Below are 107,651 nucleotides of genomic sequence, written 5' to 3' on the forward strand. Positions count from 1 at the left end.
GATATCGGCAAACCCAGTTGTCCTTTCTTGCCTCACCATAGCTGCTGTTTCTTACAGCTGAGTGTTGCCAATTGCTTTGAAGAAGTCTCTGACCCCAAATATCATGAGCCACATTGCCCTACAAGCCAGAAGAGAAACTGGAGACAGAAATAAAAGACTGACTCTCAACATGATAAAGAGACAGGGTGATTGAAGGGGAAGTCTGCAGGACCCTGCCAGGTGTGGTTTGGGGGACTGAGCAACACGAACCAGAAAGTCCTACTGCTAATGCAGCACATCAGTTTTACCAACAGAAAGGTGAGTAATGCACACATTCTGTAAAAAAAGATAGCAGGCTGTATACATAAGTATCTTTTAAATTATTTTATTTTGTGTAAGCTAAAAGGAAATTTACACACTTAAATCTCAAAAGACCTTGGGCATGCATATTGACCTTTTTAGAGGTTCTTCGACATAGCTCTCTTTTTTCCATAGGAATTTCCCCAGACATTTACAACCCATAGTTTTTTACTGTATATACAGCCTAAAACCATAGCAATCTATGATTATGTCATTTTACACTGTGCAAAATCAAACAGGAATAGTGGTACAACAGAACATAAAAATTTTTAACAGGTAAATTTCATTGTAAGACATTCATATTGTTTTGGTCCTTCTTTTCCAAATCAAACTGATTAAAAGCAGACAACCTTCTAATGACCAAAAAAAAAATAATCAAGTGTTGAGACAGTAATCCATAACTGGAACAAGAAGTTACTGACAGCATACCTTTCAAAAGGCTATATAGTGACAGAGCCATACTACTGAAGTTCAAGAACATAAAAACTGATCAGCCAACCAATCAAACAGGGGAAGGGGATAGGGGCAAAGAAAAGGAAAAACACATCTTAAGCTTGTTAAAACACAAAAGAAATTACTGGGTTTTAAAGAAACAATAACTGAAAAACCCACAAAGGGGACAACATAACCTTTTGATTTTTTTTCCAGCAAGTAGTATTTTAATATATGCAGGAAAGAAAAAGTTGCTCAATGCAATCTGAAAGTCTTAAGGGGGAACTTCACAGATTGTGAAGATTGAAGTTTTCATTATGTGTTTATAGGATTTTTTTTAAACTTTTTAGAGTTTTTTAAGAAGGACACCACCAGTGTATTTCACAAAGACATAAATGTATACAGCCCAGCACAACAAAAAGAATAGATCTTCAAAAAGATTTACCCCCAATTATTTACATTTTTCTCTAATATAAATTTAGGACTCCAGTATGTAAATAAATATACATTACTATGTATACCTTTCTAGTGCTGCTTACCAACAAATCATCTGAACTTGATATTTTTTTAATTAAAGCAAGATTGCTTTTTACGACCCACAGAGGGAAGGAAAAAAAAATCAATAGAAAACGTCCAATTCACATCACTTTAGTCTACCTTTTCTTGGCAGCTTGTTGAAGGTGTTAATGTGGCTGGGAACATCAACACCTTGGCATGCATGAAAGTTAAGTCAGGAAGGCTAGAAATCACCTTGGCAGCCTCTTCACTAAGATGTTCTTCCTTTTTAGGCTTCCTGTTGGGAAGAAAAGAACAAAGTGCATTAATCCAGCACCTCATATCCCTGAGATCACTGAAAGAATCATTGATTGAAGCAATGTTCTGTCAGCTTCTTGATAGGCACTTCTGTAAGCTACTTTAAGGTAATCTAATGTTATAATACCTACCTGCCTACCAATAATGTGTTAACAGAGAGAGTCAGCAAAATGTTCCTGTGTATATTGTTGCAATAAGGAAAAAAAGTCCTATTCAAATTATAATTTTCACAGATTTTTTTTCTTTTTTTTTAGCAGCTTTGAGAGTCAAGAGACTCACTTGAAGAGACAACCATGCCCATAATACTAGAGATAAAACAGTAGGAGCATTAGTTCTAAACTACCTAAATCCAGTACAGCCTTCAAAAACAAAATGGAAAATATCTTAAAAGAACATTAAGAAACTCCTCACTTACTTCTCAATAATTTTAAAATTAAAAGCACTTATGCTGTGTTTTCAACATGACTGTTGTCAGACTGCACATCTTGCCCCTCTACATTATGATCCACAAACCTTTTTCCCCCCAGAATTCATCAGCAGCACAAGGTGCCTCACAGCTCAGTGTATTACTCAGTGTATCTCCTTGCTTTGAAGTGCAGGAGTATGAGTAGCCATGATGATACATACAGCAGTTGGGGAATCACTGGGGTTTACTCTGCCTTTTGCATTATTCACAAGAATTACTGAGCACAAATGAATAAAGAGGTCTGAATCCCATGTTGCTTGGTTCTCACTATTATGCAAAAAACTCACACTTCCCAAGTAAAATGAAGCCTGGCTCAGACTGCTACTAACCCCCCTCCTTTGCCCAAACATTCATACTTCACACACATCTGGCTTATCTTTGAAGAACACTGCCTACTACTAGAAATACTCAGTTTTGCATCAAACATTATTCCAGTTCCAACAAGGCACCTTCTAAATCCTGTAATGATGTAAGAAATTCCAGCTGAATAAGCTCCCTCACCTTTGGGAGAAAAAAGCTGAAACAAAAGGCTCGAACCAAATAAACTACTTTCCCTAGAATACATCAGAAATTTCCTTTCTGTATCTGGGCTTATTTATAAACTTTAAGCCAAGCCCATGAGAGGGAGATGACCACTCCAATCATGAAGCAGCAGGTATTTATACTTTCTGTCAGCCCCCATGAGGATTGCTTCCTCAGCTGAGCAGAGACCAGTGGAAAGCAAGGGGCTGCATGTTTGCTTCCACAGCAGTCTCAAAATTCCTTAGCTACAAGAAAAAAAGAACTGGAGTCAAACTCATCCTTGACATCTGATGATTGTGCTGATCCTCATCACTGATCATTGTGTTGACACTGAACGATCACTTCTCCTTGCTACTTGAAATCCCCACTTGGTGAAAGTTCTCTAGATGAAGCAGTCTAAATACTAAATCTGACTTACCTTCACAGAATACCAGTATTTTTTTTTTCTCTGCTGCAGTGGAATTTCACGAGCTACTGACTAGGCAGATTACCAAATTCTGGAGCATAAACGAAGCTGTGTGCTGGATTTACTGAAGGAAGAAGCAGAGAGCCAATATGTGCCTCCTCTAACAACTTCACAGTCAGCTCTGTTTGCACTCAAAGGACTATCTCTGAGCTGCTGAAATGTGGTTCTCACCCACCACTGTGCTATCAGTATCCGGTGCCACTATTAATAATCACTTACCACAAGCCTCTTAAAGGTACAAACTCCTGGTGATCCAGGACTTAGAGCTAACAAAGGAAGGCTTGACAGAGGAAGCCAAAGGAAGAGGGCTGCCTTGGAGATGTTCCTGTAATTGTTCATCAGGCGAGATGGAGCTCACACACTCCTTGCTATTTATATTCCTCTTCCTCCTCTGCTCAACTACATGCTAAGAAATGGCACTGCTGGGTCACAGAGGCAGAGCTGCATTTTATTCCATGGTCACATGCAGGACTTCTATCACAGGATAATGCCAGCTGGTCTCTGCAACACCACTGCAGAATAGGCACATCAGTGAGCCCAGCCAGGGGTCAATCTCACCCATACTGAATGCCCCCCTTCCAGCTGGAGGCCCTTTGAATAGTTTATCTACTCCAATGCAATGTAATAACTACCTATAAAGAAGGACAAGCTAACATGCAAATGCAGCAACCATTACTTAACTATGACCAAGACAGAGCTATAGATACACTCACTTGGAGACTCAAACCCTTTTTTAAAATAATCTCAGCACAGAAAGGGGTGAGATGGCCTAAATTCCCATCTCTCAATGGAGAGAGGCACGTTCCTCTGCAATGCAATACAACTGGACATGGCAAGTACCCTTTCTGGGAAACAATCAAGACTTTTGGTGGCAAGTACCACCAGGGCAACCCTAAAGAATTACTCACAAATTCTCTAAATCTAAAAGACAAAGTAGCATCATCACTGCTGACAGGTTTTACCCTTAAAATCTAGCAAACTGCCTACTAACTGTGATGTCCTTTAGAAGAGGCAAGAGAAACAACTGTGCATTAATTTTAGGCACCACTTTTGCTGAAGACATTCCCATTGTCAAGAGTTTCTTTTGCTGAGCCCTGATCAGTGGAGGGGACCTTTGCAGAGCTTCTCCTGCTCAAGCACTCATTTCTAGGTGCTATGGCTTAAAGGAAAGACACCCAAGTGAGAGGACTGACAGCAGCAGCTGTACTACTTCTGTCTGCTTTGGAATCAGAACTTTTGATTACAAAACCATGAAAGAACCCATCCCTGGATCAAAACAAGGTCTCTGCTTCATTCAGGATTTAAAACTATCCTCTACAGCACACTTTGTCCTCATCCATCTTTTCTCTTACTCTAGGTTACATTTCCTCCCAAGCAGGACAAGAGGGATACCCCTACCCAAGCATTTGTACAGCTGCTCTACCTGTGGGCACTACATTTCCTTTTCAAAGGCATGGTAACACTAAGCCACAAGAAATAAACCAGACTGACAGGCAGGAAAGTTGTTGGAAGAAAATTTAGCAAGAAAGAGAGAATGTTTTGTCCATCCATCACTTGCACGTCACTGCCCTGTTTTGCATTCCAACTCCTTCCTGCAGCATTCAAGTCTTTCAGAGCTTCTGTCACCTCTCATGTTTGCAAAGGGTTTTGTGGATAGCACCAGCAAGGCCAGGCTTTATCAGCAACAATGAGCTGATTAGAGAAATGCACTTTGAAAACACTCTATAATTAAGGGTTAGCCCGCTCCATCCAACAACCATCCCCAAGGAGTATTTTCAGTTTAAATGAGGGTTTCGGCCATTTCTTGGAAAGGTATCAGTGCTCTGCTTTCCTTCAAAAAGACAGCAGATAAACTTTTGATCTCTGCCAATTCTATGGAACTAGGCAAGGCTGCAGAGTTGCTGTGGAATGCTGCACTGGATCCCTGACCTTCAACATTGCTGCCATCAAGGTTTCAGGCTCAAGCTGAGGGCAAATTTCCCCTCCTCTCCCAACACCTTCCTTCTGAACTGATTTTCTGGTTCAAGAGATGGCTTTGCAATCAAAGACAGGACTATTTTAGATAGAAGTGACTCTTCACAAGGCATCCTCAGCTGAATAATGGTATTTTCACTTTAAACTTTACCCTAAAGGTCCTGAATTCAGCCAAGTTACAGACATGGGATAGCCTCAGCACAACTGAAGCTGCCATCAAAGTGATTTTAATCCACTGGTTTTATCTTCCCCAGTCAGTTATCAGGAATGTCTAACAGTCCATATTTCCAGGCTGGTGCATGAACCTCACCCTCTTTGAGCTACCTGTATGCATCTAGTCCTATTTTAAAGCCTTCAGTCCATTAGAAAAGAACTAAAAAAACGGAAAAGATAACCAAATTTATTACAAAAAGCTAACATTGTGCACATTATTTGGCATACTGCTAAGGCTATACTTTCTTATTTCTCTGAAGGTTTCTAGCTTGAAAAAACAGACTGCTTTTCTTGTGGAGAATATGAAATCAAAAAGAAAAAGCACTTGGTATTTTTTTAAAATTTAGAGTTGATAAGAACACAGAAAACATTTTAAACAGTAAAAACAGCTAATCCTTGTGTGTGTCTGAACTTAGCCTCCAAGCCTGAGGTCCCTAGCCTTACAATATTGCTACATCACAGATCTAGAACCAATTCCTGTAAGTAAGCAATGCTCTCCAGAATGGGGGAAGAGCTCTGACATCTGGACAAAGAGCACAAGTAAGAGCTGTCAAGTGCATGGTAGAAGCACTGAAAAAAGCCCAAATAAAACTCACATTAAAAAATCAATACCGAAAATTGAGGCTCAACATTCATTTAAGCAAAGCAGACTTCCCTGTTCCTTTGTACCTTGCTTTAAGATGTCTTAGCTTTTTGTTTACAGAGTCTATGAGGGCAGATAAAGATACATTTGGAGTTTGCATGTCCTGCTGTGGGTACTTTTAAATTAGGCTTAGAATATAATACAAAAGTATTTCAACTGTAACTATGTTTTCTAATTTGAGAAAGTCAAACTTTTCCACTAGAGTATCTCCAGGAAGAGTATGTGCACTCCATGGACAGAAAAAGAGGTAATCCAAAAGACAAGACCCAAAAATCAGCATCCAAGTGGTGAGTTCCCTCTACTGGTTCTCCCTTGAAATTTCATGGCTTGCTGATTTCATGTTCACTTTCAAAATTACCACTGAAGGAAAACTAGGAAGATAGTTTTCTCAGTGAAAGTGCATGTTTTAAAAGAACTCTTGAAAATCACCTCCTAAGGGCTGTTGCATGAAAACATGTCTAGTTTCAGAGTGCTGAATAAACCCTGAAGCTCATTTGGGAGTGAGGATATGTTACCATCTACTTGTTGCATGTTGAGGCACATGCTTCCAAGAAACCAACATTTTACTTGGTAAAGATCCCTCAGCATTTCTTTCAATGGGCACAGACGTTAATTATATGTTAAGACAGTCCAGGATTCTACTGCTAAGATACACAGAAAAAAAAAAAATAAACCCAAAGAATGCAAGCTTATAAATGGAGACTATTCTGTACCCATTCAACAGGCCAGACTCCAAGAAAGACATTTGATGCCTGAAGCCTTTCTCTAGATTCTATCTATAAAAAAGCACAAAATTTCATGTGTGCTCCACTGAAGCAGAAACGATGCCCCAAACCAACTACATGCTCAATTCTTAATGTGCAACAACAAAATTAAACTGATGCTTGGCCACTGAAGTTTTGATAGATGCGAGAAACATTTGTGAAGGGACAAATATAGTCATAATTATCAGTTTGTTTTATCATTTTACTTGTGGAACATTCTGTGTTTATGAATTACAGAGTCCAGAGAGGGTATTCTGTCTCAGTCCTAGGTCACTGAACTGAGTGATTCTGTTCACCTTGCCATTCTTAGGAACCAGCTCTGGTGTCCACAAATTTGCTTCCTCCAGTTCAGTCTTTGGCTCTAGCTTGTCTACTTAGGTCCTGGTGATCTTCTCCCTTCAGCTCATGAACTCTTACCCATCTTATTTTAGTGTTCTACAATAACTCGAAATATGAACTACATTACAATGAACTTCAGATTTAAAATTTAAAGCCTTTTGATCATTCAGGAACTTCTGTCCAAAAACTGCACACATGTTCAGACCTCACATTTCATGCCACCCTTAGAAGAAAAACGTGCAATGAAGAGTATTTACCTTGTGGACGTGCTTGCCTTCTCCACTGTGGACATGAGCCTTGCAAACGCATCAGTCACTCTGTTGCTTGCATTGGAAGTTTCCAGTTTTGAGGTTGTCAATTCATACAACTCAGGATCCACACCTTATAGTATAAAATAATAATCAGTGATGGTTGGAGGCAAGTAGAGTCATAACTAGTCACAGACCAACTTGCTACAGACTGTTTTCTGTAAACATCTGAATCATTCATAATTTCAAGATACATGAAAAGAACATGACAGGACATGTTTGCATTTCTGAAGCATCATCCTCTCTCCCATTCTTTTTCAGCAGCTTTTTTAGTTGTAGAACAAAACACACACCTTGGATCAAGTCTGGCATACAAGGTCTCAGTCTGTGTGTAAACAAAACCAATTTGATTGACTTTTTAAAGTGAAACTTCTATAAAAATGTCAGCTTTTTTAAAATGGACTGTTTCAATTACTTCAACTCAACTGCCTGGATTAAAAGAACACTGCATGTTAACACAGATCAACTCTTCACCTAGAGATTACAAAGAACACTGGCATGCAATAGAGTGCTTTTAGTATCTGGCTTTCCACTAGGGGTTGTGTTGAAATTTAAAGTGAGGAAAAGCAGCTTTTATGAAACACAGAAGTAGAATGGCATTAAAAAAGAGTTACATGCTAATATGGATAGCACTACCAAAACTTTTAGTCTGTGCTCCCTTTTCCCCTTTCAAGTATTTCTAAAGCATTAAGTATCTGGATGTTTCAGCCTTGAATTCCTAGCTTCAGGTATGTCATCAAATCAGTCAGATGATTAATTTTAACATCACATTTGTCACAAATGGATTTAAAATTTTAGCAGCAGAGGTCATTCTGGAAAATCTTCACAAAAATGGCAAAAAAATATATATGTATGAGTTAAAGTCTACCTGTTTAGTATCAAGCATCACATCTCAGTTTTAGAGGTATGTCTGAAATCCCAAAAGATTACTAACTAAAATAAATGCCAGTGCCTATTGTCCTGCCTTTACCACCAGTAACTGCAGCACTGGGTGTGCTAATAGATGATGCTAATCATCCTCAAACCTGCTTTTTTATGAGCTCTTCCCAAGCAGTGTCTTGACCATTTATCCTATTGGCACAAGTTCATTCTCCTTTTCTTATGAGAAAACTAAGCTGACCAAAATGTAAAATAAAGAAAATCATCTGGTTAAGCTGCAGGAGGTGAGGAGATTTGTTCCATATAATATGAGTTCACTAGAAATTAATCAGCTGTCCTTTTAACATATATATTTTTTTAAAGTCTGGATTTTCACAGTTGATTTGATCCAGTTCCAAGCAAAATATCAAAGTATGTATGGTCCTGAGACCAGTATACCAAGACTTCTAGTAATGTCAGATGTTTACAGAACTTAGAACCAGGAAAAGCCCAAAAATTCCATAAAATATCCACTTTCAATCAGGGAGAGGAAGCCTTGAAGAAATACACTTTGACTTGCAGAAGCCTGCGAGATCCCATTAAGGTACAAATTGGAAAGCTAATTGAAGGAAGGAGCCCTTTGACATGCAACTCTGCAACAAGTATTAAATGCAACATTATGAGTTACATCATTTAGATATTCCCACTTACAGTCCTGTTTTGGGATGTCACTGCTCAATTTACTATTCTTTAGGCACCTCTTACTCAGCTCTGTTTATGTTGAACTATTAACATGACAAATAAAACTATATACTAAATCTGTGGGAACATATTAGAAATCAGTAACTCCCTGTTCATAATGTGGAAGGAAAATTTTTATTAAAATGTTATTTTAGGCACTGATGAAATCAGACTGAGAAGAATCCAGTGTCAATGTAGAGCAAGTAAAACTAAGTCTCCAAAGAAAGAATTAACTTCCACTGATAAAAGTTTCTTTTTTAAGCAAAAAAAATCTAGCAATTTGTTCTTTCAGTTATCATATGTATTTTTTTAAGAGTTGCATATTCCTCATTTTATTCAGATGATGCAAGAATATTCAAGGAAAGCACTGCAGAACCTTAATGAGATATTGAAGGAAAGTTAGCCAACCAAACCCCACACAAAGCTCCTAAACACACACACAAACACACGAGCTGCAAGCCATGAAACAAATGACTTTCCCAGAAACAAGTCAGGAAGAAAAAAAAAAACAAAACAAAGCCAAACCAAAATAAAGGAAAAAAAAAACCAAAATAAAAGCACTATAGGGCATACCAGAGAAGGTGACAATACCTGTAACTTGATGAAATAATATAAAAAATAAAATGCAATAAAGGCTAACAGAATATTCCTCCAGTAACCTCTCCCAGTGTGCACTTTCTGCACAAGCAATAACAGGAGCACCCAACTACCCAACTACATGAGCAATAATACATGTACTGGGCACTGGTGACTTGTGTCAGTGCACTTGCACACACAAAAGAATCCGCAGGACTCAAGCACCTTGACTTTGCTAGCTGTCACTTCCATGACAAATCTGCCCTCTTTCATCTGATAATGATATTTCTCAAGGGTGGAATAAAAAGTCATTTAGATTGCCATGCCATAAAATTGCTTTCAGTGATTAGATTTTAAAACAAAAAAAAGTGTTTCTAAAAACAAAAAATACAATAATAATTATAATCACTTGTTTGAAATGTGGGAGGATCCCAAACATCTTACAAACTGATTTTTAAAATTAAGATCACTAAGCGGAAAGCTATCTTTCCTATGCAGGAACTGATTATCATGGCTTCAGGCACTGTAATGAAAGAATACTTGCCTTATCAACTTAACCTATGCCCTGGAATAGATCCCCAAAGTGTTCCCTGAAATTCCTGCAGAAATTTATTCAAAGTGTAGGTTTCCACAAGCTCATGCAAAATACTCAGAGCATGTAAAAACCACGTGATAAATGAATTAAATTAGTTTTACACATTATTCAATGAGAGATTGGGTTTTTTATCTCCCTTTTAAGGGAGTAATTTGCAGATAAAGTGCTTTGGCTTAAAAATTAGCATTCATGAACTTCTAAAATCCCACAAACATGCAACTATCCTTTTCTATTAAAAAGGCTGTTAAAACACTTTTTCACTTCATTATTGTTATTAGTCCACAACCTCCTGGGCTGTGATATATCAAGCTCCATAAATTTATATTCACACATGGCTTCCAAACAATACCACAATCCTGTAATTTGGAGGCACTCAGAGGAGAGGGCAAACCCCATATTTTAGGAACTGCTGCGTGGACAGAATTTTTCAAATTTCCTTGAGTGCTCAGAAGAGTTAACTTCTGGATTTTCCAACATGAAACAAGTGTTTTAACATCTTATTTGCAAGAGCATAAAAGCCATTCATTCCTTCAGCAGGTGACAAATACAGAGCTGACAGTACCTTTTAAATACTTCGTACTCGATACAAAACATCAGAAAACAGAACACAGATTAAAGGAAAAACGCAGTAGAAAGACATTTCAGAGAAACGCAATGTAAAACTTTCTCCTTGTTTGTAGGAAAGTCAAGTGATGTGCTCATGCTTTTAGTAAGTCGTTATATTCTTACAGTTGTGGTTTTAACACTCTGCTGACCTGGGATTGTGGTGGTGCTGCTAGAGCTACTGTCATCCACGGGCCCAAAGAAATCAAGGTTCAGAAGAGTGGAACCTCCACTAGCTTGAAATTCAGTGACCGTGTTGGTAGGCAGCCATATAGAAGGTAAGCCAAGGGAGGGGTTTATGTGTAAAAAGGGGTAAGACACACACTTGAACATGCAAGTTATAATTAGTACTCAGTACGCAATTTAAAAAAATCGACATGAAAACAATGCTTACAGTATTAGTTTGTACCTTCTAAAATGTTAACAACTTAATTCAGTGCACGTTTCCTCATGTACAATGCAGCAAGGAAATCAACACTAGTAACTTGAAAATAGAAATATTTATTTCGATCTAAAAATGAAAGAGAACCAGCACGACCCAGAGAGAGAGTTGTGACCAGTTAAAGGGAAACAATATATAGGTCAATTGGTAGTTAAAGTATATAGGGCTTTTCTCCCCTCACTGAAATTGAAAGCCATTCTTTCATCAGGAAAACTTAGCAGATACTCAAATAGCAAAGAACAAAAAGAAAAAAAAAAAACATTCAAAATTTTATTTAGCAGCTTTAAGCTATTAATTATCATTATCTTAAAACAGTGTGACCACTGGGTAACAAATGCCACTCTTATGTCCAGTTCCTCACTGGTACATTATACTGTTCCCCTTTAGTACTAAAACAGAAATCAAACCAAGATACATTTTAAAGTTGTTAAAAAGAAAGCATGATGATTGACTGAAGTAATAAGACACCAGACAACAGCAAAAGGGTCCATCCAGGCTTTCCTTCAGCACCATGATATTGCTATCCAAACTCTTACACCCCACACATTCTGCAACAACATGGTGTGGCAACACCAGTGCAGTAAGAGATGCACTTTATCACCTTTGAACTTGTGCATCAACAACTACATGCTGTCAGCAGGCTCCTTGTAAAGGAGTTTTTTATAGGTTTCTAGTCTGTCAATTAAACGAATTTCCAGAACTTGTTTTATTTCCCTTGCATGCACTTACATTTCTGACACTGGAGGCAGTGGCACAACTCACTTTGCTATTAAAATAGACATAGGTGAAGGGTGTTTTAGCTGATAACTATATACATTTACAGATACAAATAAGTTTGTAGCTACCTCTTTAATATATTAGCTATAATTAACTCTTTAGTGTAAGCAAAAGTGATAATGAATGAAGTCACATTTTTAAAATATAAAATTATCTTTAAATCTTAAAACTTTCAGCTCAGGAAGTGTGTATTTTGCAAAGTTTGTTAAAATATTGTGCTTTGAAGTAGCCACTATACACAAGTTTGTCATTCAGAGGATGTCTAAAGAGAGAGCTGACTGGTCAAAATTACTTTTAAGAAGTAGAACTTATCAACCTAAAATGCACATTTGTTCAGAGTTTCATGATAATCTGCAGTTATACATAATGACATATTAACATATTGCCACTGTGTCACTAGCATATGGCAGGAATCTAAAATAATACTTAACTTCATATTTTTCAAACTATGCAATACTTCACATAGGGGCACTGTTAATCAGAAAGAAAGCCTGAATTTCCAAAGTTAGGAGTAAGAAATAAATATTATATATATATATGTGTGTGTGTATATATTTTAAAAAAATAATCAGCAGATAGATGTTTGTCTGAACTTTGTAGCTTTCTTATCTCTAGCTCTGGTGCTAGAGGCTCTACGGAGAGACGTACCATCTAAAGGGTTAGTAAGGCCACTGCTACTCCAGTCAAACTGGACAGGTGGTAGAGATTCCTAGAGTTGAAAAGTCAGAAATCAGATTTTATAGTCAGTTCAGGTTACAACAATGCAAAGCAGTTCAAACAACAGATTCTTTAGTGTCTAAACACTAAAAAAGACAACGAAATGATCAAGCCCCAGCTTTTGGGAGGTGTGTATTTTCATAATATGCACTAAAGATTCCAAGTAGATTTGTTCTACCACAGGAAGTGCATTAAATTCTGAACAGCACAGATTAGGTAACTTCTAACTCAAACAGGATTTGCAAATTAACTAAAACATATTAATTGAATAACAAACTTTAAGGCATCATTGAAAATTAAACTATTACCTTCGTGGAAGATGAGGCACTTAGCACAAAAAGTTATGTATACACAATTACAGAGTAAATTTAGAACAGAGGAAGCTGTCTGTACATCCATGCTTTGTCTTGATCATATGTATTATTTATCATCACACAACCCATCATTCTTTTGGTTTGTTTTGCTCTCAAGAAACATAATCCCCACACGTGAGGGACAAACTATCAACACCCTCTCCACTCCACCCCCTTTAAAATCACAGTATGGAAGAAAAGTAATGGAAGTTCTCAGCAATATTTTTCAAAATGCATCAGTACTTGTTAAGCTTCCAGTGGCTGAGCCATACCTTCTCTTTGCTTTTGCAGAAAATCAGCTTTCATTTTTTATTTTAAAACTTCCAACCATCTAACACTGAAGAAAAATGCAGATTCACTAACTGACACTCTAGCAACCTGAGCTAGCTTTATAGCACAACTAAGCTCACCGTAAAAGGCTAGATGTTTACAGAAAGCAAAGAGAGCTGGAGATTTCTGTATTTACTTATAGGAAAGATTTTTCTAAGCAAGATATTTACTATCTAATGTCTTAAAAATACTTTCAGTACTGAGCACAGCTTGAACAGTATTCTCTCCATGGAGGTTAAGAAGCTGATTTTTCACTTTTTACTTTGCTTTGGGAATGATATTACTGGCATTGAAATTATTTGAATGTAGATATAAACCAGCAGTGTGGAAGCTCCACCTGATGAAGTACTGATCACTATCATCAGTAGCTTGTTTAAACTTTGTCACATGGAAAATATATTAACATTAAAAGCAGTTTGCAGGAAAAAAAGGGAGTGAATTCGACAATTTAGAAGCTTTCTGCCCTGAGCAAAAGAAACTCAAATTGAAACAAAGTAGCTTCCTATCAACTGTCACTTACTGAGGAAAATACCCACTACATTTTGTGTCAAAGTCCTGAGTCAGGACTGAGTGTGACAGAACTGCATGGAAAACGTGGCACCAATGGTTTTCTAAGTGTTTGCCTTTAATGATGAGTCGATTCTCAGATTTGACAAGGAAATGACAAAGGATGTGATGATGAATTCTTCCTAAAATGGGAAAAAACGAATCTGACTCCAAATCAGTAAGAGTATGACAAGTATATTAGGTGTGCTCTGTGGGATGAGGCCACTCTGCTGACTTCAACTACATTACAAAAGAGAGGGTAAATGAAGCACCCATACAGGATGCTGGCAAGCCCCAGTATACACAACAGCAAACAAAGGGAAAGGAGAAGGCAGCAGAACAAGCAAATGAAACAGAAAGTTTTCTGTTTCTAGTGACCTCAGCCCCAAGAAAACTGCACTGGGACACCTGAACACAGGCATTGAAACCTCAGCCAGTGGAAACACACCCTGCAAATGGGAATATAATGTTTTGCCTTTCTGAGATTGTGAAGCTGTTAGGCTACTGCAACTATTATTTTAATAACATGCTTTAAGGAGAAGTGCCCAGTCTAGGAGAATACTGAAAAATGGAGCAAACTGCTTTCACTCTTCGAGGCCTCCATCTTAGATTACAGGACACAGTACAGAAATGAAAAAGCATACTCAGCTATCAGAGTACTACTCTGAATGTTAAGGAAGTAAGAAAGAGGAAATTAAAATGCCTGCTGGTTTTACTGCATCATATTTCACTTTGATACAAGTGAGAGATGTTTTCACACAGTAATTTTAGAATGTATTATACAAGAGCTTCTATAATCCAAAAGACTAAAATGTAAATGTTTGTGTCTGTGCCAATAATTACCCAATGAAAATGAAACAAAATTGAAAAAAAGGAAGCATTTTGCTGTCTTAAAGCTGGGAGAAAAGAATAAAAGGGCTTGTTATACAAATATAGTGTCAATATTTAGATGGATCCCACAAACAAGCATCATAAACATTCCAGAAAAACCTTTACACATAAGTAATTAATGCATATCATTGTGTGTATTCATCAACAAAATTACATCAGTTCTAAAAACCGCTCTTTTCAGACAACCCCTTTACACAACTGTCCCATCTGACAGAACAGCAAGTTCTGTAGCATCTCTTACCTGCAAATCTTTCTCTCTTACTCTCTCAACAAAGCTACACACACTCTTGGATCTTTCTCACACATATAACTGGAGAGCAGTTCCTGATGGAGCCTTTGGCTGGTGGCCAATAATATGGTAGTTTGCATCTGTCATTGTTAGAAGTCCTGATGGTCTCTTATGTAATTAAAAGTGTTTTTAGAGACTATCACCCCACGGGGTTTAATTAAAGTTCAGTCCCTAATAGCCAGCAAGTGTAAGATGTGTATTTCTGTTATAACCTGATCCCTAATTCAGTGGCTTACATGCAAGCAGATGTGCTGTAATAGGCACCTGCAGAAAAGAATCAGTGGTAATTTTCTTCTAGAAAGGTTTGGGTCACTGCAGATTTCTATTCCAATATAAAACTTACTAAGCAAAACTAGGTAGGTAACCCTACCAAAGAAACATCTTGCCAAATGGAGAAAACAGGATGCTTTGAAGCAATAGCAGAAGAACAAAATTATCTGGTGAACTTTTTTCAAGAAATCCAAAGAGAAGCAGGTAAGGAAACTTTAAAACAACATTAACCAGAAAACAGAATCAAACCAAGAGAAAGCAGTCATCACGAAGTCCAGACAGACACCCTTTAGACAAACACTGGAATACATTTTGCATGCACTGCCTGAAGACTTGGCTGGGATGTAGAAGCCCACTAAGCTGTATAAAAAAGAAGAGACAGGCACCTGTCTTGGGTCTAACAATCAAAGGGTCCCTATTTCAGCAGCAACTCCTTCTCACACCTGATGTGCCTTGACAGAGCCTTTTACTTCAGCCCTGTGAAGTCTTTGAGACACCATGCTTAGATCAAGGCAAGAGTAATCAGGGGATGATTTCATATTCTTTTTATTGCCTTACAGTTATGAGCACAGATGAACAGAGAAATAAACCACTCAATTGTCAAGATAAACAACAGATCAAAGAAGAATTTAGAAGCCACCTTCAAATATAAAACAGAATGACTCTACAAAAATAATCTTTGTACAAGAAACTAATGGGACAAACTGTCAGTAACTTGCTTGAGAACTCAATGTCAAACCCCTGCTCCTTATACCTTAAAAATGCTCATGTGGAAACTTGTCCACTCTATTTCCACAGCTTAATTCAGTGAGATCCTCTGCAGGGAACGAATGAAGGCAAAACATTCAGAGTTTATATCATAACTAGGAAGAAACATTGCAGCTCGTTTGATGCTTTCTACCTCATTCAAATAATTCTAAAGTTCTCCATTTTAAACCTCTGCATGCTTTCCTCTGTTTGCCTACAACAAAAATATTTAAGAGGCATTTCTGTGTTTCTACAAATGTTCTTTCCACTCCTACTTTTGCCTCATCAGTCTTTCTTCCAAAGTCTTATTCCTTTAGCAGGCAGCCATACCCATACATGCACAGACACTGATTGGTATACAAATCCCATAAATGCCAGCCTTTGAACAGAGGAGAACTCTTTACCTTAAGCAAAGAACAGGAATCTATTAACCAGAGCCTCTCCTTCCAATAAGAATGTCAATATTTTGAAGTTTCTGAATACAGGAATAAATCATAGTTCTGAAAATGGAGGAATTTAGAAGTTTAAATAATTACCCATCAACCAGGTACACACTCAGGAGATACTTGAATTGTTGCACCTAAATTACTTGCATTTAGAATAAGAAGTCTCAAGAGTCCACTAAAATTGCCTGTATTTCCACTGAATATTGAACAATGTTGATAGCATAGTTTCTAAAGAAATGTTTGGGCACATCATTTTATCACCACTACCATCTGGAATATTCCTAGAGATCCATTTGCACAATGGGATGTGAAGCCGGATTTTTCCCCAAAGCAAACAGAAGCCATCAATCATCGACAGTAGATGAGGCCAAGAAAAAAATTAGCTCTCTGAGGTGGAGAATTGATCATTCACACCCTGAAACTTTCTGAATGTGACCTGTGGTCTCCTAGAGTTCTGAATGGTTACAAGCTCCAACCCACCTCTTCCCCAAAAACTTGTTTTAGTATTTGTCCTTTTGGAAACGCTAACCTAATGCCAAGAGTGCAGACAGACAGCACAGAAGCTTTTCAGATGTATTCCTGGACCACAACTATTGAACAGAGACGGCCTTGTCAGAACAAGCTATGTGGCAAGATGATCAAATTGTGACAAGTAATGGGAAATTCTGTAGCAGGAATTCATAATGACAGAAAAAGAGATACTTTGATAAGTAGAGATTCTTATTTTCAGCACTATGACTGTCAAGCAACTGAGAAAATGACACTAGTCAGAGATGCTGCTACTTCAGGCTCTTGCAGCTCTCTATACTGTTTAGTGAATGGCTGAATTTATGTATTCTCCTCTGTAAAAAAGGGTACTTTGAATGCTGCAAAAAGACAGTGAAATTTATCTACTTTGTTACCTCACAGTTGATTTCTTCAGGTCAGACTGTTTGCAGTCATCATTACTGTTACCTTTTCTTACATCCAGTTCAGCTGCTCAGTTCCACTACATATAAGAAGCAGCACAGGAAGCACCAAACGTGTCTTGGTGTATAAAACATCAGCTCTGAGCCTACTGACAAACTGCTATTCAACAATGAAAAAGAATTCTCCTCTGCTACAAGCATGTCATACTTAGAGCTTTGCACTACGGCAGAGCAAGGACTGCAAGAACATCATCATATTCACAAGTACCTACTGTTCAAGTTAGGTGTAGCCCAAGAATAATTCTTTCTGGAACACCTTCAATCAGAATCACAAGTTACCTACAAGAATAATTGTACAGCAGGTAACTAAAGATGCTGGGTGGATTAAACAAGACCTGTACTAAGGAGGGACACAGCTGAGTCTCTGAATATGTACGGAGCATCACTGCAATGACACTGAAAATGAGTCTCTCTGCATATCCCTTTAGCTTGCTAACTACCACACACTGCAACATGCATGGCATTTCAGTGCTCTTCTAATATCATTACATCAAAATAACAAAGAATTTGTGAAATTCAAAAGCTCACTCCTAAACTCCTCTGAATTCATTTTGTAGCAGGCTTTAAAGACAGAGAAGCCAGCAAAGCAACTCTGTGTAACAGGTAGTTCAATAAAATCTGGCACAAAGGGCCAAAGGAATTCATACAACCAAAAGTCAGGCACATATGCTTGTAGTGACCACACCCAAAATCTCCCTCTAGGCAGCTGGGCTACTTTTTATGACACTCTGAAGAAGTAAGAAAGGGTAAAAGGAAATGAACAGTATAAATGTAAATAGGATCATTCAGAAAATCAAGTGCTAACCAACATGTAGGACATCCTCCAGCAATAAGCTCCAGAATAACCAAAGATGAAGAACCTTAGCCAGAGGTCAGATGGGTCTAACATTGCATATAAAATTTCAATAACTGCCCACTGCCTTTTAGAGCAAGCTGCTGTATAACAGTAAGGATCATCAGGACTCTGAAATGCTGGCCACCAACTGCTACAGCCTTATCATAGGGACTCTCTTCCAGTCACACATGAAAAGCAGATCCAAGAGCAGGACTTCAATCTGACACAAGCAACAGCTGCATTTTACACACAGATGTCTTTGAATACACCATCTAGATATTTTAAATATAAAGGAAAAGAAAAGGCATTCCATTATTTCCCTCATTCTTTCTTTTCCTTTCCTCACCCTTCTCTCTCTGTTTTTTACCTGGAACTGATCAGATGCACATGTGTTCATCTCTGGTGATACAGGAGGTGTCTGTCCTATTGAAGCTATTTTTTCTGCTGCAGATATTGGTTTCAAAGGTTCCTTGGTAGGTTCTAACATACCCTGAATAAACAAACAAATAAATAAATTATCTATATTTTAAAAAACCCACTTGCACACACAGACACGTGTTTATAGACATTTCAAGAACTGCAGATGCCAAAAACTAGAACACACTACTAGGTAGTACTACCCTCAACTATGGGCTTGAGGCTAACCATGTTATTTCTGGGACACTTTCACTGAGAGGGGAGGAGTACATGAAGCAGGAGAAAATCATCCTGGGTCCTTAGGCCAGGAAAGAAGAAACATTTTAGAGCCAGTAACAGAAACCTAAGTGTTGAGTGGGAGCTTGCTTTCAACTTTCAGTAATGTAATTTAAGCTGGAGAAAACAGTTACTTGATAAGGTGATGTCTTCTCCTCCCAATTGTGTGTGGATTATTCCAGAAATATCAAATGACCCATCACAAAAGCACATGTGCATTCATTCCATTTCAACAATTAAGTAATCCAGAAGAAACAAATCAAATTATCAGTTTTCAGAAGGATACCAAGAACAATAATTACTGACATGGAAATAAATACATTAAGAAGCATTAAGAAAATAATTAAACTCACATTTTTAATTCTAAACAAACATTTCAAAGATAGATAGTATTATGAAAAATGTCTAAAACGTGATCTTGAAGAAAACTGAGGGTGAGAAGATCTATAGAAAGCCCAAACTTTGCACTGAGACATGCCAACCACCCAAGAACAATGAGAAATGCCCAAATAAAAGCACGGGATTTGCAACTGGAGCATTTTAAACCATTTTCAGGCAGTCACTTGCCAAGATCAGCTGTCCTACAAATGTTTCTACACCGTATTAGGGAAACTTTGAATTTACCTACCAGTCAAATCAATTATTTTGGACAGCAGAGAAACACAGGAAGCAACGTGGCAACAGAAAGCAACAAGCCACTTTACTGCTACCATTGCTGCTATCCAGCTTATTGTGTGCAAAAGTATATAAAAAAAACAGAAGATAATTAATCAGCAACAACAATCTGTTGCAAAAAATAACTGCATGTGTTGCAAACATAGTCTTGCTCACAAACAGGAAGGAAACAGCAATTGCTCTGAGATATTTCAACTATCTATTAGAGTACCATGTTTACATCCAAAGAAATACAGGAGCTGACCTCCATCTCAGAAAACTGTAGCAGTCACTCTGCAAAATTAACCTACGAAATGAAATCAGCGTAATATAAACCAAAGAAAACTGTCTTTTTAATATTCCATTTGTGAATCACATAAAAATGTAGGTTTCTACATGGGTATACATATACGTGCAAGATTTTTGAGAAAAAATAAAAGAACATTTATTCTGCTCAGATGAGCAAAAATCACAAATCTTATCCTCTCACTGCCTTTTCTAAATACTTCTTTCTCTTAAAATCAAGTATCTACTTGCCCACATAATGAAAATTCTTTATTTGGTAATTCTTTTCTAGCCTTTCTACTGATGCCTAAGCCATAACTGCACACTTGGTCTTTAATGTAATTTAATATATTTCATTATACAATGGTTTTGGAACTATAACAAAAAAAATAATACTAAAAAAAGCTTACCAGTCCTGCTGCATACATGGGTACTATAACTGGCTGCTTCTTGTTGCCTGTAAAGAGCTGATAAAACAACAAAAAAGAATTTACTTAAGAGTTTCTGTATCAGTGATGGAAATGTTTTTCAATGCTAACTTCCATAAGGTTAGTATCACAGAATAAATACTATGTTAATTATAACAAAATGGTTAAAAAATGAATGGAACTTTTAATATTAATAGGGCATATAAAAGGTTGCCAGGTGGTCTGTCATGAACAGCCATGTTCTGTGCAGCTATGCAATTAGGAGACAGGCATTCACACAAAACACTTCCACCTGACTCTACATTCAAGGCAGCTTCATTATTTAGAAAGCCAGTTTTACTGACAGACTCACAATATTTCTTGTGTCGATTCCCAAGGAGCACAAAAGCTTTTTGTTGCTGTGGGAGCCACCCCACTGGTATCTCAGTCCATATGCTTCATGGATGTCCTGCAGCTCTGTCCACACGTCCATCAGTTCCCTGCACAACCCATCATAAATCAAGTCATCATTCAGAAAAACAGCCCAGCAGCCTTGAATCGTTATTCTGTTTTTTAATGCAAGTGACTTATTATACATTCCAATTAAGCTTATGCCCAAGCACAATACCCAGGGGAACTAAAACTGCACAGTGTTCTCAGAACAATTATAGTTCAGACTTCTTACTGGAAAATGATGTCCACGGCAGACAGGACAAAGCCTGCTTAGACTTCATCATCACATGAATAAATATAATAATTTATAGTGAGTGTAACTAATAAGACGTATTCTGCTTAATTCAGAGACATCACTGAAAAGAAGATGATAGGCTGCTGAGTTGCTAAGTGAAGTACTCCTGGCATATGTAGTCACTGAAAACAAGCATTCTGCTAGATAGCTAATTTTCATTCGACAGCTTCTCAAAATGCTTGAAGCAAACACCTCATTCTGAATTACTGCTCTATGTGGTTCAAGTTCATTTTAAGTTTGTTGCATTGTGGCTTCTTACCCAGCACTTGCTAAGGTCTCCTCAGTTGTTATCTGCTTTTCACCTGCTTCCAACAAATGATTCAAGGAATTTATTTCTTCTTCAATTTCAACAACAGGCATGTAAGGAAAACAGACTTCAAATATTCGTTCCAGACGACTTAGCAATGTTGTCTGTACCAAAAAGAAAATATTTATGTCAAGTTTTGCTAACTGCTTTAAAGATAAGTCCATTATTATAGCAATAATAACAACTTATAGCTAATAAAAGGTTTCACTTACCACAAAATATTAATTGTCAGAGGACCATAAGACTTTTAAAACAATCAATACAGGCTTCTAGCTACTAAGAAACAGTAAGGACCTTGCCCTCTGCAAGGTGAGCTCTTACAGAAGAGTCCAAAGTCACTCTGTTACAAATTAGTAGAAAATGTATACAACAAGATTTATGCTATATAAGGATAATGTCTCAGCAATATAAACAGCATACATTGGGACTAATGGTTTCCAGACATTTTAATTCCACAACATGCACTGGGCCTTGGCAGATGGATCTAACAGGAAAAACAAAACAAAAATCAAACAACCTCCTGTCCCCACAAAAACAACAAAACAATTCTCCCCATATTTTTTGGACAAGCATAGTATGCTTTCTTCTTTTCAAGTTCTCCACTTATATTCCTCTTATCTCTGATGTATTTGCATATAGACAGGATTTCAACTTCTTGTACCTCAATTAACTGGTCTCGGACATCAGACATACCATTGATATGGAATATATTTTCTCCTCCACTTCAACCCATTAAAAACAGGTAGCCATCAAGCTTTTAATATTTATTAAAATACCAATTGCAAGGTAGGCTCATAAGAATTAAATTAAAGCCTTTTTTAATATACTCATTTTTGCCTGAAACACCCCAATCTCTTTTCTTGCTAAGGAAAGAAGCCTGGCAAGAAGTGCAGCATTTATCTTTCTGTTTCAGTGTTCCTCAACAACCACTTTCCCAGTGCTCTGCTGCAACACACACAGGGCAGCGTCCAGCACCTCCCACACCTGCTTTTCTGCTGGGGAAATGGGAAAGAAACAGAGTAGGTGGAAATCCCAGGAGCATCCCACAGTGTGTGTTGTTTTAGCTGCGCCAGCAGAGCCCTCCTGTGGAGATGCAGCATATTCCAGCAACAATGTTGGTGTTACACACATAAGCCTCAAAACAGAGGATTTTTGTTACAACTGAGATGATTTGAAGTTCAGAAAAGCAAGGCTGTAGGAGGAAGTTACCTATTTTAGTTAGGCCAATCGATACAACTGGGAGGAACCTTTATGCAGCAAAATATCTGCTTCACAATTCCCAGAGTTATCTACCACATTTCTCACTTGAGTTTTTAGCTGAAAATTTGCCTTGTCTCTTGTCCCAATTAAGCAACTCACTGACCATGATAATCAGCAAACATAAAAGAGGTAAACTGAAACACCAGATTATCAGAATATCTGGATTCCGTATTAGAGTTGGGATGATGTGTCAGGAACTGGGAACAGAATCTGTCCAGATTATTCTCCCTATTCAGCCACTAACTGCAAAAAGCAGGAAAATGAATTGGCTTAGAGCATCAGCTCTTCAGTTATACTACCTGTGAAAGAAATGCCTTGACAGGGACAGCCACCAGGTACAGTATTTGCAAAGTATAATGTCAAAATGTGCAAAGATCTGAATTCATAGCTTACCCGACTCACCCTTTTTTTTTTTCTTCTCCATTACCTCACTGGTAAATTCTGACCATGAGCCATGTTCTACAGTAAATAATTTTCCTTTTAATTATCTCTTAATGCTCAGTCATTCTGGCCATACACTAAGTTACAATACTTACAGGCTGTTTTGTGCTTGTTGACCAAAACTAAGATGCTAACTTACATTTTTAGGAAGTGTAACAAAACAGTATTCCAGATTCTAGACTAATGCTTTAGCACCCAAAAGCATACTCTACTTCAATTTTAGACCTTAACTTTACCTACAATATATCACTTGCCCTTATCTTACATCAACAGGTGATGCTTGCTTCATTTTTGTAATACAGCAAGAGTACATATTCCCAGTGAAAAGAAAGAGGCAGATGAAAGGCACTGGATCATGGAAATAGCAAGGCATCACATTTCTTGAAAAGGATCAACATTAGAGAACATGCTACTGACTAAAAATATGCTTGCTTAGGTAATGAAAGAATTAACAGAATGTCTCTAAGAACCAAGCAGCATCTCAGTCAGTGTCACATTTCAAATCTGAGCTTAAGAATTATGCTAAAATTTCAGGAACAGTTTAACTATAGCATTATTTACACTTCCTGTCATCTTTTCTAAATCTCCAGCAATGCTTAGCCCTTATTTCAATACGACAAAGAAGGGTTTCCATAGCAAAGCAGAGTAATTAATTCTGTGTGTGCAAATGGACAAAGGGATGAGTGCACAAACACACATCTCTGGGCAGTGGCAATGGAAGCAGCTGAACTTGTTCTTTTAATTAGTGATGAAATCCTGTGGTCACAGCTTCCAGGTATAAAAGGCATTACCAAGATTTTACAGTTGGTGTAAATGCCCACCTCCTACAAACCTTAATCTACTGTTGCATACATCAGACTGTAAGAAAAAATTCCTGTGTATGACAGAAGTAATGTCATATCTGCCTTTCAGAAAAAAAAGAAAATATGGCAGAAAAATATTTTTATCCACTTTTCATGTCACTAAAAGCATTTGATACCTGAGTGTTCTCCATGGCCATTGGAGAAGAACAATCCTTGAAGGCACTTACAGAAGATGTGAAAAGGTTACAGCTGCCATTAAACATTAACTGTGATTCTGTGGAGACAAATTCAAAGCCCCGTAGTTTCTGTGAATGCATAAAAGTTTTTGGTACACACTTAAAATATGTGGTAATCACCACCAGAACCAAACAAAATATCACAGATGTAATAGACTTTCAAACAAGAATAACCACAGGATTAGAATTTATCTCCTTGGCAATTATTTAGGGGGCAAGACCCATCCCTCAGAGCAGAAAGCCTAAAGTACTTGGTTTACAGAATGTTTTCCTCTTCTTCACCACCACAAGGCCATAGAATCAATGAACTCCTTTAACACAGCAATTCTTCACTGACCACCCAGCACAGCAAATCCTCCCCAGGTGCTCCCACATGAACCCAATAGTGACAGGTCACTGCCTTTCTTCAGAGCTATGAAATGAGGAGATAAAGCTTCTCATAAAGACAACATACTTGAGCCTTACTACAGAAACAGTGGGAGCAAATGGCAGTTTTCACCACATGACTGCTGCAATGCTTCTCTGGGTGAAGTTTTGGGGAACTCTGTGTGGAAGAGTGGGAAAAAAACCAGTCTTGCTTCTCTCCATGGTTCTAATCAATTACACATGGACTGGGGAGCAGACAGAAGAGCTCATCCAGTGAACTCCCTCCCCTTCAAAGTGGAGTGGCTCTTTGTCCTTCCATCCTGTCCCCTTTCCACTGGAGGGCACAGCCCCATTTTTTCCCTCAAGCCTTTATTTTCCCTTAGGAGATCCCTTACATCCCACAGCACCTCTGCTCTGGCAGCCTCCAGAAGTGCTCTAAGAAGGGGAGAGTCAAAAACAGAGCATCCCTTCAGCCCTCCTTATCCTGCTGCCAGGAAGAGGCCACAGAGGAAGCAACACAAGCTCTGGGCTGTTTGCAGCTACCAAACACAAAAATGGAAGACCTAAGAATAAATAAAACCAGTGTAATAGCTGAATTGTTAAGCATGTTTAGATATTCAAGTTTATGTGAAATGCAATAAAAGAAAAAACATATTAAAGGAGATGGAAATGAGCCTATGAAAGATCCAAGATGCTAAACATATAATTTAGGAAAGGAATAAAGTCCATATGGACATGATTGGCTTCTAGTTAGAACTCAGAAGCTGAGTGAAAGCTCTCAAAAAATGACAGAACAAAGCTCAGGAGCCAAGAAAAGAAAATGATTAACCACTGAGATTTTCTTTAACTTAAATCATGAACTCACTGTTCTGCAGAGTGCCTAGCACAGCTTTTTTATGATTATTTTAGTAAAATAAAATAGAGGTTAAATGAGAAACTCCCTTTGCTGGGTTTTTCAACAAGCAAACCACATTTTCCAGCAACACATTTGCCTGTGAAGAGCTAAGTTGCCATTTACTCCTCTACCTTTACCATGGGTGTGTTTGGGGTTTGGTTGGTTTTATTGGTGTTCTTGGGATTTTTTTTTGGGGTGTGGGTATAGGGATTTTTTAAAAGCTAAATTAGATGACCATACAGATAACACAAGGGAGCTGAAGAACCAATTTCAATGGATGCAACTCACCATGGGGAACACACCAATCAACCTCAGTGGGTCGCAACATTTTCTGGATTCAAGCATTAAACAAAGCTAAACAGTTAACTAAAAGCACACAAGCAAACAAATCACGAAGTTCTTAGTTAAACTGGGACAGTTTTTTCTTTGAAAGAGTTTATGGACTGTTTAAAATATGAAACCATTTCTCTTTCACATAACAACAGTTTGTTTCTTTGTCTCAAGTGCAGGCTCTGCCTAGCAAAGAGAATACCTCCTCAGAAGCAATGGGAGAACAGCTGCAGGCACAAAAAACTCCTAAGTAAAGACTACAAGGAAAGCTTACAAAGAATACTAGTTCAACTTCTTGTGTTTCAAACGGGATGGCTTTTCTCCACCCCACTTGAAAAGCAGGTAAATACAAGGTAGTGCCATAAATTTCTTAGACGTGAAAAATCGAACTGAAAGATGTATTTTTATTAACACAGGAAATTTATAATGAAAACACTTGTCCTAAACTGAGATTTGCAAGCCAGGAAGATGCCACAAGAGCTAAAAAAACCCTTCACCAACATAAAATAGGGATTCAGATTTTTTACAATAATTTAAAGTATTAAGGAAGGCGATGTTAGTCCTAAATATCCCAAGCCCATTTTCAAAGAGTAACTATAAAAGTTTTGAGCTCAGCTGCAAAGAAAATCTGAAAATGTAGTGGCTTGAGGGAAAAAAAAAAAGGCTAAGACTTCTCTGTTCTTTTTATTGCTTGATCTGAGAGAGTTATAAACTGCAGAGAAGTTCAGGCTACAAATGTGAAGCTATCTCTCTCCTTCCTGCTGGAAGTGTCACCACTTATTCTCCCTCAGCTGAAGAATGCATCAACTATTGCACCTTCCCCCCAGGCAAAGTTTAACAGTTATTTATTGTGACTACATAAAACTCACTGACCATTTCAGTTTGTCACGTTGTCATTATCTACTGGTGTTGTACTAACTTTTCAGGGAGGTTCTGAGAGGAAGTACAGCAGATGACACTTAGGTGTACAAAATGGGAAACAATTTTGTCCTGTGACATATAAATACTAATGCTGAAACAATCCCCTCTCAAACTATTTTTTGTAAGATTCCCCTCAGCCAGTCTGTTCTGAAAAACAGCAATTATGGGCTACTTTTAATAATCTGATTTTTACTGTTATTCAGATGCAAATACTTAAGAATTGTGCTATGTATTTAAAACCCCTCAACCTTTCCATAAAGATATATTTACCCTGCAAATTGTTACCCAACTGCCTGAACATAATTTAGCCAATACTGTTTTAATTTACCTTAGTGAACTGGGAGGCTGAAGTCTTTATGGTCGTAAGTACTTTTTTCCTAAAGGATGATCATGGCCCAAGACAAGCACACTCCAAATGACAGCAATGATCCAGGGTTTTCTTTGTCTTGGTGCATATTCGTGGCTTAGTAACTGCATCGCCCACACTGATTAATCTGAAGAGGCAGAGCCTGCAAGCACAGGCTCTCTAGTAAGTGGAGAGCCTTAAAACCCACTTGGAGGACTGTTCACATTTTCCTTCAACCCTTTCCAGCATTTGTTAACCCTCAGCTGAATCAAGTAAGATTTGGCCTTCCAACCAAACCCTTCTTTAGCTCCTCTTCCTCTGGAGATGCCCGTGCTCCTTGCACACAGGCAGGCACAGCCGTATTGCCCACCCACGATTACCATGGATTATTACTGCTCCTGTGCTTCACTGCTGAATCCTATATATATATATATTCTTAAGGCAGCAGAGTAACCCCCTCAGCTGACTAATGTTCAGCTCTATCTCATAGAAAATGCTGTGCTGCAAGCCTTGTATTCCTGATAAACATAACCTGGTAGTGTGCAACGTGCTCACATAAAAGGGATTAATGCACGTGCAGGTTTGCTCAAGACTTGTTGGATCAACCAGTTCACCCACAACTACACCCTAAATTGCTAATGAACACAAATGCACAACTGTATCTAATGCAAATTGCAGCCACAGTGACACCAAGCATTACATACTTTCAGCTGAAGACAGAAATTAAATGGATTAAGGTATATGTAGTATTAACACAGGTTCAAATAGTAGTCTGTGCATCTGTGTCCATCAGCCTTGGACACTGGAACCTTTTCTAAGGGGTTAGAAACTCTTTCAGTAGGTTTAACAGAATACCACAAACCATGTCCTTTCTCCTCTCCCCTCTACACAGAACTATCAAATAGAAGAGGTCAGTATGTTACAAATCCTACACTGCAAATTGTGTGCAGAATTCAGAGAGCCTGAGACCAAAGCCAAGGAAAAAAAGACCATGATCTTTTTGCCACTACATGTCACTATATCAGGTCATTTTTGTGAACTCCCCTCCCCTTAGTTTCATCCTTTATATTCTATATTTTCTAATAAAGGCTGGATTAAACAGTTGAATTGAACCAAAATCTATTTTTTAATTAAAGATTATACCAAATCTACAATCTTTAAACAGTGTGCCCAACACACATTGTACAATCAAGACTCCATTCAGAAAGCATGAAATTTTACTGCCATCTCCACATCCAGAGCATACAAACTAAGAAACAGAAAGGAAAATACACAGAGACCTTTTCAAAGGAAACTTGAGCTACTGATAAATAACTTTGCTTTCATGCTGCATTCTGATAGATGCAAATTGCTGTATACATCATTTCCACGTTTAAACAGCAATGCTGCTGGCTAAGTATCCTTTTCAATTTTCTGCTTTTCTAAAGAATTCCTTTAGGATCATTTTGTTTATAAACCATTCAGGATTATTTCACTACAACATTACAGTTACTCTTCCAGCCTCACCATCACTGATCAAGTGTATTCAATATCTTGTAAATGATCCAGTTCACCTTTAGCCTAAGCTGAGATCTCAATTTTCCTATCTATCTCAAGTGTCTAACACATGCAGTATTTCTCCCTTGCACACAGCCTGCTCCCTTTAGGTTGCTACAGCAAGTGTTTTTTAGATCTGCCAGCAATACATTGATGCAAGTGATCCCCTGCTCCCTATCCTTCTTCAGGCAGGGTAATAAAAAACTTTGTTCCCTTCCCTCTCACCAGATTTATCTTGCCTGCAAGTGTTTCTGCTTTTGTATCAAACAGCTGCAGAACTCAAGTCTAATACATGGCAAACAGAAGACTAGCAACCGCTTTAAAATTTTGTGTTTTGACCTCAGTGACATACTGTTAAATGACAGCAAGGAAGCTGATCAAAATCTGAGTTTAATTTTACTAAGATTCTGCACTCAGTACTGGGACTGTCTGCTGGCTCATGTTGACTCATTAGTTAATCTCCATTTCTAAATGCAATTTAGCAAACTGTGGCTCAATGGAGTATAAACAGAATTACTATTTAATCCCAAAACAAGTTTTTTTTTAATATAAGAAAGTTTTAATATATCTCCCAAAACTTAAAACACTTACAAAATAACTACTGTTTTAAGAGTTAACTGAAAAAAAATGTAGCAATTGACATTGCAAGGCCAAGGAAACTATTGCAACAGAACACACATCCAGCTCAACTTCCTCTCCAGTTTATTTGTGTAAAACACTCTCTCAGTTGTACTTCCTCACTGGCAGAGGAGGAAGAATATCACTTTAGATCCTAACAGCCACAACTGACTGTAGCATAAACAGAAGGAATGAAAAACACTGAAGTCTTAAAATTCGCTTTACAATCTAATCAAACTACTGTATGATTGCATGGCAGACCTTGACTACAGAACTTCCAATTTAACTTGACTTTTATCATTTGTTAAAGGCAGACATGTGGAGGGAAAAGTTAATTACAGAGCCTCTAAAGGCTCTGTTTCTATAAGCATCTACATTCAGAAGTGTTTTCCATTGAAACCCCATCATAAAATTACAGAAAATTTTAAGTGAAGATAAATGTTTGAAACCTTCAGACTATCCCTTAATATTAATTAATTACTAGAATAAAAGGGATGATTTACTAAAATAATCTTCCCACTCTATTTCTTTCTCAGATTCTGGACAGTCTTTCAAGTGGCAAGAGAAACAACTGAGATTAATTGCACCAATGACCTTAGTACTCCCCAATTTTATGTGTGAATAGGTAACAATAAATTCGTGTTTTCAACTTCAGAAATGGACCAACACTTTCAGGTGATAAGCAAGGTTTTGCACAGATACAAAAATCTGCCTGCAGGTTCACTTGGGAGACTTTTTTTTGGCTTGTGAAATCACTTGGAGGTTTGGAGATTTAGCCACTGCATGGAACAGCAAGCAGGAAGAATAAGGACCTGAGGCTCACAGCTTTTAACGTGACAAGAAATCAGGGCTAAGTCCCAAAAGCTCCATTCCATTTGCTGATGCTGGCAGAGCTCCAGCTGGCACAACCTTCTGAAAAGCCATTTCACCTGTCACTGGTAGGAAATGGGAAGAGGCAGGGCTGTCACCAAGCAAGGTCCTGAAAGAAAGGACTTACCTCATTTCCTTTTATTGCCAGAGGAGATCCAAACCTTTCAGACACATATTACCACTAACACCCTTTATTGCTGGTGTTGCTGCACACTTCAAAAAGACATGGAGTACTCTAAACTACTCATATGGAATGACATGAATGAAAAGAAGCTTTGAAGCAAATTCTGAACTGAAATAATTGTTCTGAATTTTGTAAAAGTAATACTAAATGCTTAGTAAAAAAAAGTCTACGTATGAACAGCCACAGATCTCAAAATTACTTAAAAAGACTTAGGAAGTAACTAATCAGGAATTAATAAATACTTAGCAACTGAAGTAGAAAACACAGGAGGGGTGGTGAGAAATAAATCTATTTACTTCCACCCTCCTGGAAGCTTCTAATTAGAAGTAACAGCAGCTTTACCACATCACCAGGACTAGACTTGTGATGTTGCTATAATGTGCAGCTTCCCACAATTAATGCCTAACAGAGACTTATTTTTAAAGAGTTAACTTCCCATGAGTTTGAAAACCTGAGACAGAACTCCCCAGGTTGTGTTTTATCACGGTCTCTGCTCTAAGGAATTAGTGCAGCTATTTACAAATCAAGTCATCATTTTTTATCAGATTTTGAAAATGGGATACAGAATGGTGATGGAAAATTTTGGGAACCAGTAATCCCAGCTTCCAGTCACACCACTATTTTACAAAAAGGCAACAGAGTGCCTCCCCAGAAGGCAGTAAACAATTAAGCAAAAGGAAAACCTACCACAGGCTCTGAAATGTTCATGCTGGCCTATTCCTTTGATCAATTTATGTAAAGGAGCACATGTAATCATCAAAACAAATGCATATGAGTTCTAGCACACCCTGCTCGTTTGTCTGCAGGAGTAACAGTGCTGCAAAGGCCTGCAGGATCCAAACACAGCATAATGTTCCACATCAGCTCGTCTCACATACCACATTAGATCTCTCCGAAAAGGCAAACAAGGACTATTCAAATATTTGTTGTATGCAGAAGCAGGAACAAGGAAGAACTGTATGAATAAGGGCAGAACAAGACTGAAGAAAACCAAGCAAACCCTTACCTGAACTGAAGGTGATAGCTCTTGGGATTGCTTACTGATAGTCCCTTGGGAAGATGCTAAAGCAACACTGTCAGTCTTGTGTAACACTGGGCCATCACTCCTGGCAGATGCGTCTGTCCTATGTGACTGCCATGTCTCTTTTCTGTGATGAGATTCACCAGCCTGCTCATCTCCAAAGGCAGCCCAAGAACAGCTGTCTTTTTGTTCATCTTCAAAAGCATTCCAGTCTGTAGCCTGGTTACAACCTGCTGAACTGAAGTCCGCAAAGTCATCCGAGTCCTGGAAAGCAACACTCTCATCTTGAGGTTTTGGCACTGAATCAAAGTCTCCAAATTCAGTATCATCACCATTTTCTACCTCAGTAGTATGCTGGAAGTCTAGACCAGCAGTTTTACTGGTAGTATCACATTCTAAAGTGTCAGCAGCCTGGTTTAGTTCAGCTTGGTCCAAACTTGCTGGCTGCTGAGAAACAGTACTCGTGTCCCTGAATTCACCAAATTCCTCGCTAGGTTCGTTAATATGTGCAGGCTGTTCAGAAGTTCTTTCTGAATCTAGAGCACTTATTGATTCTTGAGCATTCCTCAAGGTGGGAGACACACTGCTGACTGACCCAAAATCACCAAAAACGTCATCATGTTTGTCACCACAAGCTGAAATTTCAGTGCTACTTCCACCGTTCTTGAGATCTTCAGAACCACCCAGTTTTTCTCCTGCAGGATCACAGCTTAAGCTTTGGATCTTATCAACCTTGATGTCAGCTGCTTTTGAAGAATCCTCAGGCCTACTCAAATCTTTGCCATTCTCTATGTGATGTTGTCTTCTCCTCCCACTGTGCTCTCCATTTTCTGTAGTGCATTCTGAACTTCCAGTTGCTTGAGACATACTAGAAATTGCAAGTTCATTATCTTCCAGTGCTGAGGGACCCTGTTCACAACTAATTTCTGAAATGCAAACTTCTTCTTCACTATGAGTTACTCTGTTTATTCTGTTGTTCTCCTGAATGCTCAGTGAGTCTCTTTCATGAAGAATGCTGCATATTGTGGGCCCTGTTTCCTCTAAATGGATTGGGGTTTTGTTTGAGAAGGTAGCAAAATCTGCAAAATCTTCACCTGAGCTAGGCATTGAGTTCAAATTTTGCTCAGTACTATGGGTGCTAACAGTTTTCAGTCCCTTTGAGTCACCAACGCTGTCTAGATCTTCTGTTCCCTGAGGATTTACAGGGTCTGATGCTGCAAATCCATTTGTTAGAATCTCTAGACATGGAGATTTCTCACCATTACAAGCATCTATTTGCTCATCCTGGCTCTCAACTGTTACACCAGTTCTAACCACACGAGAAGAAAAACCCTCTGATTTTCCAGTGTTGTCTCTTTGTTCCCCCCTTCTGTTTACATCTTCTAAAGCAGTACCTGAAGTTCTAAGCTTAGATTTTTCTTTGATAGTACTAGTAGCTGACATATCAGAAAGTTCCTTAGTATGAGTAGGAAGCTCTGCAATGCAGTCTTTACCATTTTTAACAGATGTGAAAGTTGCAATGCTAGCTACATTGTCAGAATAATCATGAAGTGGGATGAAATGATTTGTGGGTATAAACTCTTCCTTTGGATGACTGTAGTCCGGTGTATCAAAATCAGCAAAAGCTACACCAGCAGTGCTCACACCAGAAAATCCTCCAAATTCATCTTCATCGTCATCATCGGCCCCATTGTCGAGTGGTGGAGGGGATGAGGAGTACATTCGAATAATGTCTGGTTCCATTGTTTGGTTCTGCTTCAACATTAATGTATTTCTGTCAGAGGGAAAAACAGAGGTATATCAGAACTTGGCTAGCTTTTGTATTTTTATAGATTTAACAGTTTCACGTCTAATTTTCTAAATGTGAGTATAGGTATGTGTCTGTATTAGACATCAGAAAGTAACGTTCCCCAAACCCATTTGTTTTAGAAGTCACAGAGAATCTACTGGGACAGTTCAAGTCTCTTGTAAACTACTACATGATCAAATTGTCAGCAGACAGTGCTGAAATGATCATCTTGAGCCGCTGTGCAACACAGTGACACAACTAAACCCATTTTTAACTCATCAGTTCCCTACCTCCCATCACCAGTGACCCTGGTCCCTCTTTTGCCACAGTCCTTTGTGTGCTCAGCTGTGTGACAGGAATTCAGCCACTCCACAGGCTATGCCACAACAGCTATACACATAAGGGACCTTCACCAGTGTCAGACGTTGGAAAGTGTTTCCATAAGCTCGGAAATTACGAAGGAGTGGAGGAAGGAGCTGCTGTTAGAATCACTAGCTATGATCTGCTGCCCAACTGTTTAAGTCTCTTTCTACCAGTTCACTGGTTTCTGTCTGGTCACCCTGTTCTCTGCATTTCCAACACACTGCCTCCACAGCTGCTGCCACCAGCCTGCCTCTGTCATAGGATCCAGCTGAGAAATGCCATCAGGATGCCACCAGTAAGGCCTAGAGCCAAACAAGCTTCATCAAAACATATTCTCAAAAGGAGAGCTGAGCACGATTATTCATAAAATATTTAAACACAAATCCCTAAATCACAGGGGAAAAAGAAAAAAGAAGAAAGTATTCCCATGGCCTAGATAGAAACAGATTAAGGACTCTGTCTTAACATTGCAAACCATTACAGGAACAAGCCAGGTATGGATGGAAAATTCTTTCCTAAAGAATGATCCTGACTTTTTCAAAATTGTGTGCAATTAATGAAATAAAAACTATTAGTATGTATAGATTCACAGTTGTACACATCACTGAACTAGTTCATACCTTAAAACCCTTAAATTAAGAGCTCAGACCAAGCTCCCTCCATTTCAAATGACACTTGCCATGAATGAACTGTAACAACATCAAGCCTTATTGACAGAAAGAGTGGTACTAGAACATACACATACTAACCTATACATGTTAGCAAATATTTGAACTTCTAACCACCAGAATAAGTGCAGACTTTACAATACTAGTTATTAAACACAGATAAAACATGACCCTTAAGTCCAGTGCCTTTAGCAAACAACTTTGTACAAGCACCTTAAGAGCAGCACACAAAGGGTAAAACAGAAACAAATGAAGCTCTGCAGCTCTTCTCAAGCACAACATACTGAGGACTTCAGCCAAACTCTGGCTATTTGCCAGGAAACTCTGGCATCCTTGAGGTGACTAACACACCTACAATTTCTTTTTCAAAGGGTAGTTTGCAGTTACAAAAGTACATCATGCTTATCAGATGAAATAATGAAGTAATTTGTAACAGAACATTCAAACTGAAGAGAACTGCAAGGGAATTTTGTTTAGAATAAAGCCTAAGTTGTCAACAAGCTCCCACATAGGCTTACTCAGCACCAGCTGCTTAACAAGGTATTTGAGAGAAGAGCTTCACTTGCTCTAAACTTCTGAACTTCCCCATTAAATAAACATTTGTCTGTATGGTTCACCAAAAACCATGTGTTTTAAGTCTTTTCAGATTTATAGGCTTGTGTAAGTCGGTTTTCACCTGAGTTATTTGAAATATCTCATTCAGCTCTGTATTAGTAACTACACCACCTTACGTAAGTGGATCTCATTTCAGCAAGGAATGCCAAAAAAAAATTAATTCCTAACCTACACTGGCCATAGATCCATATAGTATCCATCATAACAGCTCTACCCATTTTTTATTGACCATTTACTGTATGAGTATTTTAACCTCTGCCAAAAATAAATCATAATGGAGTTGAGAACATCCTTAGAGGCAAGGATGATCTAAAATAACCCCAATACGCAGTTCCAGAAAACAAACTAAATAATGTGAGAGGAGCAAGCATCACACTCACAGGGAATTTATCCACAAAACTCTTTTTCTTTCCAGTTAAGTTAAAAAAAGAGGAGACAAGGAATGAGAATAATAAGGACAAGCAAGGGACAAAGATGACTGCATGGGGGCTGAAGCAAACTGCCAAAGCCCAATTGAACATGTAGGAAAATGCCTGACCATTTAAAATTTTTCTCTCCTGCAACTTCTGCCATAGAGCAGAAGAAACTTCCTTCAATTTTTCATTTCAAAGCACTTTTAAAACATCACAGGGATCATTTACACAGCAGCAGTCCAGCAGCACAATGCTCCAGATATGTTTCAATAACAGTTGCCAAAACAGGATCTGCAAGGAACATTAAATGTGCATTTAAAAATTTGATAACAATCTCGATAGTCTGCTATGTGTTTAATCAGTTTAACCCATAGGAACCAACTGCATAACCAATTGTACGGATTTCTGTATAATTATTTTTTAAATGTCAGCTATTTCCAGTTACATTACTGCTGCATTTTAAAAGCCAGACATGAAGAGCTCCAAAATGTATGAATCTGCATTATAAATGAGTGTAAGGTTACACTGACATAATTTAATTGTTGTTTACAGACTCAAACATACTCAAACTGTAAGAAAAGGAAAAAAAGTCATACTAGTATTCCCCCTCCTCTTGACTAATTAGTGACATTTTTTTAAGCTGGGCATAATCCCAATTCTCCTCACAATATAAACCAGCACGGGAATTTTATAGCCTTAATGTAGTTTTCTTCATTATGATCCGTTTTCTTGACTTCCAAAAGTGTTCTATCTGCCAACTATAAACCAAAGTAGTTATTGTCTATTGAAACCTGTGGTGAAAACCCACAGGTCTGACAGAACAACTGCTTTGTTCCTTATTTCATTTAGTTAATCCCTGCTTTGTCTGGCATCTCAAATAGGGCTGGAACTGTGGCTTCATCTTTTGTAGTCCTTTTACCCAGCTCAGACATATACTCAGTCAAGACATTTGGCTATATAATTTTGTAAACCTGGTATTTCAAGTGATGAATACAATGTGATTGAACCCAAAAGCAGAATTTGAACAAGTCTATGACTAAAAATATGGATTATTTATCGTCTTATTTTTGAGGGAATTGGCTACCAAATTTAAAAGTCAACTACAAAGCTAACATGCTCTGTTCACTTACGCATTATTTAAACATTTGTTTTTTAAACAAAAAGAAACCACCAATTTTTCAGCACACTATGTAATAACGACTGTAATTTGAAGGCAATTATAAATTTTTACTTGTGTAGCAGAGTATAACATGCCTAACTTCTGTGATTTGTAATAAGCAATAACCCAGGCTTCTGGCATCACACCTTACACCTTGAGGAGAAGGATCTAACACAGCTAAAATGTTCACATTTAGTGGATTGCTTTAGTCACAAACAGATTTATGTTGACAAATGCCAGCAACTTTTGCAGATCTCAACAGTTTAATATTAGGCTAAAGACAGATTTCCATCAGTTGCTCATCACATGCAGTCGTCCCCACATTTTCTAGAAAAAAACCCTAAACAATTGTATTCTCTCTCAGATGCCATTTTCTTCATTTCTGTCTTTTACCTATTTGTTGGTTGAGGTTTTTTTAACTGGAAATTCTAGTTCTTGCATCCATGTGTTTCTTTATATTCACATTCTGATGCTCATTATCAAGGAATTTCTCAAACAAGTTTCAGTACCACAAACAGAAGACCAATGTTTAAGTCATACTGTAAATGCAATTTGCCAATAGATTTACAAGTACATACTGACATTGCACATGAAAGAAAAAAAAAAAAAAAGTTGAGTAATGAAGATTCAAGGTTCAAACCTTTTTTCTCAAGTCACAAGCATTTAAGAATGCAACTCAAGTTAATTTAAAACGTTAAAAGAGAGAAAACAGAAGTCAGCAATGATAGAAAAAGTAAGAGTAATAGTTTGGTTTTGATAGGCAAGGAACTGGAAAGAGAAAATGCATACCCTTGTTTTATGATCACTAGCTAGGTTTTCAAAACATTTACAATGAAACCAGGGAATCTTGTTATTTGTTTGCAGTAAATAGGGAACAATATCTGCTTTCCTCAAACACAGATCACATCCTCGTTCACTACCTTTTTGTAGAGTAATAGCAACAGTCTAACAAAGACATGGCAGCAAAGAGAACAATGTAATTACACGACACAAAAGCAGGCATAAATAGCTCCTTCTCTGTGTATCTTCTAAGGCAAAACTTGAAACAGCATGTTTGGCTCTTATATAAGACCTAAAATATCAGGAGGCCACAAAGAGTATCTCTAAAGAACTACTTGAGGCATGCAAATTCAAAAAAAGCCCCTTGTAGAGCAGAATGTTTCCTTTAACTTGAGAGGAAGCAAAGCAATGAATAACCTCTCAGCTGTAGATTATTCTGAAAAAAAAGCTGAGTTAAGCAAACCATGTCCTTAAAGCATACAGAAAACACAATAAGCAGAAATGGCTTGATCAAGATCTCCATGACAGAAATTACAGCATTGCTGAAATACCCTACAATAAAAGCCTTGCAATGGCAAGGAGATGGATTCAAGTCATTAGCTGCTAGCATCTAGGATCTTTCCAAGAACATTTAACTCTTACTGCAAGGGAATTCCTCAAGCAGATGCCAAAAATACCACACTAAGGACCAGATTTAGACTTCTTATTACAGCACAGTGTTGGCTTCCAGCAGGAAAAGCTGTCCTCTTCCATAATCCCTTTGCCTTTTCTTTGGCTTATTAACAATGGAAACCAGATTCTCAGTCTTTCTGCACCTGAACACCTATTTCTAGAATGGTGGTTGTAAATGAGAGCCTGTCAAAACAGCATTTCTACAACCCAAATCCACTCTGGAGAGTCTCTGTCCAGGCTGCAGTCAATACGTTCTTAAATTGGTTTAATAAGCTTACTTTTATTTTTGGAAATAGTTACCAGCAAACAAAATACTGCAAGAAAATGTTTACTTCATAAAGCCTCCAAGAAATCAATGTTTTCGATTTTGGACTTAATGCTGTTACAGCCAGAAGGTCCATTACCCAAAGCATGAGTTTCAGAGCACTTTTTCTTGGACATATATGAGTTGAGGAAAACAATGTTCTCCAGCTGCAGTAAAGCAAACATCTCTAAGCCTTATTTCTCACTCTCCAACATTTGGAATTAATCAATACCACAATACATTACTGTGATTTCAAACACTGAATATGCTGGACACCTTCTATTACAAAGTGTTGTATGTATAATGAACATTACAGTAACAGAACTCAGGAGACTGTCACCAGGAATCTGGCACTAATCTCAGGCAGCTCATCCTTCCTGTTCTCCTTTGCTCCTCAGGCTGGCATGAAAGACCAGGCACTCCCAGACAATCCAGCCTATGCAATATTCAAACCTCTTTGACAGTGCTGCTCTTCCTCTCATCACTGACAATATAGGAAGACCAAGTTAGGTGGCACAAATGTGAAATTTAAACAGATCTTGGATATAAACATTTTCATCTTAAATGTTACTAAACTATATAAAGAAGCAAACATGTATTTGCAGATGTGCTGCTTCACTTCTCCCTATTTCATTTTGGTATGGCTGTGGACTCAGAGAACTTTTGGACAATAGGAATCCAAATGTTGTGTTAATTAATTAAACTCCTTTTAACTAAAAAATAGTATTACTTCCCAAATCTAAAAGACCAGGTTATCCTCATAAAGTTACTGCAAGCAAAAAAATGTTTCACCTCAAAATCTACTGATGTGCTTTAACAGTTGCAGATGAAGATGCTGCCTGTAATTAAATCTGTAAATAGAGAGTGGGGAAAATGTTGTAAGAACAAGTATGTTTTAAAATCATATAGGTAAACACAACTGGCTGGGACAGTCAATCAGGTTAAGATCTGGCTCAGTGGAATGCAATATTTGTGTCCAATGTACAGCACACAGCCACATAATGTGTAAAGACAGATGTCGTAAGAAACACATAACTGAGATGTTTTCATTCTTTTGATTTCTTAAATTCCTTTTAAAACAGTGTTCAATCCAGTGAGAAATCTATTTCTGTATGTTACCCTCAAACATGCTATCTGGGAATGTTTCTAAATTAGGATAAAAAGATGCTAGATTAGAAAGTATTAGAACTAGATTACCTAGGGTCAACTGTTCTCAGAGACTTACTCACAGAGCAGTATGCTCTCCATCACACAGAAACCCTTCAAACTTCTCACAGACTACAGCAAAGAGTAGATCAGAACTGCCCAAGGTTCTCCTACAGGTTCTCTTACAGCCTGCCAGGGGAAATACAGCTGCACAAGGAAAACAACTATGGGCCTTCATTCCATTACTGCAAACAAACTTACTGCTTGTTTTTCAGTGAGCAGGCTTACATTATTCATCATTTCTCCCACCTACAGACATTACCTCATATTAAAAACACAATACCGGAGGGACACCTAATACTCCAAGGAATAAAATCTATTTTCCATCACTTTTCAATAGACATGGGAACTTGAGGTTTCACATTTCCTTCACCCTACTTCCACACATACAAAAGCGAAGATGGGATTTGCCCTTCCTTGTGGTTCTCCCAAAAAAGGACCCTTAGATTTGAAAAATCCAAATTATTTGCTTTACAGAAGCAGATTTCTTAGATCACCTTGCAAGTCGTACCGATACAGAAATATTCCTTGCAACTGAAAACTTCAATTGCTAAAGACATTAGCATGAAATAAAGCCTACTGAAAATGAGACTGTCAGTTTCCAAACAAAGCACATTTCAAGGCTTTTTTCGATGTGTGTGTGCAATAGCAGCAGCTTACTCTGTGTGGTTTTTTTTGCACAAAGGAGAAAAATCAAACAGACAAAATTTCTAACACCTAGGAATGTGTAGGCTCTAAGACACTTCTCTGACTATCCAGAAAAATTATAAGTATTTTGAATCCCCATGAAAGGGTTAGCATGTCATTGAGCTGAAATGTTCACAAAGAAGCAGTTTAAGTTGTCAAACAGCACAATAGCACAGAAAGGAATGAACATTCTGTCGAGAAAGATAATGGTATCTGCAAGAAGATTATGCTGCTGAGTGTGGTGAAAACAACTCTATCGAGCACCAGTTTCTTTACCGCTGGGTTTCCAACTGATACCACCACAGATCTACAAGGACAGCTCAATGAATATTTCAAGAGGAAAAGGCAAAGAGTTGACTGAGGTCCATCTAAGCTGCTCTATTATTTCCACTGTGAAAGACAAGTATTTTCAAAGTACTGAAAGCTTCAGAATATTACTATGTGTAATTAGGGTGTTAAAACACTTGTGTTAGCTCAGTAAGTTACTAGTGGGATTTTTAAGTAGAAATACAGAGATCACACACAGCTTTCATCAACAGCAATGTGTAACACACATACAATTCACTGTGTGTAACTCCAAATGTTAAAGGCTTTTAAATCATTTACTAAACAGAACGATGACCGGATAAAAAATAAAATACATGTAAAAAAAAAAAAGAGGCTGAAACCCTTCAACTGCTTACTTATAAACAAATTAAGGAAGTAAAAATAAGAGGTCATACTCTCACATGATCTTAAAAGGTCATACAATACATACTTCATGCAAATATAATGTGGAATGAAAACACCAGAGCCACATGAGCTTTTCTACATGTTTTTAAGTCTCATTCTCACATTCATGCTACTGAGTCTCACTGATACGACTCTTTAAAAAAACCAAAACAAGCCCTCAGTAGTCACAGGTCTTCCCCAGGCTCTCACAATTAATTTTATGTTCCTCCAGGTATAGCTCCAACTTCAGGAGGAGAAACTCCTACCTGTGCATTGTATGAGCAAACCTCTGCCTGTGCTGACAATACAACAGAACATTTTTAAAGTAGGCTAATTGGCTTTCCAAGTCTAGTTCATAAATCCAAAGAATACAACAAGAAGGAAACACTTTTAATTTTGTTCAATCTCCAAGGACCAGTCCAGTTAAAAAGCAGCATCCATCAAACTCACTTTACCATGGACTCAGTAGCTGAAAAATGAGTTCTAATGAACCACGTTGGGCAGTAAACCATGCATGGAAACAAAATGTGTACAACCAACGCAGCTCAGCTCCTGTCAACAATGTTTCTCTACTCACTCCAGTCATTTATGAACAGATGTTTGCTTAAGGAGCATTAAGCTGCTGAAGGTTTCCATTTCAGTGCTGAAGCTGGAAGGAAGGGGCTGTCACCATTAAGAGGCCAATTTACTGACACTTTGAAGGAATCCCAAGGTTTAATCGTGGTTTCTAAGGCATTGTCTTCTCTAAGGAAAAAAATATATTTTGGTTCATCAAGCAGTTTTCACAGCAAACTGAAGTGTCAGGACCTCAGACGCATTTGAGCAATTTTGCCCCATTTTAGAAGGGCATTACTTCTTTTCCAAAACCCGAAAAAAATCATACTTAAATTATCACAACTCTGCTCAGCCTGTCATCTCCAGCCGCATTTAGCAACGCTTCACTCCCCTCAAAAGAGAAAGCTCGTCAGGGAAAGCCAAACACGCAGGACAGCTCAACTTCTCGCACCACATCCCCGAGCTGCGGCACGGCCGATGCCCAGGCGAACGCCGCAGGACAAAGCCGAACCCCGCTCCGGGACGAGCCGCGGGGCTTCACCCCTGCCCTGCCCCGCCCGGCCCGGCCCGGCCCCGCCGCCTCCCCGCGGGCCCAGGGAAGGGAGGAAGGAAGGCGCTGCCCCGACAGGCCCCGGCCGCCGCCGCCCCCCGCCTCGGGGCAACGCCGAGGGGAGCCCGGCGCCCTTCGGCGGGCAGGCCCGGCGGGAACCAGCCGCCCCGCGCCGTCTCTTACCTGCGGGCTGCGCGGGGGGCGGCGGGGCCCGGGCGGGCATGGCGGCGGGCGGGGAGGGGGAGGGAAGGAAGGGAGGAAGGGGAGAGGGGCCGCGGCTGGTTATCTGCGGCCTCCCGCGGCAAGCGCCATGGAGGGGAGCCCCTGTGGGCGACAGGAACCGCGTCGCTGCGGCCCGGCCCCCTCCGGCCGCCGCCTCCCTGCCGCCGCCGCCCACCGCGCTCCGGCATGCACCGCGCCGCCGCCCCCGCCCGCGTCACGTCCGGCCCGGCTGCGCTTAAACGGTGCTGCGAGCGAACGCGTGAGGGAGAGAGCTGACTGTGTCTGTGTCCTGCTGTGCGGTGTAACACAGCGTCCTAGAGTGCCTCAGAGACCCTAAACGCCGGCTAGTTCCCGCCCCGAGAAAGCGTGTGTTAAAATTGAAGGGAATAACGTTTTAAAGAGTGGCGTTTAAGTGATGTGGAAAGGCCTGGCGTTCGTCCTGCGGCCGTGGTTAGCTGAGCTCCGCACAGCGGTCACAGCGCGCCGGCAAATTGCATTAATAGCGAGCGAAGTGTGGCATTAAAGGTTTGTTGGAGAAGAACGGAACGAGTTAGGTTGGGAAAGACCTCTGAGGTCATCGAGCCCAACCTGTGGCCCAACAGCACGGTGTCAGTCAGACCATGGCACTGAGTGCCACATCCAGCCTTTCCTTCAACACCTCCAGGGACAGTGACTCCATCCACCTCCCTGGGCAGCTCATTCCAGTGCTTAATCACTCTTGTGAAGAAATTCCTCCCAATGTCCAACCTAAACCTTCTCTTGCTTAAGACTACGGCCTCTTCTGTCACTGGTAGCCTGGGACAAGAGGCTCAGTCCCACTGGCCACAACTCCTGTCAGGGAGTTGTAGAGAGTGATAAGGTCACCCCAGAGCCTTTATTCCTCCAGAGGCTCTATATTCATACACACCATGTATTCAAACACACAGCAGTTTGGCTGAGTGAGGCTTAAAACAAGGCCATTCATAGAACTTTTCACGTTTCTGATAGGTTTGTGGAATAAAAATGCCTCAAACGCATTTAAGGGTAATTATAATTAATCTGCTAATTTAATCAGAAATAGAAGGCTTTTGTGAAGCAAGGGGGAATTATATTGTTAAGACAATGTTTCTGTGACGTTCTGAATCCTGTTACAATAGCTGAAGATAATAGTGGATGACTATTAATGAGGCTGTGCGACTATTAATGAGGCTCTATTACTTCGCCTCCTGGTGGCTGTTCTCTTTTTTCAGCTCAGTGTCAGAAACGCAGAGTGAAGCTTGTGCTGACCCGGCAGGACAGAAGCAGAAGCCTGAGGGAACAGGAAATAGGGTAATTTAGCTCTCAGTGCTCTTTGACCTTCACACAGTGTACAAAAATGTGATTTACAAATCGTGAGGGTGCAGAGAAGATCCCGTAAAAGCAGTGAAATACTTTGTTGTAAAACAACAGAGAAATTAGATCTTCCCCTCTCCCTCCCCCCATATCTGGCAGTAGCCATTAAGTTCCAGAGGCCCAAAGTGTCCCTCACTGTGTGGTGCTGCTCCATGAAGAATAATTTGCCATTCCACCAGTGTTTAATTGATGGTCATTGGCTATGACCGTTAAGCATCCTGTTGTAAATAATACAGTGGGAGAAGGTAAAACAATAATTACCTTCTCTTTTACATCTGCCTTATCAATGATTTGAATGGTGTATGAAATAGACATGTAAACTCCCCACACAGCAACATGAGCCCCACTGTTGTCCAAAAAAACCAAATTCTTTACCTAGTGCAACAAGCCAATAATTGCACACTAGAGAGAGACATAAATTATTTGTTTCAGAGTTTCACAAGCCTGGGTGCTCAGTGATATTCCACAAATCAAGCACACCAACTATCAAAACTTTTTACTGTCTGTATATTTTAGCAAACAAAGCAATTAGTGTTCATTGGCTACAAGTTACTTAGTTCTCTTGTTAATTAATATTCCACTATTGTTTAATGATTCTCTCGCTTTTCATGCTAATTATTCTCTCTCTTCTCATGCTCAGGCCTTCTCTCTCCATCTGAGGTGGGTCTCTGTCGGTGGTTTGATCTGTCCCTGCCGGAATTACCTTCTACCCAGTCGGAGCTGATTCAGCACAGGCACTGAGTTGTCTTTATTTGTTTCTTCCTTATCTTGGGACTTCTGCTAAATGTCCTTGGGGCCTATAAATCCTGCATTCTTTGTGTCCACTGTCAGTGGTATATCCTTTTTCCCAAGCTTAGTTAACCTCCCCCTGGTTCTGAGATCATTGAAGCATGTCCAGCCCTAAACCTAAATGAGTCAATTCTACCCACAAGTAATTTGTTTTTCTAACACCTGGATATCACTTAGAGCTTATTAGCTGCTCTCTGTTTAACGGATTAAATCTCCCTTCTTATTGGTTAGGCTTGAAAGTATACAAAGATCAAGCATTAAAGAACATCCTTTCTTAAGAAAATTTTACATATTCCACATTTTGCACCACTAGCACCCTAAAGAAAAACAAAATAGTAAAGCTGTTCTTGTGCAAAAGCCCAAAGTCACAGTGCACTTATGTACCTCAGAAAAAGATCCAGAAAGATAAACAGTGTCAATAAGTAGGTTCTGGATTAGAAGGAAATTTGTGAAGTAAAATTTCCAGATGATTTGAAGGAGTGACTTGTATCCTAAGCTACAAAGAAAGGCAGAAAATACCTCCAAATAGTCCCTGCCAGTCTGACGAGGGGAAAATTTCTTTCCTGGTGGCATTCAGAAGTTTCCAGGACCAGAAGCATTAATCAGTATGCAGTTGTGAGTCCATAAAATTCACTTAACTTGAGTGCAAGATCAGATGAGAGGTAAGTGTTCCACATGAAAAAAATGAAGGTTATATTCACTTAGGCATAGTGTGAATGATTGACAAGATGTGTGGGATTTCTTTAGTCGTTCCTGCATAAGCCTTGCTTGTTGAAGGAGATTACATTTGCTTATGAAGGCAGACTGACTCTATAATAGCATTAGCCATATCATGTATTAGCTCTGTGAAATGAAATTCATGGGTTACAACACTGATTTCAAGGTTGTATTTTTAACATATGAAAGTTTCCTCTACAGAATTGCATGAATTGTAAACACTGTGTCTTATTTGCAGATGATTCTAGCATGGTGTTCTGTCTGTTTTCAAACAAATGGTGAGGTGTTTTTAAAGCATATACTCTCAAGCCATTTATTTTCCTACAGCATGGTGAGATAAAGTTTTAATTTTGATACATTCATCTTGACATGAAGCCCTTCGGGATCATGCAATAGAGGTTTTAAATCGAGCTGGACTAGCCTTGGTATCTCTGAGGCTGAGCCTTGACTTTTTGGCTGCAGCAAAATGGCTTTATCAGTCACTACTGCCGAGTCTTGAACTGTCAGGAGAGGGCGCAGCCTTCCCAGAAGTCTCAGCTGGAAAAAGGTACTGTGGTATGTCAGGGTAATTCAGAAAGGTTCTCCCAAAACTCTGCATGCTCTGGAGGCTCAGACTCTCCTCCTGGATTGGGAATTGATGACAGCAGAAAGAACTAACTATGGTCTACATCCATGACCTTCATAAAACTTAGTCATCCATAATTCTCAAAAAAATCGAGTATGTAGTATTTATAAAGAAAAATACTAGGTTTTATTTCTCATTTTACAACATGGTTCCTGAATGTAAAATTTAGTTATTTATAAGCTGTACCATATATTGTGTGGTGTGGTGCAAAACATCTTCTGAAAGATGTTGTACTGCTGGTAGTGGATAGTGCAGTTCTTTTGTTCTTTTTAATTTGAAAAATACATACAGTGCAACATGGCTTCTGGCAGTGCAAGCTTTTTCTGGCTTCCCCACTGAGTGAGGAAGAAACTTGCTATAATCAAAGGCTAGATAAGTCTCCAAAGTTCAGGCAGTTTGCTTCCCTTTCTGCTGTGTCTGGCAGTACTGCTGATCAGAAACTAGATAGTCAGTGTCCTGAGAAATTATCATGCTTGGTTTTCCTTTTTCTTTTTTTTAAAATTCATAATCATAAATCAGACATTTAAAGATTTTAAATTATCCACAGAATGAATTTTAAATGAGCTTTTAACCTACCAAATGGTTTAATTTCATTAATGCCAGATGATTTCATTTCTGCTATTGGCTCCATCCTTGGCCAAGAGCTCTTCAACATCTTTTATTAACAACTTGGGTGCAAGAGTCAAAGGAATACCAAGTAAGTTTGCTGATGTCACTAAATTGAGATGAGCTGTTGACTACCTTGAGAGCAGAGAGGCCCTGCAGAGAGACCTTGATGAATTAGAAAGATGGGCAATCACCAACCATATGGCGTTTAACAAGGGCAAATGCCAGATTCTGCACATGGCATGGGGCAATCCTGGGTGTACAGACTGGGGAATGAGGGGCTGGAGAGCAGTGCTGTGGGAAGGGACCTGGGGATCCTGGTTGATGGTGAGTTGGATATGTGTCAGCAGTGCTCTGGAGCCTGGAGAGCCACCTGTGTCCTGGGGGGCATCAGGCACAGCATTGCCAGCTGGGCAAGGGAGGGGATTGTCCTGCTCTGCTCTGCACTGGGGCAGCCTCACCTCCAGTGCTGGGGGCAGTTTTGGGCACCAGAAATATAAAAAAGGCATTGATCTGTTGGAGAATGTCCAAAGGAGAGCTACAAGGATGGTGAACGTCTGGAGGGGAAGCCATGTGAGGAGTGGCTGAGGTCACTTGGTGTGTTCAGCCTGGAGAAGAGGAGACTGAGGGGACATCTCAGTGGGATCTTCAACATCCTCACCAGGAGCAGCACCAATCTCTGCTCATGACAAGTGACAGGAGTTGAGGAAATGGCCTGAAGCTGAACTGGGGGAGGTTTAGATTGGATATTGGGAAAAGGTTTTTCACTGAGAGGGTGGTTGGGCACTGGAACAGCTCCCCAGGGCACTGGTCACAGCACCAAGCCTGGCTGAGCTCAAGTAGCATTTGGACAATGCTCTCAGGCACACAGGGTGATTGTTGGGATGTCCTGTGCAGGGCCAGGAGCTGGAACTCAATGATCCTGACATGACCTTTCCACCTCAACATATTCTGTGATTCTGATATTCTGTGAAATCATTGCAATTCATCTTCACAGAGTGTTTTGACTTTTTCTCGTTCTGGCATGAAACTGAATTGGCACATTTCTCTGAAATGTTTTAAATCCCGTAAAATTGCATTTATCTTAGACCCTTATAGCTGAAATAACCTCTACTACTGCATTATCCAGCAGAAGGGTCTTTTCTGACTGAATTCACCAGTCAGCCTCAAAGCTTTATATGAAATTTTTTTGTGGCTGTGGTTTCATAAGGTGGGCATTATGAAAGCTAGCTGAATGAATAATGTGTGCTTTCTGCTGGCTTCTAAATGGGCGTCAGTCAGTAAAAGAAAAATTCTGCAGTTAGTGTTATCTGAGTTAATCAAAGCTGCAGCTGAGCAGAGAATGAACTGTTACTAAAGCAGCCTGTTACTAAACCCCACTGTCCTTTGGCATGGGAAGATGGTAAAACAGATCTAAGAGCAGTGGGTACTTGTTTCTTTGGGGAGTGGTTGGTGCCTTGAGCTCCATCCTGAATCAGCACAGACTGCCCGGCTCCTCCCCAGGGCAATGCAAGACTCTCATCCGTGTTAGAGTTGAGGGAGCCAAGAGTGCCTCTTGTGGCCCCAGGGAATCGCCCAGCCACATCAGAGACCGCTTGTGAAGAGCCCATGGGGGTCTGTAAGCTGGCCACATCTTCTGCAGCACTGCTGCTCCCTTTAGCACTGACCTCTGGGTGTGCAGAATGACCAGGCACTGCTTTCGCTGGTTTTGGGAATCTAGCCAAGGTGGTTTAGCTTTTCGCAGCTCCCCAAGCAAGGGGCTGTCTCCATTCTGTTGTAGTTGCAATGGCATAAAGTACAAAACATTGTAACATACATTTCAGATGCAACATGTAAGAATTATGTTTGGAGTGCAAGTTTGTTACTACTCTTCACAAATCTCCCTGGTTATCTTTACTGGAGTCATAGTACAAAAGTGAGAAGGCATTGCTACATCAGCAGCCCATTCTCTTGTGATTAACAAGCCATTAAAAATTCCAGAATTGTCCTTAAACAGGCCTGAATGTATTAGCTACAAAGAACCTGGTATACTTACGGAAAACTGATTAAATGGCAGTAATTTTAGAAATCTCCTACATCTGAATGAAGGTTCTTTGGGTTTTGGCTCAGGCTTATTTATTTGAGCAAGAACAGGGTTGTTAACACTCTGCAAGTTTGGTTTTTTTTGTTTGGTTTGGGGTTTTTGTTTGGCTTGGTTTGGTTGTGTGTTTCTTTTAAAAAACTGCTTTCTGAGTCTTGGCCACATTTGATTTGGAGCATCTAATGAACGTGAAGGCTCACATTCTTGCCATATGAGGGCTACCCAGTGGATTAACCAGATAATGAATGTTGAAAGAGCCCCATTTTACCTGCCCTGGTGTAAACCACATCCTGCAAGTGGCACAAGTTAATGACTTCAGTGTGTCAATACTACGTGTACACCTGGCCTCAACATATTTGTGTGAATAACTCATCAGCAAGGTGTGCAAAGTGGATTTTAGTGTAAGTGCATATTAATGGTGGCAAGGCTTGTCAGCAGAGTCCATAACCAAACCAAAGTCTGACAATGCTTCTTCTAGAAGATGGTATTTTGTGAGTGACTCAGCTGTCAGCAGGAAAGCAAGATTTCTAGTGCCCAGAGTAGCAAAGCTTCCCACTGCAACTAACTGTTTCATTTTAGTTTGTTTGGTTTGGTTTGGCTTTTTTTTTTTTTTTTTTTTTTTTTTTTAGTTTGGGCTCTAAATGCAGAAAGCCAAAAAGAAAAGAAATCAAAATAATTCAAGACAATCCTTTGCCTTTAAGAGGCATGGCATGGATTATGAGCTTTTTACACTGAAGATGAAAGGTGCTATAAAATGGTTAAGACCATTATACTTTTAAAATTATTTCATTCATTTATTGGGCAAAGGTGAGTTGATTTCCATAGTCATCCTCCTCCCTGGTGTGTCAGCTCCTTTCTGTGACAGGAGTCAAGAGCCTCCAACACCCTTGAAGATCAGCTGATAGGAAATTCCAAGGTACAAACTACTCACTCTGTGTATGTAATAGGCACTATGACAGCAGTCTCTTGCATACCAACCCATGCAGGGTAGTAGTATACATGCCTTTAATCTCTATTAACATCTATTTTAAGATATTTTCATTTCTAAGGCATTTTAGAGTTTGGGGATAATTTATTTGGGGTTTTTTTGTGGTTTAGGAACACCAAAACTTACCTCTACAGCTGCTTTGGTGTTTTTACATATATTTAAGAAGACCTTCAATATCCTATTTTAATCACACAAGTTCATTTCAACACAGTCACTGAAATTCAGGTGTCAGGTTCAGATGTTTTGATTAAGTTTTCCTAACAAACCAATGTTGTGTGAGTGGCAGTGATTTCTGTAAATATAAATAACTTGAGGTGTTTTTTGCAAAGGTCATATCTTTACAGTGAAAGACAAAATGTCAATTAAATATAAGTAGCATTCAGTTCCAGGTTTTAAAGTGGAAATGGCTGAGGTTTTTCTGGGCTAATGACAACTTCTGTCTCAAATGCAACTGCTATGCAAGGAAAGTGGTTTCCTTCATAGGTATTTGTCAAAATCCTTCTCATTGTTTTTCAGACTCGTATCTGATGCCTTGTTTATTTGTCAAAATCCTTCTCATTGTCTTTCAGACTCATATCTGATGCCTTGTTTCAGAGCCATATATTCCAATTTTATCCTCTGTCATATTTTTCTGCAATAGGTTTGCGTTCTTGATCTACATTCATTGAGATGCAAGGCATCTGGGATGTAGGCACATAAGAAGGCTAAGTCTCAAAAAAAAAAGCATTGCATCCTTGAAAGCTCTTCCACAAGAAATGTGTGAGATTGGCTGTATCTGATCCTAAACTACCTGACAAGGTTGTTGACATAAACAAGACAGAATCAAAAGAGGAAATACCATGCTCCAAGTAGCTAAAATGTGCTTGAATGCTAACAGAATGTCAACCCCAGCTGCCTGAGTCCTGCATGCAACAACCTTTAGCTGCACCAGCAGTCAGGATGAGACCCCCAGGGGGAGGAATCCGTTGGTCTCTGTGTCATCCCACTGTTGTCTCACAAGCAAAAAAAGAGGCAGTGAATGCCTGACATTTGTACCAAGAACAGGCTGAGAGGGGCAAGGAGCAGGCAGAGAGGAGTGTGGAGAACAGGTCAGGGAGGGAAACAGGATGGCAAAGACAAGCAGAGGCAGTGGGGCAGATGAGGAGATGAAAAGTCCAACCTCCACCCCTTCTATGTCCAGGATCAATCAGAAATCTCTACAGAGAAGCTGAACCAGCTCTGTCCGTGCAGAGAGCCAGGAAAGATGAGATTAGGTAAATCCAAGTACCTGAGCAATCTGTTTAAGTTCATTAGGCCCTCTTTCTAAATCATGCCTAACTGGGTTTCAGCAGTGGGAAAAGGATGCTGTCTCTGAGTCAGCTTCTTAGTTCCAGGAAGCAAATATGATCCCATCAGGCTTACATGGTGTCACTGATGTGCTCTGCAGGAGCCCTTGCCAGGGTGTGTCTCCTCCTCACCACTCTCTGCATCTCTTCACCAAACATGCAATCCAAGGGCAGCAGAGGTGAATTTGGCTCACAGTTTTCAGTTTTTAACTAATGAGATGAAAACAAATTTAATAAACACAATAAATCTTGCAATTTATAGGGTCTGGGGCTTCTCGCAAGGAGCCTTGATTCCCAGCACAACCTGATTGCCAGATGTTTTGAAGGACAATCTTTTGTCTTGATTTCCCTGCATTTATCAAATTGTTTATAATGTAGGCCACAGGGTCTTTTCTGTCTGTTTTGTCAGATGTAGGTTAGCGGTTCAGTGGATTTAAATGAATGACTGAAAGCAACCTCCAACTGGTTTGCATGGAAATGGCATTGGGCCAATTGTCCAGTTGTGGAACATTGCAGGAGCAGAGGAGACATAATTATTTCCAAATTTGGCCACAATCCATATTTTATCCATATATATCCATATTTTGCTGCAAGTGGCTTTTGGCAAGAGATCCCATGGGCAGAGAACATATCCTTAGTGACTTGCCCTTTGCAGAGTTCCTTCAGGGGTGAGGAAGATGTGGACTGAACATGCTGGGGTAGCTGTCACCAACTGGCCTATTCTCCTCCTGCTCATGGCCAGCCAGTCAGGGATGGATGGTGTATCCACTTTGTGGCTGCTGAGATCAGCCTTCTGATCTTTTTCCTGTATAAATGTCTTCAGATGCAGTTTGACATCAGGTTACTCTCAGAAGATTTTTCCACTCTGTAGTTCTACACTATGAAGACATGCTTAAATTATCCTACAGGCTGTGCCTTCAGGATCTCTGGTTTTGACTGACAATTTATCCACCCTGACTAGCTAGGCCACTTCTCTGGAGAGTCCCCCTTTCTCAATCTGGCAGAGATGCAGGCAGACAGAGCCACAACTCTGTGTTATATAGAAGAAAACCAGGGTGATGATAACCCCTACAAAGCATGACAGAGTCACTGCATGCTCGGGTTTGCCTTGGAGCTGGTTTGCTTTTACAGAGCTGGACCAGTTTCTCCAGGGTCAGATACTGTTATATGCACACTACTGTGGTGCCTTTAATTCATTTTAAGAGTGGAACAGATAGGTTTGTTCCCCATTCACAATTATTTCCTTGTTATTGCTCTGTGTTTTAATGTGTTCTGGTTGCATTGCTCAGCTGCAAGCAAGGCCGAGGGCCTGGTGCAGTTAAGTGTCTGTGGTGTGTTTTGTCTCTTGATTGCATAGAAGGAGTCATCACTGCATTATAAACTTATCTCTATAGTTTTTCAAGGCTCATTCTTGCCTATGGGAAAGCTTCATGTGTGAAAAGTATCAGGTTTTCTGTGGGATGGGCTGGACTGTTACATCCTGAGCTGCATCTAGCCATTTTTTCTGCACTGGAGCTGATAAGAGGGAGTAGACAGGAGTAGGTCAGAGCTGTATTGAACCCCAGTCCAATGCTGGGCCTAGGTAAGCCTCTGCAGGGGTCTCCAAGTTTCTCTTGGAAGTCAAAAATTATGATATTGAATGAGTGAGTTCCATGAAGAACAGAAAATAATCTCCACAGATCTGGCAGCTAGTGTGTGGGAAAGACGCAACATTTTTGTGAACTTTTGAGTACCAGTTGTATTCCTGTGAATGCTTTTAAGCTGATCTCACACCTCGATGCTGGATTCAGCCATTTCACCTCCCAGGAAGCAAGCATGACCACCACAGGACTTTCACTGGTGCACAAAAGTGCTCTTTGGGCTTGTCATTACACTGGTATTGCTCAGCTATGAAAAACCAGAATCACTGTTTTTACCAAGGCAGTGGTTGCTAGAAGAGAGAGATCTTCCAAGGGATTGTAGGTGGTGAGTTGCTCCATTGGTAGAAAGAAAAAAGCTGTAGTGATACCTACCTAACACACATATATAGGCTTTGGACTTGTTGGTGTTAAAATAATTTTAAAAGTCAGGAATAAATCTCTGTGTGACTGCCTGTATGTGTTTACACTCTTGTTGCAAAGGACAAAAAGAAAAAGAGATGCCTACTTTTTTGATGATTAATATTGTTTGTCTGCCTGAAGATTGTTTTCTCTGAGGCTTTGATGCACAGTCTTTTACAGCAACTGGGCTGCTCCCCTCTAAGATTCTTCCAAAGGATACTGCAGAGCAGCCAGCTGCAATTAAAAGTGAGAAGATTGTGTCCAAGTCCTTTGATTTCTAATTCTTTCACTTCCATTATCATTAAATTACTTGTTGAGTGCTGTCACTCTGTCAGAGTAGGATCACCCTTGCCTAGATCTTTGCCCATGGTGTAGTATAGCCATAACCTGATTAGGAATCTGAGGATTTTCTCCTCGTTTCATTGGGGAATATTAAAATGAATTATCCTGATATGGAGACTATAAAATAGGCAGAAGAAAAAAAAAATCAAGCGCTGATTCTCTATGCTCCAAAGATCTTACCATCCTGAACCCCACTGGCAGTAAAAAAATGTTTGTAAATTCAACATATTGTATCTCTGAAGTCTTCAGGTTTAACAAAAATGAATAAATCATTGTCCCTCTGTTGAGAGACCATAATCCCAAATCTTTGCTCAGTCTTCAGCTGGACAAAGTAGACAAGGAACCTGAAGAGAGTTAGAACACATCAGGATTCCTGAGTTTAGCTAAGACTGCATATAAAAATAATATTGTCTTAGAAAGTAAAAAGCCTGTGTCCTGCATCTGCTGAGCAAGGGGTTTCAATCCCATGGTTTTTTCCTGGGTGCTGGCAGATTCACAAAATAGGATGCATTCTGACTACAGCAAGATAAACAGCTGGAGGGGTGTTGTCTCTAGGCAGAGCCATGACCCTGTCCCTTTCTGTTTGCAGGCTCTCTGCCCATTCCCCATCCTTTGTAAAGGCTCCAGCCTTACAGGAGGGTGAGCACGCTCACACACAGCATTGGTGTGACCTGAGACTGAGCCCAATGGGTGGCTTCTGCCCCATTCCCCCAGAGCTGGTCACTTAACAAGTAATACCTGATGTACATATATTTTAGCAAAGCACTGAAACACATGTCAGGCTGAATCAGACTTTGTGTAGGTAGTGATCATTTGCCCATCCCTGGCATTTGGCTCTCTTGGAGTCAAGGGAGGGGATTGTCCAGCTCTGCCCTGTGTTGCCTCACCTAGAGTCCTAGGTGCAATTTTGGGCCCCACAACGCAAAAAAAGACAATTAATCTATTACAGTGGGTCCAAAGGAGAACTATGAAGATGATGACAAGCCTAGAGTGGAAGCCTTATGGGGAGTAGCTCAGGACACTTAGTTTGATCAGCCTGGAGCAATCTGAGGGGAGACCTCACTGGAGTCCTCAACATCCTCATAAGGGGAAGCAGAGGGGCAGGCGCTGATCTCTTCACTCTTGTGATCTTTTCACTCCAGTGAGAAGACTTGAGGAAATGGCCTGAAGCTGAGCTGGGGGAGGTTTAGGTTGGATATCAGGAAAACATTCTTCACCCAGAGGCTGGCTGGGCACTGGGACAGCTCCCCAGGGAAGTAGTCACAGCACCAAGCCTGACAGAGTTCAAGAAGTATTTGGACAATGCTCTCAAGCACAGGGTGTGACTCTTGGGGTGTCTATGCAGGGCCAGGAGTTGGAATCAATGATCCTGATGTGATCCTTCCAACTCAGCATATTCTGTGATTCTATGAGTGTATGTAAAAAATGGTAAGCTACACACACAAACGGATAACCCAAAGCAGCTCAGGTCAGATTTGTTTGCTGCTGTAACCTCCTCAGCATCTGTGGAGTACTAGCATTATTTCTTCTACATTAAAGAATGGGAGACCACCAAGGAGTGAAGGTTCAGTACTGAGATATTTGGAATTCCTGGTGCTGTTTGTAAAGAAACCCCCCAGCTGAGTTATTTTGAGTTCCAAGAAGGCACTCTTCTGTGATTTCCTATATGTGCCAGTGCTGAACAGTTCAAAAAGGACAGTGGTAAAATAATGGCCCTTTTCAGTCTAAGAAAAGTGATAAATCTGCTCTCTTGAAACACCGTTCTGCTTTATCTGGCTTTAGTTTCAGGGGAAGGGGAGACTCACAGTACTTTCCAACTGCCACCTGTTTCTGGCAATGCAGGGCCTGCTTGCAAGCCACTTAAAGTTCCTGTAACCAATAATTACTTTGGATCTTACTAATAAGAAGTTCTGCTCTCAGCAATATGGAAAGTAATTAAAAGTAAATAAAGGTCACGCTTATAGAGCCCTTCCCATGTCATTAGCATTTCCAGTTGATAGAGTGTATTGTTTCTTACTCTCGTGTGTAGAAGATGCTTGCATTGCCTGTGGAATGCTGAAGAGGGATATTGTGGAGGTTCTCCCTGAATGCCTTGGCTTCTTCCAGGGCTTTTTATTAAGATCTTTTTCCAAGCCTGGCAGAACAGGTGAACCCTTGTAGAAACAAAATTGCAAGTGTCTTCTTTATTGTATTAGCTATGCATAGCCTTCTGCCTTCAGCACTGAAAGCTTTTGCTGGTTTTCACTTTCTTTGGGTGGTAGTTTCTTTCCTGTTAGCAGGTACTTAAGGAAACACCTGGAGTTACCTATCTCTGTCTGCTGTTTCCATATCTGGTTTGGGTTTTTTTAAACTTCAAACACAGGATGTGTACGTGTGTGAAGAGGAGATCAGACATCTACAATTAGGTATTTGGTAGGAAGTGAGTGTCTTCGAGGTTCCTTTATAATCTCTGGAGCTAAGGCTTCTGGAAAACCATTCAGGGCATCAAAATCATCCCTGATAAATCATCCTCTGGAGAAGGATCTCTCTTTCTTCTGCCTGTGCAGGGAACCCACAGAGACCAGACTGAATCACCACAGCTGAAATTAGATGCTGCTGAAGGTGGCATAAATACCCCTGCAGTTTGAGCTACTACTCACCCACTGAAAAGCTTCCAGTTTTGCCAATAATGTAGTCACTCTGCTCACCTAAGCAAAAAAAAAAAAAAAAAAAAAAAGAGTCTTTGCAGAAAATTGTGTATTAAGCACCAGTCTTTATTGCACCAAATAGCACTTTAAAATCCTCACTGTTGACTCATATTGGAGTCACTCTACCACCTTCTCCCAGTAAATATGTGTGTAATTGTATTTGTGTGTATGGTTACACGTTGCTGTGGAGGTGTTGGCATGCTGATCTAGACCTGCAAGCCAGCCAGCACAACCTGTAGCTTCATGGCCCTATATGGATGTTCACCTGTGAAGGTAACCAGGATCTCCCTCTGGATCTCTTTGAGGTCTAAACCAAGCAGCTTAGAAGATGGCAAAGGGAGCTGCTCTGTGCCCAAGATGGGTGGCAGTCTCTGGCATTGACAGCTGTGACCTCCTGTTTGAAACCTGGCTTACATCACCCTGAATATTATGAAGGATGTTTCATCCTGCCATGCCCTCTTCAGAACAAGATGTTCTCTGTGGAGCAGTATGCTCTGAGAGGCCAGGTCTGGCTACTCCCTTCCAGCACTGCAGGTTGAAAAAGATGGTTTTAACATAAAGGAAGGCACAAAAATTATTTGGAGGCTGGCCAGAGGCAGGTGGGAACAGGCTGGGAGGGGGGAGGTCTGTTTGGACTGGTGATGTGGCTATGTAGATTCACTGTCTAAAATCCCTTGTGGGGAGAGAAAGACATGGAAGGAGTCATTGGCTGCAGTCAATTTTGGGTGGGGGGAGTTTCCTTAAGGCCAGGTGTCGGAAAGCTTGAAAGCACACATTTCAGCATAATTAGAGGCTTTTCTGAAATGAAGATAAAACTTGATATGCAAAGTCTGTACACTTGGATTTCATGTTGCTCTACACCCCCAGAGCTGGCCTTTATCTTACCTTTACATCAGGATGTTAGGCAATTCACCACCACCTGCAATTTGCTTTGACTCTGGTGACTGTTAATTCTTACAGCGTGGATTGAAGACAGCTTTTAGAAAAGTTTCCAGTTTGTTACTTGGTCATTAGGTTGAAAAGGTCTGTATGCCTTGGAAAAGGTGATAACAAACATGATGAAAGTGTAAAGAAAGCTAGATGATACTAAGTTAGCTTGTGGTCTTCTCTTTATTCGCCCACCTATTAAAGGATGAAAGGGCATATATAGAGAGAGAAAAGTGGTACACTGAAGGCAGACAGGGCTTTTCTTTTCATATAGTATGCTGCCATTCCTGAGCAATATTCCCATGCATAGATGTAACAGGATCCTGCAAAAAGTCAGGCATTAAATAGCCTCCAACACCAATGGCAATCACTGCAATATCAGTGATATAAGCATAAATGTCAAGATTATTGAATGGGTTTCTGAGGTCAGCTATGCTATAGCTGTCTGTCACAGTATCCCTTGTGCTGTCCTCCAAAACACATTCCAGTTAACACAACCAAAGCCTGGCAGCTATTTGGGCTTCCAGTTTTATCAAATGTAGTAGTCGCCATGCTCCTGTGAAGGTCTGTGACCATCAGTTTATTTATATTGGTTACACTAACAGTCTACTGGGATTCTGGCATTTTGACACTACCTCAGTGACTGCTGAATGCTTCAAGTGTACTTTAGTTATTTCTTCCACAAGTGAATTCATTTTGTGCTCTACTTACAGATACTTGGGTTGGCTCTTAGTAGAAAGGTTCAGCTTTCTGCTGGTCCTGTACAAGTCCTGTCTAAACCTGCAGCACAATGCCAGGACTCTTTACCTGGCTGATACAATTCCCAGAGAGTCTGGAACAGCTTCTCTGACATGAGACATATACATGTTTTATGAGACCTGTAAGTTCCCAACAGATGCTGCTACACTTCAGCCCTGCACAGGCAGCTCCTGGTTGCCTCACAACCAACTTTGCTTACAGGCAGCTTGACCCTCCCACCTGCCTGCCCACAGCTGTACAGTTTTGTGCCCAGGAATAAGCCTTTCACTTCAGCAGTCCTCATGAGATTTAGTGAGCCAGGGACCTTTGCACCCCGCTTGGCTGTGCAACACAGGCACCTCAAACACTGCCCACTGGTAACTGAGACCCAGGACTGAGCCCTTGAAGGATGCCTAGAGATGGCCATCAGTTCTCTGTACTGGTGCAGAGATAATTTCATGTGTAATGGGATCAGGTAAGACAGGAGACATATGTGCCCTCTGACCTCAAATCTTTTCATCCTAGAAAGGAAAAGGAAAAGATTCTGCTTTTTCCCAGCTTCCCTTTCAGACTGGCCAAAGTGAGCCATGCAGTACTCAGAGGACATTCTCCCAGCTAAAACCACTGTGCCTGCAGTTGTTGAATTTCTGAGCTATGCATTCCTGCCCTTTCCTCCTACCCCAAACAGTGAAATGTTTGCTGACACTGTCCAGGAATTCATCTGTTGGTATTTTAATATTCATGTGCATGATCACCCAGTTGCTACAATTACACTGTGGGAATCTTGTTTCTAAAAATACACAAATCTCTGCTGCTCTCCAACACTGCCATGAGGTAATGGATCATGTTCCCTAGTTGCCAGTCACAGAGGAAGAAGCTAATCAATACAGCTGGCAATGCATAAAGACTACAACAATTATAATTACAACTAATTTCCCTTTCACTTAAAAACATCATCTTCTGGCCTGCATTACCACAGCTTCAGCTTTACAATGCATTAAAACAATTATGTGCTTCCCTTTGCTAAATAGAATCCTGTTATTTTGCTTGAGAACATCTTTGGAGTAGCTCAAAGTGATGAGGTTTATTATAGGAACCTTAAACCAGCTCCTACTCTAGCAGGTGCTCAGTTGCTTTCAGTGCACTTCCACCAAAACGGAGAGGTTTGCATCACTAAGGTTGTGATTGCTGTATTTTGTCTAGGGAAACGTGTGCACAAAATCTTTTGCATTTAAGGTGCAGCAAACTCCCTGATCTTGTTCTATTTCCTCTTCTGCATTATTTAAATGGCAGTTGAAAGCACTGTGAGTCAGTGGAGGCTGCAAAAAAATTGACAGAATGCCATTAATTTTTACTATTACAAAAATTCATATTTTGGAAGGATTTTGCATTACAATAGTGCCTCTGATCCCAGAGGAGCTACTTGGTGTATAGCCTTACTCAACCGTGCCATTGTATATTTTGTCCAAATAATGTCTGCCTGGTGAGCAAAGAGGGGGCTTGGGAACCTGAACTTCAGTGTTGTAGCCAAAAGTCACAGTGATGAGACATTGTGAGGAAATCAGTGTTTTCCAAATTAAAGCACTGACTGCTGAGGAATCACTGTTGCATCTCTGTTCTCCCCTCTCCCTGCCTGTAGAATAACAGCAATAATGCTAGAAATGGCAAGGGACATTCATGAATTAACGTGAATTTTCAATTTTGTCAGTGCTTTGATGCTCTTCAGTGAACGGTGCTAATAAAGTACACCTTGCCCATTGTCTGTAGAAGACACATAAAGATGTGAAGACACAGAAGAGTTCCTCTGGCAGGGGAGATTCCAGCCGTGGTTCTCTCTCAGGGAGAGGACTGAGGAAAGGCAGCAGAAATGGAGAGGAATTGATGTGGGAGCCACGTTCTGCACTCAAGCAATAATCCAAAGCTTCTCCCAGTTTTGCCCCTCAGAGTCTGTTTAATAGCCACTGTAGCTCATTGTATCTTTCTTCCAAAACTGGAGCATAAAAGGAACCCTTCTATTCTTGCTGCAGGATTTGAACAGTTAAATTAAAATACTTTGTTTTCCCCTGGAGATTGTACTGAAGCTGTTACTTTCCCAAGAGTGTTTTTTCTCCCTAGAGCCATATTCTGTCCTTAGTTCTGGTCTGGATCTCTCTTAGACAGCTATTAGCTTTCCCATTGAACTGAAAATTTCTTAGAGAGCGGCCAGGAAAGAATCCACTCTGACTCTTGGAGCATGCAGTGCTGGAGCTGCTACTGGAGCTTGTCATACATTACAATACTGTCAGCACTGGCTTTTCGCCCATCAAAGAGGTTTTTGGAGCCAGGAGAAGGCAGAGCCACTGAGCATTGTTAGAAACCTCCAGCATCTCCATCCATGCTTGGCAAGAGCTTTCTCCACAAGAACAGAGCTTTGCTTCTCTGCTCCATTGAAGCAACACCAGCCCATGGCTCTGCTGTTAGTATCAGATTGCTTAGTGCTGAAATCCTCCTTTTCTCTGCTGCTTGGATCTACTGTTCAGCTTCAGTGGAGTTTTTCTGATTAACCAGGCTTTTGTTCCTGCCTTTCAGAGTCACATGGAAATCCTGTTCTGCCAACCAGGAGTCAGCATAGCGCTGGTTTTCTGTCACTTCTGACTCCTGAGAGGGAGCAGCAGGTCACCTTCTGCCTGCTGGGAGAAGAGCTGCTGAAAGACACCTCCTTCTCGGGGTCTTTCACAGAATACCCCCTCCTGGCATCACAGCCCTGGTCTAGCAAGGCACCAGTGAGGAAACTGAAGCCTCAAAACCTCAACAGGACACGAATGGGTTACTTACAAAGAATGCTGGAGCCGAGGTGGTGTTTCAGAGCCAAGCTCTATTCTTAGAAAAGTGGAGAAAGTCATGATTTAAAAATAAGATCAAGTGTAGTGCTAGCAAAGAGTCATATTCATGGTATTCCTGTGAGTAAAGCTCTCAACATGAATTGGCTTCACTTGAAGCTCAGAAACACTCCACCAAAATAAGGCCCAGCTGTGAGATGTCTGTAGTACCAATCTGAAACGGGAGCGTACACATGGCACTTGTCACCTCAGATGTCCTCCTGACCCTTTCCCTTACCCCCAAAACATGCCTGGAGTTTATTTTAGTGTTACAGGTCGGATGAGAGCCTTCCAAGGGCTCTGTAGGAGTTAGCCCATGCAAGTGGTGAAATTTAATGTATATTCCACCTTCTGAAAACTCCCCCAGGCACTTCTGCAGGTGCTGGAGTTCTGCTGTCTGATAGGGACTAGATGATGCTTTTATACCATTCACAGCCATTTCTGATTTGCACTGAGGTTACCAAATGCTGTGTTTTATCTCAGAATCTCCAGATGTCAACATATTCCTTCTTAGGGTTGTGTGTAATAAACAAAGGGCCACTCTCTGGCTGGCTTTGAGCAGGGATGGCCACAGATTAATACTCATGGCTTGGAGGTAGGATGAACTTCCTGTGCAGCATCTGCATCAGTAATTTTATTGGGAGAAAAAACACAGAACCAGCTGTATTCAAATCCTGTTCATCTGCTGCTTTAGTGCTGTTTGAATTTTGAGGTTTCCCTCAGAAAACCTCCCTTGTGTTTTGCAGCCACAACAGGATATAGGGCATGACCCTTTCCCACTTGGGTCACAAGGAATTTTTACAGTAACTGAAAGAAGCTGAGACCTTAAAGCTTCCTCCTGCACTTAGTCAGGCCAATGTGAACTTTAGTTAAGGTGATGCCAACAAGTGAAATGCTGGATCTCTTAGTAAGGTACTTATGGAGCTGATCTGGTGGTTTTACTCCCCATGTAACACTCACCTATGAATCCAGCCCCACCAGAGTGAGCTGAAACACGTGTGAGTTGCTCTGCTGTTTTATCCTGTGCACAAATGTTCAGTGACCTGTGTCTCATGCCTGCCTCTGAGGTCTGAGTCGTGCCTGTTAACTCCTGAGGCTTACACTGCCCACTGATGTCAGCAGGAGTCTTGCAAGAGTCAGCAAGCTGCTCTTTCCTCTACTGAAGTTACTTGACTCTTCTGTATGGTGCATTTAAACTGTAAAGCAGTTTTACACGAGCTCCTACCAAAACAGCACATCTCATTCTAAAGTTTCACACTACATTTTTTTTGAGGGAAAGAGTCTGAAAAACAGTCAGGAGATTAAAAAAAGCCAGAAATTGAAGAAGTCAAGAGGGTACATAATGAGCATAAATAGTTCAGATAAAAGACAGAACAACCTAGTGAAGATTTCCTGTTTTATTGTTATTAAAAGTTCATTATGAAATCAGCACAACACATAAAAATAGATCTGTGGTGAATGATACATATTACTGTTATTGCCCGGTCATTTTGTGCACACTCTCACTTTTTAAAACCAGAAGGTAACGAATACAAGACATTTCACCAGCGAACTGTGAAACCAGTGTTCTGCAGCAGAGAGAGGCTGTGCTTCCTGTTGACTCTATCAAATGTATAATGCAGTCAGAAATAGTCCTCTATTCACACTTAAAAATAAATGCAGTTTTAGAGTATGCCCCAGCTGAAAATAACTGGAGAGAAAGAGCTAGAAATAACTCTTTTCTTAGGGACCTATTTCCATGAAAGTCAAAGGGATTTTTGACATGGATTTTAAAAGCAGAAGGACATTGTTATTTGTTGACAGACACATGGAGAAAGGCCAAGCAACAGGAGCTAGGGAGGAACCTGTGGCAGAGTAGGAGTTTATTATTTTGATCTTGCACATGCTGCTGAATCTCCTTGTAGTTATTGTCTGTGTTCATAACAGCAGTGATTGCTGGGAGGAGCTGGGAGGGTGTATCAAAGCCAGATAGGGCGTCTGCAGCTCACTTTTTTTCTCCCTGTTTGGGTTGGCCTCGGTTCTAACCCTGCACACCATTCATTGCAAAGTGACTTTCACCTGTGTGCTTTCTGATCCACATCAGAAAATCAGAACAATACCACGATTACAAAAACCCTCCCCAGGTCACTTACTGTTCCTACACTGGTGTAAGCTTTTCTTCCTAACTTCTGTGCTTATCACAGCAGGCATTTGGGGCTGCCCTCAGCCCTGACTTTTGTTCCTTTCACTGTCATATCAACTCCAGGGGCGCTGGGAGGTTGCTAACTGGCTCAGCAGAATTGTGTTTCTGCAGTTTTCTGCATGGAATGGTCTCTGTAACCAGCCTCAGTGCAGAAAACAGTGCTGGAGTTTTCTGGGGGGGAGCACTTCTTGTGCATAGGAGACAAAATGAGCCCCACATCAGATATACTCCTTGAATGTCTATGGGGAAAAATACCTTAGTGGCATGGCTACTCCTATATTTTCCTGTGATTTATTTGGGAGCCTCTTTTACATCAGGTGAGTAGGAACATGAACCAATTCATGCTGTCCAAGCTTGTAAGCAATGCTGGTTTTTTTGCCACAGGTCCTGGTAGGGGGTTGCAGAAGGTGGCAGCTAAAAATGTGGAAAAAGCCCATCTCTGGGAAGCTGCCCTGCATCTCCACAGTCTGTGCTCTTCTCTGGCTCTGAAATGCCCACTAATGCCCTCTGAGCTCCTGCTCTATTAGGACTACAGCACATCATGCTACCCCAACCTTACTACCAAGATGAAGAGTGCTGTGGCTACTCTGGTCTTTTTTCCTCCACAGTAAGCAGTTTCAAATCTGAAGATAAAAATCTCAGCGCTGCTCCCTTGCATGAAAATCTCTGGGCTTCAGTCTCAGTCTCACAGCAGGAGAGTGACAAGGGTGGAAAGCTGGCACAGCAGAATGGTGATTCAGGCTCTCCCTTTGGTTTGCAGGCTGTTTACTTAAAACAGCCCTTGAGAAAGATGCTAGGCCTCGAGCACATGTCACATTCAACCGGTTTTGCAATATTATGCCCATTTCTGCTCAAACTAGCCAAGGAGGGGAGGGAGAATATAATATGTTAGTGCAAGTTCTCATGGACAACGTATGAATATTTAGTACAAAATGTTCTTTCAAGGTGGGGCAAACATTTCTAATTGTGACACAAAAAGAAGGTATTTTGTAACAGTTTTAACAACTTGCCTGTGAAAAAGCGTTTGTGTGAAATATGTTTAGACAGACTACCTCACATGACACTGAAATATTTCAAGGCTCTTTCTGAGTAGGCAATAACCTAGTTTTGTTTTTTTTTTAATCAAATCAGCTTTATCAAAGCCAATCCCAAACATAACTAAATAATTTGGTTGTGATTTTTTTTTTGATTAGTTTTTTTTTTTTTTTTTTTTTGCTTTTTCCTCTTTGGAAAAAATAAAGCTATGCTAAGTTGAGTGATTTCACTGCACATGGGTTTTACCCATTCAAGACCTCTTTCACTGCAGAATTGACTTCCTCATTCAGAGGAAACCACGGAAATATTCGGCTAATAAATTTCAGCATAAGATTTCAAAGGTTGGTTCATACACTTCTGAGGTCCTGAAGAATTGCAGCTTCCAAGAAGCTCACAGACTACTTGTCCCTATTGAAAAACATTTTGTAAACCTTTGGAGACAGTTTTTATTTCACATCTATTAGGGCTTATATCCAAAATGAAGATCTGAATAATCCCTAAATTGCAGAGACTGAAAAATTCAAGTATGAATTTTGCAGTGTAATCTCCCCTTTGAAACATTTGGGTTGGGCCCAAAGTCCAACTGAGTAGAAACAATTAAGGCCTCAGTTTTCTCTGACTTACACTGCACATGCAAGTGTTCTGCAGTTGCTTCTTAACATGATCAGCCAGTGTAAGTCAAGCACGAGTGGAACAGCCCTTGGTTACACAGACATTATCCTTTTTTCGCCTGCCATCACCTGGTAGTGCCAAGAGCAAAATAAATATAAGAAGGCTTCCAATCAGGTGATAGATAGATGTGGAAGCCTTAACTGTGACTTTCTGCCCTTTCTTGAGCTCTCAGCCAAGCCATAACCCATCAGAAGAGGGTTCACAGCCTTTCTGGCCTCAAAGCCTGGCTCAGAAACCACAATAGAGGATCAGGTGGTGGGTGCCATGGTTGGTGGAGTTATGCAAAGGCAAAAGCAGTATCAGGGTCAAAAGAGCATTCTCCCCAGCCAGCAAACTCCTGGAGCAGGAACAAATGGGAGTGCCCAGCACAGAGGGTGGGAACAGGAGCAAGGCAGGATCACCAGGCCCTGGCTCCCACCAGAGATGCCCCTGACACTGCACTGAGCTCACCTCAGCATCCCTGGTGTAGGCACTGTGCTGTGCTTAAACGTCTGGGGGCTGTGAAAATCCAAGGCAGCCAAAATGCTTTTTCTGGGATACAGTAAAGGCATGGAGGGGGAATCTCTACTGGTGGGCTGTCAGGGAGATTCCCTTTGGGTTTGTGCTGCTGTAGGGTCATGGTGCTACTCACACTTCCCCCTGGCCCAGCAGGCCAGGCCCAGGCTCTGGCCCTGCATCAGCAAACCTGGCTTTGGATGTTCAGCTGGAGAAAGCACTAGGCACAGCGGATGCTAAATTTCTCTCCAAACAGAATTCATCTTCTGCCTGCATCAGCTTTGGAACCAGAGAGAATTTCCAAGCTGGAGAAAAATCCAAAATACCTCATGTAGAAGCACCTTTCCCTTGGATTTTTATTATAATAATTTTTAAGAATATATTTTGTACCGAAACACTGTCAGCATTCTTTATACAATGGAAAATGACACAATCATTATGTATCATGTAAAAGAGTAAAAACAGAGCAAGACAGGAACATTTCAATTCAATCTGGAGTACAAATAGAATCTGATGTACAGCTTAAAAGCCACACAACAGATAGAAAGATCATCTGGAAAACAACAGGTTCTGTTTTATTTTGAAAGTAGGAAGAAAAGTCGGGGGACGTCAGATGTTAAGGCTAAAATTTCAAATTTTAACTTGTATTTTATAGGCAGTAGCCTGATTCTTAATTCATCCACAGCAGCAGCAACAACCCCCCTGCTTCACAAAGAGATTTGCACTTGCATGAAATAAGAATCAGGCTTCTATGCTCAGAGGACTCTGATTGACCTCAACAGGCTTTGGACTAGAGCCACAGTTGGAATTTCAGCTTGCAGTCTAAGGCTTCTTAACTGCAGGCCAAATTAGCACAAAATGAGGCTTTGCATTGGCATTCTACCCTTAACTTTGGATATTCCAGTTCTGGTTGCTTTCAACCACACTTTTATTGCAGGTTTAACATAGTTCCGTTTGTGAGATTCTTTTTCCTTTTTTTCTTATATACTGTGCTACAAAGGATGTTTTTATAGTCTGTGTTTTAGTCCCTATATTATGTGTTTTCAAAATTGCCTAAATGTACGTTTATATCATAATTATAACTACTCAGAAAGACCCACTAAAGTCCACTGTGAGCAGCCAAGGAAAAAAGTGTATTTAGTCCTAAAGAAGTCAAGAAAAGTGGCTGTGTTCATTTATAGTGTAGCTCAATGACTGTGTTTATACAGCTATACCTACTATTTAAAAAGCTACTTGAAAAGTTATTATTCATGTGCAGTAGCTGATTTTCAAGCATTAATAACTTGGCTGTCTAGACAAGTTTTAATTGACATATCAAAGGCCAAATATGTTCTCAAACAAGGGTAAAGAATCTCCCATCTCCTTTGGAAAGAGGCTGGTTCTGTTTCTGAACTAAGAGATAGCCAAATTTAACTTTTTCTCAGGTTATAAAAGCACAGTAAAACCCATAAATTTACTGTTTAAGTTTTTAAAATGGATCAACTTCAACTCAAACCTATCCTGTGCAGCAAAGTTAGTAAGCCCTGAAAAACAGATTCTAGTGAATATGCAGAGTACCCCCCACCGACTACCATGCCCACGTTTTCCCAGGGCCTAGAGGGCTCCATTAAAATGTAACTAAATGTGCGATAGGAAACATGTTTTTTCAAGAACGATATGTAAAGTTTACCCAAAGAACCTAAGACATTTTGTACATTCAGAATGTTTACACTTTGCCGTTCTTAACCGTCAGTAAGATTGTTCATTTTTACTAATAATACATACAATGAGTATAAATAAATAAACTACAGATAAGTTTTAAAAATTGTATTAACAATACGTTGTGCAAAAACTCATAACGATCTACATTCTATGCAAATACCCTGACTAAAATACACAGGCTGTGTCCACACACCCTCAGTCAGTTTTTGCACAGTCCTTGGGCCAAACCAGCAGCTGAGGGCAACCAGCAAAATTCCATTACAAGCTATGGAGGTAATGGTGACTTATACCAGCAGAAGGGCAGGCCCCAAGGTGTGTGCAAAAGTGCCATAGAAATCAGTGGGAATTGTGCTTGACTAAGGACTAGACAGTTTGATTGTACCCCATTAAAGTGAGTGGGAGTTTTGCCATTGATTTCCATGGAACCAGGCTCAGGCCCCGGGTAAGGACGTCAGCACGTGGCCCTATGTTGTGCTACACTACTCCACTTCAGTGCAGAAACAATATTTGCAAAAGAAAACTTGGTTTTGTTGTCACTACTGTTCAGTAACCGGTTTTAGCGCTGCATTTCAGAGACTGCCTTTCTGTGAGATTTGAAACAAGACTGCAAGTCTTTCTGAATCCATTCCAATTTGATTATCCAGCACAGGTGGGCTATTTTGATCCAAGAAAAAACGGCTCAATGTCTATTAACCAACAGTGCTCTTCATTAGGATAAAAAACAGCCCGGTTCATCGGCACAGGAGTGAAGAACTGCATGCGGAAAAGGAACAGGGCAGCCTTCCTACCATAGCTGTGTCCAGAGCTGGCTGTCACTGCTCCCAACGGACGATGGCACCTGAGCTGGTTTGGAATCTGCAGTCCTAACGAGCTCAGCCAAGTTTTGTAAGCTGAAGATCTCCATTTATCTTTATTGTGTCAATTGCTGACAGTGTTTCAATACGGTGGTAAAAATCAAAGAGCTGATGTCCATCCACAAATATTCTAAAACGGGGATGCTCGCAAAGTATCTCAACCTGTAAAAGATAAAATGTTGAAGCATATTGTTCACGGTGTAACTGGAAAGTTATTTCACAGCACACAAAGAGCACTTTAAATAGTGTTGGTGCAGTTGCACATTGTGCTTCTTATGCACCATGCAAGAGGCAAGGGTGAGACCAATTTGCCCCCGTGACACCAGTTACACTATGATGGATCTGCTCTTACTGCACAGGGACATTAATCCAATTTCACGTTGTTGTAACGGTAAGCATGCTGGCACCCAGTCCTCTGGCTACTGAGAGGTTTTGTGCCTTGGAATAATGCCAGAAACAGATTCAAACTGCTAATCACAGGAGGAGGAAATTTTATCTCCAACCCAAACCTTGCATTCCGTGCTACAAAGTTGTTGGTTTTGGTGGTTTGGGGTTTTTTTGCTGCATAAGGGGGCAGTTCCCTCTGCAATGTTCTCCACACTACTTTTAATTTACTGGAAGGGAGTGAACACGGAAGTGGGATATAGGTTTTTCCTCCCCTCCCACACATACAGAGCTGCTGCAGAACTAAAAACCATTCACTCCTGTGGCTGCAGACAGTCCTTTTGCAGACTAGACTCCATCCTGGGGCCATGGAATCCTGAAGGAAATGCACTGCAGGATTGCTAGAATTCAGCTAGACAGTTAGCAGGAGGCACAAACAGGATCAGGGAGGGACACAGCTCATCCCCCCTCCTGAGAGACCTGCAGAAATGCTCTGGAAAAGCAACAAAACCTGAAGCTGAACAAGCTTGTACATGTTGTGAGAATCCTGATGTTAGGGGTAGCTTGAGAGGGTGCCCTGTTGTTAAACTTTGCCTGAGCTGCCCCAGAAGGAAGCTGGGACATGAGGGCACAGAACATGCACTTTTACAAGCCCTTGGACACCTCCAGTTCTGGACAGACTAAGGAGAAAATCTTCAGGGAAGCCACATGTAAATCCTGGGTCATTTCCAGAGGCTGGTAGTCCAGAGTGAAATACCAGACACTTGACTCTGCTGCTATTACAGTGTATAAAATTGGGAACAGGGCCCATGACAAACTGACTGAGCCAAAACCCAACTGACTTAGAGCACGTTGCACTGGGAGAAGTGGTAGCAGGCAGTCCAGGAGAGCTGGAGCTCCTGGATACCTGGTAGTGCGCCAGGTACAAGGGAAGTGGCAATGCTGCCACGGAGCTCCTGTGTCACTGCAGCAGTGCCTGCCTGAGGCCTTGTTATGTAAAAGATATGGTTAACACTGCTCACGGTCCGCTCTTCACATCACCCGCGGCCACGCCACAGCACTAATTGGACTGGATCACAAGTAATTGGCAAGAACGCTAATGGTCTAATTTATTCACTGAGAAGGAGTCCATCAGATGTACAAAGTCAATTGGGAGCCTCAATTCCATTTGGGCATTTGGGAAAAAACGAGAAAAAAAGGGCAAAAGAACAACTCCCTTTCTACAGTCTCTCATGCTAAATGTTGTGAGACTGGCTGTCCCGTAATGCCAACTGTCATTAGTGGGACACACACAAAACTTGCTCTGGGTAATTTGTCTGGCTCGTCTGAGGGCCCAGTCACCACCCAGTGCAGGAGGCAGTGGAACCCTCTCAGCTGGAGCAGGACCCAGCTTCCAAGCCTTTTCAAGTGCATTTCCCACACCACCAAAGGGTGTTGCCAGTTCTGATGGGAGGGTGAGTTTGTAGAAGCAAGTAGAGCGCAACCAATTTGCAGCAAAACCATCAGAAACACCCTCTTAACAGCAAGCATCTGGGGAGATGGTGAGCTTTTGGGGCTGGGGGAGATTATCTTGGGGGCAAGAAGGATTAAGAGAGTTTGGCAGCTGGTCTTAGCACTGGCATTTAGCAGAGGGGCCAGTAAGGTTTTGTAAGAGGGACAGGGAGGAGGAGGGGTTTTCTGGGTCAGCTGCATGGAAAAGGCATGCAGCCTTTTTTCCTCAATGTAGTGTGAGAGAAGCAGCCCTCTGCAGCTGCATACTTTGTTAGTCCTGATTTGCAAAGACATCTTCACATAACCATAAACACTACAGATGGGAATCCGCTTCTAGGTCAACCCAGTCCATCCACAGCACCACAGCACTTCCACGTACACCATTTTCAAGTGACTACAGATTTAAATTTGTTGGAAGCTTTAATCCCAAGGTTCAGAAAAGAATACCACTATTACTTAGCTGTTTAATCTGCTAACATGAAGACCTACGGTCAACCTTAACGTAACATCCCCGGAGACACAGGATGAACATGATCCTTATTAGCTGCACTAAACTGCAAACAGTATGTCCATTAAAAAAACCATCAAAATATGCAGCAGTCCCATAGAATATTAACATTCTCCAGTAATAACTTGTAATGCACTAATAACATAGAGGTACTTCTTAATTTATGGCTATAAAACTAAGCTCAGGAAGTTGCACTTCATCACAGTATTACAACCTCTGACTTGTCATAGCGTACAGGTGAGGTGTTCATAGCCCCATCTGGACTGCCTGCAGCTGCACGTAGCAGCAGGATCTCCACGCAACTCGACGGATACAAACAAACCAGCAACTGGTGTCTCAACCAGAGCAGTGTGGGCTACACTGTGATTTCATGAAAGGCGCGTCAGGTTCTGCTGCAACTCGTATCAAATGACGCTTTATCAGACACGGTGTAAGCCACTGCCCTCCTGGTACTCACCCTAAAAGGCTGGTCCGGTATAAATGGAAAGTAAGGAATAGATGACTGCTCTTCTCCCCATTCTCCGGCTACACAAGAGTTTCTGACAAACTGTCTCTCTGTAAACACAGCTTTCAGTTCTATGGCTACATCCGCAGGAGGATCTTCTGACTCCCCACAAGTCAGACTGATGCCAAAGCTGCAACACAAACAGAAGAGCTCTCATTCAGCCAGAAAAAAAAAGCAAATAAGCCCCAAATGCCACCAGTCTTATTTCTCAGCTTATTAAAGCCATATAGCGGCACAGGGTGGAAAACAGGTCAGCTCGCTCAGAGAGAGCTCTGAAAGCTCAGCAGGGACAAGTAGATGGTTATGGCATATATATATATGTATGTGTGTGTGCATGGCGTTGTGCATATATGTGTACATATATGCAGATATGTATGCCTGATATGCTTCTTCATTCCCAAGTGAAAACGGAATCCCTTGAAGAAATGCCCCCTCTATGGGTCAAAGGAGAAATCAGCATGCTATATTTAAAATGATAAAAATAATCCTTTGCAGAAAGGAGAGATCCGTGCGGATGTGTGTCTGTGTGTGTGTACGTGCGGGTGGCCGCCCGCCTTCGCCCCCTCCCCGGGCCCAGGTGTTACCTCTCGGGGTTGAGGTCCACTATGCCCATCACTAAGATCTTCTTTCCCGGCCTCATTCCTCCTTTGATGTGCCCACAGAAGGGGACGATCTGGAAAGGACAGGGGGAAGGCGGCGAGGGTCAGCTCGGCATCAGCCGCGGCCGTCCTTGTGCAGCCGGAGCTGAGCGGGGGCGGGGGGAGTCAGGGCACTGACAAAATAAAACACACCGCCACCCCCACCCCATCAAAAAAAATAAATAAACAAAGGTGATTTACCAGGCGAGGGAAGTACACATCAGCTTGCACCGGGGATCCCAGCGAGTTGTTTAAATGCCCGTCCTCTATTTTCTGCAGGTGAAAAGCAGAGCGCTGAGGCAGGGCCAGGCGCAGTCCCCAGCCCGCCTCGCCCCGCAGGTGCCCTGCCCGTCCCCCAGCCCGGTCCCGGTGCCCATGCCGGTGCCCACAGCCGCACTCACCAGCGCGTCCCGCTCGGCCACGGTCCCCGCCATCTTGTGGAAGCGGCGGCGGCGGCGCTGGGGACAGGGCGGAGGGCGGGGGAGAGGGAGGGAGGGATGGAGGGAGGGAGGGGGGTCTGTGGCAGCACCGGCGGCGGAGGGGCAGCAGCGGAGCCGGAGTGGAGCCGGTGCAGAAGTAGGAAGGCGAGGAGGAGGAGGAGGAGGAGGAGGAAGAGGAGGAGGGGAGGTGGCCGGCTGGCACTGCCTCGCCCGGCGGGGAGCCCAGCCCTTGGCCCGAGGGGGAGCCGGGCAGGGCGGGGCGGGGGCTGCTGCCGCTTCCTCCGCTCGGTAGCCCCGCGGCGGGGCCGGCCCTCGGCGAGCGGCGTGCTCCCTGCTCCGCTGGGCTGGGCTGGCGGGGCCCGGGCCCCTCACCTGGCGCCTGCAGGTGATGGGTGCCTGGGGAGAGGCTGCAGGAGCCCCGCGCCCATCGTGGCAGGGATCACCTTGATGGCTGAGCTCGGACACCCCGGCCAAGAGGAGGTGCCGAGCCGCGCGTCCTGGGTGACTCCCCTTCCCCGGAGCTGGGCACACGGCTCGGCCCCTCCGAAATGAACCTCCAGCCCACTCCCCTCCGTGCCCTGTTGCTGGGACCCTCAGGGAGCTGGGACCCGAGCGGGGTGGGTGGCAGAGCTGCCGCCCGAGGCTGAGGGGAGTCTCCCGGCCGAGCGCGGCCGCAGCTCCCCTGGGCCCGCCGTGCCCGCAGCCTCCGGCGAGGCGCGGTAATTGCATAAGCCATGCCTGTGAGCTGCCATTGACGTGCAGTGGCCGTAGTTATGCAACGCGGCGGTGTCTGCGGGTGTCCCGCTCCGGCCGAGGCCACAGAGCCTCGCCAGGAATCCCTCGCCTGGACCGCAGCAGGAGTGACTCGTCCCGCCAAACATGCTGTCACGGTCCTGTGGATGAGTTCGGGGTCTTGGGCGGGGGGATATGAGGAAGGCTTTCGTGTTGCTTCCTCACCACTGGGATTTGATGGCGTGAGCATCCCTTTAGAAACGTGACACAGCACCTGGGCTGGGCCCGTGCCCTGCAGGACCTCGCACAGCTCCCTTGGCTTTTCGTGCCGCTTGCTTGCACACTGGGCTGGGTTGGTGAATGTCCCTGTCCTTCCTCCTCTGAGGTGCTGTGGGGATTAATTACATTGAGTAAAGTGGGGTGGGAGAAGCAAAGTCACTGCAATATTTGGGGTTTCAATGTGACGGTGTCTGTTGGGAAACGCGTGCAATCTGTAGGTGATGCCATTTGAGAAATCGAGAGGTACTGAGAGTAAGTACAGATTGTGCAAGTGTTTAGACGCTTGGCTACTTTTTCGGTAGTGCCCACTAATTTGGGGATGTTTTAATCTCTGGATGCCCATCTGGAGATGGCTCATCGAGGCTCATGTTTGGAAGTCATGTGCTGAAGTCATGGCTTCTTCAGGTGCACTAGCACAGCTGGGCACAAAGGCAGTGAGCATCCCTGTGGCTTAGGTCTTGGCATGGGAAAACCACTGGACTGTTTGCTTCTGGCCAAAACATTGGATGTCAGTCATCACCACATGGAAAAGCACCTTGGTGGAGACTGAAATAGTAAATAGTGCAGTTACATGAACCCATCACACATGAGAAACAGCTGGCTTTACAGTGGTCAGGTGAGTGTATTCACAAGTTCACCACAAAAAGGAACTGGAATTAGCCTGATGGATTTCAGCTCCTGTGTGCTGCTCACCTTACCACAATGTTGATGCCAACTGCATTATGTTTTCTTTTTCTGTTGGTCTAAGAGAGAACAGAAATTGTCCTAAGCTTTTTGTTTTTTAAATTTAGTTGTATGGTGTTACACATTGTCCAAAGAGTTCTTTTCAGAACCCTTTGTCTTCTCTGCTGTACAGAGAGCCACTTTGTTGGATAAGATTAAATTCATTGGACATAAAATCAGGCCAGCCAGTTGTTTGTGCCAAAGCATGATGTTTTATGAAGGGAGAGGTCATCATTATGTGTTTGTTTTGTAGCTGGTTTTAAATGAACTTTTTCATTTCAAAATAATTAAATAGCAAGACTTGTCCATTTGGCTAGCTGCTTTGCCTTGTGCTTGTCTTTTTGGCATGGTTTCCCAAAACTAGCACAAATGCAGCATTTGTTTTGTTGGCCATGGATTGACTGGAACAACCTGCACAAGGAAATTGTAATGGAAAAGGACATTCATGCGTTTTTAAAGCTCTGTGCCTTTCTGTTTCTGTGCCATGTTGTCGTCTTACCCTATAACAACCCAGGAGGACACTGAAAATCCTGTGTACACCACAAACAAGGTGAGACAGCTGGAGAGGAGCTCTGCCTCTGTGCTGCTGTCCTGCCTGTGTGATGGTCACTCCTGTAGTCTCTTGGAGGGAGGTGATCTCCAGCAGAAGATGACCTGCATAGCCCAGCAGTCTGTGGAGCACAGTTCCATTTCTGAGCAGCACCATGCCTCTCATCCATGGTGGGGCTTCCTTGGGACCCAGCTTCCCAGCAGGTTCCCCTCTGCAAAGAGCTGCAGGGTGAGTGCTGCACCTAAGCTGCTGTGCTTGTTCTTCTGAAAAGGGAGAGGTCTGAGCCAAATCTGTTCCCTCGCCCATGTAGTCCTTGTTAAATCATCTGCGCAAAATAGCCCCTGTTCAGTATTTTTAACAGCTTTCTTGGCAGAGAAGCTCTTGAGTTAGAATGCTTGAGGGCCTGAGCTTGCAGACCTTGTGGTAGTGGCTGGGGCAACACGGTAAATATTGTGCTTCACTGAAATGAGGTATGAGTTACCGAACTTGTCTGGTTGACCAAGTGCAAAAAGCCTTGTGGATAGGTATTGCCTTCCATTTCTGAGTTTGTTCAACCTTTTGCTCACTGAGAGCCTGGGACTCTTGAAATGCAGAGAATCATATAAAAATTAAAAAGAAGTGGCATGGCGTGAACACCGTTTGGGAGCAGTTAATGACATGCCCAGCCCAGCCACCAAAGCCATTTCTGAGAAACTGGCAAACCCAGAACTTCATCTTAATCCCAGCACCTTGTATCTTGCAGCCACTCCCTTTGATGATTTAAAAAGGTGTATCTAATTCTTAGCTGGCCTTCACCGGCAAGGAATGTGGCACGATTGCAAATTTGGTGTGGTATAATTACCCTGCCTTTCTTGCCCCATTACCACTGACATTACTCTCTTCATGCCTGGGTTTATAGGCTGACTTGTAGAACCTCTCTGGTTTGTTTTGCTTTTTTAATGACAATGTTGAGAGGATGGGAGTTGTTTGCTGGTTTCGTGGAAGCTTCCTTTGGTTTCTGGGTGGCAAGGCACCCAATTTCTGGGTTTTTGTAAGACTCGGAAAAAGCTGAGTAATACAATAAAGGAGAACGTGTGGGAATAGGTTTGATTCGGTGGTTGGAGCCAAGTGTTTAACAGTTCAGAGGAATTGCTCCTTTTCAGAATTACACCTGAATGGCAGTGCTGGTAAACGATTATTTGGGTTGTATGGCAGGGTTTTTAGCTTTGTAGCTTTGCCACTGTAAATCCTCAAGCAGAGGTCTTTTTTTTTTTTTTTCAGGCATAAGTTTGCCCTGGGTAAATCTTCCTAAGGCAGGACTTGGGAGAGGATGGTAGTGACAATTACAGAGGTTTGGAAGGGGCAGGGGGCTGGAGAGCAGAGCAGGAGATGTTTGTACATGCCCTCTTGCCGTGTGGCACTGTGCACCGAGGCTGAACCATGGGGTGCAGTGTTCTGGTGGAGATGTTCCTGAGCCTGCCCTCCCACGCTCCCCCGTGGGAAAGACAAGTGACAGTTATCGGTATGGACAGCGTGGAGAGAGTGTTTAGCAGCCTGAGTGCTTTCACAGGCTTGTGCTGTCACATCCTCCTCGATGGAGGAGGGCACCCAGGGCCAAGAGCTGCACCCCTCTCTTGACATTTATTCCATGTGGCTTTGATGCTTCACTGCTTCTTGTTGCCCCCTGAATTATTATGGTCAAGGGTTTTGCCCTTAGGGTTCATGCTCTGTGCGTGAACCCAGTGGAGAAGTTGGTTTTTTGGGGCTCCCAGTAACAGATTGTGTAAACTGGTGTTTAAGGAGATGGTCCTGGTGGTCACTTGGTCGCACACAGAACTGCTGCACATGTGGTGCAGAGCACGTGTGTATCAGAAATATCTGTCTTGAAGATTGTTTACTGAAGTTTGTCCCAGATCCAAGGGCATGTACATAAATGCATGTCAGATACAGTGGAAGCCACCTCCAGCTCACTGCTTGCCTCTCCTCGTAGCAGACAGGGCACCAAACTGTGCCCATAGCTCCATCTGGCCCTGGACCAGCTGTGGGTGCTGGGTGGGAGGGAGGACAGTAAGAAGGTCACCAGGAGGACACAACATCCCTCATCTGCCTCTGGCCCACTGGCTTCTGCATTGCCAGTTTCAGGTGGGTTGTGGTTCCCACATCCAAGAGGCAGGCAGGAGAGGTTCCCAACTGTGCCCATGCCACGCAGAGGGCAGAGGGAGCCAGAGCTTGGGCAGCTCCTCTGTTCCACTCCAGTGCTCTTCCTCATGAGTGCCAAGACCCATCCCTGCTCTCCTTCTGGGGTGTAGGAGGGCCTGAGGCAATTTCTGCTCTCTTTTTGCAGCTTCCAGGTGCTGAAGGAGCTCTAGGTGGACACACTGCTGGGGTAAGCTGGGGGATGGACTCTCCAGCCAAGCAGTAGAGGCATCACTGCTTGCCTTCTCCTACTCCTCTCTTTCCCAGTGGAGTCCATTCAGTGCTGGGAGCCTGAAGAGGCTGGTGGAGGCCAGCAGAGATGACAATGGGAGCTTTCCAGCTGCCTCTGGCTGTGCTATGGTGCACAGATTTGCAGCCAGTGGAGTAAGCTTGTGTGGGAGGGAGGAAAGGGAAGTCTCACAGTGCCAGTCAGGGAGATGGAGAGGGCTGGGGAGCCACCAGGAGCACTGGTATGTCCTTGCTGGGAGTACTGGGAGAAAACCTGTCATGCGGGACACGGAGCCAGGAAGGACAGGGAGTTCTGGCTCTGCCATGCTCAAGCTGCTGGTGCCAAGTGACAACAAGTGGCCCTTTCTGATGAGGGGCTGTTCTCCCAAAGGGAACAAAATCCTGCCTTCTCCTGCATTTCTGGTTTTCTCAGAGCTCTGTGACTCTGTTGCTGCAGATGGTGACTCCTGTTCATCAGCTGAAGCGCTGTGACTCCTAGTCCCCCCCAGCTGATGTCCATGATAAAATGGTATTTCCTCTTTTCTGTGTCACCACAGGATGTTCTGGAGTGGGGAGCTGTTGTTTGGGGATGAATCCTGAGGGAGGATTGAGTTTGTGCTCATTCCTTGTCCCAGTATCCTTCTTAGCAGGCAGCAGGTCTGAATTGAGGTGCTTTAGGAGAGAAACCAAAGCAGAGTATCCCACTCAAGTGTGGAGGTTGGAAGGGACCTGTGGAGGTCATCTGGTCCCAGCAGGATTCCCTAGAGCAGACTGGGCAGGACCATATCCAGGTGAGTTTAGGTGATGTCCTTAGAGCAGGGCCACTTTGTCAGAGTGAGGACAAGACATAGGCAGGGCGTGGAGCCAGGAAGGGCTGTTAGGGATTAGAGAACCTCAGTGTTCGAAACCTAATGAATGAAATGGTGAATGAGTGAAATGACGTGTTAGACTCCTATGTACAAAGGGGATTGAGCCTTTATTTGCCAGGGTTTTCTGTTTGCTTTCCTAATGAGCTCATAAAATAGAGTTGAATTTATGGAGTACCTTGTACTGTAAATATGAGGTATCCAAACATATCTTGACACTGCTCAAGTCCAGAAGAGGCTTCCTGTAGCTTTTCGCTGTCTGCAGGACAGGGTGGGGGCTGTTCACTATTTTGAGAAGCTCTACAGGGAATATTCTTCACCTGTAATTTAAAAAACCTGCCTTAATATTCCTCATTTTAAAGTGCTTTCTGCTAATGAAATGTGGAACATGGGAATCTCTATGTTTTAATTGCTGGCCGCAGCAGTTCAAGTTATATGCAGTACAAATTCTGCACTTAGTCATGTGTGGGCAGTGCAGTTCCTGCATGGACTTCCTGGACACCACTGGTTTGTCCAAAGTGGTTTGCTGGTTTTGGTGCATTAGGAGCAGAGCCAGCATCTGACTGAGTCCCAAACATCTGCAGGTACAGTGTAAGACTCACAACTTCTCTTTATCCTCTGACAGTGCCTTCAGAAGACCCCATTCAGTCAGCATATCTGCCTAGGCTGACCATTAGGCCATTCCTGTGAGGAAAATAAGAGATAGGAATTGTGCTGAGTGGCTGATCCAGCCAGGTTTCCCTGCCTGTGCACATGGGTTTCAGGTGCTGGATCCCCACCTAGCACTTGTTGCAGTCTCAACTCCTCCTCCCGTCTGGGTCGTGTGAGGTACCCTCCATGAGCAGTGCTTTGCTCTTACAGGCATCCTGCTGTGCATTGCAGCAGTTCAGAGCTAAATAATTTATCTAGGAAGAATGTTTTGCACATGACTTGGAAAATGGAAGAGAAGACGAATATTGCAGCAGCAAACTGTGGGGTGGACAAATACATTTTGCTTTACAGTTTGTAAGCATTGCATTTCGCCACTTTTGTTTCAAAATTGCTTTCTCTCCCATAATTATCTTCAGAAGAGAAAGCTGATCCAAAATTAGCCTGAAAATTTTTACCATATTTCAGGGTGGTTCATTGATTTCCATTTTTAATAATAAAGGTGAATAAACAAAAGAAAAAGGCCCCACAGTGGTATATTACCTAGTATTTAAAATAGAGAATGCTCATATGTGCTGCAGCACACTTCATCTGTGGACATCAAAGTGTCTCACAGAGGTCGTAATCCTCATTTCAAAGATGAGGAAACAGAGGTGATGAGAGAGAAAGTGGCTTAGCAGGTCAGTGACAAAGCAAGGCAAAAGTCCCCTGAGCCTGTACTGCAGGCAGAGGTGAGGGAGCAGAGTAGAACAAACCTGTCCTCACCTCATCAGGACAGCTGGGTCCCAAGTGCAGTGAAGGCACAGTGGCACTGCAGGGAGAGCACTAAATATTGCCACAGGCCATAGAGCCAGCAAAGCCTGGTTTCTTCCATTTTTATGTCTAGTCCAGTAGTCCAAGGTTGTCTGCTGTTGGCCTTTGATGTGACAATAATGGGGTCCATTTGCCTTTCTCTCATCAAGGGTACTAGTGGAGTCTGGCTCCTCAGCTTTGTTGTCTGTTTTCACAAAACTTTTGGGTACTTGAGAATTTTTGAGCCTTCCTGGCATGTGTGATCACTGTGAGGCAGTGGAGTCACAAAGAACACATCCTTGCATGTACACACAGGCATGTTTGTCTTGGCATTGCAGTTGGGGGTTGCCTTATCCTATGGAGCTATGCAGTCAGCACTTTAATACTGTAGATCTGCTGTTTTGAACATTTTCTATTCTGTAACAAAGTTCTGAAAGTGAATAAGGGGTGGCACAGCAAGGATGTTCACAACGTTGATTCAGTAACCACTTCTGGGAAAATGTTTCCCAAGGGGAGACACAAAATTGGACTTCCAGCTCTGTAGCTTCAACTTCTTTGAGCCCTGAGAGGCTCAAAACACAGTGAGACTCATTCATGTTATTCATTTGATGAATAACTTGAGTGAGAAGGCTTCTTCACACCTGCAGCCATGCCCCCTTGGGTCATGGTCCTCTCACATCTTCTTACCCAGAGAGGGAGAGAGTCAATGGGAATTCTGATGGGAAGATCTAAAGTAGTGGTTTTCAATCTTTCTTGATTTGCAAACTCTGAAAATACTCTGGGGGGCTGTTCATCTTCCTTGATGGTAAGTTGAAACCTGCTGATAAGATGTAGGTTTTCTTAACTTTAGCCTCTGGTATTTTTGGAATGCTTCCAATGGCTTAGAACAGAGTATCTTGCTCTCTGAGGACTAGAAGACACTGGAGGAGTGTCATGAGTTTCATGGCCATCTGGCCAAAAGTTAGTTAAAGGTCTTGGAGTTTTTTCCATAAAGGGATTTGCCTCTGAAACATAAACACAATTTGGGAGATTGTCCCACTCATATTGTAGGAAGCAGCAAAATCAAGGGGAGTTTGCAAGTGAAAGTAAGTTTGCTGAACAGAATTTTTGCTCCCTCCAGATGCTGTGAGTGACACTTCCAATGGGTGCTGCAGTGGGTGGGATCCCTGTGTGTCTGATTACTCCTGGCAGGAAGGTTTATCTGGAGGGGAAGGCCCTCACCCATTAGTTTCTAGTCCACTGGTTGGCTGCTGAATGCTTTACATCCCCAGGTGCTTCAGTAATCTTCTTCCCTTAATACCAAGACTTATTGCTGGTTACCAATATGTTCCTTTACTAGTTCACCTGTAAAGGACTAGTGAGGCTTTACAGGCTGTGGCTCAAAAACAATTATTTGGACAACATACACAAGTGGTGGTGAAGGAGGGATACCTAAAGATCCCTCTTCTTCACACCTTACCAGAAGAATATTCTTTTTACTGGGCTAGTTTGTCTTGGTCCTCCATCTCTTCTGTGTCATGAACCTAACATTTCTTGCTGGCTGCCCAGTGGTCTGATGTCAAGACAAGCCAAGAAATCTTTCCTTCCCTCCAGCCAGTGTGGGGGCTTTGACAGGATGTACTTGGCTTGGTCTCAGACTGAAGGTGACATTTCCATGTCTGCCTTGCCTTTGGTGAGTGTCACAGTTCCCTTGGTTGATGCACAAAATCTTGTCACGACAGCATGAGAGGTGAAGCAAGGAACAACCCTCTTTTGTTCCCATGTACCAGTGGGACTGAAAATCCACCTTGAGGAGGCAGGGAATGCATTTTCTTAGTGTTTTTTATGGGCCATTTTAGGTCTTAATTGCAATTACCCAGCAATTATGGTACCTCATATTGGAGGTGTAGGTGAGTACCTGGGGTTTGGGTATTTCCCTGCTGGATCCAGGTACATGGAAAGGAGGTGTAGGAGTTTCTGTCACCACACCTAAACCCTTTGTCAGTCTTGGGCCAGAGCGCCCAGGGTGATTAATTGTTAATGATGGAGGAGCTGCATTGTTTGTCCGCTGAATAAATAAAGCATATTTTCCAACTGTTTCTTCCTCCAAGTCTCTCCCAGCTCCTTCCAACTCCCCCCCATCACTCCCTTTTCCTAATCTCCCCATCTTTTCTGTGACTTTCTTCTGCTGTTTCAGCTCTGATGGGCAATTCCCAGGGTGACAGAGGGCTCTCCAAGGGCAACCTGAGTGTCCCGAATGTCCTTGTACAACTCCCTTCCCAAAATCCTCTGTGTGAAAATGTGACGGTTTTCCCTTTTTGCAATGATCACATTTAATTATTAGTTAAGTATCAAGGTCAGCAGCCACTCCTATCCCTAAAGAAGCGCTGTGCCTCTCAAACAAGCAGAGCTGGAGGGCAAGGGCATTTAATGATCAAACCATCTGCAGAATTGACCTTTCCATTTGCCCTTCAAGGCCAAGGTTGCCATATTTTCCCAGAACCTGTGACCTATATAGCAACTTGGTGTCCTGTTAGGGTGGCCAGTCCTAAGGTGTCCATGTTTCCTAGCACCTGTTTCAGGAACTGCCATGATTTCAGCATCCTTGTGGAAAACAATTCAGTCAGTCTGTTGGGTCTTGCCAAATGCAGGAATGCAGTGTGATGTGACACACCAAAACCCATTCTGAAAGTGGTGCACCAGTGAAATGGACAGACCCTGAGGACACTCTGGATCAATATGTAATAATAGTGGTGCTGTATGAAGCTTCCATTCCATCAGAGCAGCACTATGACATTGATTTGTGACAGAGAATGACTGGAAAGCTTTCCTCTCTGTAAATCCACTACCTGACCTGGCAGACTTTTACAGCATGAAAGTGTCAGTGTGATATTAGTTCTACTTTCTTCCACATGTTCTGACAGGGATATGTATCTAGTCCTCTAGGCTGAAAGTGCATCTCCTTTATAGATGTTTTTTTTTTCTAGAAGAGCTTTACTTGGGAAAAAAAGTTAATTTTAATGGCAGTTTTATGATATTCAAATATTAGAGTCTCGTCATAGCAAAGGTACATGTGTTTTTTCTAGCATAAAGATGCATATGTGTGCAGGGTTCTGGGTGGGAATCAGTAGAAATTGTGTTAGCAAGAACATGGGTTTTGTTTACATGTTGGGAAAGCCAGTGCTGTAATTGAATATAACTCTACACAAAAACAAGCTGGGTACTATTTTTCACTCACAGGCCACCTAATTCAAAAATATTCTCACCATCCCCATATCAACAAGGGCAACTGTGAGGAGTCAAGTGAGTTGGAGTCAGACTCATCTCACCACCTCCAGCTGTCCAACTTCAGCGCCATCAGCTTGACCCTGGGGACTCTCTGTATATAGGAATTTAGGATGGAAGGAACCATCATGGTTTGCATGGAAACATGAGGTCTGCAATTATCTATTTTTATCCACAGGGTTTTAAAGGAGCCCAGAACTGCCACTCACAGTGTAAATATCAGCTAGATAAATCCCATGTTTGACCCCAGAGATCCTCAGTAGGTCTCCAGATTCCCAGTCTTACCTCCCACTCACCTGGGCTCAGTGCCCACAGTATATATACAGGAACAGTCCCTGCTCAGCCTGTCTTCATTAATAACAGCTTTATTATCTGATAGGTACCAACGAAATATCACCTGCTACACAGAAGGCTCCTGCCCTGAGGATGTTTCCCTGCAGACAGATGGCAAGCAGAAAATATGCCAGAAATGCTCTGCCTCAGAAGATTCCCTTTCAGACACTGCTGGCTGGTGTGGGTGCCAGTTGCAGAAGAGGTCTTCAAGGCCAAGGCAACATGGAAAACCTGCAAGGGAAAAACATTAAACCAAACAAGAAAAAGCCCCCAGCCAATTAGTATTCACCAGTGAGGGTTATATTTCAGGCTCTCCCTCTTCACTTAGCACTGTACATATACACCATGTAGGAGAGCAGCTCTGCCCAGGGAGCTGTAGCATCCACCCAGGCAGGAGAAGGGGTGGGAGGCAGCATGTACTCAGCTTAATTTTACAGACTTGAAACAGATTTCAGCAGCTGACGTCATGAGTGGTGTGAGGTTGGTGGGGACATCGGCGGCAGAGGCAGTAATTAAACCCCTGGCATTCTGGCTGGAGGCACAGTCATGTCCTGCTTCATCTGAAGCAGAGTTGGTCTGACACAGCAGAAGCCTTTACGTAACCAGGCCAGATTTTCATTTTTGGAGCAACAGTTTGAGAAGAGCTGCAGAAACTACAGGCAGGGTTTGCCGCTATTTATGAGCAGGGGGGTGAGCACACTTCTGTCTCCTCCTGTCTCGCACCTCGTGTGGTGACAAGTATGTCAGGGAGCAAGGGCTGGTCTTCCAGCCAACTCCACCAGGCTTCCATTTGCATTCCCATTTCCTCTGTGTTTTCTGTTGGGATGGCAGAGGTTTGCACTGCTATGTCAGACATTTTCTTATTGCTCCTCTACAACCACAGTTGCATTTCAGAAGCGTTTTGGCACCTTGCCCTGCTGGCAGCCCACGATCCCAGTAGCAGCTTCTCAGGCTGAAATGTTTTTGTTGCAATGCATTAGCCCATCTCTATTATTGCACAAGCTTTTTCTTTCCCCCTCATCTGCTCTGGCTGTATCAGGAGGTGTGAACCTTTTTCAGGGAATCTTTAATCTTTTTTAACATTTGGAGTGAATCTGAATAAACCCTTGTTAGGGAAAAAAGCTTAATTGGAAAGACTTAGTGTGTTTCTTGGCTTGTTATGCTGGCTGACACCAAGTCTTGCAGACACAGTATTACAACAGCAGTAGTGCAGCAATATACTTACAACAGCCTGGTGCATGTAAACATGATTGTTTGAAGGGGCAGGAATTATCCTGACATGCCTTCCAACCCCTGATGTGGTCATTGCCTATCCCATGAGCGTGCTTTCCTTGTAGACACCCTCACCCAGTGGTTGCGTGAAAAATAGAGGCTTAAAACTGATAGGCATTTTTTAACAACACTTAAAACTGTGGGTTAATTAAGGTCAAATGCTTTAATTCATCGGTTCCCTTTTCAAGTAAAACCATTCAGTCAGAGTAAGAACAACAGATGACTCCTCATGAGTTCATCAGCTCTAAATCCAGGGTTTAAAGTAAAACAAACACATCATAAAACTTCTGCCCTGTTTTTTTCTCACAGTTCTTTAGACTATTTGTCTCTTTTGGAAAGCTTATTAGTTCAAGACTTTAAAATCAGAGGCTATACATGAGGAGCAAATATGATATGGATACAGAGGACTGAGGTCTTGATTTGAAGCAGGACTGGGAAGGGCAAAATGTTGGCATTCTTGGTGAGGACTGAAGTGATCTAGACAGCAGTAGATTGCAGGGGCATGCATGGTTTGGGGATCACTGCCCAAGTTCAAAGCACTTACACAGACACTTGCCTGTAATTACGTTTTTACACCCAGACCCAAAGATCTTAAATACCTGCACGAACCTAAAACTCCAAACCTGTCACCTAAACATGTGCCTCTGTGCTTTGCTGAGTCAAAGCCTGCACTGTGAGTTGGCTTGTGGCAAGTGCATTGCTGGGATTCAGGTTCCCACTGAGTGGGACCAGCAGGGCAGAGCTGGAGTCTTTTGTAGGAACTCAGCTACCACTGTCAGAGTCTGTACAAGCCACAGTCTCCAATTAACATCTCTAATCTTATTATCTCAAGCCTTTTATCTTCACATTTTCTTGTCTGTTTGTTTGTTTTCTTTAAATTTGTTTACATATACCGAACTGAAAGTTTTTCTGGAAATGCTGGTATGGCTTTTAACTGCAAGAATGATTCACTGAGAATAATTAATTCAAAGATCTTGGCATCTCTTTTCCTTGTAAAAAAGGTGGTGGATATTCTGTGATTTTCTTGAAAGATTTTTCCCCCTGAATGTGCATGTTTACACTCACACCCACACAGACTCACACACATTTGCAAATGCAGACACTTCCCTCTTCTTTTAGAGCTTTTAAGTTCTGGAGCAGCACATCTGACCTACACAATTAACCCTTTCTGCTATGTATCTCCTTTATTTATGTCTAAAAGCCAGACAGAGCTTTTGAGGTTGGTGGGGCTCATCCTTTAGGTTTTTGTCCACACCTTAAACCTCCTGAGCTTCCTGCACCAAGCAGCACATGCAAACAGCAAGAAAGATCTGTGCCACATGCTAACGCCTGCAGGACTTCAGGCTCCATCTGGGAGGCTGCTGGTTGGCCTGGGTCAAACCAGGCATTTTTCTGGGGAATTAAACAGCACAGATCTGCTCCCAGTGCTCAGAATTGTTCCCCAGTGCTGTTTGATTTATTAACTATTGCTGTTGATATAAAGGTTATAGCTTGTTCTCATTTTACTACCTATTAGCAGCAAAAGGAGTGAGTTCTACCTCAGACTTTGCAAACCCTCAGGAGAATTCTTAGGCAATAAATTAAGCCTGGACCTTGCAAGTCTGGAAAACAAGCTCATACAGAGCATAAGGAGTAGGGTTTCCCTATTGGCACCATAAATGAATTTTCTCATGAAAGTTGGAGTGGCTCCACACTGTAAACATCAGCAATACTAGAACTATTTGCTTATTAGAGCTCACAATCTCATTTGAAATTTAGGCACCTAAAGAAAAAACCAAGGTGCCAAACACCTTTGAAGAGTAAAACCTTTTTATTTCCCTTGTTCTGAAAAAGGTCACTTAAGCAATGCCCCAGTTCCTGTAGCTTAGTACTTTCCACTGTTATTTCAGAAGTTAAAAGCTGTGATGGTGCTTTTTAATCAGCATCACAGCATGACAAGAATGCTAGTTGCTTTGCAGTGATGGTCATATCATTGCAATACTGACAGCTCTCTTGGGACCTGTGCAAGGTAACAAGCAGGCTGCAGGTGAGCTGGGTTTCTACCAAATAAACACAAGAAGCCCACAGCAGAATACGGAGTCACTCTGTAATTATACTCCTGTTTTTTCTGCCTTGTCTACAAAGTCACTGGAACAGGAGAACTTTTAAAAATTCAGGGAGGACCAAGGTTATTATAACTAACTAACTATAACAACTCTTGGCTCTTTGAGGGCACTTATTCAAATGTCTCCAAGCCCTTGCTCTTCACAAAGAGAGATAAATGTAATTATCACAGTTCTAAAGTGGGGAAAGATGATGCTTAATTAACTACTTGTGGATATACAGCAAATGAGTAGCAGAGATGGGAACAGAAACCAGTTTTCCTGAATCCTGGTGCCATCTCTATCAGCTAGACACCACACAGTGGGATAAGCAAGACAAAAGTACCAATGGGCCAAAGCCAAGACCACATACAGTCCCATGTCCTGCTGAGGTGTCTCTGGGATACACCTACAGCCTATGGTCTGGCACTCAGTGAACATAGCCTGGCATGAAGAATTTGCATGTTGTATGTGTGAGAGACCAGTTTGTCACAGATTTGTCCTCCTAGTAATCCTAAAGTTTACTTGTGGGAAAGAGTTACCTGCTGATGCATCACCCACCTGTCTGCTCTCTGCTGCTCCACCACTCCAGCTGTGCTAACCTGGGACTCCTGGCTTTATCTAAGTCAGGAAAGTCAGTGGTTTCGGATGAAGCCACAGTGATATACACCCTACACCATCCACTGAGGGCTCTCGCTTTCCAGCCTCTGTCACTTCTGTTCCAATGGCAGGAATGTTCATGCAGGCTCAGACAGGACCTGTGGCCACTGAGCCATGCACTGGGAGACTCCTTGTTCCAGAAAACTGAGCCACACTCCTGGAAGAAGAGGCTGTACTGGGAGGTGCAGAGATGAGATAAGCCAGGCACTGATTCCTCAAAGGCAGCGTTTAGCCGTTGTTTTCCCAAAAGGCAGATGACGGAGAAGGATAGCTTTAAAGTGTTCTGTTCTGAATAAACAGTGCCAAGGCAGAAGGGATCTCTCTTTCACCCCTCTTGCTGACTTTGGGGCAGGAATATTCAAACTCTCTTTTTCCTCAATGCCTGCACAGCTTGAGAGCTGTGTATTTCTTAGACACCACCAGCTGTTATAACAGCTCTGGAAGTCAAGGTGCTCACGGCATCTCCACAGGCTCTCCAGAGCTTTATCCACCTGTTTGTCTTAGGTGGTTTTTTTCCTGTGGTTGTGATAGAAGTTGTCTCAGCAAATGAGGAGAATTCATTGCTACACAACTGAGATCACTTCCCTGTTTGGGTCAAAATGTAACCTTGAGCTTTCAGACTCCTCTCCCTGTGGCTCCTTAAGTGTCTGCAGCCATTTATCCAACTCCAGGAGGCAAGTCAAGTTAAAATGCCCAGAACATGATTTTTCTGGCTTTTACTCATGACTTACTACGTTGCAGCAGAGAGGCTTTCAAGACAAGAAGGTATTTCTACTCCAGGCTGAAATAACAGGCTTTAACACAGCCAGCAGGTGTCTTGCAGCTCGCAACTTGGGCAATACCTGCTTTTGCTGAGAGTGGAATTAGGTACAACTATGGCAAGGGGTGACTTTGATGGCAGAGAGAAACCTGTAAATAGGAATCATGGTTTTTGCTTCCAGCCACAATCAGAGGACCTATTTTGCTCAGCTTCCTACAGGACAATGTAGGTGTTATTTTTATCCCACTAAAAATAAGCAAGGGAACCTTTCAAAACTTGCTGTGTTAACTAGGCTGAGTGGAAGTGGTCATTGGCCATTGGATGCCACATACAAATGCATGCATGTAGATGTATATATCTTCTATTGAAGGTTCTCCAGTGTGACTTTACACTCAGGGCTTTCAGGTCAGATGGCACTCAGAGATACTCACATGCTGGTTTTTGCCTCAAGTGCTTGAAGAGAGAAGTGGAGACTGACTCAGTGTTCTGTTGGCAGCCTGATCCATCCCCCAGCTACTTCCTTCCAATGAGAAATTTCAAAATAGATGTCATTAAAGTGCTTATTTGTGAGAAACAACCTGAAGACTGGGGGGAGGGAGGAGGGGGGGGAGAGAATGAGGCAGGGAGGAAGGCAGCAGCCACCACCTGAAGGTGCTGTGGGTGGAGATGCTGCTGCAGCTCCCCTGCATCCCCTTCCACTGTGCAGATACCAACAGCTGTAAGAGGAGCCCTGGGTGTAGCTCAGGTTTTGCTGTCATCCCTGATTCCAGAAGCTATTCTGGAATGCCACCTGCTGGCATTTTTCCTGTTAACTACCCTAGAGATGAACTGTTGTGTGGTTGCATCCCAAGCCTGGAAGCAAAGAGACAAACTTGACCTTTTCAGACCTTTTCAGACCTTTTCAGTGAATGGCCTTCTTGTTTTTTTGGAGAGAGGTTGCCCTGAGGCCTTGTGAAAAGTCCAGTTATGTAAGGGAGGGGCTTTCTATGTGGGATCAAAAAAGGGGATGTGGATGCCAAAAGGAGCAATGAGAATGGACACGGGGGAAAGGATCAAGGAAAAATAGAAAACAAGCAAGAAAAAAAGTCTGCAGGCACTAGTGAGGGATAAGCTGGTGGTCTTTCTTACCACAGCTCTGGCTGTGGGCATTTTATACCCATCAAGCATCAGTTTAGGTGGCCCTTAAAAAAAGGAGCACTCAAGTCCATTACTTTTCTTTTTCCATCAAAGTTTATATGGCACTGATTAAAAAAAAAACCCATCTTTTTAGTTTTTGGCTGCAGCTTTTTAACTTGGAAAGGAAGAGGAGGCACAGCTTCTGACTGCTCTGCCTTTTGGCATCAACACCAAAATCTGCAGCGCTGATGTTTATAATCCTTGACAGTCCCGACAGCCAGACCAAAGCAAAGAACAAAGGCTCACAGTGGTCAGTTGCCCTCATTCACACAGCAGGCAGAGCTCTGCATGCTGCTGCATGCAATGAGAATAAACCTCCCAGCTGCCATTCTCCTCATGGAGACACAATCCTGCTGCTCCCCCAGCTTCCCGGGTGTGACCTGCTGCAGCTCTGAGGTCCCAGTGAAAAAAACACCCAATAAACTCCCAAAGCACCCATAAGGTCCCAACTGCTCTGAGCAGCAAGTTGCTACCAGCAGCCAGCTCTGCTCAGGGACTATGCTGTGGGTGAGAGCACAGCCTGTGCTGGGTCTCCTTGTCCCCCTTTGTGGGGCAGTGCTGCTCCCTGACATAGATAAATACTACTGATACTCTTCCATTTCTTGTCCCTCAGGTTATTAGCTCCTCTGGAGTTTTTTCAACAGGAAGTCCTTGCATTACATGTTTATTTTTTTGGTAGGTATCTTCTCTTCTCTTCTCTTCTCTTCTCTTCTCTTCTCTTCTCTTCTTTCTCTTCTTGGGATGGTCTCACAAATTTTCTTTTTGTGAATGCTGTGAATGAAGTGGTTTCTCTGAAACGTCTCTGCAAACTGTGTTGACTGATGGCGAAATCTTGCTGTCTGTGACTGCCATAAAGGAGTTTTGAGCAACAACCTTTAGCTTTATTCAAGACACAAAGATCCCTAGATAGTCTAGCTGGGAGGCCTTGGCTTGGCACTCATCCTTCTGGAATGGTCTGAGCTCTTTTCCAAGCTTTTACTTTAAGAGACTAGTGAACTTCTGGGCATCAGTCTGACTCTCACTGATGGCTGGGAGGACAGAAATGTAACTGAACAGGACTGTCCTGGTGCTGTGCATCCAATGGTCTGAGCAAGCCATCCATACCTGCAGCAGAGATCCTGCTGGCATCTCTGGATAGCCTCCTGCTCATGGTCAGGTAGGAGAGGCTACTGGGACTTTGAGGGGTTTTGTTTGGTCTTACATCCTTATTTTCTGTTGGATGTGGAAGATGATGTATAAAAGATTTATCTGGCATGTGGAGCAGCCTTTGGAAGTGGAGCTTCTTCAGTATGATAGTGAATCATACATAGGGTGTGAGCACAGCATAGTGGCATTTAATATTTGGAGTTTTATGAAGTGATCATGCCTCTTCCCCAGTAAAACTGAAATTTTTTTGCAGACACCTTCTGTTGTATGGCATGTTAAAAAAGAGAGCTTTCACTTCTGTGCCATATTACCCTGGGCTCTCCTTTCAGGTGAACCCTGCCAAGTGACAGATGTGCTCCTGCAAAGCACTCACATGCCTTGAGAGCACATCTCTGGCTCAGCAGCTTTCTCTGATTGGGAAAGTGCTCTTTTTGTGGGGAGTAAAATAAGAGATTTACAGCCTACATTGATATAATGTGATCCAGCCATGAGAGTTATTTCCTCATAATGAATGATGAATCTCGTGGATATTACTCTGTTTTACTTCTGTAGCAGGTAGGTTTGACCTACACTTGCCACAAATGATGAATGTGTTAAGAAGGATAACACTGCAGTTGTTGTGGTCCAACCTATTTAAGAAAAACTGCTCTGCAAGTAAGGTGTGGACTGTTTTATGTTGGTGGAAAAAAAGCCAAAAAACCACACCCCCCCCAAACCTTTGCTGTTTGAGTTTGCTCTTTTCAGTGTGTATTTCCTAATTTTTGAAAGTGGAATTCCTATGTTCTGCTTCTCACTTTGTTGGTGAGCTCTCTGTGGATGTATCTGTGGTCAGAGCAAGGCTGTTAGCCATTAGTACTGGTTCTCCTTGATTCCCAGGTGCTTTGAGGTGAGTTCTTCAAAGTGGGTTTTAGTGTGTGAGACTGCCAAAGCCTTGTGCTGATGGCACTTCCACACATTAGGAAGCTGCAATGCAGGAGAAAGGGATGTTGTCCTATTATCTGGAGAGCTGATAGTTCAGCTGGCTTCCCAGCAAGCTGGCAGTGATGGCACTACTGAGGCTTTGTGGATTCTGACTGTAGAACAAGCCTCAACAGGATAACCAGATCAAAACTGCTAACACCATAAGTTTCACTTAAAAAGTAATTAGTAGGAAGGAGGAAAAGGAGGAAGGGCAGACACTGCTTTGATGATTGAATTGTAAAAAGTAGCACCATGATAACCCTGAAGGGTGTTTGGACTAAGACAACATAAGGTTTTGGTGTTCAGTGGAAAATATGGTGAGAGGATGATGTTGCAGAGTTTGATGCACCTCTCCAATGTGCACAGGGTTTGGGTTCTCACTGGCTTTTTCTGATGCTTGTGGGAGCTCAGTCCTCATCAACCTGCTGCTAATAGTTTTCAAAAGAGATCATCGTTGATCATGCTTCTGACCTTTCTGGATGCTTCTGGTGTTCTGAGGTCTAGATTGGATATTGGGAAACTTTTCTTCACTGAAAGAGTTGTCCAGCCCTGGTGTAGCCTGCCCAGAGAAGTGGTGGAGTCACCATCCCTGGATGTATTTAAAAGATGCGTAGATGTGGCACTTGGAGACATGGCTTAGTTGACATGCTGGGTTGACATTTGGACTCGATGATCTTAGAGGTTTTTTCCAACCTAAATAATTCTTTGATTCTACACTGCCCAAGGAAAATATTCCAGTCCCTCCAAAGTGCAAGCCAAAGAACAAGATACAGCATCTCAGGTCCAAAACACATTACTCCAAATTACCAGGTGCACTAGGGGTGGTCCCCATCTGCATCTGCAGGAGCAGGCAGGCCTCTAGTGGTGGGTGGCAGGGCCTGGGAGCATTTGTGTGTTGAAAAAGGCTTCTGTGAGGAGCTGCCTTTCACCTTCTTGAGCTGTAAAGCCCCTGTATTCAGATGGCTTTCCATGGGCACACCTGGTCTCCAGCTTGAAGGAATAAAAACACCTACTGCATGACTCTGGGGAGGCTGCAAAGTGCTCTGTGAGGATCTGGACATATGGGTGTGCATGCACACATCTTCAGTAATACATGCATTTACTGTAGGCAAAAATTACAACATTGTTTGCAGTTATGGCTTCTTTATGCTTCCTGCTAGAACTCCCTTTTTTCACTTCTGACTTCACCAAAATTCCCTCTTTGGCTGCAGTTTTCCCTTGTTGCTGCAATTTTCCATTGTTTCTTTCTTGCCCCGGGCTTAGTTTGTTTCTGAGAAGTTACAGTACAAGAGGTCTTGATGGTTTTGACTAAGTTAGGGAGGAAACTGATGTTTTGTCTTAAATTTCTGACTGAAATAACTTTTTGATTATTTGAACACTTCCACGTTCTGAAAGGCAGCCTGGAAATTTGTCTGGAAGGTGAACATGGAGCAAAGGATGTGCTTTTTTGCCTTCACGGAGTAGCCAAGTGATTCTGTCAGATTTTAATTCTGAAAATCCTTTTTCACATCCTTGTGGAAGAGGAGAGGGTAGACATTGGCAGAAAACAGCCTTTGGAAGTGGTGTTTCCCCTAAGGAAGAGAGGATGGGAGCGATTGTTTGGAATAGTGAGAATGAGACAGGTGAGCTGATGGACAAGCAAAGGATGAGGGATATGGGAAGGAGGATGAATAAAGCTGGTGTGGTAACATATACCCAAGAGAATAATTTAGAGGGATTGCTGCCTAAAATTTGCCACAATACCCAGAAATTTTCAACCTCTGCTTTTCTGTGTGGCCAGCCAAAAGCTGTGTAATTTGTTGCCAAGGTTGTTTCCTGCTCTGGTTGATAGGAAGTTAACACCCTCCAACTTGTGCAAAGATCTCATGAGGTTTAAGACTTGCCTGATGTGGAGGTTTTTAGCAGAAATACCAACACTGATGTGAATGGAAATTCCTGGCTGAAGACAGCACAAAAACAGCACAGGAAGGGTTGAAGGAGTGGCATGAATTAATTGCTGCAGAACCACCCCATGTGCTTCATGCAAATATATAACCAGGGGACAAAAACCAAGCTGGGGCCTTAGAGATAAGGTGACAAGATGATGACCCACAGTACAGAAACTGTGAAATGGCCAGATAAGGGTAACAAAAGATTCAGTTTTGCCTGAAACTCTTGAAGGGTGAGACACAAGAAGCTCTTGAAGGGTGAGAAGGGTATCCACTGCTGAAAGGTATTAAAGATGCAACCAAAAATAGAGAAGAGCCCATCCCAGAGATGCAGTGGTGTTATCCCACATACTTCCTGCTGCTCATGGCTGATCCTGGCCAGATCAATGCATACAGTCCTGTGCATGTGAGTATGTTCATGGGAGACTGGGAGTGGGTAGGACCAACTCACTGGAATCTCAATAAAAAATCACTTTCTCTACTTGTAAGGTCTTGCAATGAGTTTTGTTCTGCTAATTTCCCATCATAATGAGACTAAATGTTCTAGTTCCGCTAGTGATTCATGTAGGAGGTGATATATATCCATATGATGACATTTTATGTTAACCTCAGTTGCCTTTAAAAAATACCCAGATAATTAGATTGCAGAGTTGCTCTGTTAAAGTGTGACACTCCTCTGTGAATGGAAGTCATCTGTTTAATCTTCATGTTGCTCTCTTGTAGGAAAGCTGCTGCCATCCAAGTGCTTCTCATTTTCTAAATGCTCAGCATGAGAGATGCATTGAATGCTGCCAATTATAGGTGACACTTCTGCATTGAAGCATATAAAGTGCCACAAAAAAAGCACCATAAAGAAAATCAGGCCACCCAAGTTACCTCTCAAGCAGGCTTTCTGCATGAGAGGTTCTTGCTGACCTGGATGCTGCAGCTATAAATGAAGGCAGCTCTCTGCTCCCACAAAAGTCAGAAAAACTTGTGCTCTGACCACAATCCAGGTGCCTTTCCTCCTTTCCTATCCATCTCTGTTCCTGGCCATGCTGGGTGGCCATGTGGGCTCTGCAAAATAGCCACTTGTACCCAGTGAGGGCTCAGAGAGAATTCTGCTGCTGTCAGTGCATGGTGCTGGCTGTTGCTCTTTCTTGTGGAATGGTGGGGAGAAAAACAATTACATGCTTGTGAAGCATTCCCGATAGTGATGAAGACAGAGAAAAGCTGTGCAGGAAAGTAATATATCTGTATTCTTAAAATCAATAAGGATAGAGAAGTGACACAGAGCAAACAGAGTGCTGAATGAATGCTGTTGGTTTTATCATTCCTTCAGGGGTGGAGGAAGACATGGGAGAGTCCTGTGAGGAGCAGTAATGCCATGGCATTGAATAAAATAAACTTTATGCAATTAAGAAGTTTATAAATTGAAGATACCCAGCCATATAAACGTGCCTTTGTTCATTGCTGCTCAATTCTGCCGTTTTCCTCATCTCTTTGCAGCCATCCTGTTTGAAGGGCTGTGTTGTGGAGGGGAGTTTCTGGTTCCTTGTGCCTTCCTGCTGCTGTGCTCCTGATCTGATGCTGTGGATGCTGCCTGCCAGACACTGAACACTGCTGCAGGCAGACTCTTGGGCTGCCCTTGAAGAAGGCAAACTCACCAGTCCTTAACCAGTAAGTGAGAACATCTGGGGATAATATTTTTTGTTACTTCTTAGAAGTTTAGTTTAGAGACAGAAGTGCATTGTCTTTTCCCCTCTTTCTCTCACAAGAGTTGGCAGGGGTTAGTTTGAGTTACTTAAATGCTTACAATAATGTCCTTAGTCTAGAGTTCACGAACAGATTTGGAGATCAGTCAATGATTTTTAGCATGGCAGCTTAAAGTCTGGTTGAAAATATGAGGGTAGTGAGTTCCTTACTCTTCTTGCTCCCTCAAACCTAGGGGTATTTCCCTGCTGCCAAAGGGTGGATCTGTTCTGTTCTCCAGCAATAAAAAGCAGATGATTTTCCTTCTTAAAATACCCAAAGGGGATTGCTAACACAGATCCTCTTCACTGTGTGCCCATCCTAATGTGCACAACCAAATCCCATCCCTTCTAGCAGCAAGGAAAGACAAATCCCTGGCATTGAAGGCACCCAGATTAACCCACTGCAGGATTAGGATGCTTGAGCTGTTGTTAGAAGATTAGTACATTCGGTTGTCAACACTTGCTGAACTTGGCCTGAAAATGATTTCCAACGAGGTCACTGACTCCTGGATGCCAGTTTGCCCAGCACATTGGGAAAGCCTGGAGCTAAAGCAAGTGGCTACAAAGATTAAACTGCAGCACTGAGTGTGCAGAATATCTTTAGGGTTTAAATCCGTCATCAATGCTGATGGGAACAAAAGACTCTGGCAGATTGATGGGAATTGCTGAGCTCCTGCCTTGCTGGGGAGGTGTTTCTGGGGCTTTGCTTTCTGGAGTTTCCTGCTGATGACTGTGTGTGCCATTAGGTGGGTGAGCTGCCCACAGATGAACTTGTCTCAGTTCCTGCACAGTGCAAAATGAGTTTATTTTGAGGACAGGGCCTCCACAGGAGCACTTCTAGGTAGAAAGCAATTGGCTTCTACTTTCTGTTCTGGGACTCAGACTGTCTGTGTTCATAATGTTTTATTTCAGCTACTAGCAGGAGGATTCATGTCGTGGGGTTTTTTAAAATATGGGATCTTCCTCTTGTCAGCAGGGCCTTAATACCAGCACAAAGTCTGCTCATGCTAGCTCATCACCTTGTAAATGCTTACATGGCTTTCCAGAGCATGGGGGAGTGACAGTGGAGCTGTGGTCCCAGTGCAGCCAGTCCTGCTCTGGTGTGTGAGCTGCTGTCTGAGGAGAACATGTGGTGCTGCAGGGAGCATGCATGGGGAGGGATGGGCACTGTAGATCTCTCCTTCTTGAAAAGCAGCTTTTTTCCTATTCATTTTCTTCCTCTGTTGAAACAAGTGAGGGTTCTGAAGAGTCTAAATATAGACCCTTTAAAGATTTTTGGTAATACAGGAGAAGCATGTGTTTTCCTCTGTTTATCAGTGGAAAACTGCCATGATGGTAAAATAACTGTTAGTAGGAAACTCTTTTTCTCTATCATGACCCAGGTAAGTACAAACTTATATTCGATTCAAAGCAGCTTGTCTTGAAAAGTACCAACCACTGTCTGTGTCATGGAATTGGTTACAGTGATTTCATTCAGTGCATATCTGAATTTGAAGACACTTCCTGTTGTGAATGTGGATTGTACCATGCTTCTTTTTGTGCATACAAACATTAGCAGCTATTTCTTGTCTGAAACCAATATAACTGCATTTGCCACTCCTCTGACAATATAATTTTATTTCCTCAACAGGCCAGCAAAGATATTCAACTAAAACCCATGTCAAAGACATAAGCCTAGAAGTTCTTTCAGAGAAGATACACTATAGAAAGGTAGGGCCTTTCCATAAAAATTTCCTTTGAGTTTGACTTTGATATCTTAAAGCTATAGCTGTCCTGAGCATTCCTGCTTTTGGGAATGCTGTACAGCCTAGTGAAGCAAGAGCCATTCAATTTTAATAACTTTCTAAGCACTAAGTACATTGCTCTGTACTTTACAAATGTACTTGAGGGGATTTTTCTAGAGCTGCATGATAAAATAATTTTGAATATTTTATCCAAGGCCTGTGTTGTGATTTATTTGGAAAAAAAAACCTTCTGAAACCCAGAATGTGGGCTGTAAGTTTCTGCCTGGATTACTGAGTGTGGCCAGAGGACAAGGCCACCATTGTGGTGGCATTGCTTCAGTGGTCTCACTGCAACAAGAGATGCATTATGGAATAACCAGCAAGAACATGGGACAGCAAGGTGTGTGTGGGATGGGATGTGTGTGTTTTGGTTCTTCCACTTGTCCAGTGTTTCCTGCATGCAGAACTTCCCCTACATTTTAGATCAGCATGGACCTGCCTGACCAGCTGTGCCTAGCAGGCATGTGTATGATAAATTGGCCTGTATTCAGTGAAGAATTTCATGTCCCCATTTGTTGGATGAAAATGTAATGCTTGACATCATGCTGAGGTCATTTGGACTATCTGATGAGTAAAGACATATATATTCCTCTACACACTAGATGTATGTAAGAGGGCCATCCATAAGACATGGGCCAGCATGGAAAGAAGTGCATTCTAGATTTTAATCTACTAGGAGGAGAGGCCATCCAGTGTTTGTAATGGTTCTGCTTGTGTTTCAGCCCATGCCTTCTGCAACAAGTGCTTATAAACTTGAAGGCAGTTTCTAGGACATGGGCCGAGCCACTGTGTACCTATCTGGGGGATTCACAAAGTGAAAAAAGGAGAGAAAAATGCCACTGCCACCATGCTGTGAGCTCAGGCCTTTGTCTTATTCAAGGAACATGCTGTGCACAAGCAGCTCAGGCAGCTCTTGTTTTTGATCCATGTGTACAGCACATGTTGTCTGGCTAATAAGAAACAATCATACTTAAGCCACTGGTTTCCACATCAGAATACCTCTGCAGGGTGGACCTCAGGATGCCTTCAAAGGGTGGACCTCACACCTACACTGATATATAGACAACAGCAGTGCTGGCTGGATGCCCTCCACTTCCCACAGCTGGCAAATCCATGTTCATATAGGCTTTTCACCCCTATCTCAGTGGCCAAGGAAGCCCCAGCTGGGTTGATTCCCAGTCCCATGATGTTGTTTCCAATGGATGAAGCTAGGTGCTAGTTAATTCACTGCCTTTATATCTGACATGAGGCAATTCCCAGCCAGACTGTCTGCTTGGTAAGCACTGTGGCAGCACAAGGTAAATAACTTTTTAATGCTGAAGAAAATTTTAAATTGGCTATAAAAGTTTAAATTTGAGAGGAAACAAGCAGAAATATAAAATGAAGGGAGTGGATGTGGTGAGACTGTGGTTCTGTAGCAGACAGAGATGCAAGCAGAGACTCATCAGCTTGCATGGCTTGCACTGCTTCTGTGGGATGGGCTTGCATGGTGGGCAGGAGCCTTTTCTATATCAAAGAACAAAAATTTACTTGTGAACCAATCTCCATCTGGGGCTATAGGAAGATCTGTAGCTGCTCACAGGATCTAGTATGTTGTTAATGGTTAGACTGGATCTTAGACGTCTTTTTAACAGAAACTTTTCTATGGTTCTGTGTATTACATCTGTGTGTTCATCCCAGGAAATGTGTAAGGCCAGGGTGGATGGGGCTTTGAGTAGCCTGGTCTAGAGGAAGGTGTCCCTGCCTACAGCAAGGGGGTTGTTGGAGCCAAGTGATCTTTCAGCTCCCTTCCAAATCAAACCATTTTTTATCTCCATCTTCCCCAAACTCCAAATCCATGCTGTTTCTCCAGCACCCTCTGCCAGCATCTCCCGCTCAGGAGTGCTAAGATTTTGAGATGCAATATTTTTCACTAAGTGCTCAGTTTCTCTCCTCGTGGCAGGGATGGGAAAGGACAAAGCAGGCAAGAGCCCAGAGCATGCACTCATTAGCTTCTGTCTGCCAACAAGTTGGGAGCATGCAATGTTATACGAAATGTCTGGCTGTTATAAAAGGCTTTGGTTAAGTAATCACATTTCTCTTGCATAAGTGCTTGTTTTTTGGAGCCTTTAGCCAATTGGAGGGTTGCAGCAGCACACAGACAGAAAGCATGTGTAACTGCTGTGATTTTTTATTTTTCCTTTAATAATAAGTGATTATTAATCTGCTGAGAGCTGTGTGAAATCTCTTTAGATAAGGCTAGGCGGCGGAGGCTCCCCAGCGCTGCTTGTAGCTGAACCACAACTGTAAAACGCTGCCAAAAAGCCTCTGTGGATCCCTGTGAGTAACATTTATGATTCTTCTAATGGGTGTTTGTGACTGGAGACTGCAGGCAGGAAATATTGCAGACATTTATTGCAAGCAGTAAGTTAGAGGGAGGCAGGAGGTGAGAGAGTAGTGAAACTATTGACCTGTTTAATAAGGCTTTCCTCCTAGACTTCCGTAAGCAAACATGGGTTCTCTGAAGCTGTGCAATCGAGGTTCTTCCAAATATGCTAACGCAAAAGAAATGTGATGCTGAAATAAACTACAGGACTATGGGAGAACAAAGATTTGGCCTGACAGGAAGATCACAGGACCATCTTGTCCCGTGTACTGGTTAGGAGCAGTCAGACATCCTATTAATATATTCTTTCCTTGACAAGTGTACAGTGATACTTTTCTCCTACATTTTCATGGCTTTCAGAAATCTGCATGTCAGTCATTTCCTGAGCCAGAAACAATATCTCTAATAGTACAAGTGAATTTTTCTTTCCAGAATTTGCTAATCTAGTGTACCTGTCGAAGGCAACATGTTGTTCTGCCATTTGACTGACATAAATCTGATTGGAACTTGATACCTTGCATTCTTCCATATAGGATTTTAATTTTTATTTTTAAAAAGGGTGGGGTTTTTTTCTGTTAGGATAGAGCTGAAAAGGGAAAAGCATGTATGGCTTTGCAGAAAACAGAGTTTCCCTTCCCACTTCCTTGTGACGTGTCTAGAAGCAGCGCGTTCCATGAACAAAGCCTGGAACTATAAAACAATCGACTGAAGTGGGAACTGGAATTTATTAGTTCAAGACTGAGCAACGTGAAACAATTCAGTTGTTGCTCCTGCCAACCCTGGAAAGTATTGGAGTGCCACTGTACAAAGAAAGCAGCTCAAGTGCTGAGCTGTGAGGAGAAATAAAGCTGTTGCCTATGGTTGGGTGCATGTGTGCTTATTCTTGGTGGCACTGAACTTTTCTGAGACGGGACAAATGCTAGACTAATAGAAATCACTTGGGAAAGCTCAAGTCACTACTTACTAACCTTGAAAAATTGTAGAATGTGGATTTTATAGTCTATAAAGTTCTTGAGACGTGCTAAAGCATTTAAAGCTTATTTGCAGCCCATAGATGAGGAGGTAATACCACCATGAAAGGAAGTCAATTTGTAGGAGTTATAGGATTAGAGAGGTAAATGTGAGAAGTTGTGTTGAACTAAAAGGCACTTGGCTGCAAAGCAAAGACTTCAACATTTTGGTATTTGCTTCCTAGAGTGGGCAAAACTGATAAGCTTGTTTGCTTCAGTGAAACTGCAATGGTGATGAAAGATAAGCTAATTTTGTGGGCTAATTACTTAGACCATTGTGAAAACCTTAGGCAGACCTAAGCTATGGCTGTTGCACTGTGCCAGTAAGGATGGAGGGTGGCACAGCAGGCAGTTTTCCTGAGGTTTCCCATTTCCATTCTGCAACCTCATGAGGTCTCTTCAAACAGAGATGCTCCTAGCCCATTCAAGGTTTCTGTAGTTTTAATGAAAACCCCACAAATAAAAGTCAGCAGTTAAAATTTGTGCATTTACAACATTGTTTCTAAAACACTCTCTGGGGTGTGGAACAAATCCAGGCACCCTTTAGCATAGTCCAAAAATATCTCTAATGTGTTTCAGAGTAAGATGGATGCTCTGCATAAGTTGAAGGTTTTGGTGATGTTTCTGTCTTTGGCTACTTTCACGGTCATGGTGATAATGAATGCTGGAAATGCCATTGGGACTTTCAAAGGTAATGCAAGCCAATTTTCTTCATTCAGAGGTGGGTTTCATGCTTTTTATCATTTAATGACATAAGGTGGCTTAGATGGGCTAGATCTGTTTGTTACCTCATCAACTCTCCAAATATAACATGGAAGAGTGAGGGAAATCAGCAGTCTTTCCCCATCCTCAGGATGTAATAACACTTTGCTTGCAATAATATTCACCACCACAGGTCTGTTCAGGACAACCCCTGGAAACATCTCAGCCAAGTACAGCACTGATTTCACACCAGCTGGATGGACTTTCCTCATCTGGAATGTCATCTACACCTGGCAGCTTGCCTGGCTTCTCTATGCCTTGTCGGGGATCTGTCGAAGGTATTTTCTCTATTTACTGTTTATAGTATAAATGAGAAGGGACAGTGACTCTTCCCTTCTGGAGGAGCTCAGTCTCTTACCCCCCTGTCTGGGGTTTTTAGTAAGATCATTTATCTTGACATGTTGAAACTCTGCTGCTGGAGCACCTCTTAGGTTCAGCATCCAAAGCCAGGAAGCAGTTTGGAGGCGTTCATGAACCCCTCTAACATGTGGACAGGTGTCAAAGTGTGTAAACTCCTCTGTGAGGCTTCATTTCCAGTGATTTGGGGGAGCTGAGGACCTGACAGATTTACCCAGTACTTGCATTTACCCACTGCTAGAGGCCGAGAATCCATTTTCAAAATTAATGGATTATGGAGTTAATGCTTTGAGTTTACTTTCTGTTTGAGATCAAACAACCAGCACTGGGAGTCTCTCAGTTTGTTGAACTGGACATGAAACTTTTCCTGGAGCTATGAGATCAATAACTTCCTGATAGGGAAAGTCAAAGGGATTTCTGTGTTGTGTGTGAGAAGGATGCACAGGTGAAATAGTCTGATTTATGCCAAAATGTTTAACTCCAATGTAAAGTCCCCCTTAATATAATGAAAACGAGGCCAGAAAGGTTTGTTTGGGTCATTGTTTTCCTTTCTCCATACCCATATTTTCCTTGCAGGAATGAACTTGGATATGTCTTCATGAAGCCAGACTTGCTGCCAATACCTTTTTATGTGGCATGGTGTCTGAATAATGGCCTCAATGTTGGATGGCTCTTCCTGTGGGACCGAGAGTAAGTTGCTTTTTGTTACAAATACTTTCTAACACTCATGTTGGGACTGCTCCAGTACTTTTTTTCCTCTATGTTTTTTCTTCTCTATGTTTTCTTTTCTCTATATGTGATCACCTAATCACACCTGCAAAACTCTATGTCAGGCTTCAACAAAATGTAGCCTTCATAAAAATTTGGGGGTTTTGCCTTATGTTGTCATCATGCCCATGACAGAGACTGGTCACTGACATCCTCAAAGTTGCTGTTCTTCTACATTTTTACCTCCACAGGTAAGACAGGAGGTGTGACTCTTCATTAATGCAGTTAAGCTCCTTGCTTTGGATTGTTTTCATAATGATGGTCACATTAAGGGCTTATGAGAGCACCACTGTCAGGAAGTGAAGAAATCAGTTGAAGTCAGGAAAACAGCTTCATGATTAACAGAGTAAAACTGCAACAGCACTATGGCAAAATGAGGGCTACATGTAGTGATTACCTTTATTAAAGGCTGATCAACTTAATGCCAGTAAAGGCCAAACACTAAAGCTACAAATTAGGGCATTGTGACAGCACTGAGAAAAATGTGATGTCTATTGTGTGTGTACATGTGCTTTGTCCTAGATTCCTCCTTCCAGCCCTGGTGTTCCTAGCAGTCCTCTCTTTTACCACGTGTGCCTCCCTCTTTGTTTCCCACCGAGCCTTGAGCATCCATTCCTCGTGGTTTGTGAAGAGTCACAAAGCTGACCTCTGGCTCATCCGCATTCTGGTAGGTGGCTTTTGAGAAGCTGTCCTGGTAAATGGTAAAAATGGTAAATGGTAAAAATACCCAACCTCTGAGCAGTGCTGGAGGTATCAAGAGTGAAAGATTCAGTGGCAGAACATAGCTAAGAAAAAATCTAAGAAAAAAATCTAAGAAAAATCTAAAAAGATTTTTCACCTTTTCTCCATGTTGAGGGACTTTTCCTGCAGCTAGGTCTAGAAGGCTGGCTTAACTGCCCCTGGGCCTTTGGGTCACCAGACAGAGATTGCCCTGTATGTCATTCTTGTCCTCTTGCTGTGCTGTGCAGGTCCAGAACGGGCTGGCACTGTATGTGACATGGACCAGCATCGCCACGCTGCTGAACTTTGCCGTCGTGCTGATCTACAAGTGGAATGTGCCCAATGAGAAAGCAACCACTGCTGCCCTGAGCATCCTGGCTCTCGGCCTGGCGATATGGTAAGTGACCCTGTGGGTTCCTCAAAAACCCCTTCCATCTCTCTCTGATGGTGACCATCTGTTCCAATCCACTCCTTGCTTGTCCCTCTCCCAGCACTGAGTACAAAGGCTTCTGTTATAATTCAGGGCAGATGAAATGGGAGCCTGGGCAGAGCTTTTCTTCCCTGACCCTCAGCAATGACAATAAGCACATGTTGTGGGTTAGGAACAATTTTTTGTGTCTTGCATGAGCCCAACCTACCTTAGGTTTACAGGTGAGGGTGTGATACAGAAACCATATGAAACATGGCTTTATTTTTCCCTAAATATACCTTAAATAAATTATTTATGAACCTTCTGAATTTTAATAAATGAAAAATTTTGGACTCTTGTCCAAACTTGGGCCCACAAAACCCTCCATTCCCTGTCTAATTCCTTTCTTAGGGAATGGATTAAAAACCTGTAGAGAAAATATTCACTTTGATCACTCTTTTTCTTCACAGGTTTTATCTAGAAAACTACTTTCTTGACAAGTATGTCCGCTATAACCTCACAGTCTACCCAGTGGTCATAGCAGCTCTGACTGGCAGCGCCTGCAAAAATGGCTCATTTTCATCCACACTGACCAACGACGTTTTTATAGGTAAATCTTTCTAACTCCTTGAACAGAAGGCCAGTAAACACTTCCACATCCTTCCTCTGTGTTGAGGGCAGAAAGTCTTGCCACTTGAAAAGCGTTATTTGTTAAAGAGCTAGGGATGTATTTGAGTCTGTTCATTTTGCTAAGGGAAGAGCAGAGCAGAAATCATTGCCCATGAGCCTCAGGGCTGAATGCAAACCTGTGTTGTCTCAAGTTCACTTCCCAGTGCAATAGTTTGTCCTGAAATCCTCCATCACCCTCTTGGCTCCTCCAGCAGCTCCATCTATTGCAGAGCAGGACAAAGGAACTTCCATTTGCTCACTATTTTTGGGCATACAGGAGCAGTGCATAAGCTTCTGACCCAAAATGCAAACCCCCTGCACATGCTCTTCTCCTGTGCAGAGCTCAGGCTAGCCTTAACAAGTTTTCCTGGGATTATCTGGTTGCTGCCAGCCACTGTAGCAGAGTTGAGTGTAGTCATCCGTGGTAAAAGGGCTTAAGCTGTCCAAATTCTGTACAATCACAGTCTGGCAGAAGCTGTACCATTATGAGCAGTTTTATGCTGGCATGAAAGGGACTGAGCTGTGTGAACTCTGAATCCTGCTGTAGCAGTTCAAGATGCTTATTCCCACCACGGGGTCAGCAGAAGGGAGCATGTTCCCACCCTTCTGCCTTCCCACTGCCACGTACCAGTGGCTAAAGCTAAATTCTGGACTGGCACCACCATTGGAGCAGCTCCAGTACAGTTCCCTTTGCTGTAAGTGCAGCTGGAGCCTGGTCACATCTGAAAGCACCCAGCAGGACTTGGCATAGCTTGTCTGCCACAGGCATGGGGACACTGGAGGCTTGTCTCCTGGTGATTGTGGCCACCAGGAATGTGGAGGTGTGCGTGGTCTCTGGCAGGCAGCTCTGTTCCTGCAGTAGGTGCATTTCTACCAGCAAAACTTCACTCTTAGTGGTTCAACTTGTTTGGCTGGTAGGACAAGAATGTGCTTTTCCCAAACTAGTACATGCTTCTTTATATAGTTCAACTATTCTTGGAGTATTTTGTTAATGTAATGTATTTTAATTCCCGTGTCCAGGAAGCCTCCCCCCTTTTAGACATGCCTTGACCTGGAAGCATTGGGCAAGTTTGGCTGTATAGCAGTAAAACTCTGAGAGATACAACTCTAGGGGTAATAGATCCTATACAGAGGATTGTTTGTGTTTTCCTTCTCTTTCCCTGAATACCCTCTATTCTGGGAGCTGGACTATGACAAGAAGCACTCCCTTTCACACTCTAACATGCTTCTGTGTTTTGTCCCCAGTTGTTCTGCTGGCACTGACTTGCTTGATCTTTGCTGTTCGGCTGGGATTAGTCATGTGGAGACACTGGAAGAGACCGCTGGAAGCATCAGGAACACCAGGCACAGTGGCCTGAGAGCTCCAGCATCTTGTGGCAGATATTTGAAAGGGAGAAAAAAGAATTGGGCATCTGCTGGTCCTTCCTTCCTCTATCCTGTGCTCTTCTCTCTTATTCTCCATTCCAAACGCAGATGTCTTGTGTCTGCAAACCTGTCTTGCTCCCACATTCTCTTGGATCAGCTATTCATAACTCTGTCTTGAATTTCTTTGGTTTTACTGTGGAAAACTTCAGGAAAAGGTCCTGAGCATCCCTGTGTGCTTTCATGATGCCTGGGCTGTGGCTCTCTTCTCCTGTCAGTGCAAAGAAGGCTGCCAGCAGGCACTCAGCAGGTCTGCACACACAGTTGTTCTTGTTCTTTCCTTGGTAGCTCACTTGCCTTGAAATGCAGATCCAAGTGAACTGTCCCTGGGATTCCAGGGGAGCAATGGGGGGGTCTGTCATTCCCTTGGCCATTGGTGCAGAGCATCCTCAAGCCCTGGTGCTGTGAGCAGATCTCCTGCAGGCAGCCACTGCTCCTTTTCCTGCTTCTCTTCAGCATGACAGGAACAGATACTACAGCTTGATATCCACCTTTGCAGTGTCAGATCTGATGTTTGATATTCAAGGGGGGAGGAGGAGTAACTGAAGATTCCTGACACGAATGTGTTGCTTTTCCCTGAGCTGTGCACAGCTCTTGGGCTGGCTGGATGTCTCTGGAAGGAGGTTAGATGTTCAGATGAGCTGGTACTTGATCTGGAGTGCAGCCTGATGCTTCAAAGGAAGCCTGTTAAAAAAAAAAAAAAAAAAGAAAAATTGAGCAGGTAGAGCAAGTTCTTCTTGGATGAGTGCTTTCTCATGTGGTTTCATCACTTCTGAGTTGGGATTAGGAAGCCTAAAACTGGATTGACTGAATTGTTGGATCACAGCCTCTCTTTCCTGTGCCTCACTGAGAGCTGGTGGTGTCTCACAGGTGTCTGGAAAGTCTTTCTACAGGGCAGGTGCTTTCAAATGTTGAGCATCTTGCAGTACTATTAACAAAGCTAAATTCTAAAATAACATGTGCTATTGTTTACATTTAGCAAAAACCAAAAGCAGTGTAATGCAATTCCTCTTATCATTCTGGTGTGGTGGGGTTTTTTTTGGTTGGTTTTTTTTTTTTAATTTGTTTGGTTGGTTTTTTTTAGTTTTCAAATAAATCTGCTAATTCTACCACTCTGCCACTAACTCTGTAAATCATCTACAGCAACTGTCCTGGCTCCCATCTCACTCGTGCCCAGATTCCAGAGTGACTCTGGTCTTTTGCTGGGATCTCATGGATGTCACTACTTCCAGTGAACTTCAGACTTAGAGGTAAAGACTTGGAGAATGTAGATTGCTGTGTATGATTTAAACTCCTCTGTCCAGCACGCTGTTCATTAAGTTTCTATTTTACAAGCTCTGCCTCCCAAGAGCCCAGCTAACAAATTCCCAGCAGCCTCTCCATAAGCTGCCTTCTTTAATACAGAGGTATTAAATCCACTGGCGTTGGGATTAAGGGGTCCAGGCAAGGTGAGAAGCTGCTCTGAAGCTGTGCTGAGGTTAGAGCATGGGAAGGTTTTGCATCCTCCCAAGCAAGAGCACTGCAAACAACTCCTGGACCAGGGCAGCTGCACTGCTTTTCCACAGAACATTCAAAAATGCCTTCAGGAGGTTTCTTGGTGTCTGTACCCCATGTGTGTGCTGGCCAAATGACCAGAAACTATACCACAGCATACAATTAATTGTCTGGGGAGAGTCACCAGGGCTTCTGCAGAGGGAAGTTGTGTCTCACAAACCTCTTCAAGTTCTCTGAAGGGCTCAAAAAGCACAGCAAGGATGAACTGGTTTATATTGCCACTGGCTTCTTCTACAGAGGCACAAAAGCTGTCACCAAAGGTGATTAAAGCTGGGCAGAAGAGGAGGTGTTTCTCCAGGAAGGGAGGTTGTTAGTGCCACTGGAAACTGAGGGATTGTGTCAGGATGGGGAGTTATTTATGATGCTAAAGGAGAAGGTAGGTTGGGGAATTGCAAAAGACTGTTATGGAACTGAAAGAGGATGGAAGTCCTTGCAGGGATGTACCAAAGTATGCTGTATCATCAGGAATGGTTGGAAAGGAGGCAGACTGAGAACACCCTCCTGCCTCTCTAAAGCTGCTGTGCACCCACATCTTGAGGGCTTTGTGCAGCTCTGCTCCTTGCACTCCCAGGAGATTATGAAGGGTTTGGGAAGAGCAATGGCATCAGGGAGTGAGAGGCTTCCCTGCCCATCCATGCTCCCCAAGGTGAGGAGCAGCTCAGCAGAGGAGGAATGTGAGCTCCTTCCCCATGGGCACCTTGATGTGGTGGCAAAGGGCTGGGTGCTGCTCTTCCCCCTGCTCTCACCACTCCAAAATCATCTCTGAGGAGAGACTCAAAGGCCCTTCTCTGATGAGGTGCTGCACCAGCACCCATTTGATCTTTGCAGACCTCCCCATGAGAAAGCCACTGATGACTGCCCTGAAATGATAAGGCTGAGCTACCCCAACCCTCATTTGGCCACCCACAGATAATTTCCTGATCCCCAAAACCCTCTCCAAGCCCTATTTTCCCATAGCTGGTGCAGACAGAGGTTCCCATAGCTGTCCCAACACACAAAGCTCCAGGCAGCTTTGGGAAAAATGGCTTTTCTTGCATCTGCACCAGGAACAGGAGCCCAAAAATAACCCACCTGCCCCTTTTTCTTGCAGTGGACACGGGGGAAAGCAGATGAAAAATAGGTGTGACCCTTCTTCTTCCAGACTTGGGGATAAAGATAGTTTCAAGACTATTTTTAAAGGCTTTTTGTTCCCTGAAATCCCTTATTTTCACTTTTCTTTCCAAAACCACTAGTACACGATTTTACCCACAAAAGATTTTTCTTTCAGCAGAACTGCATTTCCCAGAGCTGGAATCCTGCCAACCTTTTAGCAAAAAATAATCAGTTCAGCCTTTGTTTCCATGAGTGATTATGGGATTTGGGTGAATTTTACAGGATTTAAAATTTCTTGGAAAGCTGGTGGCCTTAAGATCCCAAGGCCTGAAAAATCAGTTAAGTTTCTGAAAAGGTCATTCTGAAAAGGTTCATGTGCCTTGTAGCCCAGCCTGGGATGTGACCCAAGTCCCCTGGACCCCCTCACCTCCCCAGGGGGCTGAAAGATGGATGGGATGGCAAACCAGGCATGATGAGCTTCCCAGGACATGAAGGTGTACCTTGTTTTCTGATACCACAAAGTGGATTTACATTTCTCATCATCTGAAGAGATATCCTCTGAGGATAAATGGGGAAATAGGGAAAAGCAGGGTGATGTGTAAACCACCACAGGGTAGACAACTCCAGTGCAATGTCCAGGGATGATCAGGGATGCTCCTTCCCCAGTCTGGCACCAGCTCCTGCTCAGGCAGCCTCCATCTGAGGGTGACCCATCAGTTCATCAAAATTTTTCCATAGGGATGTATTGGCTGGGCTGGATGTTTCTGAGGCTGCTAGACTGTTGTTTTCAGTAAAAGTTTCTGGGAAAATCTGATACAAAAGAATGTTGTATGGGAGAAGCTGTGGGGCAAGGGAAATATGCACTCGAACTGAGAAAGCAAATGTGTTAATTCAAAAGGAATCTTTCTAAAAAATGAGGTTATAAGACCCTGTATCAAACTCTCATTAAAGCCCACGCAGCTTCCAGAGAAAACCATACTTCATTTCTTGCCTTAGGACTCAGCTGGCTCCTCTTCAGCCATGGTGAGAGCTGAGGGGATGCTGGGATGGTGGCAGCTTCCCTTTGACACCTCCCACCAACAGCAGCTTGCTCCAGGCAGTGCTCCCTGGGCCTCATCCTGCCCACAGCCCCAGAGCACTGCATCCCTTCGTGATGCTCTTGCTTACAGAGCTCAGGCAGAGCCTATCCTGCTGGGCTCCCAAAAAACAGAGCACCCAGGCAGAGGAGACATTGTGATACAGCCTAATTTGTTCTCGGCTTAATGCCGCCCTCAGGACGAATTACTTTATATTAAAGCATCTGTGAAAAGGAGTAATAAATAAACTAATAAAGCTGAGCCTGCTGGAGAGATGTTACTCCATGATGCAAAGCACCAAAACAGAAAGCAGCACTGCTTTTCATCTGCAGTCGGGAGCAAATTTGCAAACCCAGGGGCTGAGATTTGGGCGCAAGTGGCACCAGCCACACTGGCCACTGCTGCTACCACCAGCAGGAAAACACAGATGAGGCACCTACTGGTGCTTTGTCACTCCTCATGACGTCATCAGAGGAGTTTTG

The 107,651-nt window shown here is 42.4% G+C and overlaps 3 protein-coding genes across 11 annotated transcripts; 1 reads left to right on the forward strand and 2 right to left on the reverse strand.

Annotated features, from left to right (window-relative positions):
* Positions 1-348: 348 nt before the first annotated feature.
* On the reverse strand, positions 349-42,063 carry AFTPH (aftiphilin). Of its 4 annotated transcripts, XM_085054316.1 has the most exons (10): positions 41,840-42,061; positions 31,170-32,958; positions 21,310-21,461; positions 20,676-20,802; positions 20,306-20,362; positions 18,631-18,753; positions 12,520-12,580; positions 10,805-10,888; positions 7,229-7,352; positions 349-1,564 (listed from the first exon to the last, which is right to left on the reverse strand). In XM_085054316.1, the coding sequence occupies exons 2-10, from the start codon at positions 32,946-32,948 to the stop codon at positions 1,420-1,422; spliced, it is 2,652 nt and encodes an 883-aa protein (XP_084910442.1). In that variant the 5' UTR covers positions 32,949-32,958; positions 41,840-42,061; the 3' UTR covers positions 349-1,419. The 4 variants fall into 4 exon arrangements, 3 of the variants coding, with proteins under 3 accessions (XP_084910442.1, XP_084910443.1, XP_084910445.1); XM_085054317.1 differs by lacking the exon at positions 10,805-10,888; XR_014850630.1 differs by lacking the exons at positions 10,805-10,888; positions 12,520-12,580 and having other exon boundaries at positions 1,424-1,564; positions 41,840-42,062.
* Positions 42,064-43,854: 1,791 nt separating this feature from the next.
* Positions 43,855-104,826, forward strand: LOC146439007 (uncharacterized). 6 transcript variants are annotated; one of them, XM_085054323.1, is made up of 11 exons: positions 43,855-44,700; positions 92,937-93,107; positions 94,812-94,891; positions 97,198-97,284; positions 98,920-99,031; positions 99,236-99,380; positions 100,036-100,149; positions 100,750-100,894; positions 101,196-101,344; positions 101,827-101,966; positions 103,271-104,826. In XM_085054323.1, exons 5-11 carry the CDS (start codon positions 98,926-98,928, stop codon positions 103,381-103,383), a joined length of 912 nt encoding a protein of 303 aa, XP_084910449.1. In that variant the 5' UTR covers positions 43,855-44,700; positions 92,937-93,107; positions 94,812-94,891; positions 97,198-97,284; positions 98,920-98,925; the 3' UTR covers positions 103,384-104,826. The 6 variants fall into 6 exon arrangements, with proteins under 6 accessions (XP_084910449.1, XP_084910446.1, XP_084910450.1 ...); XM_085054320.1 differs by lacking the exon at positions 43,855-44,700 and adding an exon at positions 70,957-71,011; XM_085054321.1 differs by lacking the exon at positions 43,855-44,700 and adding an exon at positions 71,128-73,387.
* Positions 64,687-71,059, reverse strand: LGALSL (galectin like). The gene is made up of 5 exons (XM_085054326.1): positions 70,837-71,059; positions 70,637-70,708; positions 70,382-70,470; positions 69,750-69,927; positions 64,687-67,071 (listed from the first exon to the last, which is right to left on the reverse strand). Exons 1-5 carry the CDS (start codon positions 70,867-70,869, stop codon positions 66,928-66,930), a joined length of 516 nt encoding a protein of 171 aa, XP_084910452.1. The 5' UTR covers positions 70,870-71,059; the 3' UTR covers positions 64,687-66,927.
* Positions 104,827-107,651: the final 2,825 nt, after the last annotated feature.

The sequence above is a fragment of the Lichenostomus cassidix genome, chromosome 3 (assembly GCF_008360975.1).
Source record: "Lichenostomus cassidix isolate B80296 chromosome 3, HeHo_3.0, whole genome shotgun sequence".
In the NCBI taxonomy this organism is placed as follows: domain Eukaryota; kingdom Metazoa; phylum Chordata; class Aves; order Passeriformes; family Meliphagidae; genus Lichenostomus; species Lichenostomus cassidix.

What these genes read in the sequence shown, in the direction of transcription:
- AFTPH (XM_085054316.1), bottom strand. Translation starts at nt 32,948, where the DNA reads ATGTTGAAGCAGAACCAAACAATGGAACCAGACATTATTCGAATGTAC. An exon ending in AGCTATCACCTTCAGTTCAG is followed by an intron (nt 21,462 to 31,169) that starts GTAAGGGTTTGC and finishes TTTTTGGTACAG; the next exon opens with ACAACATTGCTAAGTCGTCT. An exon ending in AAGGCAAGCACGTCCACAAG is followed by an intron (nt 1,565 to 7,228) that starts GTAAATACTCTT and finishes TCTTCCCAACAG; the next exon opens with GAAGCCTAAAAAGGAAGAAC.
- LGALSL (XM_085054326.1), bottom strand. Translation starts at nt 70,869, where the DNA reads ATGGCGGGGACCGTGGCCGAGCGGGACGCGCTG. An exon ending in TGGCCGAGCGGGACGCGCTG is followed by an intron (nt 70,709 to 70,836) that starts GTGAGTGCGGCT and finishes TTTCACCTGCAG; the next exon opens with AAAATAGAGGACGGGCATTT. An exon ending in TACCGGACCAGCCTTTTAGG is followed by an intron (nt 67,072 to 69,749) that starts GTGAGTACCAGG and finishes TATCTTTTACAG; the next exon opens with GTTGAGATACTTTGCGAGCA.
- LOC146439007 (XM_085054323.1), top strand. Translation starts at nt 98,926, where the DNA reads ATGGATGCTCTGCATAAGTTGAAGGTTTTGGTGATGTTTCTGTCTTTG. An exon ending in CTCTTCCTGTGGGACCGAGA is followed by an intron (nt 100,150 to 100,749) that starts GTAAGTTGCTTT and finishes GCTTTGTCCTAG; the next exon opens with ATTCCTCCTTCCAGCCCTGG. An exon ending in TCTGGCTCATCCGCATTCTG is followed by an intron (nt 100,895 to 101,195) that starts GTAGGTGGCTTT and finishes TGTGCTGTGCAG; the next exon opens with GTCCAGAACGGGCTGGCACT.